Source organism: Mercenaria mercenaria, chromosome 1, assembly GCF_021730395.1.
Source record: "Mercenaria mercenaria strain notata chromosome 1, MADL_Memer_1, whole genome shotgun sequence".
NCBI classification, from domain to species: Eukaryota; Metazoa; Mollusca; class Bivalvia; order Venerida; family Veneridae; genus Mercenaria; species Mercenaria mercenaria.
Window position 1 is genome coordinate 99,285,360 of NC_069361.1, and position 144,179 is coordinate 99,429,538.

At 36.0% G+C, this 144,179-nt stretch overlaps 4 protein-coding genes across 4 annotated transcripts; 2 read left to right on the forward strand and 2 right to left on the reverse strand.

The window, feature by feature from the left end:
* Window positions 1-15,752: 15,752 nt before the first annotated feature.
* Window positions 15,753-78,264, forward strand: LOC123529040 (uncharacterized). Its single transcript, XM_053518423.1, has 8 exons — window positions 15,753-15,776; window positions 22,652-22,747; window positions 27,582-27,648; window positions 33,858-33,978; window positions 37,455-37,539; window positions 73,225-73,295; window positions 76,766-76,840; window positions 78,051-78,264. The coding sequence occupies exons 2-8, from the start codon at window positions 22,678-22,680 to the stop codon at window positions 78,141-78,143; spliced, it is 582 nt and encodes a 193-aa protein (XP_053374398.1). The 5' UTR covers window positions 15,753-15,776; window positions 22,652-22,677; the 3' UTR covers window positions 78,144-78,264.
* LOC123529035 (uncharacterized) lies at window positions 54,023-72,162 on the reverse strand. Its single transcript, XM_045309209.2, has 2 exons — window positions 71,652-72,162; window positions 54,023-59,426 (listed from the first exon to the last, which is right to left on the reverse strand). Exons 1-2 carry the CDS (start codon window positions 71,960-71,962, stop codon window positions 57,986-57,988), a joined length of 1,752 nt encoding a protein of 583 aa, XP_045165144.2. The 5' UTR covers window positions 71,963-72,162; the 3' UTR covers window positions 54,023-57,985.
* Window positions 78,265-93,216: 14,952 nt separating the features above from the next.
* Window positions 93,217-122,310, forward strand: LOC123529026 (protein kintoun-like). The gene is made up of 5 exons (XM_045309197.2): window positions 93,217-94,874; window positions 108,387-108,548; window positions 109,040-109,209; window positions 112,889-113,211; window positions 115,961-122,310. The coding sequence occupies exons 1-5, from the start codon at window positions 93,237-93,239 to the stop codon at window positions 116,647-116,649; spliced, it is 2,982 nt and encodes a 993-aa protein (XP_045165132.2). The 5' UTR covers window positions 93,217-93,236; the 3' UTR covers window positions 116,650-122,310.
* Window positions 122,311-129,702: 7,392 nt separating this feature from the next.
* On the reverse strand, window positions 129,703-139,198 carry LOC123529016 (E3 ubiquitin-protein ligase TRIM33-like). The gene is made up of 2 exons (XM_053518440.1): window positions 138,675-139,198; window positions 129,703-133,829 (listed from the first exon to the last, which is right to left on the reverse strand). The coding sequence occupies exons 1-2, from the start codon at window positions 139,010-139,012 to the stop codon at window positions 132,314-132,316; spliced, it is 1,854 nt and encodes a 617-aa protein (XP_053374415.1). The 5' UTR covers window positions 139,013-139,198; the 3' UTR covers window positions 129,703-132,313.
* Between the last annotated feature and the right edge of the window lie 4,981 nt (window positions 139,199-144,179).

Sequence of the window (144,179 nt, forward strand, 5' to 3'; positions counted from 1 at the left end):
GATTGTTTGTGACCGAAACCGAAGGTCGAGGTCACAAACATATCCCAAGGTTTTCTGCAGACGTTAATACATAAAACAAACGTGTATTGTCGCTATTCTTGCATAAAAAAACATTACACGACGACTTAATGCATTGTTTTCATATGTGATGATTTAATGATTCCGGTACATTTTTAGTTACCATTCGGTTGTTCTTGGAAACGATAAACATATTTTAAATATCCATAACCAGGGCACACATATCAACAACACTACCAAAAGCGTGATTTGGGGGTTTTTGGGCATCTTATTTTTATTTCTAGTTATTACGAAAGTTATATTACCCATAATTTTGCATATAACTTAAAAATTTGATTAACAGGAACACAATTTTAAGAATAATAAATTTACATTCGAATTATTTTGAGTACGAACACATTTAGAGTACGGATGAGTACGAGGGTAGTCACTAGCTTTCAAAGTTTATTATATGAATTCTGCGAAAAATCTGGTAAAAACATACCGACTGATACTAAAAAAAATCATAAATATAATACCTTAAAACGAGCAATAACACAAGTTACACGTGATACTTATTTATTCACAGTTATTTACAATAACTGAACAGACGCTTTGTAAAGGGAGTGAACTCTAAAAGAAGCTAGTGCGTACATTGATGGGGGCGGTAGATTGGGGTTGCAAAACTGATACAGCTAAACATACTCTGGATTACATTGTATCTATAATGCTACAAGAAGAGGTTGTTATGGAAGAAACAAGACGCAGAAATACATACATATGTCCCTGGCAAATCATTTTCAAAAATAAAAATCGGATATTAACAGCACGTGAATTGCCTTGCTTGCACACGAATTTTCTCCCGTTAATACATGGGCAGATCCAGTGAAAAAAGTAGTTTTTATGCAAGAATAATATAAAGGATAGGACTTTTTAGCATCCAGACTGTATAACGCAGACAAGCGTCTAAAATGTATATCACAGACAAACATCCAGAATGAAAAAATCACAGACAAGCCTCCAAAATGTATATCACAGGAAAATGTCCAGAACGAAAAAATCACAGAAAAGCGACCAAAATGTATATCACAGACAAACGTCCAGATTGAAAAAAAATCACAGAAAAGCGACCAAAATGTATATCACAGGCAAACGTCCAGAATGAAAAAAATCACAGACAAGCGTCCAAAATGTATATCACAGGCAAACGTCCAGAATGAAAAAATCACAGACAAGCCTCCAAAATGTATATCACAGACAAACGTCCAGAATGAAAAAATCACAGACAAGCGTCCAAAATGTATATCACAGGCAAACGTCCAGAATGCAATCACAGATGTAATCATAGACAAGCTTCAAAAATGTATATGACAGACAATCGTCACAAAAGATCTGAGACGTATTATGACGTTTGCAAACATAAAAAAAATCAAAACTTGCATTTAATAGTAAAACAAAGTGATTTTTGCAATATTTTAATCCATTGGTAACATTTTTTATCTGCATTATTTTGGCGGTCATCTTGATTTCACACAGCAGCGTTGTTTGTGCCGTGTGGCGGCCGTAAAAAGTCTCCCCGCACATTCAATCAGGGCTGTTATATTTCGATCTTCTCAGATCGTTCAGCACGACTGCTTAGTTTCTCAGAATGACCGTTTCGGCCTGAGTGGTTCCAATACTCCAGGTTTCATAGCCTTGGGTATTGTATAACCACCCCTTGGATATGGTGCCTGCTTTTTAATTTTGTCTTTTGACAGTTCCTGTGATATGCAGGCTCCATAACCTCAGATCCCCCTTCTAAATTCCAGTTTGTTTAGTTCTGCCCATTGTTTTCTCGTTTGGGGCAAACCCATTATTTTATCTGGGGACCATACGCCGCTTTTCATGGAATTACACGCCACAACACGTGTATCATTGAAGGTTTGATGTGCACCGCCGTATGAATAAATCTGCGGATGTCTCTAAATTGCTTTTTGTACTTTTAGCATGTGTAAATGTTGAGTTCTGCTCAACCGGGGCTAGAGGGCGTGGACGGTAGCATGCATTTCCACTACCGTCCATGAACAGGCTCAATCAAACCGAGCCTGCAACATTTTCGTTTTTGTCGTGTTGAACGATCTGTGGAGTTTCCACTTTTTCTATTTCAAAATGGCTGCTATTTTCCATTTTCTCGCCAAATTTCTTTTAAATTTACAGTATGCACTTTGTATGTTACATAACTGCTAGAGTGAATTAAACATGTTTAAATGGAACCTTTTTTTTAACCGCGTTTAAGGCCCGTACTTCTTGAATGAAAATAGGATAGAAATTTATCTTGAGTAACATCTATTCGTTCCAAAAAGTTTGTGTTTTTTGGCAACTCCAAAACATATGTTCTAGACTCTCTATTTCCATATTACAAAAGTCACAGTGACTGGCCTCATTTAACCTGCAGTTAAAAAGAAACTTGTTTGTTGCAATATTTCTGTGCAAAAAATTGTAATGAAAATTTTGTAGAGTGTTATCTTGACAGATAACAAACACATTCTTATATATTTCGTGCCAATTAATAGATCTCTCTGGGAAGTGTTTCTCTCATTTTAATTGGGACTTTGGTTTTACATTTTGAATTATTCGCCTTTTCTGTTTCTGTATTTGTGTTAATTTATTGTTTAAAAGGTATGACTCAGTTTTTTTCTAGAATTTCATACATATTTATTTTGTCATATATTAAAGGGGGTATGTTGTTTTTGGTTGCGGGATTTATCCCGCTACCAAAGTTTAGTGTATTTCTGACAATCATGTAGTATCTTTATTTGATTCCAAATCACATCCAAAGGAAGGATGTTCATGTGCTACACAAAGTAGTCCCATTCATGGACAATGCGGATGAATTATCAATGATCAAGTAGTTCTTATTCATCCTCTATCCATTCACACTGGCCATTTAGATTATGTAAGATCTGTATTAGGTATTCCAGCCCATGGTTACATCTCTGACTTCCAGCTGTTCATGTAAGGTCAGGCAGAGTTTATCTTAGACCAGAGGCACATTAGTATTTGTTTCTTATACATGTATATTTATAGATTTGCATTTTAAATGAAAATAATTATAGCAAAACCCGCAACCACCAGACATCTCAAGGCTTTGATTATTTAACTTTCGTTTCCGTTCTTTTGGGATTGATGAGATAAGTCTATGATAGTTTAAGAACTCGTTATTAGGAATGTTGTATTCTATTTGTAACTGATTGAAAGTTTTGAAATTACTTGTGCCTGTATTATAAATGTCTTTAACACGATTTATGTTTTTACTTTTCCATAGCGGGAACAAAAGTGGAGAGTTATTATTCTTTACATATGAACTTTGCCAAACAATTTGTTCTAATATGTTTTGAGGATTGTCAATAAAATTTATTTTACTCCATGCAACTAATATATATTATTTATGAATTTGTTTTTAAGCTTGAGGTTTAATATGTCTTTTGTATTTATATTGCATCTGAATAGAGATATTCCTCCTAAATGCTGCATGTGCTTCTTTATTATTTCTTTCCACAGTCCATTATTTGAGTTGCTTGTTATTCTTGTAATCCAGCTTGATTTTAATGAGTTTAAAAATATTGGCACGTCAATTTAAGCCCCCGTTTTCAAATCTGGTATTATTATATTCTTTTTAACTTTATCCCTTTTTTGAGTTCCATATGAATCCATAACAACTTTGGGTAATTCGTTTTATAATTTCATCCGAAGGATTAGATAGAACAGAAAACAAAAAGGTCAACTTTGGAAGAATTAGTGATTTTCAATACTGAAATATTACCTAAAGTTGTAAGGTGTCTAGCTTTCCATCTATTTATGTCCGTTTGAAACTGTGATAATCTATTATCAAAATTAAGTATTTTAAACATCAGTCCTTGAATGAAAAGTCACACCCAGAGTTTTTACACTTTCTGAGGTCCATGTAATGTTTCCATATTTTTGGAACAGTTAATTTTATCTTGTGTTTTTAAAATGGAATTATTTGTGCTTAAAGGGAGATAAATCGCTTGCAATAAATTTAGTATAATTTGCAATATCTTCTAAATACAGATATGACATGAACAAAATATATCCCTTTGTACAAAGTATGTCTAAATCAACCATAAGCCTGTGCCTTCCTTTACTATTCAAAGCTGAAAAATTGCCTTATTCCATATTTTTAGGTGGCCGCCTCAAATTAGAACCAAACAAAATTTCATGGCCCAGTTCTAGAAGACAATCTTAGTTTAAAGTTTTACATCACATTGACACAGTGCAGGATATATGGCAACTTTCTATCTGTAAGTGTTGGGGAAGACTCGTGTGCCCTTCTGGGCATTATTTCGGGCATAGGGGGTACTTGGTAGAACCGCTGACCTTCCGCAAGCATGCTGGCTGACTCACATCAGTCAAGTGGTTTGATACCAACATCCTACACCACTTGGCTACTGAGGTACTTTGTTAAATGTTCTGGGCCACAATAAAATTGGCTCTGTGTTTCAGGTTGTCAAAGTATACAAACTCAGCGTCAATGACGTTGTGCGTTAATTAATATAATTATATAGCTTCTATATTTGTTTGTAGCAGTGACAGGTCATCAGGTTTTAACTTACGAGCCAGAAGTAAGACAAAGACAATCATTTTTCTTGCGTTATTTTATTTTGATATGTTTAATATACGGTTAAAACAAATTTCCGTGACTGACGCTAACGTTTTATCATCTTTATTATTGTATCATATCCATATGATATGTTCTATAACTGTCTGCTCATGTTTTGACGTAACACATTACCAAAGGTGTTGATTATATTTTCAAAGTTGCTAGAGAAACCGTAAGTATCTAACGAAATTACTCATATAGTATCGATTAAACAATGCATGTACATATTGTTTTGTTTAGAATTTGTTTAACTCGTACCGAGAAAGTGGTTCAAAATTGTGCTTTACAAGCAACGTCTGAAAAGGGGACAAAGACAAGAATAGCCTCTCAATGCACGAGCATCTTGATGTGCGTTGTACAGCGTCTGTATGTGTCTTGTATTACGTCTGTGTATGATTTGTATGGTGTCTGTATGTGTCTTGTGTATCGTCTGTATGTTGTCTGTATATGTTTTATAATACAATAGGGTTATTGTAACAGTAGCTTGATCTGGGATGCAGTATTCGGCTCGAGTGGGTTTTGCCAGATCGGATCTCACGAGGCGCGCAAGCGCCGAGTGTGATCCGACCTTGCAAAATCCACGAGAGCCGAATACAAAGTCCCAGATCTAGCTACTGTTATAATGACTCTTTTATTATATACCTTTACCTTTTTGATTCTTGTTTCGTTCTTCAACGAAATCTTAAAGTTTATCGATATTAAATGGAACTAAGTGAAGTTTTTATGTGCGCTCTTTATAGAAATGTGTCAGGTCATGCATATTTATGAAAATAGTCCGGCAGCATACAATACGGAAGGTACAATACGGAATTTTAAAGATACAATACGGAATTTTTGTCTGTCTGTTCATATTTACTTGTGAAATACAAGCCGAATGTTTACAGAATGTATATAGGTATATAATAAATATATGTATATGTATCGCATAGCTGCACTGTATTGTCAGAATACTGGTGTCAATCTCATACGATAGCCACTAAATATACTAATTTGGTATCCCTTATTTAATAACGAGACCAGTTACCCAGAATGATTCAGAAAACCGCTTGTTTCATGATTTATCTCTAGCTTTAAAGTTAGTTAATATTAAGTTCTATTAATTATAGTTATAGAATGGTACAAACGAAGAACGATAGACAATGTCATTTTAGATATTTTCACCATATAGGGTCAATTTCCAAACTAACAGAATGTTATCTAGAAATTAGAAGCCACTTTTCGTTGCTCTTACAAACTGCAGCGTCCCTTAATCTTTGGTATTCCCTCGCCATTACGGAGAACTTAGTTTTGATTTATGTCTGGTCTAAGAAATGTTGTAGATTTTAACATCAACAGATGCGAACTAATTTATACCCTTCCTCTTGCATAATTAAGAATATGATTTTGTTGTATGAAATAGCTTTACAGTTTATTGTATAAATCTAGAACTGTATGTATCTGACACAGACACAGGTTATTTCTCATAGAGCAGATCAGCTTGACTCTGTGGCTCAATGAATATTTAATATTTCTGATACTGCAAACTTTTCATAAATAAAAAGTTAAGCCTCTGAAATAGCACATTTTCATTTGATGACTGAACCAGGCTGGGGTTACTTTCATTGTTAATGAAGAAAAGACGTATGTAAGGACTATGACGGAACAAAACCAAAAAGGTCGGATGAGGTCGAGACAAGTTACAGGTAATATTAAATTGGCGGTTGCAACATGATTTAGATTATGTTTGTGATGTGTCACTTAAATATCTAGGAGCAGGAAGTTGAGTTGGCAGACGAGTTTAGTATCTTATAGTTATTTGAAAATATGATTAAACGTCTTAATGCATTTTATTACTGTGAAGTGTGCTTATGGTATTATTGTATGCTTAAAAATTTCTTCTCTGGACCAGAACCGCTCTATGGGAATTAGTTTGTATTTGTGTTTATGAAAGAACTTGGCCGACTGCCGTTATGTTAGACAAAGATACCAAATTCATAATAATTTATTATTATGTTATCTCAAAAATATACACACACATATACTCTTAATTTCAGACCAAAGCCATTAAACTTTACACACTTAAAGGTCCAATACTAAGGAAAGTGAACATTTTAATTTCTTTTAAAAAGCACAGAAACTATTTCATTTTATTGGAAAATGAAAGTTGGTATGTAGAAATTCGAAATAAATCGCAGTATATGTACAATTATTTTTCTATGAAGTATGAAGAAAGTTAAAAAGACCTGGGGGGTCATTCTGTCGATTCATTGAAATTTCAACATAATACACATACATTTCTTTGAGTTCCAAAAACCTTCTGTAAATTTTGACCTGCCAATCTTCATTATTTAGTGTCTTGCAGAAGTCTATGCACTGGCTATGAAAAAAATTGCCAACTCACTTTCCCTTAGTAATGGACCTTTAAAGAAGCGACTTCATATAAGTCTTTTTCTAATCCTATGTATAATTTGCTGATATGTATCCAACTGTATGTATGCATATATGTACTCATTGTATTCGAAATAAATGAGCCGCGCCATTAGAAAACCAACATAGTGGCTTTGCGACCAGCATGAATCCAGACCAGCCTGCGCGTCCGCGCAGTCTGGTCAGGATCCATGCTGTTCGCTAACAGTTTCTCTAATTGCAATAGGCTTTGCAAGCGAACAGCATGGATCCTGACCAGACTGCGCGGATGCGCAGGCTGGTCTGGATCCATGCTGGTCGCAAAGCCATTATGTTGGTTTTCCCATGGCACGGCTCAAATACTGTTTAAACCAATTCACAACGAAGATGTTCAAAACTGATTGTTACAGTCCGTGCACGCAAAGCAACATATCAGTTTTCAATTAATAATCAAATATATTCTGGAAAATGTGCCATTCTAAGTAGCCACATTGAAATTGTTTCATATTGAAAAGTTGTAAAACTTCAGAATTCCTAAATACTGTATAGTTAGTAGATAGATGGAAACGTCCAGTATAATTTTGTATAATTGCATTAATGTATATAAATGAAACAATAATAATGAAACATTAACAAAATGAAAATAAATAACTGTTAAATCCTGGCATCATATATTTGTATTACTGAACAGATAAATCTAAAGATGTAAGTGTTTTATATGATACAATGTGTGTGCCTTAAAGGTATGTAATATTTTACAGGTACAAGTAAATAACCAACTCACTATTAAATTGTACATTCTAATATTTTGAACATATTTGTTTGGCAATTTGTTCTGCATTTTGGCTTCTTTAACACGCAGCCCCTCTGTCAACTCTTGCAAAACTTTTATTTTGTGTTACGGCTCCGTATATCAATGACTCACTTCGTTTAATTTTTTCTAGCCATGTCTTTTTGTTCTTCAAAAATCTCTACTTATTTCTGGAGAAAATCTGCGATTGAATAAAACCCTTTCCTTCCAAGTTATAGGAGTTCAGTACAGGACATTCACGTTGATGAAATGAAACACGACAAGTTCGGTATGGTGGTGAAAGGATTCATACACATATATTTGTATGAATGAAGAATATTTACAGAATATCGCACAATCTTATATAATACCGATTCGACGACTTTCCCATTTTGAAATAAATATGGAATATGGTATAACCTTCATATTGTAATTGGGTTGTAATGACCTTGAACTGACCAAACATCCGAGAAATCTGTCGTTAACGTATATTCAGTTCCTGTCAAGTCTTCCGTGTCGAGCTGTCTGGACCGTCTTCTCGAACACAAAATACTCACTAGCGTTGCCACAGCAACCGTCAAAACCATAACAACCGTTACTATGATAATAAATGTAACCTGATCTGACGTATATGTTCTATCCATTCTCAACAGGGTTGAATAATTTCCTTTTTACCAACACCTTATCTCAATCCTTGAAATTTAAACAAACTGTTGGTTTTACTGATGCTGTTGTTGCAGCTGCTGCTTTTGTTGTTGCTGTTGGTGATGTTGTTGTTGTACTATCCATATAATTATTTCCTAATAAAATGTCTATTCCAGCACGAGACCGAGCATTAAATTTCCATCTGACGAAGAAAATGTAAAAACAGTTCTGTTTATGTTTCAGTGCACAGCCTATAAATAAAGGATTCCACCAGAAGTCAGTGAACTTTAATTTCAAACATTATATCGCCTTTAGATGTTTACGCTATTTCTACACTGAAATAGGCGTTGTAAAATTATGATATATACTGCTGCATATTATAACTAACAAAATCCATTAAGTGTAACAAGACAATACTCCTGAGCGAAAGGAAAAACGATAGTACAAGATATATTTATGTTTTACATGTACATCAATATCCATGACAAGATGTCAACAGCAATCGATTATGTTCAGACTCTCTGATAAGTGAGAATTATATTCAAGTATGAACGAGTGTATATTAACAACATTAGTAGTATACAGTATATGTCTAAGCATTATCTATCATAAAATTCAAATAAAAGGCCAGGAAGCGCTAAAATAACATGCCATTTTTCAAGCAGTTTCCCTTATTGGAGTAAGTTTTGCATTGTCGCTATTAGGATATAATTCTTGTAGGTAGAAACGTAGGTAGGTAGTGGGAGAAGGGGAACAGGTAGATAGTTAGGTAGTGTTTAGGTAGATAGGTAAGTAGGTAGGTAATGGGAGAAGGGGAGCAGGTAGGTAGTTAGGTAGTGTTTAGGTAGATAAGTAAGTAGGTAGTTAGTGGGAAAAGGGCAGCAGGTAGATAGTTAGGTAGTGTTTAGGTAGATAGGTAAGTTGGTAGGTAATGGGCGAAGGGGGCAGGTAGGTAGTTAGGAAGTTTTTAGGTAGATAGGTAAGTAGGTAGGTAATGGGAGAAGGGGAGCAGGTAGATAGTAAGGTAGTGTTTAGGTAGATAGGTAAGTAGGTAGGTAGGTAGGTAATAGGAGAAGGGGAGCAGGTAGATAGTTAGGTAGTGTTTAGGTAGATAGGTAAGTAGGTAGGTAATGGGAGAAGGGGAGCAGGTAGGTAGTTAGGTAGTGTTTAGGTAGATATGTAAGTAGGTAGGTAGGTAGGTAATGGGAGGAAAGGAGCAGGTAGATAGTTAGGTATTGTTTAGGTAGATATGTAAGTAGGTAGGTAGGTAATGAGAGAAGGAGAGCAGGTAGATAGTTAGGTAGTGTTTAGGTAGATAGGTAAGTAGGTAGGTAATGGGAGAAAGGGAGCAGGTAGATAGTTAAGTATTGTTCAGGTAGATAGGTAAGTAGGTAGGTAGGGAAGGAGAGCAGGTAGATAGTTAGGTAGTGTTTACATAGATAGGTAAGTAGGTAGGTAGGTAGATAATGGGAGAAAGGGAGCAGGTAGGTAGTTAGGTAGTGTTTAGGTAGATAGGTAAGTAGGTAGATAATGGGAGAAAGGGAGCAGGTAGGTAGTTAGGTAGTGTTTAGGTAGATAGGTAAGTAGGTAAGTAGGTAGGTAGGTAATGGGAGAAAGGGAGCAGGTAGGTAGTTCGGTAGAGTTTAGATAGACAGGTAAGTAGTTAGGTAGGTAGGTAATGGGAGAAAGGGGGCAAGTAGATAGTTAGGTAAATGTAGTGAATAGGAAGGTAGGTAGTGGGAAAAGGGAAGCCGGTAGGAAGGCAGGTAGTGTTTAGGTAGGTAGGTAGGTTTTGGGGGAAGGAGATCAGGTAGGTAGTTAGGTAGTACATACGTAAGTAGGTAGGTAGTGTTTAGGAATGCAGACAGTGTCACGTTAGGTAGGTAGGTAGCGCGAGGAAGGAAGCAGGTTGGTAGGTAGTGTTTAAGTAGGTAGGTAGTGTTCAGGTAGGTAGAAGTTGGAGAAAGGAAACAGTTAGGGAGGCGGGTAGTGTTTAAGAGGGTAGTTCGATTTTAGGTAAGTAGTTTAAGGTAGGTAAGTAGTGGGAGAAGGGAAGTAGGTAGGTAGCGTTTAGGTAGGGTAGTGTTTAGGTAGGAAGGTAGGTAGGTAAGTAGGAAGGTATATATTATAGTGTTTAGGTAGATAGGTAATGTTTAGATAAGTAGATAGGTAGTGTTTAGAAAAGTTTATAGTGCATGGGAGAAGGGAAGCAGATAGGTAGGTTACAAACGGCGAGCCAGATACTTCCCTTTCAATTTCTGGGTACTACCTTAATGCAGTCTCTAAATGATCCTCATATAATGATACATTTTCATCGACAAGAAAGTAGTACATCTAAAATATTCAAAGGAAAATATCATCGTGAATGGCTTTGATACCTGTTCACAAGTTTTTTTTTGTGTTGTTATAATAGCATTTTGTTATCTAAGATTAGACAGCTGTGACACCAGCAAAACAAGACTGATTGAATTTTGTTTCTATTGATTGATACAGTTTTTACTGTAGGAAAGTAATCAAATATTCATGACCCGTTGCAGATTGAGCATATGCCGAGTATTAATAATTTAAAGGTGGTCACGGTCGCATATCAGCAACATTTTATCATAATTTTTGACAACTTTTTTTAAATTGTCGTACATTCTGTTAGAGATTTATTTAATCAACACAAATATCCATTACATAGAGTAAGATTCCTTTTAAAATGATTATATAATTTTTAATTATCCCCCTTTGTTGTGAAAGTATTTAAAAAGTTGAGTATTTCTTTTTATTTCAGTATAGCATCTAGTTTTACATTTGCATTTGATAGATACAGGGATATTTCAACACAGCATGTAGCCTCTGAATTCATTTAACAGCAACAAAGATAGACGAAGGGAGGCAACAATAATTTGTAGTAAATTTCAGTTAGATATATATAGTGTTAGTGCAAATCTATTAAATAAAAAAGCTTTAAAATAGGAATTGAAGTTGCAGCCCTCTGAAATTTTACAAAATGCTATATTTTGCTATACAGATATCTCCTACAACAGGCTTCAATGGACTTAGCCCCAAGTAACAGAAATGCATTACTATTAAGTGAACTTCCAAAAATAGACACGATATGCATGTAAAATATGAAATCCTTTTCATTTATTTCCTCATCAAAATGTATTGCCCATCATTTTCAAATGTCTACAAAAGGTGTACAGTATGGTGGCTGATTTCTGCCATTTCGCGTTTTCGCCCCGCGACCCCGCCGAGCGAAAACACGAGAATTAACAAGTTAAAATGGCGGGGGCGCGGGGCGAAAACTCGCTATTTAGCGTTGGCGCGGAGGGAAAACTCGCTGTTTAGCGGGGTCGCGGGGCGAGATTTAGTAACTGGTATGTCGGGGGCGCGAGATGAAAACACGATAATTAGCGCTGCTTAAACGTCGAGTTTTCGCACCGCGTCCCGACATCCAGTTACTAAATCTCACCCCGCGCCCCCGCTAATTATCGTGTTTTCGCTTCGCGCCCCCGCTAAATAGCGAGTTTTCGCCTGGCGCCCCCGCCATTTTATCTTGTTAATTTTCGTGTTTTCGCTCGGCGGGGTCGCGGGGCGAAAACTCGCTATTTAGTAGGGGCGCGAAGCGAAAACACGATAAATAGCGGTGTCGAGGGGCGAGATTTAGGAACTGGAATGTCGGGGGTGCGGTGCGAAAACTCGGCATTTAAGCAGGGCTAATTATCGTTTTTTCACCACGCGCCCCCGACATACCAGTTACTAACTCTCGCCCTGCGACCCCGCTAATTATCGTGTTTTCGCTCCGCGCCCCCGCTAAATAGCGAGTTTTCGCCCCGCGCCCCGCCATTTTAACTTGTAAATTCTCGTGTTTTCGCTTGGCGGGGTCGCGGGGCGAAAACGCGAAATGGCAGAAATCAGCCACCATAGTACAGCCTATATTAGAAGATTTGCGTCTTAGGATATTCATGGGCGTAGGAGCAGGGGGGGCCAGCGGGGGCCAGGCCCCCCCAAAGCTAGGAGAGGGGGGGCCAAACTACAGTTTGGCCCCCCCCAATATTTTGAAAAAGAGATATAACTTGCAGTCTAATATAACATTTACTTAGCATCATATAATTCTTTTCAACCTGATTTCTGATTTGCATTTGGCCTTCCCTTGTATTCTGACTTGTCTCTTTCCGTAGTGCGAGTACTGAAATCTGTACGCGCCACGCCAAGGATTGTTTGATTACATTTTTTAAAAATAATATATCATTGAGCGCAATCACTACAGTTCCGGCTTGAGCGTCTGCAAAATCTATGTAGGCCTAACCTGTTTACGCATGTAAACGTTATATATTTTTTTGTTTTTCATTGTGAATTGAAGGGAAGTGATATTTCCACAACTTTATATCACAATTAGACAAATGCAGCGCTAATTGATGGTATGTCCAGGACTTCAACAGAAGAATGTAAAAAAATGGCACACTTAATTAGAACAATATATAATATGACTGATTAAGACAGTTTAGTGCCTAGTCATATATGTATCATTAGAATAACTCAATGATTGCTAAAACATAGAGGCTTGAGGGGGCCTATGGCCCATTTGGCCCCTGTACAAGGCTTTGAGGCTTTGATATGACTAATACACCAGCCAGGGATACTGCCACCCCCCCCCCCCCACGCTGTACGAAAAGGTTTGGCCCCCCCCAAAGTTAAACTCGCTCCTACGCCCATGATATTCATGCAAGAGCCACAGATTTCCTTTAAATGGTTATTATATATATTGATTTATCTCCTTTTTGGGGAAATTTCTTTCAAAGAAAGTTTAGAGCAACGTTTGTTTTATTACATATATAATTATTTCGTTTCAAACCTGATGTTATATGATACCCCAGATGTTTTACAGATGAGGTCGATTCTAGAAAATAGTATATAACCGAGTTTTGTGGTTAAAGATTTACTACAGCTGGTAATAACGTCGTTGCAGATATCATGTTTTCAATTTGGAATCCCAGGTAGCTTGCATGTCAAGATCGCCGTGTCATTATCAGATGAAACTATCAACTTTTATCAGCGGCAAAGATATGTACTCAAGACGCTGGGTCATCTGGCTATTCGCTTGTATTAAAAAAAAAACAAAGAAAGCAAAACTTGCTCCTCGGATAGTCCTTGTGGTACAACTGAATCGGGACTACTTAAAAAATTGTCTAGACAAGCTTACTGTCGCTGAGTGGCTGCTTTTTAAATTCTAACTTTTGCAGCCACCGCGACATTACAGTTTGACAGTCACAATATAAAACAAACTGTATACGTCGGATAAGTTCGACTAAAAATTGTCGTATTGTGTCTAAATACTTGGAAGAAACTCTTCATCTAAAGACTGTTTAAGACATATTATGAAGAAAATAATTGCATAATCAATAAATTCTATTAGACCGACCATGGATATTTTGACGTTGGAGAAACGTTACATTCAATTTTGTATGACGGTATTTGATATTGCTGTTGAGCGCAAATAACCAATCTGCGCTATTTACCAAACGCGCAGCGCATATAACAAATTTTTGTACGTTGGTTACATGCGCAACGATTTACCAATCGTTGCGCAGGATAAATTTAATCTGCGCGATTTACCAAATGCGCAGCGCAAATAACAAATGTAACTTTATATATCAGAAATTTGCATTTCGTGTTTGATAAATCATGCAGTTGGTCAATTTATTAATAAATATAGATGTCAAATGCTGAATATCTTGGTACTTAAATTATGTGTCATAAATTTGTTTCTACATCAGTAAATTCATGGCAGTCGGTCACCAGGTTTCAATACCTCCGATCTTATACAAGATGCAATAAAACCCAAACATGCGTGAAGGTGTGATTTCCTCCAGCTTGCACACGTCGTCTTCTGGTATGTTTTAGGCTATTTTTATAATTTTCTACTTCACCCGAGCACACACTTAGCAAAATATCGTTCTTATTATATTGAAATATCTTGAAATTTCACAATAATATTCTTTTTACCAACGGGAGCATATCTCTCAACATGTCTAAGATAAAAGACGAAATAAAAATGTCACAGAATTAAAAGAAAATTCTTACAGATCTTATCTATATTATTATTATTATTTTAGAGTATAAAATCGATTGAATAAAGAGTAGGCCTAATTTTCATCAAAACGTAAACGAAATGTTATATTTTGTAGCTGCACAAGATATGTGCTCGGTGCCATGCGCTAAATGAAAATCTGGAAATTACTCTGATAATTTAAATATCTTTTATAAATCATATTAACTTTTACTTAGATTTACGATTACAGACTAAAACTATATTTTTTTTACAAATCTAAATGGATCTATAATGTTACACCTGTAACTTGCGTGGGAGGTCGGTCCTGCGCTAATAGCAAAGTTTGAAATTACACTGTATTTCAAATATATTTGATATTAGCGCTGGATCGACATCCCGCACAGGCTATGGCGTTTAAAAGTTTAAAAAAATAAATAAAAAAATAAATGAAAAAACTTGTGTTATTAAATATACTTTGGATATTTTGTATCATTTTAAAGTTTTTTAACACCTATGACAAATGACTCTTAATACCGTCATCAACAGAAATTTTTAGTCCATAAACTACCAGGGACGTGAGCATCTCATTGAAATTACCGCATAAATACGCTCATTTACTTTAAAAAAAATGTTTTTCTTGTTCTTTACAAATTAAGCACAGTCAATTCACACCTTTACGCGTGCCTGATCACCGTCAGTTTTAAAATTAAACTGTTTTATGTAGGCCTACAAGTCTAACCCTCTATCGATATTCAGTTTTATCGGGAGATATCATCCATATGTTAAAAGCGCAGACTCATTTACCAAACGCGCAAGACAGTTACCCTGCGCATATAAGAAATATATAAGGTTGCCCGATTTACAAATCGTTGCGCAGATAACAAATTGGTTATTTTGCGCTGCGCGATTTACCAAATGCGCAGATTGGCTATATGCGCGTAACATTATTACATTCCTTCCTAAATTATGATCATTCTGCTCCCACCCCAACTCTCATCCCAACCCCAACTTTGGCTTTGAACCCAGGAGAATTGCTCAGCTTAGAAACGATCCCATCTGCTAGAAAGATGCTACAGAAAGTTAAAATTCAAATCGCGAGTATAAACTTGATGATGATGCTGAAAGTAATAGAAAAGACGGGTTTTAGTCCTCACCTTATATACTCTTCAGTTTAAAGATAAGCTTTAGTGTTGCCGCGGTAATTCAACTTGAGTCTGTTGATAATTTGTAATTCGCCGATTTTCTTTTGGTTGGTTCAGGTTATATTGTCGAGACTCGCTAGCTTTTTATCCTTCTTTGTTCTCTCAGAAATTATTTGACACTGCACTATTCCAGATTTATAATATCTGAAACCTCGATCCATACCAGCGTATACAGTGCTTTAGGGTATAGCGGATTTTAGGGTATAGGTATGAAGGTATTAAATGCATCCGCTGCTATTTTCTATATAAAATTAACAACTTATAACATATTTTTATCAAGATTTCTAGCCTTTCACTTCCTGCGAGACTACCCTTGTCTTGAAGGTCTGTCTTTAGGCAATCAAAATATACCCAAAAAATATGGGGTTGACCATAATGCAGTGAAACCATGGTCACGTGACTGAGACACGTGATGAAAACGTTAATATTGCGTAGGTAGACATCAGGAAATATCTACTTTCACTTTCATTTTACAAGGCAGCTTCCAATCATCTTCTGAAGCATATAACGTAGCTTAAAATCATCTGCGGACATTCCTTTTTACAATCAAGCACAAATAAAGCTTATATCTGGCATGAAAATGGCCTTTACTAGGCGGGAAAATTGCACTATATATTGATATGGACTACATTCGAGTGGACCACGGAGGCATATCCGGCTAATTGCCCCCTTCATGCCTATAGAGGATAGATTGATAAATTATATCTTTAGACTTGAATTATTGTATATTTTTTCATTTCATTCTTTTACTGGCATGCAAACAGACATTCTGACATACATTTTAAATATTTGCTCGTTGTGTTATTTTTCATATGTCATCAAATGTAAAATAAAGCTATCCCCTATAGACTAAATCAGTGTATTTGTAAAAAACGTCAGTGAATGAAAAGTATCCGATAGAAATTTAAAAAGCTGAATGTTTTTGAAAAGAGAATACATTATTATTCTGATTTATAGTAAAGAAATCTTGGAAAGTTTGTTAAGATGTGGATTTTAAACTAATAATGGAAAAAATGACCAAAGCTATCCTGTACACCCTAAATCAGCACACATGTAAACAATGACTTGGAGAGAAAAAACATGTGAATTTCTATTAAAAGCTGAATGTTTTAAGAAAGATATATTTTTTTTCTGTCTGATATATACTGAAAACAAATACTATTTTCATTTCTTTGAATTGGAATACAGGAAAAATTAGTTAGCTATCCGCTATACCCTAAAGCACAGTACCGCCTAGCCCACAGACACTTTGGGGTCAAAACCTGTTCCCCCTCCCAATTCGCCCCTGCCAGCCTTCAGCCAATATATTTTCACTTTTTAAATCAAACTGAGCACATGTCTCGACCATACAACAACTTCTCTGTTACTATTTCAATATGTTTAAAAAATCTCCCATGTACTATCAGTCATGCTCAGAAAAACCAGGAAGGTCTAATACGGGGAGTAGAAACTCTGTATAAATCAATACATTTATCTGTACTATGCTGTCGTCCATACCTGTAAATATCGACCAGTCGTTAGCGATCGATATTTTGTTTTCGCCACTATCGATTAGCGCGTAATTAGCATATTACCTCATGGAGCTATAACACTTATTGTTCAAAGGGTTTACCAGTCACATGTTAAGTGGCGATAATCAGATGACCAGAGATTGATCTAAAGGGATTCTGAAGCAAAAACAGCATGCGACTGCATGTGGTGATATGCTTAATTATTATTAATTAACTCGAGCTCACTTCCCTGAAGAAATATTTTATCACGTAACTTCAAACCTTTATCAAAGGCCCGATTTTTGTTGGATTTGAATAAAAAAAAAATGGAAAATAACAGAAAGCTGACACTTTTCTTAATCTTGTAGAGCCATAATTATAATTATTGTTTATAATGTCAGATTTCTACATACAGAAACAAACATTCTTCTTGAACGTAGGGAATGTTTCAAACGAAATTGTTGTTTAAACTCCAAAAATTAGTTTAATAAATTTAATCTTAAAACTGATGTGTGAAAAATACAATGTATTTAAATTAAAATAACAATATTTTTTTTAAAAAAAGGCCGACAACGAAGTTACATTTAGTATTCCGAACTTTTAGATAAAACTGCAGAAAATCATCTAGGTTTAACACGCATTTAAATGGTGAAGAACAGAGCAATATCATAAACAAATATTTTCAGGCAACAGGTTACAGTTTTGACTTGCTATTTTCATTAAAATATGTCCTAATTTTTTTATTCTAAATACTCTGAATCAACAAGGCAAATATCATGTAAAAGACGACATCTTTTTCTCTGGGTAAGACAAGTCTAGATTTAGCCATTTTCACAGGGCGAAAAGTAACATTAATGTAGATATTTTCCATTTAAAAACAGATGCAGGCAATAATTTCATGGCAGAACTTTTGTTTTCAACAAAAAATTCAACAAATGCTTTCCCAGATTTTCACTGAAAGGACGAGTTAAACTGTAAGGCGTAAGTGTTTGAGTAATAGCAGAATAACCTACGGCATACGCTTCGATTGGACGACAGCATCAGATAAGATAAATGCCTGTTTCCAGTCCCCGTATCAGTTGTTCCAGGAAAAACTAAAGACAATTAACTTACTCCGAGCATTTTCAACACAAAATAGCTTGTCCAAGGAATAGGAGAATAGATCCCAGCTTGATGTCAAATTTACTACACGGAGCCGGGACACAGACAATATCGTTAGTGGTTAAAATAAAAATACTCGCTCATGACGTCAACTGCCGCGATGGTCCAGAGAGTACAGACACTGGTTGTGTGAGCTTACTTTTGGGCAGGTTCGCTCCACGCTGTGGGCGATCTTTTTTTTCTTTTTTTTTTTTAAATATTTTTTATCTTAAGAATAATACTATTAAAAAGAAGACATGTGCTCAGTTTGTTTTAAAAAACAAAAATATATTGACTGAGTGTTGTCAGGGGCGGTCTGGGAGGGGAAGGGGTGCTGACCCCCAAGTGTCTGTGGCCTAGCCTGCCTTCCAACTACCGGACGATTTTCTAGAGATTTTCTAGCCGTCCAGTAAGTGATTTCTTAATGAATAAGTAATGATTTTATATAGTTTAAACTGTTATTTAATTACTTAAGATATATCAGAGTTCTGCTGAGGTTGCGTTTTTGCTCCATTGGCGCGAAAAAAATATGAATGGCGCACCAAAAATCGCGTTTGTGGGCCCTTGGCGTGCCAGAAAATCTAACAATCAAACCCGAAAACGATCCCTAGTGTGCCTGTCTTGCACGGTAGATAGACATAACTTCAGGGGAGATCACTGCGATGGATTTGAAAAAATAACATGTCGTGATAATTGCACCATCATTGTATCAAAATGGCGACCTCGTCGCAAGGAAAAGCAATTTTGCACGAATTTTTCAGTCCTCCTGCCCCTAAGAAAATGAACCAGACTTTAGTTACACTGGGGAAAGATACAAATAACAATGATAAATTAAACAAAAGTGATGATTCAACTATAGATAGCGCTGAACATTCAAGAACAACCTTAGAATCACAGAGTGATTCGACCCCACCCAGTCCAGTAAATTGAGTAAACCGAAAACAATGGTAAAAAAAAGAGTAGAGTTAAACGTCTGACAAATAGAGCATCATAAGAACTTGCTGGTTAATCATATGTCATGGTTAAGTTATAAGGAAAAAGAGTATTGATGACATGAACTTTGTTTATAAAGCATAAGAAAAGTAAAGGTTTTTAAAAAGCTTCAGAATGGCCCCATGTTTTCAGGGTAGATGGGCCATGGGCCCATTGTACTTAAAACCTCGGCAGAACTCTGGGGTGTTGATTTCGTCCGATTCCGTGCAGAAGTCACAAGCAGAAAGAAATTGTAAAATTAAAAGTTAGAAACTATTTTTAAAATCCCTTTGAGCCGTTATTGAAAATAGTATTCTACGTTTATATGTCAATTCGCAAGTAAAAATATTAATATTTATTATGGTACATGTATCTAATAGAAAAATGTATACTGGTTTGATTTCATTTGATTCTATACGAGTAACTGCACAAGTGACAAGCGAAATCAATCATAAAATTAAAAGTACATAACATTAATTAAATGCCTTTTGGGATATTATTTAGAATGTAATTGCATGTGTGTATGCTGATTCTCAGGAAATATATTTCAGAGCTCCAGATAAGCTGCGTATTTGCGTGAATTTACGCAATTAAAAGTTCAGAAAACCCAATTGAATTCAATCAGTAGGGCTGTAACGAGTATCCGAGTACACGGATATCCACGAGTTTGACCAAAAGTTTGAGTACGGATATTCGTCATTGTCAAGATCGTTGGATCGCGATCTTTTTCATTAATACATGCAATTTGTAAAATTCTATCAATAAAACTAAATTAAAGCCACATTAAACATCTTCAATGAATTTTCTTGCACATCTAAGACGATTACGCGTTTTTAGATTCTAAACCGGATGTAAACAAATGTCTTAGGTAGAGTTAGCATCGGTCCTATTTTCGAACTAAAATTAATATAGAATCTGTCAAAACAGTGAATAAACATTTATCATTTAAGTAATTAAATTCAATAAAAAGTTAGATACAAAATGTCCAACAAATAAAAGTTCCTTATAAAAAAAAAGCGGAACTGTTACTAAATATTGTGATATTAATGACCGAGGTCATATCGTTCATCTGCAAGAATGGCCAAACATTACAGAAGTCCACCCGCGAAACCTGACTTTAATTAATGAGCAAAACATTAAACATAGGTCAAAACTATTAAACTGAGCACTATGAGAACTGCAAAGCTTAGATTCCATAAAGAAAACAGTACAAAAATAACAGGCTTGCATTTTTGTATCATTATAAGTTGTTGCTGGTGATCCGTGGTTCGATCTGTGAATCGTCAGCCCTGACTGGCGGATCGGATTGCCACTTGTCTGACGATCCACAGCCCTATCAATCAGTGTGCGTACTGAAACGCAGTTAAAATTCCTAATACCCAATTCATAAAAAATCGCTTGCGTATCGCATTTTCCTTATTACAGAATGGGTACAAGAATCTAATGCTAGACAACTGACTGGTTATACATTACCGCAGAACAGGTTGCTATTTATCAGAAAAATCACAGGACCATTCAGTCGGCTGATCAGTGTCATTTGGACGTTTTGTAAACAATTTTTAAGCCGATAAAATGTAAAAGAGGTCGCAGAAAAAACATTGTTGCAGCACAAACAAACAAATTAGTGGAACATTTTGCTGTTCAACAAACAGTTATCTGTTTGTGACGATGTAGTGTCACGATACTAGACAACATCTTATGGAAGAACGCATATTTTTGTGAATATACGTTCAGGATAATGTGGATGAATTGTTAGATTTTCTGGCACGCCAAGAGCCCACAAACGCGATTTTTGGTGCCCCATTCGTATTTTTTTAGCGCCAATGGCGCAAAAACGCAGCCTCAGCAGAACTCCCGTATAAGTTTTTCTTTTCAAAGCCATACTAAATATAAATATTTTTTCTTGAAAATTGGCATACAAACTTAGAATTATATTCTAAATAATAGCTCAGAAGGATTTTGAAAAAATATTCATTTCCGCGCATATTGAATCGGGCGAAATCAACACCCGTATACGTTTTTTGATTCAAAACAATACTAAATATAAATATTTTTCTTGAAAATCGGCATACACGCATAGAATTATATTCTTAATTAAAAGCTTAAAAGGATTTTAAAAACTAATAATTACTTTTAATTTTATGACTTGACTTTGCCTGTCACTTGAGTTTTCCGCGCATATAGAATCAGATGAAATCAACATCCGTACAAGTTTTTCTTTTCAAAATCATACTAAATGTAAATATTTTTTCTTGAATTTTGGCATAGACAAGTAGAATTATGTTCTTAATAAAACCTTCAAAGGATTTTAAAAAATATACATCACTTTCAATTTTATGACTTAATTTTGCCTGTCACAAGTTTTTCTTTTCAAAACCATGCTAAATATAAATATTTTTTCTTGAAATTTGACATACACACATAGAATTATATTTTTAATAAAACTTCAAAGGATTTAAAAAAATATTATTTAATTACTTTCAATTTTATGATTTAACTTCGCAAAATCAAATTGACTTTGCTATTCAGTCATACTCATTAATTTTGACTATTATTTTGAAATAAAATGAATTGATTATGAACGTTTAACTACCGTTTTTCTAAAAGTTTTGAACACGGCCGCTATTGAAATTAAATGTCATTTTAAACAGTGATTTATTTAAAGAAAAGATATTTGAATACTAAAATATGAAAATTTTAAGTACTTCAAAATTTTGTTTGCAGGTCTGATTAGTATTGATATCTTTTGTAAATCACAGGTATTATTACTTATTCAGTAAGAAATCTATTACTGGAATGGCTAGAACGCAGGCTAGGCATCCGGTTACCGGACGGCTAGACACTTCCTTTTTTGTCGAAGGTGGATATTTCCTGACTGTTGTTTCTGTGTGTGGGGGGTGGGGGGACGGTTCTGTCCAAGGAGTGTTCTCGAAACAGTTTGTCCGAGGGGGTTTAATTTTATGAAAACAAACTGCATAAGTGTCTGCTTCTAAGTATATATCAAGATAGTGCATTGGGCCCCAGGGCTCGACAAATCCACTCGTCCTCTCGTAAATAATCTTGAGTATAAGTAAATCCCATAAATAAGTCACAACATGCGATTTAACATTCAAACTTAATTGAAGTAAAAGTATTATTGCACTCCAGGGTGGCGGTCCTGTTGTTAAAGTTTCTGATAAAGTCAGATATCTCTGTTAGTGTTACTGTCAAAGCTATAGGAGATTAACAGTTAATGGTACTGTGGACAAGTTCATATTGAATAGAAATTTAGCAAGATAAGGGTTAAAAGATGTATGTTTAAGAATGTTGCTAAATTGTTTTCCATTACAGGTTATGTTCCTAGCAAGAGACTGAGAATGACATCCATACCAGTAAGGAAGGGGACTACAGGCAACAGAAGAAGTGGAATAGGAAAGGAAAATGCTGGTTAGCATCTACTCATGTTATAATTTGTTCAGTAATTTCTAGCTGTTCTTAACAAAGGTATTACAATGCACTTGTTATCCTCTTGGCATCAATCTTAAACAGACAGTGCTTGATTCTGTTACAAAATTATCAGCATTTGATATTTTGCATTTATTAGCTCACCTAAACCAAGAGTTCAGGGTGAACTGTTAGTATATGTGGCTGATCTGTTGTCCGTTGTCTGTCCTCAACAATTTTACTTAAACATCTCTGAAACTACTGGTCAGAATTTCACCAAACTTGGTCTGTAGCATCCTGGCAAAATTCCCTCACAATTTTGTTCAAATGGGGGCACTTTTCAGACTTCTTCTCATGAATTTATCAAACTTGGTCTGTAGCATTAGTGGAAGGTCCTCTCTGTAATATATTCAAGTAGGGGCACTTGGCCACTAGAGCTAAAGATGGAAAAAAAATTAAACAGCTTCTCATGAACAGCTTGATGGATCTTCATCAGACATGGTATGTAGAATCATTATAAGGTCCTCTCTTATGTTTGTTCAAATGGGGGCACTTTGTCCCTTTTAAGGGTCATTAGAGCTAAAAAAATGAAATACCATTACACAACTTCTCATGAACCATTTGATGGATCTTCATCAGATATGATTTATAGCATGAGAGTAAGAGGCGACTAATAGGGTCTTAACACTTGGTTTTGCAGTAACTCTGTGATTCCAGCAGGTATGCAAATTTTGATTCCATACCTCATGTTTTTATTTCGATGTAAATGAGATGTGGAACCAAAATTTGTAGTCCTGTTTGAGGCCATACAACCTATACTGTGTTGGTGTGCCGTAAAACCCAAATAAATAAATAAATTGTTCTGTACAGTCATTGTAAGGTCCTTTCTCAAGTTTGGCTAAATGAGGGCCACTACAGCTAAAATAGAAATTTTTTTTAAACACATCCTCCTCATGAGCTGCATCAATGATGGATCTTCATCAAACTTGCTTGTTGCATTATGACTTGATGGAGCCTCATCATATTTGGTCTGTTGCCTCATTGTTAGGTCCTTTCTCAATTTTGTTCAAATGTGGGCACTTAGTCCCTTCAATGGGCTGCCAGAGCTAAAAATAGAAATACCTTAAAAGCACTTCTTCTCAAGACCTGTTTGATGGATCTTCATCAACCTTGGTCTGTAGCATCAAGGTGATGCACTCTCCAATTTCTTTTCAATAGGGGGTACCTGTACTTGGACCCTTTAAGGGGCCATTTAGAGCTAAAAATATAATTTTTTAAAAACAATTTCTTTTCATGAACCGCTGAATGATCTCCGTCAGACTTGGTATGTAGAATCATTGTACTGTCCTCTCTCAAACTTATTCAAGGGTACTTAAATTGTTTTATGCATTTGTATGCTAAACACAGATATTACCATTCATGATTCAGTTTGTCATATGTTTATTCAAGGCCAGGTTGGCAACTTAGAGCGACTATTGCCATCTTGTTAATGTTTTCTTTATCGGTTTATATTTACAAACCTGGAATTATTTTGCATCTGATATGATAACGCATTATCATGTTGTATTCTGTCCAAAATTAGACTAGGTTTATTTTTAGCTCGACTATACGAAGTATAAGGAGAGCTATCCTACTTGACCCGGCGTCTGCATCTTTCCGCGTCCCCACCTTGGTTAAAGTTTTTTTTACACTTTCTCTTTTTTCAACTTATCTCTGTAATTACTTGATGGATTTGATTCAGACTTGAAATAGTTATTCCTCATCATCACCCACATCATCTGACATAAGGGCCATAACTCTGGCACCAATATTTCATGATTTATCTCCCCTTTTCGCTTAGTTTTTAAGGTTAAAGTTTTGATGCACTCACTCTATCTCTGTTATTACTGAATGGATTTGATTCAAACTTAAAATACTTATTTAACATCATCACCCACATCATATGACACAAGATGCATAACTCTGGCACAAATTTTTTATGAATTATTCCCCCTTTTTACTTAGAACTTCAGGTTAAAGTTTTGATGCACTTTCACTCTATCTCAGTTATTACTGAATGGATTTGATTCAAACTTAAAATAGTTGTTCAACATCATCACCCACGCCATATGACACAAGGTGCATAACTCTGGCACCAATTTTTCATGAATTATTCCCACTTTTTACTTAGAATTTCAGGTTAAAGTTTTGATGCACTTTCACTCTATCACTGTTATTACTGAGTGGATTTGATTCAAACTTAAAATAGTTGTTCAACATCATCACTCACACCATTTGGCACAAGGTGCATAACTCTGGCACCAATTTTTCACGAATTATTCCCCCTTTTTACTAAGAATTTCAGGTTAAAGTTTTGATGCACTTTCACTTTATCTCGGTTATTATGAAATGCATTTGATTCAAACTTGAAGTAGTTGTTCCACATCATCACCCACATCATATGATACAAGATGCATAACTCTTGCACCAATATTTAATTAATTATGCCCCCTTTCAGCGTTCAACACTAACGGTGTCCAGGGATCCCGAGGACACCAAAAATCCGCAAGGGATCCTAAAGTTCACAATTTCGGTGTTCCGTCGGGACTCTTGATTTTCAAATAAAATATGATTCTAAAAAAATGAAATTCCCCAGTCTTGTTCGCTCAAACATCGGTCTTTTGCTAAGCCAGGGCGTTCAGTTGACCCGAGGTCCCGGGTTTTGACCCGCGAAAATCGAGAAAAACTCGTATTTTACCGGCATAAATTATGGCACGTGCGTCGGCTTGACTCGCGGAAATTTACTTAGATGCGTTCCAAGTTCGATAGTTCTGCCCCCTGTCAATCAAAATCCCAGTGAATTTCAATATTGTTAGCCGTCACAAGCGGAAATATGGCAGTAGGCGGAGCGTCGTATTTTAATTAGCTACCGACAGATGTCAGTCACGCCACGCGCCAAATGACACGTGCTTATCTCGCGGTTTGTATTTAGTACAATATGCCTTGTCGTTATCAAAGGTGTTTATTAATCAATGTTTACAAGTTAATTGATAAACAATGCAGCCTTAGATTATCGTGTTTGTACCATTATTTTGTGTGCTCGATACGATTACATGAGCTGGTCGGCCGTTACGGCCTATAACAAATTTATTATCATTGCCGAGGGTTTGTTTGGGCAAAACAAATTAAATAAGCAGAAATTATACGTGGTATGATGAGAAAATAAAGTTAAAACAGTTATCTTTTCAAGAACTTTAACTGTTACTTTTGTTTTTCGTATAAATTTGTCACTCGTTTTCTAGACCGACATTTTCGAACATTTTATCATTTCTTACAAGATTTTTCTAGTACAAACTAAAATAAAAAGCCAATAAAACGTCTGCATTTACGAAAAATATGATCACTGTTGCCAAAGCAGCCCTTATTTAGAAGAATTTGCTGATAATAAAAGCATGCAAACACTAAACCCCACCCACTTTTAGGCAATGTGCAAAATAAAACAACTAAAATATGAAATGTTTAAGAAAATCTGTTATGACCAATGTACTAGTTTTAGATAAAGTCTGTGGGAGTTGCATTAATAAGGCCTAAAAAATCTTTGTATCTGGTAACATGCTCAAAAAATTAGGGTAGGTAGGTCGGAACATTTTTTTTTTTGAATTTTTTATTTATTTAAGAGAGACTTTTCGGAATTTTTTTTATGTCAAAAAAATGATTACAAATAAGGGGGTTATAAGGGAGAATGAACTAGGCGGCATACATTTAGACGAACTACAACAAATGGCAGAGGAGTGCGATGGTAGTGAAGATGAGGGGGAAGAGGACTTGGACAGAAATGACATTATTCTTTTACAGCAAAAGTCATACAAGCTATTGTTGTCATTGATGTAAAATGGAAATAAAGTGGAAATAAAATACATGTAGTACTGTAAACAGTTGTGTTTGTTAGATTTTAGTTTTTTCATGTTCTTACCACATTTTGTTATCAGGGACTCCTAATTTTCAGCAGGGATTCCTAAATTTCCCAGCAGGTATTCCTTCTGGATACCTGGCAAAAAAGTTAGTGTCGAACACTGCCTTTTTGCTTAGGCTGTACTTGTATAGTGTTTTGATACACTTATCTGTACTTCTCTTATTACTTAATATTTTTGACACAGACTCCGGCTATTGTGCAATATCTTCACCCACCATTGGAGTTAATAAACACTCCAGTGACAGCTCCAGTTTTCTCAGATGTGCCCAGTTTCACTATCCAGCATCGAAATAGTCAAGCATGCTGTCTCCTGTGACAGCTCTTGTTGTCTTATCTACTTATATTTATAAAGCTTATTTTTACCACAAATTTAATTACTTGTATAAAAAATTTGAAATGTATTCCCAAATTTTAGAAAAATGCAGCTGAATTTAGCAGTTTTACAGTTTTTAAGTTTCCTGAATTCTAGTCATAGCTTCTATTCCATCAAACAGCTGATCGCATGTATTGACATGCTGCTGTTTGACTGAGGCCCAATAGGGGTTGCTGAATTCAGAGCTCTATGTATAGATCTACCTGAATTCCTAAATGTAAACTTAAAACACATTTCATTGATAGGATATTACTTGTAACAATTTTGAACAATGTCCTTAATTCAAGGTAAAGATATTACCATTAAATGTCTGCTATGATAAGGTTCTAGGAATAGCTGACTACTTAAAATGAATCTACTTTAAATTTTTTGTTTTATAAGCACTTTAGTTATAAACTTTGTTCTAATTAGGCCTTGTGAAATGGGCCCCTGTTCTTAAATCATGCAAAATAGCATTGGATAATTGTTTTATTATCTAGAATTGTTATGAAATCTTTTGTTTTTGAAAACAGATCACAACTCCCATGCAGACAATGATAGAAGAAAGCATTTCCCAAAAGAAAATAAGCATAATCCTAGGTAAGATGTAATATCTTCATATCTTGTGCAATATTTGTATATTATTGTTAGGTTATTCAAATATCTAGTGGTAATGTTGTTCTGATCTTCTTTGGTCTAAGTTCACATTGACAGTGAGCTAAAAGTGACATTCCATTGTGTCACTCTTCTTTGTAGTATTATTGTTGGCACTGACTGTCAGACCACAATATTATTGTCTGTATATATGCGTAAAGCACCTTTAAACTTCTTTAACATGAAAATAATGCTTATATAATTTTGGTATGATATATATTTTATTAAAAAACAATGCGTTAAAATCCTGATAATTTCTGTTTCACATGGAGGGTCTGTAGTTGAGGGTCTGTAAACATTTATTTATAAGCAAAGTTAAGATTCACCTTGTCCAACGTATACGTTGCATGTACGGAGTGTACGCTAAATACACGGTACATTGTACGTTCCATTACTGGCATTTCCTGTTGATTTTGTCAACATCCTGCATGGTGAGATAAAAAAAAAACTACTAATTTTCATTGAAGTTTAATGTCTTTAAAGAAGCGATATATTCAGTACGAGCGACAGATCATTCATGCTTCCCATGGTAATGTGGTTATGGCCAGTAATTCTCTAGTTTCTTCAAACATTCGAGTTAACTGACGTGTGAAGTCGGTTTCGAACTCTATGTTCACTTTCAAGTTCACTTTCTGTCTCTCAAAACCATTCTGTTGACTTTTTTACCTGTTTAACGCAAGAATACTATAACAAGTTACTAATAAACATATATATTTTGGCAAAAATTGCTGATGTAGGGGTGCTATATGCCAAAATTAGTGTTGTACATAAAACGACGCATATGAAGAAGTACCTCATATAAAAAGGTCATTGTCTTTAGCCATTCGGTCAGTAGTTACTGCTTTTCTTCATTTGAGAGCCATTTCAGCTTGATATTTTTATGCCCCCCTTCAAAGAAGGAGGGGTATATTGTTTTGCAGATGTTGGTCGGTCGGTCTGTATGTAGACCAATCCGTTTTCGGATAACTCAAGAACACTTGAGCCTAGAATCATGAAAGTTGATAGGGAGGTCATGACCAGCAGATGACCCCTATTGATTTCGAGATCTGTATTTCAAAGGTCAAGGTCACAGTGACCCTGAACAGTTAAACGGTTTCCGAATGATAACTCAAGAACGTTTGGGCCTAGGATCGTGAAAGTTGATAGGGAGGTTGGTCATGACCAGCAGATGACCCCTATTGATTTGGAGGTAATTATGTCAAAGTTCAAGGTCACATTGGCCAGGAACAGTTAAACGGTTTCTGGATGATAATTTGAGAACGCTTGGACCAAGGGTCATGAAAGATGATAGAGAGGTTCATCATGACCAGCATATGACCCTTATTGATTTTGAGGCCAGTAGGGCAAAGGTCAAGGTTACAGTGACCCGGAACATTTAAACCGTTTCCAGACAACTTGAGAACGCTTGGGCCTAGGATCATGAAACTTGATAGGGAGGTTGGTCATGACCTGTAGATGACCCATGTAGATTTTGAGGTCAGTAGGCTAAAGGTCAAGGTCACATTGACCTGGAACAGTTAAACCCTTTTCGGATGATACCTTGAGAACACTTGGGCCTAGGATCACTAAACTTAATAGGGAGGTTGAACATGACCAGCAGATGACCCTTGTTGATTTTGAGGTCAATAGATCAAAGGTCAATGTCATATTGAACCAGAACAGTAGAACTTTTGTTTACAGTGAGCAAATAATTTCTGTTCCTTGTGCAATTACTGAATGTGTCAAGGGGGTGGGGGGGCATTTCGTGTTCGACGAGCTCTTGTTCTATTTCATGATACATGTTTTGCCGTATAGTTATACCCCCACAAAACGAAGTTTGGGGGGGGGGTATATAGGAGTGAGCTTGTCGTTCGGTCGGTCGTGAAAGGCTTGACCAATTTAAATAATTTTTGGTACACAGGTGTAACATCAGAAAATACAGGTCAAGTTTGACTTTGGGGTCAGTAGGTCAAAGGTCAAGGTCACAGTGACTCGAAACAGTTAAACGGTTTATGGATGATAACTTGAGAATGCTTGGGTCTAAGATCATAATTTTTTGTACACAGGTGTAACATGATAAAATACAGGTCAAGTTCGACTTTGGGGTCAGTCTGTCAAAAGTCAAGGTCACAGTTACCCTGAACAGTAAAACGATTTCCGGATCATAACTTGAGAATGCTTGGGCCTAGGATCATAAATTTTGGTACACAGATGTAACATCATGAAATACAGGTCAAGTTCGACTTTGAGGTCAGTAGGTCAAGGTCACAGTGACTCTGAACAGTTAAATGGTTTCTGGATGATAACTTGAGAATGCTTGGGTCTAGGATCATAATTTTTTTACACAGGTGTAACATGATAAAAGACAGGTCAATTTTGACTTTGAAGTTAGTAGGTCAAAGGTCAAGGTCACAATGACATGAAATAGTTATACAGTTTCCGGATGATAACTTCAGAATGCTTGGGCCTAGGATCATGAAAATCGATAGGGAGGTTGGTTATGACGAGCAGATGACCCCTTATAATTTTAAGTCAGTAGGTCACAGGTCAAGGTCACAGTGACCTGGAACATTTTAAACGGTTTTCAGACAATAACTTCAGAACACTTTGGACTAGGATCACAAAACTTAATAGGGAGGTTGATCATGAATAGCAGATGACCTCTATTTATTTTCAGTTCCAAAGGTCAAAAGGTCAGGGTGACCCGGAACATTTAAACCTTTTCCTGACAGTAACTTGAGAAAGCTTGGACCGAGGATTATGAAACTTAACAGGAAGGTTGATCATGACCAGCAGATGACCTGTATTGATTTTGAGGTCAGTCGGTCAAAGGTCAAGCAAGTTCAGCTTTGACATTGGCTTAGGTCTGTGACAAGGCCATATTGGGGGGTATAATTCGTCACTCCTGTGACAACTCTAGTTTACACTCGTTCACATATTATGATATTCACATATTCCATCACAAAATGTGTTCAAGCAGAAAGTGTAATTCAGTTATCCAAACAAAACTCAAATTCTTCCATATTTTATTGATGTTGTAATGGCAACCGAAATTATAAGCCATGTACCATGAGAAGTCAGAGGTTTATAAATAAAAGGCCCTTCTTAAAATCAAAAAATACACAGGTAAGTTATTTTTCAGTAAAATATTATCAAACTGTTTCTAAAGATGCCAAGTAAGTGATATTCATAATTTATCGCATAAATGAAATCAAATATACACGCCATGCACGACAATGTCAAAATGTTTTCAAAACGTTCTTTCCGTCATGTCTAGAGAAAATGCGTTCAGTGACTTCCTTAAAAGCATTGTCACTCTTAAAATAAGAAGATAACTTATTCATATTTTCAGGTATGAAAGGTGAAATAATGTTCTTGAATATTTTGTTACCTCAACTTTAATTTTTGTCACTCATGGAATGGCCCATATTACAGGGTTTTCCCTGACGCACAAATCCTGCGTCATAGTCGCACTTTTCTGGTAAATGACCCGTAAAAATAAATTCTGTGCGTCACAGTGGACGCAATTTCTTGGAAATTTAAATCAGACCAATTTTGTTTACAAAGAGCAATTTTCTGAAAATGTACTTTCACTTTTATAATTATATGCAGACTGTGTCACCAATTTTCTATATTTGCGTCGATTCACATTTCACAAATTTAATACCCAGTCTGATACTTTGACTGATTAACACTTTGTAACAGGTATTATCTGCTGTTTACAAAATAAAAATGGCTCAAAAGCAAAGCAAGCTGACGATGTTTATGACGTGGCCAGCAGCAAGTACAGTAGGACCCAGTGGTTCAGATCACCTATTTCCACTATAACACTGCTGGTAAAAAGTACTAAAACCTATTTTAGCACATAATTATATAAATAAAAGTCAAACATCAGCTGTTATTATCATTTTATTCAGTGAGGAAAGATTTCAATCTGTATAATCACTAGTATAAGTAAAACAAAGTTTTATTCAAAATACTAATTTGAGTATATCTGTATGACTCCCAAAATTTGGAAATGACCCCCAGATGTGAAACACTGGGGGTCACAATGACCCTCGTTTTCAAAAGTAAAGGGAAAACACTGCATATTATAAACTGTGACATAAGATGCTTTAAGTATAATAAATTAATGACATCATATTGATAATCGATATTATGTAAATCAATAAATTAGGATAATAGTTATATGAGCCGGTTCATCCCGTTTCATTCCAAAATAACGTCATGTCTCAGTGGACAAGGCATTTGTTTGTTTCGGTGAAATTAGACTACATGCATATATCTATGCGAGTATGTCTATGTGCAGTAAATTTTGTATGAAAATATTTTGCTTTATTATATACCTATATAAACCCTGTTATATTTCACCAGTAAATTTGGAAAGTCCGTATTGTACCTTTTGTTTTGTATGTTATCGGACTACTTTCATTAATATGCATTACCTGACACAGCTCTATAAATAGCGCACATAAAAACTGCACTAGGTTGACTACAAAGGTGGAGGTATATGATAAAAGGGTCATTATAACAGTAGCTAGATCTGGGATTTTGTATTCGGCTCTCCTGGATTTTGCAAGATCGGACCACACTCTGCGCTTTGGCACCTCGTTAGATACGATCTGGCAAAAATCCAGGAGAGCCGAATACAGCATCCCAGATCGAGCTGCTGTTATAATAACCCTATTGTATCATAGTAGCAAAATTTGCTTGAGATACAAATCTTGCTAATGTGAACAGGGCTTAAGGTGTAGTTGAAAGTTATGAAAAAAATGATCAATTGTAAAAACTGGCAATTGCCCTACATGCAGATTTGCAACATAGTTCACATGAGCCTATAGGTCTAATAAAATATGTTTGATTACACTCTATGTAAAAAAAAAACATTGTCGTTGCATGCCTTGACTTCAAATAAACACTAAATTGCACCAGTTACCGTCATCACTGTAACAAATTACGGGGGAGGATACCCAAACCACCTCTGCCTACTATGACAAAATTGAAATCAAATATATAACTAAAATAGTTTCTTTTAAGATATAAACTTTAAATACAGAAAATCCCCATACAATGGTTTTCTATGGTTTTCCTTTTTTCTTGATTTGTCAAAATTTTGAAGAGAGATACTCTTTAGGTCTTTTATGGTGTTGGCATTGCGAAATACCTTTTTATTAATTTAAATCGTAATGAGAAGGTTATATGTCTTTAGTTTCTTGACTAACCAATCTCAGCAGAACAGAACAAATCGGAATAGAACATTATTCTATTTCAGTAACATACATATTCTGTATCTCGTTACATACATACAAGTTTATATATAATATTTTCATATCAGTATACATACTTTTTCTTCATATTTTATCTAAAAAAAAACTAAAAAACATGTGGTAGTCAATACAAGTAAACGTTACGTAACACAATACTTAATATGTCTGTTATTGCATAATGTAATTTTGTGACTGGTTGTTAACATTCAAAATGTAAAAAAAGTAAAAGATATATGCGAATGAAAAAATATATGATCAATAACTATAAAGTAGAACAACCTTTTTATATGACGTATTTCTTAAGATGCGCCGTGTTATTGGACGTACAACACTAATTTTGGCATATAGCACTCTATGTCAGCAATTTATGCCATGAAATATATCTATATTAGTAACTTGTTATACTATTCTCTCGTTAAATAGGTGAAAAGTCAATAGAATGGTTTTGCGAGACAGAGAGTGAACTTGAAAGTGAATGTCTGAGTCCAAAACCGACTCAACACGTCAGTTAACTCAAATGTTTGAAGAAACTAGAAAAGTACTGAACAAAACCACATTACCACGGGAAGCGTGAAAGATCTGTTGCTCGTTCTGAATATATCGCTTCTTTATACATGTTGAACTTCAATGAAAATAAGTAGTTTTTCTTACCTCACCATGCAGGATGTTGAAAAAGTCAACAGGAAATGCCGGTAATCGAATGTACAAAGTGCCGTGTATTTTGCGTACCTGCCATATATGCGACGTATATGTTGGACAAGGTGAGATTGGTAAAATGAATTTTAAAATGCTGAAAACATTACTGCTAATTAAATAAAATCTTATCAAATTTTTAATAATTTTACATTAATATTTAATCATAAGTTAATCCAGTCGACTGTTTTTACAATGTACCTACTTTTATTTCAGACCCCTGACACGTCAGAGCAGTAAAAAAGAGTTGGAAGATGAGAGTGGTAAATTGCATGAAGAAATCCAAACGTATGAAAAGAGACTGCAAAATTTGGAATCAACACTTAATACTACCAAGGTATAAATTGAGATTTTGATTTAACTTTGCTTTATTTTGTTCGCTGTTCAGCGAACACGCATTCGAATAATAAATGGTACTGACCAAACTGAATGATAGACTAGTTCATTTTAAAAAAATTAGCTGGGTAAATGTTAGATAAATACTTTAGATTGATTTCATAAATGTTTTTAAAAAAATATTTTATGTTTGAATTGATACAGCAGTCCTTCAAAGGCAGCTGAGATCAGAATTATGAATATTTTCATTTGGTAGCTTCTTATGGAAAACCGGTTTGTAATGGTAGAGCATCCAGGAACACTTATTAACTACGCACTGTTGTATATTGAAACTGAAATAGTGTTGAAAAACAGTGTTAAGCTAATATGTTCAGTACATCTAGAAACGCAACGTTTTTACTCTTTCATACTTTCCTTGTACATGTATATTTTAATTTTATGTGTAAAATCGTGTAGGAGCCTGACCATCATCCAAAACCAAAACCAAAAAAAAAAAAAAAAAAAGAAGTAACTGCAGTTTTCTTGCCAGTTATTAGGTTGAAAAAAAAATTGACTGTAGACCAAGTGTTGTGTTTCTAGATGTACTCAGTATATTACAGATACTGTGATGATATTAGTGTGTATGCAGAAAATCAACAGGAAGTTTGGTAATCAATTTTATTATCAGAATAACTGTGTATGAAGAAAATCAACAGAAAATTTGGTGGTCAATTTTTAGCTCACCAGGGCAGGAAGTGCATAAGGTGAGCTATTGTGACCAGTCATTGTCCGTTGTCGTCCATCATGCGTCGTCCTGCGTCCGTCAACATTTGCCTTGTTAACACTCTAGATGCCACATTTTCGACCCAATCTTTATGAAACTTGGTCAAAATGTTTGTCTTGATGATCTCTAGGTCAGGTTTGAAACTGGGTCATGTGGGGTTAAACACTAGGTCAGTAGGCCAGATCAAAGGAAAATCTTGTTAACACTCTAAAGTCCACAGTTTAAGTTTGAAACTCATGAGATTTGGTCAGAATGTTTCTCTTGATGACCTCTAGGTCAAGTTCAAATCTGGGTGATGTGGGGTCAAAACCTAGGTCACCTGTTCAAATCAAAGGGAAAGCTTGTTAACACTATAGAGGCCACAGTTGTAACCTATCTTCATGAAACTTGGTCAGAATGTTTGTCTTGATGATCTCTAGGTCAAATTTGAAACTGGGTCATGTGGGTCCAAAAACTAGGTCAGTAGGCCAGATCAAAGGAAAATCTTGTTAACATTTTAGAGTCCACAGTTTAAGTTTGAAACTCATGAGAATTGGTCAGGATGTTTCTCTCGATGACCTCCAGGTCCAGCTCTAATCTGGGTCATGTGGGATCAAAAACTAGGTCACCCGGCAAATCAAAGGAAAAACTTGTTAACACTCTAGAGGTAACAGTCAAAATCTGGAAAATCACCATAATTATGATCAAAAATCGTATTGGTGTGACTTAAGGTAGTTCTGCATGTTTGAAACAAATATCTTTCTGCAATGTAGAATTTTATAAAGTGATTTTTATCAAAGCATCATAGTTTCTGAAAGAAATTCAGCCAATAAAAAAGATAGGGTTGTGTGTTTGACTTTTTGTAAGACCAGTTTGAAAATACAGGACTTCCGGTCAATTATCACAATGGACTTCTATTGGAATCTGTTGGTGTCATTTTCACACCTAGAAACAGTTGCACAATGTAGATTTTAATGAAACTTTCCCAAGTTATAAATGCACCTATTTAAATAACTTTCACTCATATAGCCAAGTAAAATGTGTAGGTCCATGTGCTTGATTTTTCACAATTCAACAAAAATCGATTTTTTGGAGTCCTTATGCTGTTATTTTTTATGCTCCCAAAGGGAGGCATATTAGTTTTCAACTGTCCGTCCGTTAGGTAGTTAGTTCGTTCGTTCGTCACAACGTTAACTTTTTGCATGAAGGCACTTTACTCGCGAACCACTGCACCCAGGACCTTCAAACTAAATATGCTGATAGTACTTATTGAATACACCAGCCCTACTGACTTTGGGGTCACCAGGTCAAAGGTCAAGGTCACAGGGGCCAACGTTAACTTTTTGCATGAAGGCACTTTACTCTCGAACCACTGCACCCAGGACCTTCAAGTTTCACATGCTGATAGTACTTACTGAGTACACCACCCCTACTGACTTTGGGGTCACCAGGTCAAAGGTCAAGGTCACAGGGGCCAATGTTAACTTTTTGCATGAAGGCACTTTACTCGCGAACCACTGTACCCAGGACCTTCACATGCTGATAGTACTTATTGAGTACACCACTCCTACTGACTTTGAGGTCACCAGGTCAAAGGTCAAGGTCACAGGGGCCAACATTAACTTTTTGCATGAAGGCACTTTACTTGCAAACCACTTCACCCAGGACCTTCAAACTTTACATGCTGATAGTACTTTATGAGTACACCAACCCTACTGACCTACTGACTTTGGGGTCACCAGGTCAAAGGTCAAGGTCACAGGGGCCAACATTAACTTTTTGCATGAAGGCACTTTACATGCGAACCACTTCACCCAGGACCTTCAAACTTCACATGCTGATAGTACTTATTGAGTACACCACCCCTACTGACTTTGGGGTCACCAGGTCAAAGGTCAAGGTGCTGGGGGAGGGGGGCATTTGTCACCATTAGTGACAGCTCTTGTTTGGAATAATTTTGCATAAAAACTATCTGTTGTCAAAACTAACATTTAGAGTGAAAGTAGTGCTGACTGTTTAACATTTGATACACGCTACTTAACAAATTCCTAGCAACATTTTAGCTACCCCTATAATGGCTACAAAGCATTATTTTAGGTTTTCCAGATAAATGACGTCACACCATCATTACCAGTAAATCAAACGTGCAGAACTACCTTTAAACCTGACAAAACAATGAAAAATCAAAGGCTATATGCTTTTAAAACAAAAAGCATATATGTACTAAATTCATTTTTTTATGGACTTGCTGAGAGTTTAGCTGTAAAGGACTTGAATTTCATATAATCGGGATTCAGTTAATTTCCCAATTATAAGTTTAATCTCAGTTCATGTTATTTATTATGTCTCCCACCACACAGTGGTGTTGGAGACATATTGATTTACTCCAGTCTGTGTGTCACAAATCTTGTCCGCACTCTTAAGTCGAGCATTTCTGATCCGATCTTCACCAAACTTGAACAAGATGTGTTTGACCATAAGTCCTCGGCCAAGTTCGATAACTAGCTAAATTGGCTTAGGCCTTTTTACTCTTGTCCACACTCTAAGTCGAACATTTCTCATCCGATCTTCGAAATTATGGCTCTTGAATTACCCCAAATCAGCCTTTTTACTATTCAAAGGTATACTTGTAGTGAGTAAACAGTATATAAAGACTGACTTACTTTTTAGATGATTAGGCAGTTGTGGGAGACATGTGCTTTTCTCAAAAGCAGCTCTAGTTTTCTGTATTTCAGGAAGAATTGAAGCAGAGTAAGGAAGAATCAACAAAGGTGAAGGACACCTGTGAAAGAACGTTACTGTTATGTAACATTGATCCAGGTATGTTCTTAAACTCTTGGGTATCTTCATTACATAAAGGTAACTTGGTACCAGAACCATTGTAAAAGATGTAGGGATTCAACAATTAGTGCAGTTTTGAAGAAATTTTTACTGCTGATCACTTATATTTAAAATTCTAAACAATAATGATAGTACATAGTCCAGTAGAACTTGAACTGAACCATACAAGTATACACTTATTGACTGACTTGCAGGTCAGTAGATTTTGCTATTCACTGGCATGCTACTGTTCAATAAGTGTTAATTACATGAGATGAAAACTTAATTTTCACAGTTTTATTTTGAATTTATGACTCATAAGCCTAAGAAAAACATGTGTTGAAAATAGACTGCCTGGTCATATAGAGCAAAGTATGGACCAGTGATATACATGAGTCCTGTAATAATGATTAATGATATATTATCTTTAAGTTTGGAATTTAATAGCCAATTCATATTAGCGAGAATGCAATTGATGTCTGCATGTTGACCAAATGTTGGAGACACTCAGTAATTAATGGTTTGATTAATAACTTAAAAAGTAAATCAGTCACACGGTTAATGTTCATACCATGAAAATTCATACAACTGCAGTGACTGGGAAGTTTTTTTTGATAATGGGCAAAATGCCCCAAGGTCTCTAAATTCAGTGGGGGATTTTCAGTTTCAGTGGGTACTTTCACGGTCAGTAAGTATGAGTTACAAATGCAAACAGCTATATCTATATACTACATTCTGCCAGCTGCAGTTGTGCACTTTATTTTATTTTTAGCTCACCTGTCACAAAGTGACAAGGTGAGCTTTTGTGATCGCGCGGTGTCCGTCGTCCGTCCGTGTGTGCGTCCTTGCATCCGTCTGTAAACTTTTGCTTGTGACCACTCTAGAGGTCACATTTTTCATGGGATCTTTATGAAAGTTGGTCAGAATGTTCATCTTGATGATATCTAGGTCAAGTTCGAAACTGGGTCACATGCCTTCAAAAACTAGGTCAGTAGGTCTAAAAATAGAAAAACCTTGTGACCTCTCTAGAGGCAATATATTTCACAAGATCTTCATGAAAATTGATCAGAATGTTCACCTTGATGATATCTAGGTCAAGTTTGAAACTGGGTCATGTGCCATCAAAAACTAGGTCAGTAGGTCTAAAAATAGAAAAACCTTGTGACCTCTCTAGAGGCCATATATTTCACAAGATCTTCATGAAAATTGGTCAGAACGTTCACCTTGATGATATCTAGGTCAAGTTCGAAAGTGGGTCACGTGCCTTCAAAATCTAGGTCAGTAGGTCAAATAATAGAAAAACCTTGTGACCTCTCTAAAGGCCATATTTTTCATGGGATCTATATGAAAGTTGGTCCGAATGTTCATCTTGATGATTTCTAGATCAAGTTCGAAACTGGGTCATGTGCGGTCAAAAACTAGGTCAGTAGGTCTAAAAATAGATAAACCTTGTGACCTCTCTAGAGGCCATATATTTCACAAGATCTTCATGAAAATTGGTCAGAACGTTCACCTTGATGATTTCTAGGTCAAGTTCGAAACTGGGTCACGTGCCATCAAAATCTAGGTCAGTAGGTCAAATAATAGAAAAACCTTGTGACCTCTCTAGAGGCCATATTTTTCATGGGATCTGTATGAAAGTTGGTCTGAATGTTCATCTTGATGATATCTAGGTCAAGTTTGAAACTGGGTCACGTGCCATCAAAAACTAGGTCAGTAGGTCAAATAATAGAAAAACCTTGTGACCTCTCTAGAGGCCATATTTTTCATGGGATCTGTATGAAAGTTGGTCTGAATGTTCATCTTGATGATATCTAGGTCAGGTTCGAAACAGGGTCATGTGCGGTCAAAAACTAGGTCAGTAGGTCTAAAAATAGAAAAACCTTGTGACCTCTATAGAGGCCATAATTGTGAATGGATCTCCATAAAAATTGGTCAGAATGTTCACCTTGATGATATCTAGGTCAGGTTTGAAACTGGGTCACGTGCTTTAAAAAACTAGGTCAGTAGGGCAATTAATGAAAAAACCTTGTGACCTCTCTAGAGGCCATACTTTTCATGGGATCTGTATGAAAATTGGTCTGAATGTTCATCTTGACGATATCTAGGTCAAGTTTGAAACTGGGTCAACTGCGGTCAAAAACTAGGTCAGTAGGTCTAAAATTATTAAAATCTTTTGACCTCTCTAGAGGCCATATTTTTCAATGGATCTTCATGAAAATTGATCTGAATGTTCACCTTGATGATATCTAGGTCGGTTTCGAAACTGTGTCACGTGTGGTCAAAAACTAGGCCAGTAGGTATAAAAATAGAAAAACCTTGTGAACTCTCTAGAGGCCATATTTTTCATGAGATCTTCATAAAAATTAGTGAGAATGTTAACCTTGATGATATCTAGGTAAAGTTCAAAACAGGGTCACGTACCTTCGAAAGCTAGGTCAATAGGTCAGATAATAGAAAAACCTTGTGACCTCTCTAGAGACCATATTTTTCAATGGATCTTCATGAAAATTGGTCAGAATTTTTATTTTGATAATATCTAGGTCAAGTTCAGAACTGGGTCACATGAGCTCAAAAAGTAGGTCAATAGGTCAAATAATAGAAAAAACGATGTCATACTCAAAACTGGTCCATGTGGGAAGAGGTGAGCGATACAGGACCATCATGGTCCTCTTGTTAATGCAATTGAAAGGTGGCTGTTAATTTCCTGTTTATGGATAAAAGCAATTTATGTTACCATTCATTTTTTTAGTTACAACATTTTCCATGCAATGATTATGGTTTCGATCCAAAATTCTGAAAACAAAAATTCCCTGTCAATAGCTTTTTGCTGTATTTTGTTTGGAGAAATGGTAAAATGGTTACAGTTATTTTATTATCCCCTGTCGATGAAATTGGGAGGGGGGTATTGAAATGGCGTTGTCCGTCCGTCCGCAGCCATTTCTTAGTAACTACCTGGTAGAATTTCATGAAACTTGAAATGCTGCCCACCAATTTTTTTTTTCGGATTGGTTAATTTCCCTTAGAGTTATTGCCCTTGATTTAATGAAAAATGTCCATCCGCAGCCATTTCTCAGTAACTAGCAGGAACTACCTAGTAGAATTTCATGAAACTTGAAATAAACATGAACCAACGTACTGTGATGATGCCCGTCAAGTTTTTTTTTGGATTGGTCAATTTCCTTTGGAGTTATTGTCCTTGATTTAATGAAAAATGTCCATCCGCAGCCATTTCTCAGTAACTAGCAGGTAGAATTTCATCAAACTTGAAATAAACATGAACCAAGATACTGCGATGATGCCCTTCAAGTTTTTTTCCGATTGGTCAATTTCCCTTGGAGTTATTGCCCTTGATTTAATGAAAAATGCACAAAAATGTCCGTCCGCAGCCATTTTTCAGTAACTAGCAGGTAGAATTTCATCAAACTTGAAATAAACATGAGCCAACATACTGCAATGATGGCCAACAAGTTTTTGTTTTTTTTGATTGGTCAATTTCCCTTAGAGTTATTGCCCTTGATTTAATGAAAAATACATGTCTGCAGCCATTTCTCAGTAACAAGTTTGTAGAATTTCATGAAACTTGAAATAAATATGAACCAACATACTTTGATGATGCCCGTCATTTTCTTTTTTTATTGGTCAATTTTCCGTACAGTTATTGCCCTTTAATTGTTTAAAAAATCCACAGATTTGTACATAACAAACCAACCAATTGGAAGAATTTCATTAAACTTCTTTCATTCTTTTCCATAAACATTTATTATAAATATGTGAAGTTTATGGTCACCACCTTGCCTTGGTCTCACCCCTCCCCATCCCAACACCCCCCCCCCCCCCCCCCCCCCCCACCATATTTTTTTTTTTTTTTTTTCATTTTAAGGTTTCGATGGAGGCCTTGAGAAACAAAAATCAAACAACACCAAATCATAGAAAGAAAGAGTTGTTTGACATGAAAATTGAACACCATGTAAAACATGTATATTACTTTACGAAACAAGTGTCAGTATACTGATATAAACATTGAATTCCGGAAAAGGGCTGCCTAAAGGGGCTCCACTTCTGGACAGTTAAACGCCTTTAAAAACTCACCATTTTCAAAGAACTGTTACACATGTTTGTTTTGATGCATTTGCAATAGCGTGCGAGTGGTGAAATTTCACGTAACAAGGTGGAACATAGTTTTCAGCAATTGTTTATCTTTTTTCTTTACAAATGGCATTCATTTTCAAAGGGAGACAACTTTTTCTCAAATATTACTTAAAATAATCGGAAAAAGTTGTTTCCCTTTGAAAATGAATGCCATTTGTACTTAAAATAATCGGGAACAGTTGTCTCCCTTTGAAAATGAATGCCATATGTAAAGAAATAATGATAAACAATTGCTGAAAACTGTGTTCCACCTTGTTATGCGAAATTTCACCACTCGCACGCTATTGCAAATGCATCAAAACGAACATGTGTAACTGTTCTTTGAAAATGGTGAGTTTTTAAAGGCGTTTAACTGTCCGGAAGTGGAGCCCCTTTAGGCAGCCCTTTTCCGGAATTCAATGTTTATGTCAGTATACTGACACTTGTTTCATAAAGTAATATACATGTTTTACATGCTGTTCAATTTTCATGTCAAACAACTCTTTCTTTCTATGATTTGGTGTTGTTTGATTTTTGTTTCTCAAGGCCTCCATCGAAACCTTAAATTTTCCATCAATATTTATAATCAACTTGTAAAAAAAAAAACATTCATTATGCCCCCCTTCAAAGAAGGAGGGGTATATTGTTTTGCAGATGTCGGTCGGTAGGTCGGTCGGTCGGTCGGTCGGTCGGAATGTAGACCAATCCGTTTCCTGATGATAACTCAAGAACGCTTGGGCCTAGGATCATGAAAGTTGATAGGGAGGTTGGTCATCACCAGCAGATGACCCCTATTGATTTTGAGGTCTGTATGTCAAAGGTCAAGGTCACAGTGACCCTGAATAGTGAAACGGTTTCCGGATGATAACTAAAGAACACTTGGGCCTAGGATCATGAAAGTTGATAGGGGGGTTGGTAATGGCCAGCAGATGACCCCTATTGATTTTGAGGTCAGTATGTTAAAGGTCAAGGTCACAGTGACCCTGAACAGTAAAACGGTTTCCGGATGATACCTCAAGAACGCTTAGGCCTAGGGTCACGAAAGTTAATAGGGAGGTTGATCATGACCAGCAGATGACCCCTATTGATTTTGAGGTCAGTACGTCAAAGGTCAAGGTCACAGTAACCAGGAACAGTAAAATGGTTTCCAGGCAATAACTCAAGAACGCTTCAGCCTAATGTCAGGAAAATTGATAGTTAGGTTGGCCATGACCAGCAGATGACCCCTATTGATTTTGAGGTCATTAGGTCAAAGGTCAAGGTCACATTGGCCAGGAACAGTTAAACGGTTTCTGATCTTCTTGTCCAAAACCATAGGGCCTAGGGCTTTGATATTTGGTATGTAGCATAATCTAGTGGTCCTCTACCAAGAGTTTTCAGATTATTTCCCTGGGATCAAATATGGCCCCACCCTGGGGGTCACATGGTTTATATAGACTTATATAGGAAAAAACTTTGAAAAACCTCTTGTCCAAAACCACAGGGCCTAGGGCTTTGATATTTTATATATGACATCATTGAGTGGTCCTCTACTAAGATTATTCAAATTATTCCCCTACGGTCAAATATGGCTCCGCCCTGGAGGTCACATGGTTTACATAGACTTATATAGGGAAAAGCTTTGAAAATCTTCTTGTCCAAACCACAAAGACTATGGTTTTGATATTTTGTTATGTAGCATCATCTAGTAGTTCTCTACCAAGTTTGTTCAAATTATCCCTCTAGGGTCAAATATGGCCCCGCCCCAGGGGTCATATGGTTCATATAGACTTATATAGGGAAAAACTTAGAATCTTCATGTCAATAACTTACATCATTCAAATTTGGACCACATGTATAGTTTTGAGTGGCAAGATGAACCTTGACATGAGTTGACCTTGATCTTGACCTAGTGACCTACTTTCACATTTCTGTAGCTACAGCCTTCAAATTTGGACCACCTGCATAGGTTTGTGTACTGAAAAAAACTTTGAACTTGTTATTGACCTAGTGACCTACTTTCACATTTTTGAAGGTACAGGCTTCAAATTTGGACCGTATGCATAGTTTTTTGTTCCAAAATAAAATTTGACCTTGATTTTGACCTAGTGACCTACTTTCACATTTCTCAAGCTACAGCCTTCAAATTTGAACCACATGCATAGTTTTGTGTACTGAAATGAACTTTGATCTTCAGATTGACCTAGTGACCTACTTTCACATTTCTGAAGGTACAGGCTTCAAATTTTGACCACTTGCATAGTTTTGTGTTCCGAAAAAAATTTGACCTTGATTTTGACCTTGTGACCTACTTTCACATTTCTCAAGCTACAGCGTTCAAATTTGGACCACATACACATTGTTTTGTACCGAAATGAAATTTGACCTTGATTTTGACCTTGAACAAGTCTTGAAATTTGGAACATTCAAAAATGGCTCAGTGGATGGCGCCAAGATCACTCTGTAATCTCTTGTTAGGTTAATAGGTTAAAGGTCAAGGTCAGATTAAACCAGAATGAACTTTGTTTACAGTGAGCATATAATTTCTGTTCCTTGTGCAATTACTGAATGCATCAAGGGGGGCATTTCGTGTTCGACGAGCTCTTGTTTTCTGTTAATTTGATTTTGACTAATGAAATTATTTGCTTCTTTGTAACATTCTTAACTTTTTGCTGGATATAATTTTTTGCCGTTCTCACCACAGACCCTTTCGGTGGGGGATACCAATTCATCGAATTTGCTTGTTAAAATCGAGTCACCATTTATCTTCTTCAAGTAAAACTGACCAATGCCAGTGGGGTGTGTAAGTGGCATGTATTCAAATTGAGTTCACAAACTTGTTAGTATGGTTTCTAGAAAAAATCTGGCCACTTTTATATGAGATTTGTGGGAATTCTGTCGCAAGTTTAAAGATATGGTGACTTTTTAGCATTATGGCTGAAGTATTGCCAAAATATTGCAGTGGGACAACTGCCTGTTCTAAGGAAATAACAATGGGCATTTCTTAACATTAATCCATATATTGCACAACATGCATGGCCATCCCAGTTACTGCAACCAACAACACTGTAATTCAATTAATTATTCTTTATGACCATTTGATTTGATTATTAATTTGGAACACATCTATAACTTAGGGCGTTTTTTCATGGAATAATTACTAGAGGTTTATTATTAGTGGTCTGTAGAAACTGGCGACTGTATTTGATACACTTTAGGATTCTACAGCTGGTAGGGCCACACCAAATTGAAAAGTTGTTCATCCGATTTTTTTTCTAAAAAAATTGAGACTGCGAATAGAAAAATAATTTAAATGGTTGTTTGTGAAAATCTGGAGCGAGCGAAGAGTGAAAAAATGTATTTGTCTTGATTTGGCTCTCGATTGACTAATAAAAACCTTAAAATAGAATGTACAGTCCTTTATTTATTCACCAGGGACTGAGAAAATTTGAGGTGCAGATGCACAACAAAAGGTAATAACATTGGCATACAGTACAGTGTAATCAAATAATCTGTATGCTTTTGAAAATGCTGTTAGAAAATTATGTAATATACAACAATGCATAATCTTAAACCATAATTATGACATAGATACTTGACTTGAATATTTACTATGAAAATGTAGCATTTTTAGCACGACTTTCCTAAGTTTTTGATCAAATATCTCTGTTACTAGTTAAAGCTTTTGACTTGAAACTTAAAATAGTTATTTACTATCAAAGTCTTCCTGTACACCAGGAGAAACAATCCCCATAACTCTAATTGAATTTTGACAGAGTTGTGCCCCTTTTCAACTTAGAATAGTTTTATTTTAGTTTTATATAACGTCCAATAGCTCTGTTACTTTAAACTTTTGACTTTTATGCCCCTTTTACTGGCAAAGCTCTAATTCAGAGTCAAGCACTTAGAAAAGTTGAGCGTGCTGTCTTACAGACAGCTCTTGTTCTAACTTTAAACATTCTTAACATATTTATTTATCATTTAATTTGTTAAAACAAAGTCTCAGTTAAGGTCTGAAGTGGAGATTAACGTGGATTATTATTATTCTACTCGAGGATTGGAAAATTTGAAAATCTAACTGGTTTGAACACAACTTGTAATGAAAATTCCTTACCCCACCCACTTTCATATAAAAATGCTGACCATTTAGACAAGAAAAACAGAAAAGTGACATGCATCAATACGTATTTACCCTTACCAAAATAATGTAGATTGATGTTACCAAATAAATTAGTATGTTTTTTTCATCCAATTTTCAATGAAATAAATTCGATTTTTGTAGCAACTCAATTTGGTAAACATTTGAAGAAAATGGCAAAACTGCATAAAGGGGAAATAACTTTAATGATACTAAATATAAATATTATGATATATTATAGGTGATGTGTGCGTAGTATGTATTTATTGTTATTGAAGTTCATTTTACAACAATCTGGGACTGGAATTATAAGTATTTGTACACTGTTACGTCTGTAAAAAGTAGCGCACCAAAGAATTTTAACTTGATTTTTTTTTCAGTGGGGCAAGCGCAAGTCAAAAACAAAAAAAAATATTTTTTTTGTGTTTCTGAAAATATACGAGCGGCAAATCCGATGAACAACTTTCTAATTTGGTGAGGCCTAGGAGAAGTTATTAAAATGTGAAAATGTGACAAGGAAAAAATTGATATTGTAAATAAAAGAAAAATAAGGCAGTTAATGAAAGGCTTACATGAAGAGATAAGGAGCTGAAAATTGCAATAGATATTTGTGCCCCCCACCATGAGTGGTGGGAGCATATAGATTTGGTTTTGTCCATGCATCCGTGCGTCCGTCCATCCGAAGTTCGTGATGCGCCTAGCTTGAAAAGTATTTGATATAAATTGATGAAACCTGTCATGATATGAACTTGCGCACCTCCTATTTTTCATCTGGCTCCGCCCCCTATTTCCAGAATTATGGCCCCTGAAATAGTCAAAAATGCACATTTTTACCTTGTGACACGCCTAGCTCAAAAAGTATTGATATAGATTCATGAAACCTTGCATGAGTCTTAATAATGATATGAACTTGCCCACCTCCTATTTTTCATCTGGCTCCGCACCATATTTTCAGAGTTATGGCCCCTGAAATAGTCAAAAATGCACATTTTCACCTTGTGACATGTCTAGCTCAAAAAGTATTTGATATTGATTCATGAAACCTTGCATGAGTCTTAATCATGATATGAACTTGCGCACCTCCTATTTTTCATCTGGCTCCGCCCCCTATTTTCAAAGTTATGGCCCCTGAAATAGTCAAAAATGCACATTTTTACTTTGTGACACGCCTAGCTCAAAAAGTATTTGATATAGATTAATGAAACCTTGCATGAGTCTTAATCATGATATAAACTTGCGCACCTCCTATTTTTCATTTGGGTCCACCCCCTAATTTCAGAGTTATGGCCCCTGAAATAGTCAAAAATGCCCATTTTCACCTTGTGACACGCCCAGCTCAAAAAGTATTTGATATTGATTCATGAAACCTTGCATGAGTCTTAATCATGATATGAACTTGCGCACCTGCCATTTTTTATTTGGGTCTGCCCCCTATTTTTAGAGTTAGGCCCCTGAAATAGTCAAAAATGTACATTTTCACCTTGTGACGCACCTAGCTCAAAAAGTATTTAATATAAATGGTTTAAAACTTGCATAAGTCTTTATCATGATATAAACTTGCACATGTCTAATTGTTTGGCTGGCTCCACCCCTTTTGTTTTAAGTTATGGCCCCTGAAAAAGTAAAAATATGCACTTTTTTACCTAATTATATGCCTAGCTCAAAAAGTATTAGATGTAAATCAGGAAACCTTGATGGAGTCTTTATCATGATGTGACGTTGCTCACTTGGCATTCTTCTTGAGAATCTTAGCTCTTATTACAGAGTTATGGCCCTTGAAATAGCCAAAATAGTGGATTTTTTGTTTGTGATGCTCATAGCTCAAAAAGTATAGGGCCTAGAATAAAGAATCCTTTTCATAAAATGTTTGTTGAGGCTATACCCCATTAAGACTGCAAACATTTGAATTATTGCCCCTTATTTGTGAAAAATGTACCAGTGGGGGGCACACCCTGTGTCCTACAGACACATTCTAGTTATTATTTCAAAAGATAGCTTTTTAGGAAAATAGGAAAAATGTACAAAGAACTTATCCCTATACTCCATATCAGTAGGGCCAAAATTAGAAATAGGTTTGTTTGCTGTCTCATGACCGACCTGCTAAAAACACTGCGCTCCGAATTTTTTTATTGGCCCACTGAGCAGAATATTTTTTTTAGCTCACCTGTCACAAAGTGACAAGGTGAGCTTTTGTGATCGCGCGGTGTCCGTCGTCCGTCCGTGCGTCCGTAAACTTTTGCTTGTGACCACTCTAGAGGTCACATTTTTCATGGGATCTTTATGAAAGTTGGTCAGAATGTTCATCTTGATGATATCTAGGTCAAGTTCGAAACTGGGTCACGTGCCATCAAAAACTAGGTCAGTAGGTCTAAAAATAGAAAAACCTTGTGACCTCTCTAGAGGCCATATATTTCACAAGATCTTCATGAAAATTGGTCAGAATGTTCACCTTGATGATATCTAGGTCAAGTTCGAAACTGGGTCACGTGGGGTCAAAAACTAGGTCAGTAGGTCTAAAAATAGAAAAACCTTGTGACCTCTCTAGAGGCCATATTTTTGATGAGATCTTCATGAATATTGGTCAGAATGTTTATCTTGATGATATCTAGTCAAGTTTGAAACTGGGTCACGTAGGGTCAAAAACTAGGTCATTAGGTCTAAAAATAGAAAAACCTTGTGACCTCTCTAGAGGCCATATTTCTCAATGCATCTTCATGAAAATTGGTAAGAATGTTCACCTTGATAATATCTAGGTCAAGTTCGAAACTGGGTCACGTGGGGTTAAAAACTAGGTCAGTAGATCTAAAAATAGAAAAACCTTGTGACCTCTCTAGAGGCCATATTTTTCATGAGATCTTCATGAATATTGGTCAGAATGTTCACCTTGATGAAATCTAGGTCAGGTTCGAAACTGGGTCATGTGGGGTCAAAAACTAGGTCAGTAGATCTAAAAATAGAAAAACCTTGTGACCTCTCTAGTGGCCATATTTCTCAATGGATCTTCATGAAAATTTGTCAGAATGTTCACCTTGATGATATCTAGGTCAAGTTCGAAACTGGGTCATGTGCGGTCAAAAACTAGGTCAGTAGGTCTAAAAATAGAAAAACCTTGTGACCTCTCTAGAGGCGATATTTTTCAATGGATCTTCATGAAAATTGGTCAGAATGTTTACCTTGAAGATATCTAGGTCAAGTTTGAAACTGGGTCACGTGGGGTTAAAAACTAGGTCAGTAGATCTAAAAATAGAAAAACCTTGTGACCTCTCTAGAGGCCATATTTTTCATGAGATCTTCATGAATAATGGTCAGAATGTTCATCTTGATGATATCTAAGTCAGATTCGAAACTGGGTCACGTGGGGTCAAAAACTAGGTCAGTAGGTCTAAAAATAGAAAAATCCTTGTGACCTCTCTAGAGGCCATATTTCTCAATGGATCTTCATGAAAATTGGTGAGAATGTTCAGCTTGATGATATCTAGGTCAGGTTCGTAACTGGGTCATGTGCGGTCAAAAACTAGGTCAGTAAGTCTAAAAATAGAAAAACCTTGTGACCTCTCTAGAGGCCATATTTTTCACGAGATCTTCATGAAAATTGGTGAGAATGTTCACCTTGATGATATCTAGGTCAAGTTTAAAAGTGGGTCACGTGCCTTCAAAAACTAGGTCATTAGGTCAAATAATAGAAAAACCTTGTGACCTCTCTAGAGGCCATATTTTTCAATGGATCTTCATGAAAATTGGTTAGAATTTTTTATCTTGATGATATCTAGGTCACATGTGCTCAAAAACTAGGTCACTATGTCAAATAATAGAAATAACGATGTCATACTCAGTTGAACACTGGGTCATGTGGAGATAGGTGAGCGATTCAGGACCATCATGGTCCTCTTGTTATAAATTCCGATCAGCTGCAGAACATGAATCCAAACTGCATTCACGTGACAGAGCAGCCCTTCCAATTAACCCCCGAACGTCAATCACTTTCAATTAACCCCCCGAATTTCTATAACTGGTAGCCCGCCCGCTTAGCTCAGTAGGTAAGAGCGTTGGTCTACGGATCGCGGGGTCGCGAGTTCGATCCTCGGGCGGGGCGTATGTTCTCCGTGACTATTTGATAAACGACATTGTGTCTGAAATCATTAGTCCTCCACCTCTGATAATTCATGTGGGGAAGTTGGCAGTTACTTGCGGGGAACAGGTTTGTACTGGTACAGAATCCAGGAACACTGGTTAGGTTAACTGCCCGCCGTTACATGACTGAAATACTGTTGAAAAACGGCGTTAAACCCAAAACAAACAAAAATTCTATAACTGGCAGATAATTACATCAGCCAGTATGTTTGCATCACAAGGTGTGAAAAATATATTAGATGACATTTTATCGACTGATGATTGCTGCATTGACAAGCTTACATTGGCGACGAGTGCAAAAAGCGAATTTTCAAAGCATGAAATACCATACTTACGTCAGACCATAATAATATTTTTCTAGATGTAAAATGTTATTTTTGCTCATACATTTCAATAATTATGTTGCAAATAAGAACCTGTCTTTTACTGAAAGCGTCGTTAACAAGAAACAACTGTTCACGTGCACAAAGTCATCTGCTGCAATAATTTGCTGTCTGTTCTAAAGAAAAAAAATGTATTGAACCAAAAAAAAAATCTATAATTATACAAAACTGTAAGAACCTCTTGTTTAACATCTGATGATACTTTTGGTAAATTTGATCGAGATCGATTGTGCACGCTTGCGAAAATAATTATGTTGTGGACAAATTATTATAATTTTCGGCGGGAAAGAAGCACGTGTGTTTCATGACTGATATTGTGTTTGTGGAAAGGGCTACTCCAGTCTCTTTTCAAGTCAGTATAAATCAAAAGAGTATTTACAGCGGGAACTCATATTTTCTGTCCATTTCTGGTCCTTATAAGGGTAACCTGTCTTTTTCATTCAATACACCTCTCCCGATTAAACTGGTAGGCACTGCCACCGAAAACGTTATGGATGCCACCATTTTTAGCTCATCTGATTTTTTGAAAAAATGAGTTATTGTCATCACTTGAGTGGTTGTCTGCATCGGTGTTGCCTGGTTAAGTTTTTAGCTCGACTATTCGAAGAATAAGTAGAGCTATCCTACTCACCACGGCGTCGGCGTCGGCGTCGGCGTCACACCTTGGTTAAGTTTTTCGTACCAGTCCACATTTTGACAAAGTCTTTTGAGATAAAGCTTTGAAACTTTCAACACTTATTTACCATCACCATGGCCTGTTATAGGCAAGAGTACATAACTCCATCAAGGATTTTGGCTGAATTATGGCCCCTTTTGACTTAGAAATCATGGTTAAGTTTTTCGTACCAGTTCATATTTTGACAAAGTCTTTTAAGATAAAGCTTTGAAACTTTCAACACTTGTTTACCATCACCATGGCCAGTTATAGGCAAGAGTACATAACTCCATCAAGTATTTTGGCTGAATTATGGCCCCTTTCGACTTAGAAATCTTGGTTAAGTTTTTCGTACCAGTTCATATTTTGACAAAGTCTTTTGAGATAAAGCTTTGAAACTTTCAACACTTGTTTACCATTACCATGTCCAGTTATAGGCAAGAGCACATAACTCCATCAAGGATTTTGGCTGAATTATGGCCCTTTTTGACTTAGAAATCATGGTTAATATTTCGTACCAGTTCATATTTTGACAAAGTCTTTTCAGATAAAGCTTTGAAACTTTCAACACCTGTTTACCATCACCATATCCAGTTATAGGCAAGAGTACATAACTCCATCAAGGATTTTGGCTGAATTATGGCCCTTTTTGACTTAGAAATCTGGGTTAATATTTCGTACCAGTTCATATTTTGACAAAGTCTTTTGAGATAAAGCTTTGAAACTTTCAACACCTGTTTACCATCACCATATCCAGTTATAGGCAAGAGTACATAACTCCATCAAGGATTTTGGCTGAATTATGGCCCCTTTTGACTTAGAAATCTTGGTTAAGTTTTCCGTACCAGTTCATATTTTTTGTAAAGTGTTTGACATATGGCTTTGAAACTTTTATCACTTGTTTAGTATAATAGTCTCTGTCTGTAGGAAAGAGTACATAACTCTGTCATCTATTTTTGCTGAATTATGGCCCTTTCTGGACTTCGAAATTGGTTCTGTTTTCATACAAGTCCACCTTTTGTCAAAACTATTTGACATATGGCTTTTAAACTTTGAACACTTGTTTATCATTATGATTTCCATCTGTAGGCAAGAGTACATAACTATTTTGACTGAATTATGGCGCTTTTTGGACTTTGAAATTGGTTCATACATTGCCATTTAGTGCAAGACTTATCGAAATCAAAGAAATACAGGAACATTGTTTGTCTAATCTATTTATTTCTTTTGTCTGAATATCTGTGGAAATATTTTGACCCCATTCTTCAATCAATTCTTCGAATAGTCGAGCGCGCTGTCATTAGACAGCTCTTGTTTGTTTAGGTCAGCTTTTCTTCTAAACTATCAAAGCTATTGCTTTGAAACTTGGAATACTTGTTCACCATCATAAGCTGACCCTGTATAGCAAGAAACATAACTCCATCTTGCTTTTTGCAAGATTTATGGCCCCTTTTGTACTTAGAAAATATCAGATTTCTTGGTTAAGTTTTATGTTTAGGTCAGCTTTTATCCTAAACTATCAAAGCTATTGCTTTCAAACTTGCAACACTTGTTCACCATCATAAGCTGACCCTGTACAGCAAGAAACGTAACTCCATCCTGCTTTTTGAAAGATTTATGGCCCCTTTTGGACTTAGAAAATATTTTATTTCTTGGTTAAGTTTTATGTTTAGGTCAACTTTTTCTCTTAAACTATCAAAGCTATTGCTTTGAAACTTGCAACACTTGCTCACCATCATAAGCTGACCCTGTACAGCAAGCAATATAACTCCGTCCTGCTTTTTGCAATGATTATTGCCCCTTTTGGACTTAGAAAGTCATTTTCTTGGTTTAGTATTATGTTTAAGTCAACTTTTCTCATAAACTATCAAAGCTATTGCTTTAAAACTTGCAACAGTTTTTCACCATCATAAGTGGACACTGTACATCAAGAAACATAACTCTATCCTGCGTTTTGCAAGAATGATGGCCCTTTTTAGACTTAGAAAATCATGGGTAGGACAATATTTCTATTATACAAAAAAAATCAGATGAGCGTCAGCACCCGCAAGGCGGTGCTCTTGTTATTCGATGTCGTCGCGCAAAATTCAATTTATCGGATGTTAATATGAAAATAGTTCACGACTTGAAATACAGACGGTTAACAAAAATCCTGAACTCTGAGCACTAAAAATAAATTTATTGCTGGTGCACTCTGTGTTATATTTTGGTGGGAAAACAATACACGTGTGTGTTTCATGTCGTAAGTTTTCTGTTTATTAAATGTGTGCATAGTTTCCTCGTAACATAATTATGCAAATAGATTTCAACATTTAGAGGCTTATGTAAATTACTTTTAAGTAAAGTTTCAGAAATGTAGATTGTCTTAGCACACAGTATTTATGTCCAGAGATTGGGAGTGTGTCAGGGTTTTTGAAAAAGGATACAATTTTTTATTGAAAGTTATGTACATGATGCGTTTGTGTGTAAAACAGAAAATTCCTTCTAGAAGCAAAATTTCGAAGTCAGAGGAAAAATGAAATACCACATACATTGTCTAAAAGAATCAAATATTCTTGACAGACAATGCAGCTGTATTGCTGGGTAAATAAAAAATGTGTACTAAGTCTTTCATTTAAACAATTAAAAACTTAATTAAATTCAAAGTTTGTGTGTTATTTATTCAAGATAATACTAGTCTTTGCAACGTGTACTGTACATGTGGTATGGTTATACACACTGGCTGGGAAACTCTCTGTTTACCTATTTCTGATCATGTAATAAATTTTGTCGATATGGAGTATATGTATATCATTAAATTTCATGAATTTTTTGCCTTATTATAAATTTAGTTTTCTGGCGATTTGATGCCCTGCATCAAAATTTTACTTGTCCTTCAACTGGTACACACTGGTGTTCTTCTGTATTGAAACTGGTAGGTTATTGCAAGATTCAGCTTCTGTGCTGTTTTAATGGACAGTTTTAGAATGTGTTGAAATGATTAGAGGTGAAAAAATAAAGCAGCTGAATAATAGTTTTACATTTTATATTTTTGCATGTATTTCTGTAATAATAATGACGAGATGATAAGTGCAATACTCTTTATTTCTTTCACGAAGGTTATTGTGGAACAAATATATATTACATACCGATATCATATGTAGCATATAATAAACATAATGTTAACAATAAAATAATCTAGATCATGGCATTACTTAAAATATTCTAATAAGGATTTATACCAAACAATATTCTACTTAATTTTACAGAATTTATATAGAAGAATCTCTACTCAGAAATGTTTGCTGTGGGGAAAAAGCAAAGTCTAAACATTCAAACATGAACACTCACTTAGTAAAGCAAGAGGTACTAGGAATATAATTCCAAGATTTACCAATGCAGTTATTTGATCTCATGGATGTAAAACTAAAATATGGTAATGCCAAAATCTATTTTACTAAAATTCATGAAATGAAAATAAAGTTGAACTAAATCAATACGAAAGAAAACTGTAATACAAAGAATTAAACACTCATGAACATACACACATCAGAATGTACAAGTATAACAAAATAGCATGCTACTATAAGATTCTTTCACCTGTGATAGGTGCAGATGGGAATTTCCGGCCTCTAGGGTAACTGTTTTCTTGGCATAAGAATGAATAAAATATAAATTGCTACATATATATGTAGTTTGTAATACGTCATTTACAACACGAGAGTCATCTTACACCCCGGGGTGTAAGATGGATTTTTCCAGCACCGATAAAAATACCAGAAATCCCCGTCTGGTATGCAAGAATATTCATTCTAATGCCAAGAAAAGAGTTTTCATCATTATTTTATGACAAAGAATTTTACTTCTTAAAATATAAATAAACAACAGTATAGAATAAAAGTTTCCCTTAAGGTATTCATAAAAGATGCCAAAGTAGTAAAATATAAGCAATGTGTTTAAGGCTGAAGTCCTTAACAAGAAAAATATGAAAACTTGTAAAAATAGAGAATAACATAGAATGCACATACCTGTAATAATAATGACGAGATGATAAGTGCAATACTCTTTATTTCTGTCACGAAGGTTGTTCTGACCACAGGCACGGGTCCAGTGTTTATTTTTTTGTTTAATATAAAAAATCCTTTTTTTTCACACAAACTTTTATGTTAGTCAAACGAAAAAAAAATCGATGACAAAAAGTCCGGTCACAGTATCATATACATTGAAAAGGTGAACTATGCGAGCGTAACGCTATGGGAAGCTACTCGGCAAACTTGTAGAACATTTCAAAATCGGAGTTTATACACTTGCAGCCGCTACCTGCATGATTGCACCTTCGAAACATTTAAAGCGTTCCATAAATACTAAACTGACCCCATAAATTGCTTTGAAAAACACAGTACAAGTCTCTACGAGCGAAATATTTCAGTTATTCCCGGTGATTTCATTCCAGATAGCGGACGTGTTCCTGGTTTTTATCACTTCGTTTGGCAGCTGAAATCGCCGGGGATATTTGAAATATTTCGCTCCTAGGGACTTGTACTGTGTATTTCAAAGCAATTTATGGGATCAGTTTAGTATTTATGGAAGGCTTTAGGTCACACTGCTATTAATTTTTCCATAGGCTTACATTGTAAGAAATGACTCTGTAGGACCCCCTTAAAACTTTTGTTGACACATGAGGTGCCATTTACCCTGATAAATAGCCTTCCAGACACAAAAAAATAACACTTTTACATGGGCATGCAGGATCCATTTTTTTTCTGTTTCCATTCAAAGACAACCACCCTCAACTGTGCATTGAATTTAGTGGTGAATTCCAACAAGTACTGACTTCACTAAATTGCTAATTTCAAAGTTAAATATATAGCCAGGCAGCTATAAAATACTTCAAAATGCACAGAAAACATTATATTTCCAGATTTTAAGGATATTTTCATGATTCAAAGCAACACATTTTTAACCAATCAGCTGAAGTCTCATTGAATGTTACGGGTTTCCCTACACATTTTTCAACCAATCCGAAGCCGGCAAATAATAACAACATCTGACCTTTTAAATGTTTTGAAGGTGCAATCATGCAGGTAGCGGCTGCAAGTGTTTAAACTCCGATTTTGAAATGTTCTACAAGTTTGCAGAGTAGCTTCCCATAGCGTTACGCTCGCATAGTTCACCTTTTCCATGTATATGATATTGTGACCAGATTTTTTGTCATCGATTTTTTTTTCATTTGACTAACATATATAAAGTATATTTGTGTGAGAAAAAAAAACATTTTTTTTATATCAAACAAAAAAATATACACTGGACCGTGCCTGTGGTTGTGACTTCTACTTACCATCTCGCATTTTGTAGTTTCCGAGGTGCCAATCATGGGGTAGACGGACTTATTTTATTTGCCAATAAAATTTATTAAGACAATTTTGGACTTAAGTTTTTAGCCAATGAAAAACTGTTTTACAGAGTAAAATAATTATTTGATCTCACAGATGTAAAACTAAAATATGGTAATGCCAAAATCTATTTTACTAAAATTCATGAAATGAAAATAAAGTTGAACTAAATCAATACGAAAGAAAACTGTAATATAAAGAATTAAACACTCATGAACATACACACATCAGAATGTACAAGTATAACAATATAGCATGCTACTACTCATTCTTATGCCAAGAAAAGAGTTTTTCATCATTATTTTATGACAAAGAATTTTACTTCTTAAAATATAAATAAACAACAGTATAGAATAAAAGTTTCCCTTAACATATTCATAAAAGATGCCAAAGTAGTAAAATATAAGCAATGTGTTTAAGGCTGAAGTCCTTAACAAGAAAAATATGAAAACTTGTAAAAATAGAGAATAACATAGAATGCACATACCTGTAATAATAATGACAAGATAATAAGTGCTAATAAGTGCAACACTCTTTATTTCTGTCACGAAGGTTGATGTGACTTCCACTTAAAATCTCCCATTTTGTAGTTTCCGAGGTGCCAATCAAGGGGTAGGCGGACTTATTTCATTTGCCAATTAAATTTATTAAGACAATTTTGGACTTAAGTTTTTAGCCAATGAAAAACTGTTTTACAGAGTAGACTTAGGTCCTACAAGAACTGTTTTGACAATATTATTTTTATGTGTCACTTTTTACAAATGATTTCAACAATATTACCTAACATAGTCCAGTTTAAGCTAGCCTGCTTTGCCCAAATATCATAAAAAATACATAGAAAACATATAAAATGACAATGTATTTAATTTTGAAAAGTAATTTGAGTGTAGGTGACAATTTAATGTGTCTGATATGACAAAAGTGTTTTGTCCAGTCACTACACAGAGTTGACAGATGGTACAAGTCAAAATTAGTTTATTTTATTCAGACTATGTTGTTTGTAATAAATGTTACATCAAATATTAAATTGTCTCAATTAGTTTAAGGGATAGTAGTATCAATTAGTTATATCACAAGGTGTAAAGATTGTACAAGCCAAGTTAAGACTTGATTTAAATATGGTAGAATTGGCATGGAAATGAAAATAAACATAGCAATGAAAAATATATTAAGTAACTATGTACTACAAGATCTATAACATTATTTGAAATGTAAGGTGCATTTAAACATCAGATACAAAATGTATGATATCATATAGTCACTATATATGTATTATTTCCCAAATATTGTTTTATAATGTTAAGTGGATAATTTTGATTGAGGTGTTCATCTCTAGCTAAACAACCTCCTACACACCAATGTTGTTATTATACAACCAACAATAATTTTGCACTGTCTTGTGTCATAGCAGACAGAACTGCATGCAGCATCACACTTCAATACTTTGCCTATGTTCTCACAGTCTGGTGTAAACGGTAAAACATTCTTAGATCCATACCCACACACAAGCACACCTCCATTATTTTTTATACAAACATTCCTCTGCATGTTTTAACTCTGGTCTAGACTGAAGGTATTGGAGAACAGTTCCTGTCTTTACTGGTTAATATGAAGCGGGTTGGTTAATGTCTAATGTAGATAAATGGATCATTTTGTTTCAGATGTTTATCTCTAACTCAACAACCTTGTACACATCAATGTTGTTATTACAACAACCAACAATAATTTTGCTCTGTTTAGGATCATAGCAGACAGAACTGCATGCAGCATCACATTTCAATACTTCCCCTATCTTCTTACAGTCTGGAGTAAACTGTAAAACATTCTTAGATCTATACCCACACCCAAGCACACTTCCATTATTTGTTGTACAAACATCACTTGCTTGTCCCAGCTCTGGTCCATTGAATTTTCCAAGAACCTTTCCATTTCTGTCAAAAGAGATCAGTCCAAAGTCCAAGTCAGCAACATAAATCTTGGAACCATCATTACTGACAGCTAGACTGTAGGTGTCAGAGAACAGTCTCTGTCCAGACTGAAATGGGTTGAACCGCTGCAGCTTGCTGCCTGATACAGTATATATGTATACTGATGTATCGTCTGAAATACACAAATGTCCAGCAGCATAAGCTAGACCATAACACCTGTGGTCAGTTTTTATCTGTTTGGTTGGTACCATTTTACTTCCAAGTGACACAAACTGAATGTATTTATAAAGACCACAACTGACAGCAACTTCCTGGTTACTGATCTTACATACTTGGTATAGCTGACCAGATACATTGCAGTAGTTAGTGACAGTGTATGTTAAACTGTCCACACGCTTCAGTTTCTTGTTGCCATAGTCAGCTAGTATTATCGTTCCATCATCAAGGTCACAGACACTGTAGATATTACACTCCTCTTTGTCTGATGGTATTCTAATGTTATAATTCTTCTTTTCTATCACCTTTATTAAAGTTTTGCAGTCATTTTGTGAAGCTTTGCCTGTTTGTTTCTTACTACTGTTTTCTCCACTTGTAACTACTGATGCTTTTTGCTTTGGCTGATAACATCCAGTGTCTGTCTCAGTTAACTGACCAAGAAGATTAAGTTCTTTCAACAGTGATGTCAGCGTTCGTTCAGGTATAAACTCTTCGTTTTTTCCCTTTATGTCCCTTTTTATTTCATCAACATATTTCAGTGCATCATCAGCAGCAATTTTTCCTTTCTTAGTGCTAACAAACACTTGAGATACATTCTCACCGGCAGTTGATAAATCATCTTTAGCTGATGATACTTTCACCTTTTTTTTCTGAATTGCATCCATTTGTTCATCAAGTTTGTCCAGCTTGGGTTTGTATTTGCCCTCTATATCTGCCGTAGACTTTTGCTCTAGCTGATCCAGATGCTGATTGATTTCTACTCTGAATTCTTTCATCTTCTTTAAACTTTGATCTTTACTCTTCTGAAGTCTTTCTTTTTCAAGTTGGACTTCTTTGTGCTGATCTTCCAGAACATCTGTAGTTGAATCTAGTTCTTGATAAATTGCTTGAGGATCTGATGTGTCAGCATTATTTTGGATAAAATCAGGTATGTAGAATATATCCTGATACAATCTAAAAAGAAAATGTCATTTGTGTTATATATGAGGAAATAAACTTTCTTACCAAAACATATATGTAGTAACAACCTAGTTTTTAAGTGCTTCAGGAGAATGTGCATCATGTACAAAATAGATTCAGTAAAACAAATTATTGTCAGATATGTAATGTGAACCTACAAATCAAATTATAGTATTTTATATTTGTCCGTTTTGAAAAAAAGACGTATTAAGGATTGGCATTGTCCATCTATCTATCTTTTCTTGACTTTAAGTCACAAAGTATTATAGCTATAGCTTTCAAACTTTACAGTATTATGGAGGATTCCTTTTGTGTTTTTGGTCATAAGGTTTATGAATGGGCAAGGTCATGGTATAACAGTGTACAGACTCCCTGTACACTCAAACGGAAGTCACGAATAACTAGGCGTTCAAAAATCAAAACACAAATTTTTGCTGTCACAGATGACTTGGATTTTCTTTGTTCATTTTGTTAATATCGCATAAAGTAAGTGTATTTCTTTAATATACGTATTGTCTAAGAGCTACTCTTTACGTAGATACCAAACATGCCTGATAAAACTCATTATATTCTTAAGTTCAAGTCAAATCACGAGTTGATATTTGTTTGATTTCGTAATGTAACTATTAATTCTTTGAAATACATGTATCTTGAGCTTTTACAAAGGTTTGAAACCTTTGCTACCTCGTAGATAAATATCTTACACATCGATAAATACTAGCATGGCTCTATAGTAATGAATACGTTGATGATAAACAACAGTTGAAAAAATAAAAGTTATAATTTCTTTCATTTTCAGAACAGTCATGGACCAGTTCAGATGTTATTACTGCAGTTTCGATTCCACTTTTCCTGAAGTAATAGATCACACCTCAACAAAACACAATGACAGCCCTTTGAAAGTAAAACAGAAAGTCTATTTAAATGAAAAAACATTTTCCCTGTCCACAAAAAACTTTCAAATCATTCCAGCAGAAATTTCTTCTCAAAACATTTATAACCTGCATTCAAGAATCAGGGGCTTGGAAAGTAAAAATATTTAAAGAGCTGTCCATAAGGCAGTGCGCTCAACTATTCAGCGATTTGACAGTAAATAGATTTGTGTCTCAGTGATAAGAGACCTTTATTTTCTAGATTTTAAAAAGGAAATACACTAAGATTTAGAAAGACCCTACTATTCATGGGGTTAGAGGTCAAGTATGGAAGAGGCATAATTCTGCGAAATGCAAGTCGGAGTTATGGGTATTGATTCCACAGATGCAGTTGACGGTAAAGGCTAAAGCTATATTTTGAGTTTCAACTCAATAATTGTGAAAGTATAAAAGTTATGTCCAGAAAACAAAGCTTGCCTAAAAAACTTCAACCGAGTATGAAAGGGGCATAATTCTGTCAATAAACTAACAAAGTGATGGGGATTGATTCAGTGTTCGAAATTCACGGTAGTCCGACAGCCCGTGGCTACCAAATTTCAGCTCGGGCTACCGATTTTCCGCAGGTACAAGCCTGACCAAGCTACCGAATTTTCCTCATTTGTTTAAAAAATCATGCTAATTAAACGAGTACTGCATCGTGATTTTCCAGACTGAGAAACGCGTATGGAATTATTGGTTTTTGCACTTTCACGTGTTGACAATCAAACACAGTGTCAAAGACGTAACCGCAGCGCTAATTGGCTGAATACAATCACCTCTAGCGTAACGGATAATTTGATTAGCTTTCACACTTCTCGCGAAAATCTCACAAGTAACTGCAGTAGGCGGAGCTTAAATTATGCTATCAGCGTGTGTGTAAATGTGTATTCAGCACCCGTTATTACATCTTGCAAATTGTCAACAGTCCGAGTTGCAGTAATTGGCGAGTGCGGATCCTAAAAAATCGGGTGTAACAGTTTAGATTTCGTTTTGGCAAGGAGTGTCATGTCCGATGCTTTTGGACTCTGACGATGCTGATTTGGACTGGAGTATTTCGAGTTAAAATTTTTCAAAAACATGGCAAACATGTACTGTATGTCTTTTTTATTACTTCAAACATGCATAGAGATGTCTGTAAAGCAAAATGTTATATGGTGCAAAAATTATGTATTTTAAGGTGTTAAAGTTCGGGCTAGTGAAATTGGTGTCGGGCTTGGAAAATTTCAAATCTGGTAGCCCGAACGGGCTAGTGGATTCAAATCTGAATTTCGTACACTGTTGATTTGACACATGCAGATATTAGAAATGAATACAGTGGAACCTGTCTCATCCGAACTTGCTCGTACCAGAAAAAAAGTTGGGATTAGAGGGGCTTTCGGAGGTTTCTATTTTAGAACCAAAACGTATGCTATTTGTTACACATGATGTGTAGATTAATCTTTTTATAAAAAGACTAATAAAAAAATATTAAATTATATGCAACATGTAGATTGCTTCAATGTAATAGAAATTTCATGTTAATTCAACTTCTCAATATCACTTGTAAACATTTTTAGCTCGACTATTCGAAGAATAGAGGGCTCTGTCCTACTCGCCCCGGCGTGAGCGTGAGCGTCACACAAATGTTAAAGTTTAAGTACTACCCCAAATATTTTCTAAGTCCATTGAGATATTGCTTTCATATTTTGCGTACTTGTTTACCATCATGACCCCAGTCTGTAAAAAGGAGGAGGCAACTCTATCAAGCATTTTGACTGAATTATGGCCCCTTTTCAACTTAGAATAAATGTTAAAGTTTGCGTACTACCCTAAATATTTTCAAAGTCCATTGAGATATTGCTTTCATATTTTGCATACTTGTTTACCATTATGACCCCAGTATGTAAAAAGGAGGAGGCAACTCTATCGAGCATTTTGACTGAATTATGGCCCCTTTTCAACGTAGAATAAATGTTAAAGTTTGCGTACCACCCCAAATATTTTCAAAGTCCATTGAGATATTGCTTTCATATTTTGCATACTTGTTTACCATTATGACCCCAGTCTGTTAAAAGGAGGAGGCGACTCTATCAAGCATTTTGACTGAATTATGGCCCCTTTTCGACAGAATAAATGTTAAAGTTTGCGTACCACCCCAAATATTTTCAAAGTCCATTGAGATATTGCTTTCATATTTTGCATACTTGTTTACCATCATGACCTCAGTCTGTGAAAAGGAGAAGGAAACTCTATCAAGCATTTTGACTGAATTATGGCCCATTTTCGACTTAGAATATGCTTATTGTAATGTTAAAGTTTTACTCATAGCTTATATTATACTATCAAGCACTGAGAATAGTCGAGCGCACTGTCCACTGACAGCTCTTGTTTTCACCACTCCTACATTCAAAGAAAGTAGCTAAAAGGAGAATATTTTACCTGTCCGGTTTGAGTAATGATCCGATTTAGTACCACATTGCTGCTTTAAATGAACAAATTGCACAAAATTATGTGAGGAAGGTACAGATAAATAAGGATCTTTTACATTGGCAATACTTGTTGCACGTATGTCTATTCTTACAGATTTCTATTCAACTATTCAAACAAACTACTTGTACTTGCTTCTTTCACATCTGTGCTAATTGCATGCATGTACAAAGCAAAAATCTGACATGACTTTTGATTACCAGACAGTGTTTGGGCCTATTGCTGTTTACACCTTTATAAAGAGTAATAGTTAAAATTGTAAACAGACTCAAAAGTGTCAAAAAAGAGCAAGATTTACATCTGAGACATTGACTAAGGTTTGAATTAGAAGGGTAGATTTTAATGTAATTAGATATAAAAATCTCAAAAGTTTGTTTGGTTTTCAGAGTAGAGAGGTTTCGAATTACAAGGGTATTTTTACAATAGAGAATGAATAAGAAAAAATGGGACCAAGTAATTTGTTCAGTTTAGAGAGGTGTTCGGATTAGGGAGGTTCCACTGTACATATTTTGAGTTTCACGTCATTATCTTTGATAGTAATAAAGATATGTTCCGAAAACGAAACTTGCCCAAAGAGTTTAACTATGAAAGGCATAATTCTGTAAAAAGCCCCAAAAAACAAAAACAAGTCAGGTTTTACCCTGGTCACAAGAATGCTACTAGCTCCGTACAAGTAGGTTTTCAGTCGAATTTTGGCAAATTAGTATGGCGGCCGTATGGACATCGGTGAGTATTACGATCGTTGTATGGATTTTTTGAACTTGTAGAGGACTTGGGAAGTCGGTGAGCTCGTAGAGATTTTCGAAGTCGGGAGCAGCTCACAGGAGCCTCGTATGAGAACCGCACGGGTCCTGGAAGAGCTCATACAGGCATCACAAGATGTCCGTGTGGATTTGAAAAACTGCGAGGCTTGCCGATGCTCGCACGACTTATCGCAGGGGACTCGCACGGTCAACATACAATGTCCGTACGATATTAAGGACACCGTGCGGAGAATGTGCGATGTTGACATAGGACTCGCAGGGCCTTACGATAGCAGTATGGGCTCCGCACGACTTCCTTAATAATTCATGATGGTATAGAAACATAAGTATATTTCAAGTTCCTCCAGGTACTGTCGAGGCATGGTACAGAATGAAGCCACATCGTCTCAGACTGATGCACATGTGGCTCGCGCTGCACCAGGCTCGTGCCCATAATGACATTTTATTAATAGCACTGCTGCTATAAGAACAGCTGAATGCTCGGCGGCGGCGGCGGCAGCGGAGACGTATGTGTTGGGTAAAGCCATGGTTGCAACGGCGCCTCCTGCTGGGGCAGTATGATACCCTCATGCAGGGACTAATGCGAGAGTCCTGGGGGGGGACTTTAAAGGGTTCTTTCGGATGGAACCCGAGATGTTCCGGGAAATACTGCAGAGAGTTGTACCCCACATACAAAAGCGTACAAAGTACCTAAGTGTAAATAAATTGTTGTAAATATGTGTTGGTATGTTTAAAATTATGTAAATAATTAGAATTGCAAAAGCATACAATATAGGAGGCATCTTAACTTACTGTTAATTAATATTGATGAATTAATATTGACTTTGGATGTAATCGCTTCAGCTGAGTAGCTACAAATTGATAATTTTCAGACGCCACCAAACTGGTTTATTCCTGTCGCATGTATACCATATGGGCGCCGTACGAGCCAAAGGATATCGTACGAGGTACGGCCGGGCTCCTTGTGAGCTCCGCACAACTTGTCTGCGATGCCCGTAAGGATAGCCTACAATTATTGCGTTCTCTAAAGATTGTACGGGGCCAGTACGTACTGTGACCACATGCTACCATTGTACAGAGATCATAAGGATTCTAAATAGCGGAGCTAAAAATACAAAGAAAAAAAAAAAAGCAGTGTCCTGTCAAACTGAGTGGAAAAAGTATATACTACTGTTTGCAGATCAAATTGCCCCTTCAACTTTTTAACTCACGAAGTGACAAGGTGAGCTATTGTGACTGCTTGATGTCCGTCGTCCGTCAACAATTTCTAAACAAATCTTCTTGAAAACCACTGGGCAGAATTACACCAAACCTCACAGGAATGATCCTTGGGTGGCCCCCTTTCAAAATTATTCAAAGAATTGAATTCCATGCAGAACTCTGGTTGCCATGGCAACCGAAAGGAAAAACTTTAAAAATCTTCTTGTCCAAAACCATAGGGCCTAGGGCTTTGATATCTGGTGTGTAGCATCATCTAGTGGTCCTCTACCAAAATTGTTCAAATTATCCCCCTAGGGTCAAATATGGCCCAGCCCTGGCGGTCACATGGTTGATATACACTTATATAGGGAAAACTTTGAAAATCTTCTTGTACAAAACCACATGGCCTAGGGCTTTGATTTTTGGTATGTAGCATCATCTAGTGGTCCTCTACCAAGATTGTTCAAATTATCCCCGGGGGTCCCAAGTTTTACATAGACTTATATAGGAAAAAAAGTTTAAAAATCTTCTTGTCTGAAACCACAACACTTAGACCTTTGATATTTGGTTTGTAGCATTGTCTTACGGTCCTCAACCAAAAGTGTTCAAATTGTACCCCTTGGGTGAAAAGAGGCCCAAGTTTTATATAGACTTGTATAGAAAAAAGTTTTAAAAATCTTCTTGTCTGAAACCATACGATTCAGGCTTTTGATATTTGGTATGATGCGTTGTCTAGTAGTCCTCTACCAAAATTGTTCAAATTATGCCCCTGGGATTAAATGAGGCCCCGCCCTGGGGTCACTTAGTTATAATGTGAGTTATATAGGAAAAATACTTTAAAAAATCATCTGATCCAATTTCCAAGACTGTTAAATTATAATTACCTGATGACCCCAAGTAATATGATGTCACTTGACTGACCTTGACCTACTGACCTACTTTCTTGTTTGTTAAGATACAGCCTTGAAATTTTGATGACATACACAGTTTTGCACACAAATCGTAAAACTGAATTTTATTGACCATGAATGTACGGTGCCCCTAAAGTGACATGTTACACACTTTTTTTTCCACTTAGGTACTGAGAGACTTTTTTTATTTCGTTTAAACGAAATCATTTCGTTAAAACAAAATAATTATTTCGTTAAAACGAAATGATTTCGTTTAAACGAAATAAGTTACATTTTGTTAAAACGAATCGTTTAAACGAAATGATTTTGTTACAAAATCAAACGAAATAGTTATTTCGTTAAAAGGAAATGATTTCGTTTTAAACGAAATAAAAAAAGTCTCACATTACCTAAGTGGAAAAAAGTGTGTAACATGTCACTTTATGGGCACCGTATGAATGTGACCTACTGACTTTCTTAATATTTTATCATCAGTTTGACATTTGAAACATGTAGCTCATATTACTCAGGTAAACGATCCAGGGTCATCATGACCCTCTTGTATAATTATTGTGAAAACTAAACACGAGATACATTATTTAAAAGAAAAGTCTGCAGCAAAAGGTACTGAAATTTAGGCAGAAAAATGCCTGTAATGAAGTGGCATTGTGGCAAGATTCATTTAAATTTTAAATGAACATTAGTATATCTGATACATTCCGGTTAAACACCCGTTCCAACAGTATTTAACTCATTAAGGACGCAGATCGCATTTATGCATTCATTTTAACTCTTGTCGAGTACCGCATGTCGTATTTATCCGTCAAAAGATAACAGGCGCGTATGCCGAGGATCACATAAATGCGCTATCCGCCTGATAGTACTGTATGCCGCGTGACGTGATTTTACGTTTGTCATAGTACTAACGATTGGACTGCTGTCAAAGTCAACCAATGAAAATATTTTACTCTAAAGATTTATAAAACCCGGAAGCGATCGAAACAATCAAAATATTTATTATTTAAGCATGTATTTTTAATATACTCATCACTAAATATCGTAATTAGAAAGTTATTTCTAGGTAGTGCCTGTTTTTTCTTCTCATTCTAATATACTGCAGAACCTTTCTTTTTTATTCAGTATTTTTAATTTTATTAAATCGAGTATGATTTTGTTCTTTCGTAATGTCATTTGCTTTAACGTTTAGCAATAGATGACATTTGAATAGATATAAAATAATCAAATAATGGCTGTTTTTCTATGTCAGATCTTCAGTTTTCCATATTCAGTTGCTTCAGTTGACCTGCAAAATGATTTTCCAAATCAAAATAATTGTAAATTTTAAATTATTGAATAGATCATAAATTGTAGTATCAGTTGTGAAAATTTCAGTTTTATTCATCTTTTATAAACAGGCGTTTGTCCCTAATATTGATCAAAGGATGCCTAGATCTTATCGATTATTGATTATCAGTGAAAATCCACAGGCATACAAAGCAGATAAATTGATAAGAGGCTCAGGAATGTATCGGAAAATTGATACCAGTAAATTAAGCGGCGGTATGGCTGCAGGTATTAATGAGTTAAATCGGCATTTTATTTTGTAAAATTCTAGGTCATGCAGCCAATATAAACAAGTTCATTCAGTTGACTCGTATCGGAAAAAATACTTAAAGGGCTGAGTAACCTGTAAAGACGAGGTCCAAAAATAGCTTCAGCATCGCTGCTTTTGTGATGCAAAGGTAAAAGTCTACCGATTTAAAAAAAAGGTGAATGGGCAATTTGATCTGCAAACAGTAGTATTTTTAGCTCACACTGACACCTGAGCACAAAGTGATCGGTCATTGGCCAGCGTCCAGCGTGCGTCAACATTTGCCTTGTGAACATCCAAGAGGCCACAGTTGCGACCCAATCTTTATGAAACTTGGTCAGAATGTTTTTGATGGTATCTAGGTCAAGTTCAAAACTGGGTCATGTGTGGTCTAAAACTAGGTCAGTAAGCCAGATCCTAGCAAAAGCTTGTGGACACTAGAGGCCACAGTTGTGACCCAATCTTTACAAAACTTGGTCAGAATGTTTGTCTTGATAATCTCTAGGTCAAATTTGAAACTGCGTCATGTAGGGTTAAAAACTAGGTCAGTAGGCCAGATCATAGGAAAAGCTTATGAACATTATAGAGGCCACAGTTGTGACACAATCTTTATGAAACTTGGTCAGAATGTTTGTTTTGATGACCTCTAGGTCAAATTTGAATATGGGTGATGTGGGGTCAAAATCTAGGCCACCAAGTCAAATCAAAGGAAAAGCTTGTGGACACTCTAGAGGCCACATTTGTGACTCTATCTATATGAAACTTGTTCAGAATGTTAGTCTTGATGATTTCTAGATCAGTTTTGAAACTGGGTCATGTAGGTTCAAAAACTAGGTCACCAGGTTAAATCAAATGAAAAGCTTGTGAAAAATCTCTAGAGCCCAAAGTTGTGATTCAATCTGTATGAAACTTGGTCAGAAATGTTTGTCTTGATGATCTCTAGGTCAAGTTTGAAACTGGGTCATGTGGAGTCAAAAACTAGGTCAGTAGGCCAGATCATAGGAAAAGCTTATGAACATTCTAGAGGCCACAGTTTTGACCTAATATTTATGAAACTATCAGAATGTTTGTCTTGATGACCTTTAGGTAAATTTCGAATCTGGGTCATGTGGGGTCAAAAACTAGGCCACCCAATCAAATCAAAGGAAAAGCTTGTTAACACTCTTAGAGGCCACAGTTGCGACTCAACCCTTATAAAACTTGATCAGAATGTTTGTTTTGATGACCGCTAGTTCAAGTTTTAATCTGGGTCATATGGGGTCAAATACTAGGTCAAATTAAATCAAAGGAAAAGCTTGCCGGCACACTAGAGGTCACAGTTGTGACTCAATCTTTATGAAACTTGGTCAGAATGTTTGTCTTGCTAATCTCTAGGTCAAGTTCGAAACTGGGTCATGTGGGGTCAGAAACTATGTCAGTAGGCCAGATCAAAGGATAATATTGTTAACATTCTAGAGACCACAATTTAAATTTCAAACTCATGAGAATTGGTCAGAATGTTCGTCTTGATGACCTCTAGGTCAAATTCAGATCTGGGTTATGTAGGGTCAAAAACTAGGTCACCCGGTCAAATCAAAGGAAAAGCTTGTGAAACATTCTAGAGGACACATTTATGAAACTTGGTCAGAATGTTGATCTCTAGGCCAAAGTGGAAATAGCGTCTTGTGGGGTCAAAAGCTAGGTCACTAGGTCAGATCAAAGGAAAATCTTGTTAACACTCTAGAGTCCACAGTTAAAGTTTGAAACTCATGAGAATTGATCAGAATGTTTGTCTTGATGACCTCTAGGTAAGGTTCAAATCTGGGTCATGTAGGTTCAAAAACTAGGTCATCTGGTCAAAGCAAAGGAAAAGCTTGATAACACTCCAGAGGCCTTGTTTATGACCTTATCTTTATAAAATTGGTCAAAATGATACTGATGATCTTCAGCCCAAGTTTGAATCTGGATTATCTGGTGACAAAAACTAGGTCACCTGATAAAAACAAAGAAAAACCTTGTGCATGCAATAGGGGCTGCATTTTTCATTTGATATGCATGAAACTTTGTCAGAATGTTTGTCTGCATGAAATCTGGAAGGAATTTTTATCTGGGTCATGTGGGGTCAAAAACTAGGCCACCAGGTCAAATCAAAGAACAAGCTTGTTTACACGCCAATGTTAACATTTTGCATGAAGGCACTTTACTCGCGAACCACTGCACTCAGGACCTTCAAACTTCACATGCTGATAGTACTTATTAAGTACACCACTCCTACTGACTTTGGGGTCACCAAATTAAAGGTCAAGGCCACAGGGGCCAACGTTAACTTTTTGCATGAAGGCACTTTACTCGCGAACCACTGCACCCAGTACCTTCAAACTTCACCTGCTGATAGTACTTATTGAGTACACTATTCTTACTGACTTTGGGGGTCACCAGGTCAAAGGTCAAGGTCACAGGGGCCAACATTTACTTTTTGCATGAAGGCACTTTACTCGCGAACCACTTCACCCAGGACCTTCAAACTTCACATACTGATAGTACTTATTGAGTACACCACTCCTACTGACTTGGGGGTCACCAGGTCAAAGGTCACGGTTACAGGGGCTGACGTTATCTTTTTGCATGAAGGCATTTTACTCGGGAACCACTGCATCCAGGACCTTCAAACTTCACTTGCTGATAGTACTTACTGAGTACACCACTCCTACTGACTTTGGGATCACCAGGTCAAAGGTCACGGTTACAGGGGCCAACGTTAACTTTTTGCATGAAGGCACTTTACTCGCGAACCACTTCACCCAGGACCTTCAAACTTCACGTGCTGATAGTACTTATTGAGTACACCACCCCTACTAACTTTAGGGTCACCAGGTCAAAGGTCAAGGTCACCACGTCAAAGGTCAATGTGCTGCAGGGGCATTTGTCACCATTAGTGATAGCTCTTGTTTATTCTATCTTCATAAAACTTGGTCAGAATGTTTGTTATCATAAAGTTTTGGATGATGTCAAATCTGGGTCACGTGGGTTCAAAAACTAGGTCACTAGGTCAGATCAAATGAAAAGCTTGTATACACTCTAGAGGCCACTCTTTTCTTCCCAAAACTTTGTCAGAAAGTTTTATTTCATGATACGGACAAGTTCGAATTGGGTCATGTGGGGTAAAAAACTAGGTCACTAGGTCAAATCAAAGAAAATGCCTGTTTACACTCAAGAGGCCACGTTTTTAGGTCCAATCTTAATGAAAATTGGTCAGAATATTTGTTTCCATGAAATCAATAGGTAAAACATGCTTACACTGTTATGGTTTGTTACTCAGGTGAGCGACCTAGGGCCATCTTGGCCCTCTTGTTCTTGTATGTGAGCGGAAACACGCATATAGATTCTATTTCTTGTCCAAGACATTAGGACAGTCGTTGGTGAAATAGATCAATAAATACTGTTTGACTGTAGCAAGTAAAATACATTTACAAAACTTATTTATTAATTCAATTAGTACAGTGTATGGAGCTTATAAGCACAAACACGTCATCATTTCTTTATTGAATAGGCGTACTGATTTTGGCAAATAGTGGAACAGTTTTATATCAAGATTTGCGACTAGACAGTTCATAATTCAGATGCATGTTGGATTAAACAATATTTCAACTATTCAGGATTGTAAATGCATATTTGTACGTAAAAACTCATGTGCATGGATTGATAATGAAACACTCAGAAGGGGTTCTGACACGAAATTCCTTCGCAATTCCAAAATAATGAGCATTTTAGCCTGAATACTTTGTCGTTTGCTTTGACCATCTGTGTTTTTGGTGAAAATACGTTTTAATTTCAAGCGATGAATGTCCATTTAACGACTGTATGTTGCAGAGACATTTATCATACACTGAAAAATATGTAGAACAAGAATATTTATTTCAAACAGCCAGAGAAAAACATAAAAATACTTACTACCTACTTCCAAAAATTTGAAAACAGAAAGTGAATGTCTAGTTTTTGGTGACTTCCTTTTGGGTGTACAGAAAGTCTGTACACTGTGAATATCATGGGAGACTGAAAATGGTTTCGGGACCTAAGAGTCATAAAGTACCACAGCTATGGCTTTCAAACATATCACCCTTAATACAACTAGAAGAAGACCAATTGCTTTTGGAGATCAAGTTTAAAGATCATGCAGGGTCACGATTATTGTGCACCTGGTGTTTGCGATATCGCTCATCCAGACCAGAGTTGTAGTCCTTGACTAAAAGAAAAATACATACATCATAGTGCACATTTTGTGTTGCATATATCTTAAAAAAATATTTCACCTTGAGTATCCATATTCTGTTTAAATTCCTTAAAAATCTGCGTTGAATACCAAGATTAGATATATCGGAAGACATGGATTTTTTCAAAAAGCACCCATCTTGTTTTACCTGTGATCTACCGCCATGCATGCAGAACAGCCAACATCATCATGATTCAGACAATACATGTCTACATGTTTGTGGCTGTGCTTGTCACAGCGTTCTGTAGGAACCATTTGTAGCACCTGGCCAGCCCCTGGTTGGAACTGACTACTGTCGAGAATCTTGTGCCGGGATAAAGCAGGAACGTCATCATGAAACTCGACACAAGTTGAACAATAATAATCCCGACAATCCACACAAAACTTGGCAGCTTCTGTAGTTTTGTTTCTCGTTTTGCACAATGAGCACAGTAAATCAGAAGTTTCATAAGAAAGCATGTCTGTATCTGTCACTCCTCCAGTCACCGTTTTGACCTAAATTACTTCACGTCATAAACATTTCAGTTAAAGTCCCATTTGGTTCACTGGTCTCTAAACAGCAGTTAGATAAATCACTTTTCTAACAAAGTTTCTCCAATTCACTTTGTTTCTTCTTAGAAGTCAGCTAGTTTTAAACTTCCTCTTCCCCTGAAATATTGATTACCCATATATGAATTTTAAATCAATACGCCAGTTGAAATTTGATCTGTATTTAAGTATAAAGGTAGGGTACACAAGCTAATTAAGCGATAATTGTCAAGCGATTAATATTTATGCTATTTGTAACGTATATCTGATTATTTAGACAGGCTCGTATATGTTCTGTCTGGTCCAGAAAAACGTCAAGTACCAGTTTAATGTTGTCATCTGAAATTAAATTCGTCAAAGAGGAAAAATACAACAAATTTCTCCTTGACTGCCTAATATAGGGATTTCAATAAGTGTTCAAATTTGTGTTGTCATTTTGTGGGTATTTGTAACTTTCAAAGGTCAGGGAGAAAATAATGTGATCTATAGTTTGTATACATTTGTATTTAACTGTGGCAATGCAGACAGAAATTATTGCAATGTGCAAAAACAAGAAAAAAGTTTTATCTCCTTTTTATACAGCAACAGATATTAAGATTTAGAAGTGTTTGTATCATGTATACAGGCTAATTCCAGCTTTCCTACTTTTCCTACTTTTTCCTACTTTTTTGAAAGTGTTCCTATTTTTCTTACTTTTCTATAAAACCTCCTATTACTTCTACATTTTCATAACAGAAGTAGTAAAAATGCATTTTTTTGGACACCCAGAATGAAAAATTTCTACTGCACCTATCCCAAATGAATGTAAATTAACACCTTGGAGTGTTTTTGTCAGTGTTTTTAAAGTATATACTGAGGTGTATGAAAGTTACTAAGTTTGGAATCAGTAGGTGTTTCTTTAATGCATTCAGCTGTGAACAGAAAAAAAATGTTGTTGATTCCAGAGTGCAAAAATAAACAACTTTTTTGTGTTAAAAGCTCTTTTTGTCAAAGTTTGTAGCTTACATAACTCCCAATTTTTCATCAAATTTCCCAATTTTTTCCTACTTTTTTTGCCAGATTTGTTCTATTTTCTCCTACTTTTTTGTAATGGATGGCTGGAAAGCCTGATGTATACTGAGCCCAGTATTGCTATGTCATTGTCAAGATAATAAATTAAAACATTTTAGAAAATGTCCAGTTTTGTATTTCAGTTACAGTAGAGAAGATTTCACCAAAGGCAGAGGATGAATGTCAAATACAGCACCGTAGAAATCAAGCAAAGGTATTGTAAATTCATAAATGTTCATGGGGGACTAATTTTGATGGATTTTGTGGTTGCCGCAATCCACTAAATTAATTCCTGAAGTATAGGCAAATTTTCTACTTGAAATCCACAAGTTCATGTCCTCACAAAATAGTCATCTTTGACAAACCATGAAATTTAATGCCCACGAAATTAAATGATTTTACAGTAAAGGCCATGTTAAGTATGTTGTTAACATTTGCTTAAAACTGGTTTAAAAGTCAAAACATTTTCTTTTGTTTTATCCATCTTTTTAATGTAATGGGTGAATAGGCATCTTCTGTCAAAGATTTACAAGCAGTTTGCACAGATTTATTTAACTTGATGGCACGGTATACCTAGTCCTTAAGGACACAATAAGCAGCTGTATGGCACATTACTTCAGCAAACTTTTTATACACCCATGAAATAGGACATGTTGTGGGATCTGACCTATGGCCGGCAGGCATTGGGCACTGTCCACAAAAGTTGTCTGCTATCTAGCTCTAAGCAGTTCTTTCACTTGGTCACAATATTTATCATTATTATACTAAGGCATATCTCAGCTGAATTTTGATAAGCAAAATTGGATCATCCAGGTCTCTGGAGCTTATAATGGCTCTTGAATTACTCAAAATTGCAAGGATTGACGGTGTCTGCTTTTTATGCCCCCCTTCGAAGAAGGAGGGGTATATTGTTTTGCAGATGTCAGTCGGTAGGTCGGTCGGTCTGTCGGTCGGTCGGAATGTAGACCAATCCGTTTCCGGATGATAACTCAAGAACGCTTGGGCCTAGGATCATGAAAGTTGATAGGGAGGTTGGTCATCACCAGCAGATGACCCCTATTGATTTTGAGGTCTGTATGTCAAAGGTCAAGGTCACACTGACCCTGAATAGTAAAACGGTTTCCGGATGATAACTCAAGAACACTTGGGCCTAGGAGCATGAAAGTTGATAGGGAGGTCGGTAATGACCAGCAGATGGCCCCTATTGATTTTGAGGTCAGTATGTTAAAGGTCAAGGTCACAGTGACCCTGAACAGTAAAACGGTTTCCGGATGATAAATCAAGAACGCTTAGGCCTAGGGTCAGGAAAGTTGATAGGGAGGTTGGTCACGACCAGCAGATGACCCCTATTGATTTTGAGGTCAGTATGTCAAGGTCACAGTGATCAGGAACAGTAAAATGGTTTCCAGGCAATAACTCAAGAACGCTTGGGCCTAGTATCAGGAAAATTGATAGTTAGGTTGTCCATGACCAGCAGATGACCCCTTTTGATTTTGAGGTCATTAGGTTAAAGGTCAAGGTCACATTGGCCAGGAACAGTTAAACGGTTTCTGATCTTCTTGTCCAAAACCATAGGGCCTAGGGCTTTGATATTTGGTATGTAGCAAAATCTAGTGGTCCTCTACCGAGATTGTTCAGATTATTTCCCTGGGGTCAAATATGGCCCCACCCAGGGGGTCACATGGTTTATATAGACTTATATAGGAAAAAACATTGAAAAACCTCTTGTCCAAAACCACAGGGCCTAGGGCTTTGATATTTTGTATATGACATCATCTAGTGGTCCTCTACTAAGATTGTTCAAATTATTCCCCTAGGGTCAAATATGGCTCTGCCCTGGGGGTCACATGGTTTACATAGACTTATATAGGGAAAAACTTAGAATCTTCATGTCCATAACTTACATCATTCAAGTTTGGACCACATGTATAGTTTTGAGTGGCAAGATGATCCTTGACATGAGTTGGATTGATCTTGACCTAGTGACCTACTTTCACATTTCTGTAGCTACAGCCTTCAAATTTGGACCACATGCATAGGTTTGTGTACCGAAAAAAACTTTGACCTTGTTATTGACCTAGTGACCTACTTTCACATTTTTAAAGGTACAGGCTTCAAATTTGGACCACATGCATAGTTATTTGTTCCAAAACAAAATTTGACCTTGATTTTGACCTAGTGACCTACTTTCACATTTCTCAAGCTACAGCCTACAAATTTGAACCACAAGCATAGTTTTGTGTACTGAAATGAACTTTGATTGTGTTCTGAATTGAAATTTGACCTTGATTTTGACGTAGTGACCTACGTCACTACTTTCACATTTCTCAAGCTACAGCCTCCAAATTTGAATCACATGCATAGTTCTGTCTACCGAAATGAACTTTGACCTTGAAATTGATCTAGTGACCTGCTTTCACATTTCTCAAGCCACAGTTTTCAAATTTGGACCACATACACATTGTTTTGTACAGAAATGAAATTTGACCTTGATTTTGACCTTGAGCTTGTCTTGAAATTTGGAACATTCAAAAATGGCTCAGTGGATGGCGCCAAGATCACTCTGTAATTTCTTGTTAGGTTAATAGGTTAAAGGTCAAGGTCAGATTAAACCAGAATGGTAGAACTTTTGTTTACAGTGAGCATATAATTTCTGTTCCTTGTGCAATTACTGAATGCATCAAGGGGGGCATTTCGTGTTCGACGAGCTCTTGTTCACTTATGCAGTGTTCATCGAAACTTGGCTACAATGTTAATGGGCATAATTTCTCGGCAAAGTTTGATAACCAGCTGGATCCTCCATGTCTCTGGAGTTACTGCCTTTGAATTACTCAAAATTGCAAAAATTGACAGTGTCTGCTCTCTACCTTGAGGAGTTCTTATCCAATGTTCACCAAACTGGGTCACAGTGTTTATGGGCATAAGTTGTTGCCCAGGATTGGTAACCATCTGGATTGTTCCAGTGGCTCTGGAGTTCTATGGGCCTTTGATTACTAATAGTATAGCAAACATTGACAGTGTTCGCTTTCTAACTTGAGAGGTTCTTATCCAGTGTCCGCCTAACATGGTCACAGTGTTCATGGTCAGATCATCTCACACAGTATGGATAACCAGCCAGGTAAACCCAGACACTGTAATGGATTGAGTTATGGCCCTTTGCATACAAAATTGTGACTCATTTGAAGTATGGACAGATCCAAAACTATCAGTCATTAATGTTTACATAAACGGACTGTCCAGTTGGGACTGTCAAATACGATTGACCTAGTTTACACAATAGACCATGTACATTTTGTTTGTGATACCGCTTGTGAGCACTTGCCCGTGGTATGAATAGAATAACAATAGAGGGAGGAGTTAGATGAAATTTATCAACAAAAACTAGACCTATCCATTGAGAGAGCTGAATCAGTAAAATTTTATAAATTTTAATTTCTCAAGAAAGAACAGTAATTTCCACAGCAGTTTTTTAAGCAATTCTCCCTTAACATGGACTGTTTTAATTGTTTAGAAATTTCAGTTGCTTGGAGAGTTATTTGGAATTTATTTATCAAGTTAAACTTATTTGTAGGTATATTGATAGTGTTAAACACATTACAAACAAAAAATTTAAATAAGAACTTTCTTTGTTAATCGTTTGATTTCAGCTTATTAATAGACTGTACATAATTTACTACATTTCAGGTACAGGTTTCACTTCTACAAGAAAAACTACATCTGCTCAATACTCAGGCATCAGCCTGCATTCAAGGTTTGCAGGTAAGTGATGTTGCCTATTTCATATTCAGGTGCACTGACTATTGAGCTAAAATACTGCTAAAAAGTAGTTAAGCCCAGTGAAACAAAATACAGTAAAACCTGTCCTCTTAAACAGCCAGCCAAGGGAGTGGGAAAAAGTGGCTGTTTACAGCAGGCGGCTGCTTAATGCAGGTAATTTATAGAATGAATGACCATTTTGGGAAATGAGACCATGGCTGCTTAAGACAGGTTGGCTGTTTAATAGAGGTGACCTTGAAAGCAGGTTTTATTGTAGTCTAAAATAATCAATTCAAGTCTTCTGGAATAAGTGAGAGAGTTTCGAGTTATGGAGATGACAGTACTAACATTTATCAACTGTATCTTGAAATTTCTCCGTTTCCTAATACTAAATTTGTTAGCTGTCTTGATTTTTGAAAAAAATCTGGGAGGTATTGTCATCACTTGATCATCTGCATTAGTTGAAATTTTTTTTAGATCTATCTTTTCGCAAAAACTATATAAGAGCTACAGCTCTGAAACTTTGCACACTTGTTTATCATTATTAGGGGACTATGTAGGCCAAGAACTTTAACTCTTATTTGCATTTTGTCAGAATAATGGCCCTTTTTGTACTTAGAAAATCTGAAATATTACTCTTCTTATATTACTCATATTGTCCAGCACTTGCAGACGAGCATTGGCACCCACAGGGGGTGCTCTTGTTTTTGATATGCAGCAAAATGAAATATTACAGATCTTACTTAGACAAAATAAAAGATGTAAACTAGGTTATTATTCTGGAAAGTAATGTTGGGATAGAACAGTTGTACTTTGTTTAGGGTGCATCCGTGGCTGAGCGGTTAAGGTCACTGACTTTGAATCACTTGGCTCTGACTGATGTGGGTTCGAGCCACACTTAGGGTGTTGAATTCTTCATGTGGGGAAGCCATCCAGCTGGCTTACAGAAGGTTGGTGGTTCTCTCCAGGTATCCAACCATGATGAAATAATGCACGCAAGTGCACATGGGGTCTTCCTCCACCATGAAAAGCGGTAAAGTCGCCATATGACCTATTATTGTGTCCGTGTGATGTTAAAACAACAAAAATTGTATTGTTTATCCTCTGTGCATGTTGGCATTATTGTTAAGAATTACCATCACAGAAGAAAATGTTTACCTTGCACAACAGATGTATATAGTAGAATGACCAAACTGTTCATTATTTTCTCCAGGAGATTTCAGCAGAACTTGATCATTCACACTGCATTCAGACTGGATCCACCAATACTGTGATACAGCCTGAGACTGGTACTCTTACTGTGTGACAAAAGAAGAGTCATCCCGTCTTGTCAACTGCATAGCTATGGATATAATTGAGTGATCTGTTCTTGGTTGGAACTGAACTGTGAGACTGTGTGTGGAGTTATTCCCTCTTAGTAGGAACTGTAACTGAACTGTGTTATTCTAGAACTGAACTGTGAGACTGTGTGTGGAGTTATTCCCTCTTAGTAGGAACTGTAACTGTTGGAGACTGTGATGTGTGGAGTGTTATATTCCCTCTTAGTAGGAAACTGTAACGTGTGGAGATGTGGATGTGTGAGTGTTATTCCCTCTTAGTAGGAACTGTAACTGTGAGACTGTGTGTGGAGTTATTCCCTCTTAGTAGGAACTGAACTGTGAGACTGTGTGTGGAGTTCTTAGTAGTTCGAGTTGTATTATCCCTCTTAGTAGGAACTGAACTGTGAGACTGTGTGTGGAGTTATTCCCTCTTAGTAGGAACTGTAACTGTGAGACTGTGTGTGGAGTTATTCCCTCTTAGTAGGAACTGTAACTGTGAGACTGTGTGTGGAGTTATTCCCTCTTAGTAGGAACTGTAACTGTGAGACTGTGTGTGGAGTTATTCCCTCTTAGTAGGAACTGTAACTGTGGAAAAGTGATTGAGTTTCACCCCCTTTACCAGGAAAGTAGCTGTTTGAGTCGCCTACTGTTACTGTGGCACATGTGATGGAGTTTAAATCCCATTTAATCATAGCTGTGACAAAAGTACCGTTAACATATTTCATTTCGCTGGAACTGTAATTGTTGTAAAGGTTATGGAGTTTATTTGACTGTCCAGAATGAGGCAAAACAATTAGTCCCATTTAACTAGAAAAAGAAGTCATGGAGTTATGAAATTCTAGTGACAGGAACTGTATCTGTGAATTAGTAGAACTTTATCAGTTTTCTGTTACACATTCTGTGCTGTCTTAATAATACTTTAGCTCAGCTTTTTGAAAAAAATTTTAGAATATATCTCTAGCTATTTTGTTGAAATTGATGTAAATTATGACCCGTTTTTGACTTAGATAATTTGGTTGAAGTTTTGTGTGCAAGTTACTCTCAAGTAAATATCTCAGTAACAACAGTAGTTACTGTATGAATTGGATTTATACCACATTATTCTATCCAGTCATCAGACATAATTGAAATAACTTGCATGTAAGCAGGTTTCTTGGAAAGTTTTAAATCAATTGATGTCTTTGAGGTCATACGGTGACATTACTTGGTAGATTTCATACCTCAAAATTACATTTTGTATACATGTTATAGATATGCTTCTTTTTAACTTGAAGTTTTGCATGTACCATAGGTTTTGCAGTTAGTCTTTGGTGTCATGGAATGTCCACTCTGAGCCAGGTTCCATAATTTTGACTTACAAAATTAATAATGCCCCGTTTTCAACTTTTGGTATATTTCTTTGTTTGTATGTTGCTAATATTTTGGATGTAGCAGTCATTTGAGAGCTCTTGTCTTCTGAGCAGTTAATTACTTCATTCTTGATTACCAACAAAACTAGTTAAATTTTCAGATTGTTCATTTTATAATATGTGATGATAACTGAATTTTACAAGTACAAGCTTTATACACGTAGTCATTCAATATCTTTGGAAATAGATATGTTATATTTAGAAACACATAGTCATAAAATTTTGCCTTTATAAAAAATAGGCTTGAATGGTTATTTAGTTTTATTGTCTGACTATACTTCAAGTTATATTTGGTATTTAATTGCTACATGATGAAATTTAAATGTCATTGTTTCTAATTGTATTTTATAGATGTGAAATAAAATTAAGATGTAAAAAAAAATTATTCTAACAATCCTATTAGGTAAACAAAGAAGGCTGAAAATTGTGTTTTATTATGCAACAAGTCATATCACTGATGTTACAATTATTACATCATGGTATCAAACAGCATAGCTGCACGCTGAAAAAGACACCAACAGTAAACAAATATTTGATGGATGTCGTCAAGGAAGGATATGATAGTTCTTGATAATGTGTTAGAATTGAATAATATATCTCAAACAGTGATTTGCTAAGATTGAATGAAACCATCGTCTGTCATTTAGATGCGTATTATTATATCACTCAAGCTGTGCCCTTGTAATATAATTCCTTCGCATCTGAACTTCAGACAATGATTTTATTCAATGACAGATCACTGTTTCGGATATATTATATCTTAAATATGAGTTTGTTTCTGTTGCTTGATGTTACATTTTATGCTTCTGAAGGACCTTATTGCAGATTTTATCAATTATCTCAACAGTACTGAGCTTTGTTCAGTAGAGTTCAGGCCATTGATACAGAGTGAGAGATGTTTTGCACATTTCTTTACCTCTCACGAACAGACTCAAGTCAAATTTGCTTGGTTGCATTCTATGCTTCCAAATGATAATTTTATGGTTTTTGTTTCGAGGTAGTCAGTAGTGACAGTGTTTGTAATATTATCTTTCATATTCTAAGAAAATTTAGTTCAGTAAAATACAAAATTATTAAATTGTGAGATCCTCAGAGACAAGGTGATTATTCCCTGTGATGAATAGAGGAGAGACTTGTTCAAATTTGTTTATCCGCCACCTCTTAGTCATGAAGGGAAGCTGTCAGTTACCTTTGAGAACAAATCAATCTTTGTAAGGCTGTAGCCTGGCTAACTAGGTCACATCAATGAAAAATGTTGAGAACACTCCACTGGCCACATTTTCTACCTGATGTACATGAAACACTTGGTCAGAATGTTTAAAGGAGTACGAAGGATTTACATAAAAAAATATCTCCTGATTAGAAATTTCAGAAAAAATAATTTGCCTTTATTAGATTGCAACTGTATCATATATAAAAAATATCATATAAAGCAAGAAAATTTATGTTAAGTAATATGTGTCCAGATTACAACAGGTATTAACATTAGGCCATTTAGTTTACGAAAGCACCAGAAATCAGACGTTTACCTTAAAATTTTGTTTAAACATCTCATTTGAAAGGGACTTCAGTTTGGAAGTGGCAGTGGGTGCAGTACCTAGAATCTATCTAGAGATTTGGCTACTGGATCTCTTGACAACCCGTAAATATGAGCCTCACCAGGTAACCAGTGTTCAAGTATAATGCATTGTATTGCATGATGGTGGAGGAAGAATTTCAAAATAAGTTGTCATAAAGTTACTCTTCAAACAGCACTTGTTCTGCACAGATATTTTCTGCTGTTGTTTCCCCTTGAGAAGCCATCTGAACTTAAAACTTTCAAATGACATTGTAATAACCATTTCCAGTAAGTCACCATGATTTTTCCAAAAAGCAAACCAAAGCAAGAATTTGTCAACAAAGAAACAAGTGCAAAGTTCCAGATTTATATGGCGTAATGGATGCTTAAAATTTATCCAATATTGTGTTTTTCTTTGGATTACTTCTGTTTCCTGTCAATAAAAAACAACAACATTGAAACAAACTAGAAATTGTTGTGCCTACCAAAGTCTTGAGGGTGGGCACTTAGAGTTGCCCTTTGTCAGTCCGTCTGGCTGTCTGTCCAAAATTGTGTTGAGCATATTTAAAAAAGTATTTGATCCAGAGTAATCAAACCTTACAGGATTGCTATTCAGCATGTGAAGTTGTGCCCTGGTGTTTTAATTGGGATTGTAAACAGCCAGACCAGAGTTGTGACCCTTGATTAATTAAAAAATAGACATAAAACAGGCCGAAACATTTGTGTCACATGTATCTCAAAAAGTATTTTATCTAGGATAATGAAACATAGGAATATTATTCAGCATTTAAAAATGTGCACTTAAGGCCATGGTTATGGCAAAAATATGCATAAAAGGGTGTAAAAGTTTATGTCGCACGTATGTTAAAACATATTTCACATGGAGTCATGAAACATACCGGTAATAGGAATATTATTTAGCATGTGAAGTTGTGAACCTGGGATTTTGTTTGGGATTTCTGTCAGACCAGAGTTACAGCCAGTGATTTAGTCAAAAATATGCTTAAAGGGTATACAAGTTTGTATTGCATGTATCTAAAAAGGTGTTTGACTAAGTCATTAGACATGAAAGGATCGTTATATATAGCATGTGAAGTTGTGCACCTGTTGTTCTGTTTTACATTTCACTCGTCCAGACAAAGTTTATGTATGTCCTTTACTTAGTAAAAATACACAGTAAGTGCTTAAAAGTTTGTGTTCCATATACCGTAAAAAATATTTGACCTAGAGTTATGAAATCTTGTGGGACTATTATTCAGCATGTATTTGTGCATCTGACTTGTTTTGGATTTCACTCTGCAAGACCAGAGTTATGGCTCTTCACTTAGACAAAATATGCATTAAGGGTGCCATGTATCTCAAAAAGTATTTGACCTAGAGTCATAAAACATTACAGTATTATTCAGTGTTGTTATATTTTCTGGTCCTTTTTCGATCATGGAGTCCACTGGATGTTCGTGGGTAATAGAGTTCCGCTTAAGCTGAGGTGTTTTGCACTTTCCACTACCTCTCATGAACAGACTCAATTAAACAGAGTATGCTATTATTTTGCTTGGTTGCATTCTATGCTTCCAATGGATCTTCTTTCAGATTTGATTGTTTATAGCATGTGAAATGTCATTCTCATTCATCAGGGGTTTGTCAGACCAGGGAACCATGGTAGACCTCTGGTATGCGAGAATGGTGAAATGTGCCTGAATGATGTTCTTTTTAGAATTTCACTCAGCAAGACCAGAGTTATGGTATTTGACTTAGTTGAAAATACACAAAAGTGCTTAAAAGTTTATATTGCATAATTATATCTAAAAATAATTCCCTAAAGTCATGAAACTATGTACAGTGGCAGGATGTGGGGTGCACCAGTGTCCTATGGACATGTAGTTTTTTTATTTTTGAAATCATCAGTTGTTTTATAATCCTCTGCAAATGCCATTTTCAGTATTTGCATTGAATACTGGACCCCTAATCAACCTATAAACTGGTTTTCTAGAGATCCCGACTGTTATTGGATCACTAGCATCAATTCTGCCATTCATTTTTCACTATACATATTTTTATACGCCCTTGAAACGGGATGTATTATGCAATGGCCTAGTACAGAAGGCTGCTGGAGGGCGAACATTGTCTACTTAAGTTGTTGGTTTCCTTAAATTGAGCAGTTATTCTTCAATTTTCACCAATCTTGGTTACAATGTTGATAGGCTACTTAGCTAAGTCCAACAACCAGCTAGATCTCCAAGTCTCTTGAGTTATGGCCCTTGAATTACTCAAACTGTGAAAATTGATAGTGTCCACTCTCAAATTTGGGCAGTTCTTATCCAGTGTTCATGAACTTTAGTCACAATGTTTAAGGGCATAATATCTTGTACAAGTTTGATAAACAGCTAGATCCTTAACATATTTTTGGAGTTACAGTCCTTGAATTACTCAAAATTACTAAAATTGACAGTGAACTCTCAATTGGAACAGAGCTTTTCCAGTGTTCACCAAACTAGGTAAAAATGTTTATCAGCATAATATCTCTGCCAACTTCAGTAACCATCCAGGTTGTCCCATAGGTTCTGGAGTAATGGCACTTGAATTACTAAAAAATTGTCAGAGTCTGCTTTCTAACTTGATTAGTTGTTATCCAATGTTGCCAAACTTGATCACAAAGTAATTAATGGGCATATCTCGGATAGGTAAGATTAATAACTATCCAGATAATCCCAGTCTGACACTCGTGGAGAAATGGGCCTTGAATTACTTAAAAGTGCGGAAAATTTAGTGTCCATTTACCAGTAATAACTTAAGCAGTTCTTATCCAATTTTCATTTTTGTAATTTTTTTATCCAATGTTTATGGGAATATTGTCTTGATGAAATTTGATAAGAAGCCAGATTGTTGCTCTGGAGTTACTGCCCTTGAAATAGTTGAAATTGAGAAAATTTACTTACTAGTCTGCTAAATAAGTAAAAGTGTTTTAAAAGTCAAAAGTAATTTTCTGTGATGAGTACATGATATTTTAGCACCTATAGTTCATTTTGGCTTGATCTGGGATAAAAACAAGTTTCTGTGGTCATATTTTTTATCCCTGGTACAGTACTCATGCAAGTGCTTTATTAGTCCGCAAACATTAATTCCCACCTATTGGATGTTCGCACGCATTGAGTGTAAAATATTATACTGTCTAAAGGTTATGGTTAGGTTCAAAGGAGGTTAATCAGATTTTTTTATCAAGTTATGGATTTGCTTGAAACCTTATAAAATTAATGATCATTTACAATTAATTGTGTTCACGGAGTACTTGATACCATTGTCACCTGATTCTTATAGTGCTCTATCTCCATTTTTTGAAAAAAACGAGATTTTTACATCATTTTGTTTGTCTAGCCGAGCCCTATTGTTCTTTAGCAAAAAAAGCATGATTTCTGACGTCATAAAGGAAGATCCCTGCGTAATACTTTGCTCCATGTCCTACGTTCAAATGTTACAGTAACGATTGAAATACTGTATCTCCAGGACTTAGAGTACAGTCAACTCGCCAACAGAGAATCACTGCCAATAGCGGGTCACTTGAAAATAAAATGTGAATCTCTCTTATACATATCAGAGTTTACAAAGTTTAAGTATCCAGTAATGTAAACTCATCACTTAGCAATTATTACACAAAAGAAGATGGATCTAATCTAATGAGTTTGAGTTCCATTAGTAGATAACTCTTGCAACCATGTTTCCTGACTTGGATTTTAACACTCTTGAATTCTTCGAAGTGGAATATTTTTGTGCATAGCTCACAGTTTCTTAGATAAAACCACACAAATTTGGTACCATTTTGAAGAGTGAAACACACACTTTCATAGGAATAATATGATTATGAATTTTAGATCGACTTTGACGAAAAAAAGTGTCATCAAGCAGAGGCGGTCATTTAGCCAATAAAGAATCACCTATATCAGGGATATAAATCAAAAGATTGTTTATTCTGCTTAAAAATACAAATCAATGGTTGACTTGATGTAATAATGGTTTGAACTGGCAAATTTAGATAAATGAATAGTTCTGTGCATCAATATTTTGATTTTAGTTTTAGATATAGTTGGTGCTTATTATGCTTAGAAATACAACTGTGAAAACTAGTGCTATATTTCTTTTACCTAGTATCTCCCGTTTGAAATGTGAACATACTGATTCTCATTATATTCTGCCTTGAAATATATATTTCCAATACCACAGTCATGTTTTGTCAGAAAAAAGACCATTTTAAATGGATAGAAAATATGATAAACTAGGTGACCCCCTATTGGCAAAAGTGACCCCCTATTGGTGAATCGGACAGGTTTAAATATTTCATCATAACTTCAGACATAAAAGATAGATTTAAATAAATCAAACATTTAGATGAATGTGAGCAATAGTTTTAAGTGTTAGTAAGTTTAGATATCATGAAAGACTAAACATTCTTCACCACATGCTAAAAGTGTTGATAGTGACCTGCTATTGGCGAGTTATCTGTACTGTAATGTTTAAAATTATTCTTGACCAATCATACACATAAACTAACATCGCGTGATCATCTTTAGACTTTGTAAAAGAGTACTCTATCTCCAAGTAACTTAATTGAGAATTGATCTAACTCTATTTTAGAACCATTAGAAAGCGCAGTAACACGGCATGTAATCGCAACAAAATATGGAGAATATAAAGCGTAGAAATATACTTAGAAATCCTATCTACACAACATGCAAAGATGAGATTGATTTTTTTTTAGCTTAATTACAATGACTACTTTATCATTTTATTACTTATACAGTCAAACTATAGACAGTGAAATACATGCAAGATCTGCAACAGTCCTGTAGATATGTATTACGGATAGAAATTATTTTCGTCGTTCTGAAGCTGTATCTTAAGAAATACCACCACAAAATATATATATTATAATAATTACGATATGTGCAAACATATATTTGAGAAGCAAGTTTGCAATAGGGGATTATTGTTAATGCCCCCGACAAAATATGGTAATGGGTCTAATAAGTATATCCTAGTGCACCCTGGAAGGGGCAAACTGCTTCCGGAACTTGAATAAAGTTAGGAAAGATTACCTTTTGATGATCCCACAGGCCAAGTTCCATATTGAAGCGTATCATGAGAAGGTATATCTATTTGTAGACAAAGTGGCCCCTAAAAGGGACCAAGTCCCCCAATCGAAATTTTAGAAAGAACCTTATACTGATCTCTAGAACAAGTCTTATGAAGATCCATCAAGTGGTTCATGAGAAGTTGTTTAAAGGTATATCTATTTTTAACTCTAGTAGCCCCTGAAAGGGGCCAAGTGCCACCAACTGAACATTGTTAGTGAAGGACATTACAATGTTGCTACAAATCAAGTTTGATGACGATCCATCAAGCAGTTCATGAGAAGGAATCATTTAAAGGCATTTATAACTATTGGCTCTGGTAACTCTTAAAAGGGACCAGTCGTCCCCATTTGAATAAATTGGGAGAGGACCTTTTAATGATGCTATAATCATGTTTGATTTGTATTTCTAACTTCTAGCTGCTCCAAAAATTGGCCATGTGCCCCCATATGTATAAAATTGAAAATGGACCTTATAATAATTGTGTGCATCATTCGGGGTGTTGAAATCTTCATGTCAGAAAGCCACCAAGCTGGCTTACAGAAGGTCGATGGTGTTCTACCCAGTTGCCCGCTCATGATGAAATAATACACGAAGGGACACCTGGGGACATCATCCACCAACAAAGTTGGAAAAATCACCATATGACCTATATTAAAGTCACCATATGACCTATATTAAAGTCACCATATGACCTATATTTGTGTCGGTGAGACTTTAAACCCAACAAAAATATAATAACAATGTTTCAAGACCAATTTTGAAAAAGATCCATTGAGCGTTTCCTGTGAAGTCTTAGTCTTTTAAAGGTCTTTCTATTTTAGCTCGAGTGACCCCTGAAAAAGGCCCAAGTGCTTACATTTGAACAAATTTAGGAGAGGACCTTATAATGATGCTACGAAAATCCATTAAGCGTTTAATGAGAAAAGGTTGTTTTAAGGCGTTTCTAATTTTAGTCCTTAAAATTGCCACCATGTGAACAAAAGTAGGTGAGGATCTTATAATGATGCTACAGACTATTTTTGATGAAGATCCATCAATGGGTTCATGAGAAGAAGTTTTTTAAAGGTTTTTCTATTTCTTTCAACTCTGGCAGCCCCCAAAAAGGGCCAAGGTTACCATTTGAACGAACTTTAACGTCTATGCCAGAAAGCTACTGACCAAGTTTTGAATAATTGTGACCTGTAGCATCAGAGGAGAAGGTGTTTAACACAAAATTTATGTTGACACAATACGATGGATGCCAGACTATCCACTCACAAAGTTCAGGTGAGCTAAATAGACATGAATATAACATTGGCTGTGTTTTGTTAAAGGGTATGGGTATAACTGAGAAAGTTTAATGCAGTAAACAGTTGCATGCAGAGAACTGAGAGTAATATAAAAATGGTTGTTTTGTGAAAGAGAATATTTATTACTGAGAAAATTAAGTTGCAAAGACCCCGATGTTATTAGGTATTATAATGCTTAGTTCTATGTTACATTTTATGCCAACAGATAAAAAACATGGAGAAACTTACTTAGTGTAATGAGAAATAGAACAGATATGACTAAAAAGATTTTATGATTTGTTGTTCATTGTTGACAATCATTACTGCTGTTATTGAGTATATTAATTAAAGTTCAAAATCTTTTTGTTGTTTGGCAGCATGGTAAAGAATTTGGCAAATATATCCACTGTTCGAAGCCTCTCTTTGTGTGTAGAATTATTTCTTGTAAATATGCCATCCAGCTGACATGTGGAAAGTCATGATTGTGTCCACACGTGCCAAACAATAGTGCACATAGGGTCTTTCTCCACCATGAAAAGCTTGAAAGTTGCAATATTGCCTATACTTGTGTCAGTTTGACGATAACGCAAGTAAAAGCAGAACCAATCCTCCTGGAAATTCAAAATGAGTACAGTGACTGCCATTACTATTTAAAAGGTCATTCGAAATTCATTGCCCTGATTTCAATATGATTAAAATTATTTTGTCAGTTTGACGACGTCACAAGTTAAAGCAGAACCAATCCTCCTGGAAAGTCAGAATGATTACAGTGACTGCCATTACTATTTAAAAGGTCATTCGAAATTCATTGCCCTGATTTCAGTATGATAAATATTATTTTGCGCTATGTCCAATTTTGTATTTTCATTGTACTCCATCTGGAAGAGCAATACACCTTTGACATTTTTTGTTACTTTTGTCAAATTTGCTCTATCTCCAAAGTGAAAAATGTATAATTGCGGAAAAGTTAAAATGAATAGTATTAAAAAACATTTAAAGTCAGATTAAACTAAACGCAAGAAACAAGCAGATATATTTTATTATCGTTTACGCCCAGAAATAAAGAAACTAGACATGTGTTAAACTTTGAAAGCGATTTTCTCCACAATCAAAAAATGGTAGACAGAGCATCGTTCCACTCAGGCGACGACATGTTATACATTTTTACTGGAGGTATTCTTAAAAATTGAATTGCCTATCCTGGTTGCCCTACCAAGACAGAATTAGTTTAGCATATGTATAATTTAATAAACAAAATTTGCCTAATGAATTATTTTAATGTAAAAACTATTGTGTTAAATTTGTCAAAGATTTATATTGACAAATATATATTTAGCTGAAATTCATTAGAAATGGAAGTTTGTAAAATTATTATTACCTCCCTTTACCTATTTTGGTTGCACAACCTGAATAGATTAGAAACAAAGAATTTGGAAGCTAAACACTGTTTTTATGCCCCTGAAGGGAGGCATATTAGTTTTCAACTGTCTGTCCGTTAGTTCGTTCGTTCGTTCGTTAGTCACAACGTTAACTTTTTGCATGAAGGCACTTTATTCGTGAACCACCGCACCCAGGACCTTCAAACTTCACATGCTGATAGTACTTATTGAGTACACCACCCCTACTGACTTTGGGGTCACCAGGTCAAAGGTCAAGGTCACAGGGGCCAACGTTAACTTTTTGCATGAAGGCACTTTACTCGCGAACCACTGCACCCAGGACCTTCAAACTTCACGTGCTGATAGTACTTATTGAGTACACCACCCCTACTGACTTTGGGGTCACCAGGTCAAAGGTCAAGGTCACAGAGGCCAACGTTATTTTTAGCTCAACTGTTCATAGAATAGTAGAGCTATTGGACTTGCCCATGCGTCGGCGTCTGCATCAGCGTCGGCTTCCGCGTCCCGATTTGGCTAAGTTTTTGTATGTAAGCTGGTATCTCAGCAACCACTTGTGGGAATGGATTGAAACTTCACACACTTATTCACTGTGATAAACTGACTTACACTGCACAGGTTCCATAACTCTATTTTGCTTTTTTACAAAATTATGCCCCTTTTTCGACTTAGAATTTTTTGGTTAAGGTTTTGTATGTAAGCTGGTATCTCGGTACTCACTAATGGGAATGGATTGAAACTTCACACACTTGTTCACTGTCATGATCTGACATGCACAAAGTAGGTCCCATAACTCTATTTTGCTTTTTTACAAAATTATGCCCCTTTTTCAACATAGAAATGTTTGGTTAAGTTTTTGTATGTTAAAAAGCTGGTATCTCAGTATCCACTAATGGGAAAGGATTGAAACTTCACACACTTGTTCACTGTCATGATATGACATGCAGTGCAAAGGGTCAATAACTCAACTTCGCATTTTACAAAATTATGCCCCTTTTTCAACTTAGGAGTTTTTGGTTAAATTCTTATATGTAAGTTGGTATCTCAGTACCCACTTACGGGAATGGATTGAAACTTCATACACTTGTCCACTGTCATGAGCTGATAAGCACTATGCAGGTTCCATAACCCTATTTTGCTTTTTTTACTAAATTATGCCCCTTTTTCGACTTTCTTATTCATTCAATCGACAAGGCTGTTGAACAGTCGAACGTTGCTGTCCTCCGACAGCTCTTGTTTTGCATGAAGGCACTTTACTCGCGAACTACTTCACCCAGGACCTTCAAATTTCACATGTTGATAGTACTTAATGAGTACACCACCCCTACTGACTTTGGGGTCACCAGGTCAAAGGTCAAGGTCACAGGGGCCAACGTTAACTTTTTGCATGAAGGCACTTTACTCGCGAACCACTGCACCCAGGACCTTCAAACTTCACATGCTGATAGTACTTATTGAGTACACCACCCCTACTGACTTTGGGGTCACCAGGTCAAAGGTCAAGGTCACAGGGGTCAATGTTAACTTTTTGCATGAAGGCACTTTACTCGCGAACCACTACACCCAGGACCTTCAAACTTCACATGCTGATAGTACTTATTGAGTACACCACTCCTACTACTTTGGGGTCACCAGGACAAAGGTCAAGGTCACAGAGGCCAACGTTAATTTTTTGCATGAAGGCACTTTTCTTGCGAACCACTTCACCCAGGACCTTCAAACTTTACATGCTGATAGTACTTTATGAGTACACCAACCCTACTGACTTTGAGGTCACCAGGTCAAAGGTCAAGGTCACAGGGGCCAACGTTAACTTTTTGCATGAAGGCACTTTACATGCAAACCACTTCATTCAGGACCTTCAAACATCACATGCTGATAGTACGTATTGAATACACCACCCCTACTGACTTTGGGGTCACCAGGTCAAAGGTCAAGATGCTGCAGGGGCATTTGTCACCATTAGTGACAGCTCTTGTTATAACCTTGTATTTTGGTTTAGATTGTTGAAATACCCCAATATCTATCAAAGGCAAATGTAAAAACTAGAAATTACCTTGAAATTAAAGGGAACAGTCCATTCTTGAAGATTTTAACATTAAAGGAAGTAAATAAAAATTTATAAAAGATACATTTCTGATAGGGATCTAACTGTGTAATTTGTCTTTTTGTTCATTAAAAAAAGCTCTAAAAGAATATACTGAAACTGAAAAATGTCATAAAATGTGGCTTAAAATAAATGTGATTGACTACTGTTAACCTTGGTTAATATATTGAACTATTCAATGTTTGGACATTTTCAATATGGCAGAATTAATGACGAGCTTTATTAGTCTGTATTTAAACCCTGTGTTTTGTTAATAGAGAAAACTCCTAAGGCTAACAATTCCATGGAGGTAATATAGAGATGGAGTGCGGACGAAAGCACTTCAACGGTACACTCTGTGGCACCGCAGCTTTGTTATCCTCTGATAAGTACCTGTCAATCAGTAGCAAATAGATGTTAATCACATATCATGTTGCTACTTACGGAGTTTATCGAGTGAGACCCGATAAACAGCCGGAATAGTCCGATACTGGGATCGGGATATTCCGATATTTTCCGTTTAGTAACTACCTGACACTTCAAATACACATTCTGACGTCATTTTGTAAATGCTGACACCTTGGCAATTAACGTTGACGAAATGCACGCATTTTACATGTCATCCACGGTCATGCAATTATAATTGATTTACATCAAACTTGTTCATGTTGGAAAGACTTTATTATAAATGTTACTTATGGCAAATAATGATTACGAAAATGAAGATTTTGAAGGGATTTTCTTTTCCGATGAATAATTCAAGAAATAGTGACGTGGAGTGATTCTAACAATGACTGGCCATATTGTCCATGTGAACAGCCAAACGATAGGGAAATGATTAATTGCGAACATGTAAAATGCGAATTTGAATGGTGGCACTATTCGTGTGCCAATTTGACAGTTGAAACTATACCGTAAGGGGCCTTGGATATGTCCAGAATGTAAAGACAAGAAAGATATGAATACGAAATTTCACTTTATTATGAGGTTATAACGTAATATTACTGACATACAAATCCAATTTTAGCAGAAAGTTTATTATGTATATACAAATCAGAGCGCATATGAACATTAAAACATTTCTTATCTTTTCGATATGCTTGTACATTAGGCGAATGAGTGAAATACAAGGCACATATTTTCCACAAAAGAAAAACATGTGCATCTTTACAGGCACTGACCTCCAGAGCGTGCGACAAAAATAGAGAAAAAATGTTCCAATTTAACAGTGAGATTTCACACAAGCTTCAAATCTGCAAAATAAAGTAAATAATCAAATAAATAAATAGATAAATAAATACACGAAGAAGGGGACTGGTAACTGAATAACTACTTAAATAAATAAAATTTAATATAGTTATATGAACGACTTATATAAACTTGTAATCAAGACCAATTACGTAAAATATGCAGTCTAAAAACATAGTCAATATTTAAAATGCTCACAATTGCTCACGTTTTTAATACCCAGTAAATGAGAATTTTATACCTTGACTTTAATTTAACATGTCTAAATTTTTTAGGAAATTTAAAAGAATTTAGTTTAAAATGACTACATAGAAAACTGTAAGCACTTACTTTACTGAGTCACAGCTGTTTGAAGAGTTACAATATCACAGAAACTCATGCTTAAAGTAGTAGTACATTCATTATACCGATGAATCCCCCGCAGTGCGCATTGTTTGTATTAATTAGTTTCAAAATATGACACATGCGCATATGTCACCCACAACTTCCGTTTTGTTGAAATTTTGATGCATCTGCTGATTTACGATAAAACTGCGGTGCCGCACAGTGTGTTCAAAGGATTATGTTAATTACATGTGAAATAGTGATAATTAAGTGACTGTGGTGATATATCTCGTAGGATTCTGAAAGCAGCTCAGCAAGGAACAACATGTGGTATAATAAATAATTATCACCAATTATCTCGTCCGCACTCCATCTCTATATTACCTCCAAGAGAATTCAAAAGATGCTCTAAATGAGCCTTGGCTTTTCAAAATAAACTCCAAAGTACAATTATGCCCCTTTTCTTCAATAATCAGAGCTAAGAGAAATATTGCTAAATCATCAATAAATGGCAAAAATGAGAAAGTAGAAATTTAGAAAATATTGTTAAAGAATTCGTTCAAGTTCCTATGCTAGCCCCTGTGGGAAAGAAATTTCTAGATCACTTATCTCCCTTTATGATCTTAGTGCGCATGCTCGTAGCAACAAGCACAAACAAACAAGCATGGCGTCGTCGAAAACATTCGAAGATTTAGATCTGTCTCGAGAAGAAATTAAGAGAATAGAAACAGCTTTGAAAGATGAAAAATTCCGGAAAATGTTCATTGAATATGCGGAAGAGATTTCCAACCCGGAAAACCGCAGAATATATGAGGAAGAGATCGCAATGTTGGAAAATGAGCGTGGAATGGACGTTCAGTTTGTTAACCCTGAACCGGGTCATGTCTTGAAAACTACGGTAAGCGGTGGAAAGAAAGCTTTTATCAATATTTGCACTAGTGACAAGATTGGTAAACCTACCTCAAAAAAACAGAAGAATGAGGAAGGCAAACGGGGCTTGCACTGGCAAATCCCGCATTCGTTCGCACCACCAAGGGAAGATTTTGACAAGGCCAAACAAACATGCATGGTTTATGATGTTGTTTTTCACCCAGACACATACCGTATGACGTCTAACTTGAACTTTTTAAAACTTGTAGAGGATACAGCAATAGAGGGTATAGAACGTCAGTTTGATGTGAAGCTTGACCGCAACAACATTCGACGTCCAAAAATAAAATGCAAGGGGAAACCAGTTGCAACAGTGATCCGGAATAGAAAGGAAGATGCAGTGAAAACAAAAAGTAAGAAAGATGAGACCAATCCATTTTCATCCATGCCCTACCCATATTCTGACAAGACAAGTTCAGAATTAGCTGAAGAGAAAAACAAACAAGCTGAACAGCGTGCTACGAAAAAGGCATCAAAAGAAAGCAAAACAAAGTCCAACAACTTAATAAAAGAAGAAAATGGTTATACAACACCAAATTATACAATAACACATCGTTCAAACATGGATTTACAGGAGTTTAGGAATGCTCCAGATGCAAGACCAACTACAAGACCAAAAGAGCTTGTCATTAACATAGAGTTGCCTATGTGTAAGTCTGCAGCAGGTGTTGACTTGGACATCTTTGAAGATAAACTTTCACTGAAAAGCGAGAATCCAGCTTACAAGCTTGATTTCAAACTGCCTTATCCAGTTGATGATGAAAATGGTTCAGCAAGATTTGATAAAAGCAAGAAGTCGTTGGTTGTGACTCTGCCAGTATTACCAGGGGAAATTCCCCAGCTTCCGTCCTTTCTTGATAATGTTGAAGAACCTAATATCCCATCACTTATTGAAGAGTTGCCACCTCTGGAAGAAGTTAATAATTTTGACAAGCAAGTGCCAGGTGATCTACCACCTCTGGAAGAAATTAATACCACAGCACCAGAAGAATCAGAAAACATTTCAGCACTTTCACCTACAGAATCAGTGAACAAGACCAGTGTATTGTATAGTTTACCAGAATATGACTTTAATCAAGACCAAGAGACTGTCACATTTGTATTTCATGTAAGAAATGTCAACGATGATTCTGTATGCAAGTCATTCCCACACCCAGGCAGCTGTGAAATCAAGTTTGTGTCTGTTGGTTCTGGTGGATTCCCTATGCATTACAGGTTCTATGGTTGTTTTGGTGAGGTCTGTAAGCTTGTACCAGAGCACTGCACTGTAGATATTTCAGACAGAAATATGACCTTCACATTGTTGAAACAGAGGGATTGCAGAACACTGTGGAACAAGTTTTTTGCAGGTGTAGATGAAGACAACTTAGAGGTATGAAACAGAACTTTGTTTAGTTATGATAATGTTTAGTAAACACCATATTTTTATGCCCCCACTTTGGGGGGTCATATATATTTGCCCTTGTCTGTCTGTCCTTTCAGAATGTTGTGTCGCACTTAGCTCCAAAAATATTTGACGTAGAGTCACGAAACTTTACAGGAATGTTGGTCAGCATGTGTAGTTGTGCACCTGGGGTTTTGCGTCTGGATTCATTCAGTTATGTAGGAGTTATCACCCCTGACTTAGTAAAATATTGGTCATTTTGATGTTGTGTCGCGCGTAGCTCCAAAAGTATTTGACCTAGAGTCACCAAAGTTTACAGGAATGTTGGTCAGTATGTGCAGTTGTACACCTGGGGTTTCGCGTCCGGATTCATTCAGTATTGTAGGAGTTATGGCCCCTGACTTAGTTAAAAATTTGTCATTTTAATGTTGTGTCGCGCTTAGCTCAAAAAGTATTTGACCTAGAGTCACCAAAGTTTACAGGAATGTTGGTCAGGATGTGCAGGTGTCCTTTGTCATGTAGTGGGAGCATCTTTGTCCTATGGACACATTTCTAGTTTTAGATAGCAACATATTGTTTTCCCAAAGTTGATCTGTGTCCTTTGTCATGTAGTGGGGGCATCTGTGTCCCATGGACACATGTCTATTTAATAATTAATATGCACACCTTGAATAAATGTTTTATGGATACCTTAAAGGCATTTTTTGCAATAAGAATTATGTAGACCAAGGTGAAAAAAACAATATTTCACGCTTTGGAAGTTAGGGTTTGGTTCTTCAAAATTGTTAGGTATCTAACAAAGACTAACATAATGTCTAGGTAACTTTTAATCACTGTAATGAACATAAGCTCATCTCTGCAGAGCTTTTGAGGGACTATTTTATGAACAAGAAAAAGCAATTATACATTACCTCCAGCGATTTGCTGGTACACAGTGAAAACTGGTTATACTGTAACATTTTAGCCCCCAGCAGTTTGTACCCATTTACAATTGGGTCACACAACAATCTGCCAAGGAGACAATGCAATGGAACTACCCAGGATTCGAACCTGAGGCATAAAATCGAATCCTGAGGCATATAACACAGTAAAATATATGTGATGTACAGTATTATATAATTGTATTAGCTCACCAGAGTAAAGGGCTCACAGGTGAACTATTGAGATCATGCTGTGGCCGTCTGTTATTAACTTAGATTTCTTCATTGAAACTGCAACTTTTATTTTCATCAGATTTTCTGTGAAGCTTAGTCAAGTTACTTAACTAGAGGCTAAGAGCCCCTTTTTTTTTGGAAGAATAAAAGTAATTTTTCTTCTCAAATTAGGATAAGCAGCACCTATATAAATAGTACCGGTACTTTTAATAATACAGAAAAAAGAAGTTTGTGATCTGGTAATCTTCCTGTACATCTATCACTATGGCATATTTTCTTGACCTTTCAGAATTCTCATACAATATTCCCCCACCACACCCCTTCAAAAGATACTGAGCTCTTGCCCCCAAAAAATAGTCACTGAATTATATTAAGGCTAGTGGTTTGTTCATTCCATCCCATTTTCGTCTAGTCAATAACTTTGCCATGTCACCATAACAACATGAGATCCAAGCTCCTAGAGCTCTTGAAGGTTGAGGTCAAAGGTAGTTTTTCTTGTCCCATCTATTCTTTTTTATACGTCCATCTCTGAAAGAGCGGGGCTATTATATATGAACACCCGTGGCGGGCGGTCGGCGTCCAAAAACATGTCCACTCTCGGTCAAACAGTTGTCATCCGATCTTCACCAAACTTGCTGACAATGTTTGTTTGCATAATATCTCGGCCAAGTTCAATAACCACCCAAATCGCCCCAGACACTCTTGATTATGGCACTTGAATTGCTCAAAAAACTGCCAATTTAGCTTTGTCTGCTCTCTCGAACAGTTTTCATCCGATCTTCACCAAACTTGCTGACAATGTTTGTGGGCATAATTGTCTCTGTGAAGTTAGCAGAAAAGCAGAATAACTCCCAACAGAATAGCAGAATAACTCCAGCAGAATAACAGAATAGCAGAATAACTCCAGCAGAATAGCAGACTAGCAGAATAACTCCAGCAGAATAGCAGAATAACTCTAGCAGAAAGCAAAATAAGAGAATATCTCCAGAATAGCAGAATAGCAGAATAACTCCAGCAGAATAGCGGAATAACTTTTTTTTAATCCCCCGCCGTGGCGGAGGGATTATAGGAATGGTCTGCGTCCGTCCTTCTGTCCGTCCGTAACAAATTCGTGTCCGGTCCATATCTCCTAAACCCCTTGAAGGATTTTCATGAAACTTGGGTCAAATGATCACCTCATCAAGACGATGTGCAGAACCCATGAGTCAGCCATGCCGGCTCAAGGTCAAGGTCACAACTCAAGGTCAAATGTTTGAGCCTGCCATTTTGTGTCCGCTCTATATCTCCTAAACCCCTTGAAGGAATTTTATAAAACTTGGGTCAAATGATCACCTCATCAAGACGATGTGCAGAACCCATGAGTCAGCCATGCCGGCTCAAGGTCAAGGTCACAACTCAAGGTCAAAGGTTTGAGCCTTATATTTTGTGTCCGCCCTATATCTCTTAAACCCCTTGAAGGAATTTTATAAAACTTGGGTCAAATGATCACCTCATCAAGACGATGTGCAGAACCCATGAGTCAGTCATGCCGTCTCAAGGTCAAGGTCACAACTTAGGGGTCAAAGGTTTGAACCTTCCATTTTGTGTCCGCTCTATATCTCCTAAACCCCTTGAAGGATTTTCATCAAACTTGGGTCAATCGATCACCTCATCAAGGCGATGTGCAGAACTTATGAGTCAGCCATGTCAGCTCAAGGTCAAGGTCACAGCTGAAGGTCAAAGGTTTGAGCCTTCCATTTCGTGTCCACTCTATATCTCCTAAACCCCTTGAAGGAATTTTATAAAACCTGGGTCAAATGATTACCTCATCAAGACGATGTGCAGAAATTATGAGTCAACCATGCCAGCTTAAGTTCAAGGTCACAACTAAGGGTCGAAGGTTTGAGCCTTCCATTTGGTGTCCACTCTGTATCTCCTTAACCCCTTGAAGGATTTTCATCAAACTTTGGTCAAATGATCACCTCATCAAGAACTCATGAGTCAGCCATGTCAACTCAAGGTCAAGGTCACAACTGAAGGTCAAATGTTTCAGCTCTGTATCTCCTAAACCCCTTGAAGGATTTTCATGAAACTTTGGTCAAATGATCACCTCATCAAGACGTTGTGCAGAATTCATGAGTCAGCCGTGTCAGTTCAAGGTCAAGGTCACAGCTAAAATCAAAGGTTTTACCCTTTCACTATCCATAGCAGTGGCGGGGGATTTAGCTGTCTTTCAGACTGCCTTGTTCATTTTACCTCGCATCTGTATGACAATTAAAATTAGCCTAAGACTATTTTTGCGGTAAACATGTACCCTTAATTTGTTAAAAAAACATTTTTGTCAGTTAAATGAACAACTTTAAGACCAACTTTAAACATATTATACGTCTCGCATATTACCTCACACAATTAACATTAGCCTAAGGTAGAAGAATAGCAGAATAGGAGAATAACTCCAGCAGGATAGCAGAATAACTCCAGCAGAATAGCAAAATAACTCCAGCAGAACAGCAGAATAGCAGAACAACTCTAGCAGAACTCCAGCAGAATAGCAGAATAACTCCAACAGAATAGCAGAATAACTTCAGCAGAATAGCAGAACAATTCCAGCAGAATAGCAAAATAACTCCAACAGAATAACAGAATAACTCCAGCAGAACAGCAGAATAGCAAAATAATTCTAGCAGAATAGCAGAATAACTCTAGCAGAATAGCAAAATAACTCCAGCAGAATAACTCTAGCAGAATAGCTCCAGCAGAATAACTCCAACAGAATAGCAGAATAACTTCAGCAGAACAGCAGAATAACTCCAGCAGAATAGCAGAATAACTCTAGCAGAATAGCAGAATAAGTCCAACAGAATAGCAGAATAACTCCAACAGAATAGCAGAAAAACTCCAGCAGAATAGCAGAATAACTCAAGCAGAATAGCAGAACAACTCCAGCAGAAAAGCAGAATAGCAGAACAACATTAAAAAGACAAAAATGCTAAATGATTTTTTTAAATCCAGCAGAATAACTCCAGCAGAATAGCAGAATAACTTTTTTTATGCCCCCGAAGGGAGGCATATAGTTTTTGAACCGTCTGTCGGTCTGTCAGTCTGTCCGCAATTTTCGTGTCCGGTCCATATCTTTGTCATCGATGGATGGATTTTCAAATAACTTGGCATGAATGTGTACCACAGTAAGACGACGTGTCGCGCGCAAAACCCAGGTCCGTAGCTCAAAGGTCAAGGTCACACTTAGACGTTAAAGGATAGTGCATTGATGGGCGTGTCCGGTCCATATCTTTGTCATCGATGGATGGATTTTCAAATAACTTGGCATGAATGTGTACCACAGTAAGACGACGTGTCGCGTGCAAGACCCAGGACCGTAGCTCAAAGGTCCAGGTCACACTTAGACGTACAAGGATAGTGCATTGATGGGCGTGTCCGGTCCATATCTTTGTCATTCATGCATGGATTTTAAAATAACTACGCATGAATGTGTGACACAGTAAGACGACGTGTCGCGCGCAAGACCCAGCTCCGTAGGTCAAAGGTCCTAAACTCTAACATCGGCCATGTCGCGCGCAAGACCCAGGTCCGTAGCTCAAAGGTCAAGGTCACACTTTTTTCATGATAGTGCATTGATGGGCGTGTCCGGTCCATATCATTGTCATTCATGCATGGATTTTAAAATAACTACCTAAGAGGACGTGTCGCGCGCAAGACCCAGCTCCGTAGGTCAAAGGTCCTAAACTCTAACATCGGCCATAACTATTCATTCAAAGTGCCATCGGGGGCATGTGTCATCCTATGGAGACAGCTCTTGTTTCCATTTTACCTAGCATCTGTATGACAATTAAGATTAGCCTAAGACTATTTTTGCAGTAAGCATGTTACCATTATATTTTGTTAGAAATACATTTTTGTCAGTTAAAACAACAACTTTAAACATTATACGTCTTGTCTTGCATATTACCTCGCACAATTAACTTTAGCATAAGACTCTTTTTGCGACACACATGTTACCATTACTGCTTTAATGACTGTTAGTAAATCATTTTTTTTTAGTCAGTTGAAAGAACAACCTCAGCAGAACAGCAGACAGAATAGCAGAACAACTCCAGCAGAATAGCATTAGAATTATAATGGTAACATGTTTACCGCAAAAAATAGTGTTAGGCTAATTTAAATTGTCATACAGATGCGAGGTAAAATGAAACAAAAATCATTTAGCATTTTTGTCTGCTGTTCTGCTGGAGTTATTCTGCTATTCTGCTGGAGTTATTCTGCTATTCTGTTGGAGTTATTCTGCTATTCTACTAGAGTTATTCTGCTGGAGTTATTCTGCTATTCTTCTACCTTAGGCTAAAGTTAATTGTGCGACGTAATATGCAAGATGTATAATGTTTAAAGTCAGTCTTAAAGTTGTTCTTTTAACTGACAAAAATGTTTTTTTAACAAATTATGGTTACATGTTTACCGCAAAAATAGTCTTAGGCTAATTTATATTGTCATACAGATGTGAGGTAAAATAAAAAAAAAAGTTATTCTGCTGGAGTTATTCTGCTATTCTGCTGAAGTTATTCTGCTGTTCTGCTAGAGTTATTCTGCTATTCTCCTATTCTGTTGGAGTTATTCTGCTGGAATTATTCTGCTATTCTGCTGGAGTTATTCTGCTATTCTGCTGGAGTTATTCTGCTGTTCTGCTAGAGTTATTCTGCTATTCTGTTGGAGTTATTCTGCTGGAATTATTCTGCTGGAGTTATTCTGCTATTCTCCTATTCTGTTGGAGTTATTCTGCTGTTCTGCTAGAGTTATTCTGTTGGAGTTATTCTGCTATTCCGCTGGAGTTATTCTGCTATTCTGCTGGAGTTATTCTGCTGTTCTGCTAGAGTTATTCTGCTATTCTGTTGGAGTTATTCTGCTATTCGGTTATTCTGCTAGAGTTATTCTGTTATTCTGCTGGAGTTATTCTGCTGTTCTGCTGGAGTTATTCTGCTGTTCTGCTGGAGTTATTCTGCTGGAGTTATTCTGCTGTTCTGCTGGAGTTATTCTGCTAACTTCACACAGACGGCATAATATCTTAAAATGGTTTTCACCAAACTTGCTGACAGTTTTCATACGATCTTCAACAAACTTGCTGACAATGTTTGTGGGCATAATATCTCGGTCAAGTTCGATAACCACCCAAATCGCCGCAGGCACTCTTGGATTATGGCCCTTGAATTACTTGAAAACCTGCGAATTTAGCCTTGTCCGCCTCTAAGTCAAACAGTTTTCATCCGATCTTTAGGAAACTTGCTGACAATGTTTGTGGGCATAATATCTCGGCCAAGTTCAATAACCACCCAAATCGCCCTAGGCACTCTTGGATTATGGCCCTTGAATTTATGCAACTGGATATTTAGACGGGCATATTTTGTGACAGTCTTGCGTGGATTGATATTCAAGTATTTTGGCACAGACATTCACCATTACAAGACAGTGTGTCATGTGCAAGATCCGTAGCTCAAAGGACATTTTATTTCCAGAGTATAACTTAATAACCATTCAAGGTATTGCCTTTGAAGTAGGCATGTAGGAAGCTGGCAATTAGTCGAGGTGCAGAGTGCATGAACTATGTCATAGATCAGGGGTCATAAAAAAGATTTACAGAAGGGATGGGACACACTTTGTTTCATGCAGCTATAATAGAAACATTGAGAATCTTACAGGAAACTGTTGGCTTGATTTCAAAATAATTTCTCGCAAAATTAATGTTCCTGTACCAAAAATGTTCATTATTCATAGTGAGTGACCTAGGACCATTATGACCCTCTTGTCACATAAACATCTTTTCCTCTAAAACTGTTGGTCGGATCTGAATTTGGTCTGTAGCATCCTGGCTGTTACCTCAGAACCCATTTTAGGGGCCACATGAGTTAAAAATAAATATTGTCTTTGATTTTATGCTAACTGGCAATATACTGAAAATCATCAGTGAAATATTTCCTTATTTCACTCACTGTGCTGGGACTTTTTTTTTTTTCAGAAAAAAGATCTTCCCCACTAAAAACCCATGACCCATTTTAGGGGCTGTCAGAGCTTAAAAAACAGATGCTCATGAACTGCTTGATGGATCTTCACTAGGCTTTGTCTGTAGCATTCTAGTATGGACCAACCTCAGTTTTGTTCAAATGGTTCCGCTTGACCCCTTTTAGGGAACTAAAAATGGTTCTATTAAATACCTTCTAATCTGATATATAATAGATCTTCACCAAACAAAGTCAGTAGTGGCCTTGTTCTCAAATTTGTTCAAAAGGTTTTGCTTAACCGCTTTAGGGTCCACCATGGCGAAAAATAGAGAAACTTTAAGAACAATAATTATCTTCTTATGACTTGCTTGACAAATGTTTGCCAAACTTTGTGGCTTCCTAACCTTGTATGTACCACTCTAAACCTTATTATGCCCCCCTTCGAAGAAGGTGAAGTATGTTGTTTTGCAGATGTTGGTCGTTCGGTCGGTCTGTAGAACAATTGGTTTCCGGATGATAACTCAAGAACTCTTGGGCCTAGGGTCATGAAAGTTGATAGGGAGGTTGGTCATGACCCGCAGATGACCTCTATTGATTTGAGGTCAGTTGGTCAAAGATCAAGGTCACAGTGACCCGGAATAGTTAAATGGTTTCCGGATGATAACTCAAGAACGCTTGGGCCTAGGATAATGAAAGTTACATGTAATAGGGAGGTTAGTCATGACCAGTAGATGACCCATATTGATTTTGAAGTCAGTAGGTCAAAGGTAAAGGTCACAGTGACCCGGAACAGTTAAACGGTTTCCGGATGATAACTCAAGAACACTTGGGCCTAGGTTCTTGAAAGTTGATAGGGGGATTGGACATGACCAGCAGATGACCCCTATTGATTTTGAGGTCAGTTGGTCATAGGTTACAGTGACATGGAACAATTAAACAGTTTCTGGACTATAACTTGAGAACGCTTGGGCCTAGGATCATCAAACTTAATAGGGATGTTGATCATGACCAGCAGATGACTCCTATTGATTTTGAGGTCAGAAGGTTATAGGTCAAGGTCACATTGACCCGGAACAATTCAACGGTATCTGGATGACAACTCAAGAACGCTTAGGCCTAGGATCATGGAAGTTGATAGGGAGGTTGGTCATGACCAGCAGATGACCCCTATTGATTTTGAGGTCAGTAGGTCAGAGGTCAAGGTCACATTGACCCAGAACAGTAGAACTTTTTTTTTGCCAAAGAACTAGAGAATGCTTTGGTCTAAGATCAGATTTGATATGGAGGTCGCTTATGACTGATAAATGACCCATATTATTGATTTGAGGTCAGTATGTCAAACATTCAGAGCACAGTGTCCAAATAATTTATGTTCCTTGTGCAATTACTGAATGCATCAAGGGGGGCATTTCGTGTTCTACGAGCTCATGTTAAAATGGTTTCACCAAAGCTCAAGAATAGAAAAAACATTTTAAATTAACAACTTCAAGGAACTGCATGATAGCTAGGTTTTCACCAAACATGGTTTGTAGTGTCCTTGTATGGAACTCCCTTAAGCTTTTTTTCCTTTGAAGGTGTCACATGAGCAAAACAAAACAAAACCAAAAAAAAACAAAAAAAAACAAAAAAATTTCCAACATAAAAAATTTCTAATGGACTTGCATGGTGGATCTTCACCAGTGTTGTTCTGTGGTCATATAATCCTTGCATGGAATAAGGGTACAGTAAAATTTACTAAATATATATAAAAAAATCTACTTGTGCCAAAATTAGTCTTCGAAACTGCCACCTTGACCATTAGTTTCGAGATTTAGCCAAAGTAAATCGGAGGTTGGGGATACCAGCTTACTTACACCACTGTGAGCAATACCTGCTTAATATTCAGTACTAATAATATACAGTTATTGACTTACGTTGAGGTCAATATATGTTTTTACAGGTCCGTAAAAACACATATTGACTGAAACATAAGTCTATAATTGTTATATTATATGCCCTTCTCAAATGCATTCATTTGACTGGCCCATATTTCACACATTTAAGAAAAAGTGATATCACAAGAGTCAGTATCACTTTTGCGGGTCAATATTGCTTTTTGTGGACCCGGGCGTGCACTCATTTCGACCAATCAAATGAGCGCATTTGAGAAGGGTATTATTAACTTGCATTCAGTCGGCTGACATTCAAATTGATTCAGTCTGTTATGTTTTTTTGTCCTTCGGTATGTATGAAAATAATTTAAATTTGTATATACTATAATATCTTAACTTGATATTTGCTGCAACCAATTACAGCAAAATTTATATAGTTTCAAAATATATCAGTCTTAAAATATTTTCAATTATAATAATGCAGCGATGTTATATATAGAGCATATATATATATCCAGAGTGTATGTTCAATAAAGTTATATAGCCTGTGGTGTGTGTCTACTCTGTATATATTAAAATCAATGAGACAGGTATATACTGTATGTAGGTTAATTTGTTATAAGTGGCTTTTATAAAAAGATTTTTTAAATACAGCAAGGTAGATTACAATTGAAATTTCAATAGGATAGAAAGGCTATGGTATTATTTTGAGAAATGAGGTCATTATGACTTGTGTTTAAAATGAAACATAATGATTTAAAGAGTGCATGCACATAACATGTTTGCAAAAATTCTTATAGTAGCTGTGTCTGAAGAATTTGTTAAAATGAAATCAGTTTAGTACAGGAAAATGTAATTTAGTCCAAAGATATTTTTCACACAGTCTGTAAAGTATTTTTACCCATAATTTGCTTAATTGGAATTGTGTGAGACTGGAGTTGTTTGCCAGCTGATAATGTTCTGTTGATATACAAGGATATATCTACATACATAATATACAGTCAGAGACTTTCTTATTGCTGTGGAAATACAAGGGCAAATCTGTGATTACTGAGTTGATACAGAATTTCTTGGAAGAGACTGGAGACCATGTTGTTCAAAGATGTAATATGGGATACTGAATATTTGATACAAAAAACTGTTTAATACTAAGTTTATAAAAAGACTTCAGGGAATTATTCTACATTTAATGATTAGGTCTGAGAATGGTGATATGTTAATACAAACTTTTGAATTGCCATGTTGCAAGAATTATCTTGCAGTCGAATCTTTATTTGTTTACTTTGTGAGAAATCTTATTTGATTTAAGATTAAGATCAATTCTCAAGCCTTTTAACACATAGATTACTTTAAAACATTGGACTAGCATTGAAATTTAAAGTTTAATCACAGAGGGAAAATTCAACTTAAAAGAGATACTAGCATATATGTGGGTATCAAATACTTTGTAACAAGAAGGAATATAGCCCTGTCAGCTCGTGGAAAATTGATGTATTCGATACCAGATATGTATTGCAGGAATCTGTTCAAGTTAAAGAGGATATTACTTGCGTCTTTGTATGTTTCCATAGGTTACCTAGGATAGGAAAGGAAGGACTTTTTAGCTACTTTGACATTTACAGAAAAGCAATTGACTTTAAAGTGATAATGATTTTCTATGGCAAGCAGAGAATTACTTAGTATGAATGATGTACCTATCTGTATCATATATTTGCTCATACCTACATCTTTCTTGAGTTATATACATCTTTTTGGCAGGCTTTACAGATTTGTTTCTAATATTTTGAACAGTTATTCTCTTGGAAGAGAACAGCTTCGAAATGTGATTGTTTTTGCATAAAGTTGCAAGGTGTTCAATAAAGGTAAATTACAATGGATACATTTAGCATTCTCGGATGAGAAAATGAAACAGTTGTGATTGTTGCAAGATCTGCAGTTATAAGCATAAAAATGAGTGAGATAAGACAATGTAAGACACCTGAAGGTGCCAGTACAGTAAAGTTGATGTTACCTGTAAGGATATTCCTCTGGATAACCTGGAATCTTTGGCTTCTATTTATTAAAGTTTGGGTAAGTTCAAAGGTTGTAATAATTGTAGTATATCAATGTAAAAACTGCTTACTGTCAGCCTGGTTTTCTTAGTAAATATGGCACAACATTGAGGGGGAAGGTTGCAAGTTCGTTTCCTTGGCAATGGCAAATATTCTCTGCTGTGATATGACGGAGACCAAAAAAAATCCTCCACCTCGTCTTTCATGTTGCGAATTTGAACAATTAATTGCAGAGAAGTCTGTATTGTACAGAATCGTGTAAGTTGACTGCTATTACATAATTTTCAAATATGACTGGAACTGGCATCCAGCAAATGCTTTTGCAGCTAGAAAGCTTTATGTATACAAAATTTACATCTTTGATAAAAGTCGTGCATTTTTCTTGAAATGAGAGTAAGTTGGATTTGCATAGATCTGTAACCATATAACATGAATGAATGGAAATGGAATTTTGTTACTAATGTAAAATAATTGTTTCAGATAATGAAAAGTTGAAGAATAATCATATTCATTTGTGTGTTTCTAAAAAAAGTACAAGAAAGGACATTGATCATATTTATTGCATTACAGGTGACTGTATATCAGTAAGTTGTTTCCATAAAGCAGACAAAACCAGGTTTTTAGTGTCTCCAGAGAACTGAAAATAGCACAATCAATAAAGCTGAAATATCTATGATTGAACATTAGCCTTGTTCTGTCCTATATTGTCTCTAATTATCTGTCTACCACATACAGCTACTAATGAATATGTCACAAGCTTCGGTCAGCTGTACACAAGAACAAAAATTGAAGCAGGAAGATAAAACCCCAAAAGAAGTGTTGGATAAATTTTTGAATTAATTTATTTCAGGACTGTAGGCATCATTTTCAGATGGGGAGAGGGGGCACACTATAAAAATTAGCTAAAATTGACTCCGAGTCAAAAAATTGCTAAGAGAATTACCATAATCGATCAAATTATTGGGTGTTGGGTGGGGGTGGGGGTCACCCCCCCCCCCACTGTTCCTACGGCCCTGTATTTTAGGATCTTATGACAGTATAAAATTTTAAAAGTGCTTAATTGTCTCATTCTATTCATGTATGTTTTAAAAAAATGTTTTCATTTTTTTAGGAAGAAATGTTTTTATTGCATTAATGGTAGGAAAACCTTGCAGAAGCAATGAAAAGGAATAAAATGGGGTGGATGGAGACTTAAAAAACTATACATTATATTGAAATCAAAAAAATACTCAGCTTTTAAAATACATTTGTATGAAAGGGAGGTAATTAATTTTTCTTATATAAAAAAAACAAACAATAAAATATAATTATACTTTTCTGAAGGTGAGCTAACTGCCCAAAGGTTCTTTTTGTTCCTTAAATAAACTGCCATTGTATAGAGTTGCATAAATGTGATTGGCCACCTTTGATAATACATAAATTATTTTGATTTCATCATGCTGCAGTATCACATGATCAGCTTATATGCAGGATCAGCTTATATTACATTACATGTCATAAAATTTGCTTTACCACATTACACTTACCTAGAGAACATACTAGAATGTTTATTGATATGTGAAATTTCGTTATATATTCTGTTTCTAGTTTAAATGTAGTGCATGATTCTAGTGTTATAAGTAAAAAGTCAGCTTTGAAAGACATCATCTCCAGTCTGGTCATTTTATTGTGGTGGTCAGCTGGGTCAATAGTTCAGTTTGACCTTGTGAGATTGTTTACAAACTTTGCGAGGACTTAATGGGTCAGCGTCTCTGCCCTTGACTTTTGTTATTATTCATGCTTGGAAGGACTTGGTAGTTGTTGATATCTATTTCATTGGATGATTTTAATGTTAAACCATTAGTACAGTACATGTAGCTTTATCTGGAGCACATTGCAAAATAGACAGAGGTAATCATTTAAGATTAACAATTTTGTACAAAGGAAAGGTGCATTTCTTACAAAGCTTGTTTTGTTAAAAGATTCTGAAGTGTAGATAAAGGTTTTGATTTTGCAATATTTATCATTGCAAAACAAATAAATGCAAACATAAATGTGGGATAAGTTGTTGTTATAACATGTGTAGTGTAATCAGGAAGATAATATTATCTTATTGCTGGATTTGACTGGATTTTCCTTGTTTCATTTTCAGTTTTCTTTATAAAAGCTTCTAAGTGTAGAGGAGGTAAATTTAAGGATGTGTATAAGCATTCAGTTTTAGATATAAATCGGTGAAAAGTTTTATGATAAGTATGTTTTTGCACATGTGTTTCATGTACATATAAATTATCTGATGCAATGAAAATAGAAATTTTCTCAGAGTCTAGGGAAGTTTTGGGTCACAGCGTGACAGCTGTTTCTCATTTACAGTGTGTTACAGATGTTGCCACAGTCTTGTGCTTGTATTTTCTTTCCTATTATTGATGGATGAATAAGAATTGAGGCTGTCATCTATTTACAGGAGAAACTGTTTGTGACATCTGATAATCTACAGGAGGAACTTGACAAGCTACAACTGGAAGGAGAAAAGATGGGACGGACAGACGAACACGCTCCTGAGGCACACTCTGCTAACATCAAGGTCGTCGAGATGAATGAGAAAAAACTGACGCTGAATATTAGAGTAAGTCACATCTGATGTATATCAAGAAATAATGCATTTCTTTGGCGAAATTAGTTGGTATTGGCAGTTTTATTTTGTATGCATTCAGATGGGCAGTTTTCTCTGAACTGATTATAGGCTAACAAATGTGAAATGGAGCAGGGACCTAGATGCTGAAATATTTTGAAGCTTTCCATTTGAGAGGTGGAGGAAGAAATGCTTTTTTAAAAAGACATAGTAGACAACTGATTCAGTGTGGCTTTGCATAGGAGACAGTTTCAGTAAGCCATTGCTGAATCATACAAGGAAAAATTATTATTACAAATGTATTTCCCAAATACTCGTATGGATCTTCATTATTTTTGCTAAAAAGTTATAGTCCAGAATTATCGCATAGTCTGAATTATCAGGTTAGTGCTCTTCTTACCAGAATGGATATGACACAACATATATTGCCTTTGCAAGCTATGAAAATGTATAGTAACTGTAAGGTACTGTATAATTGGTTTCAGAAGCCAAGCACAAGTTTCAGTGAGGAGGAGGAGAATGGTTATGATGGGGAAGAATCTCCGTTATCTGCCAGCATTGAGGTCGTACATTCCCAGAAACTTCCAAACCTACACGGTATCCTGAAACAACGATCAGTATCAGAGTCCAGTGAGGACCACCTCAGCTTGTCCAGGTATAGTATATATAATTGTAGTATAAATGTTCTCTAGAGGTTTGGCTACTTTTTATGCGGCAAATGAAAATATGCTAGAGAACAGGGGTGTAAAATGTTATTTCACCACCAACCCTGTAGGCTAGTAGTCTGTATAATCAACTCTCCCACATGGAACTCTCACTTGCCCCTATAAAATTTCTTTCATCATCGCAATAAAAATTCTTTCTTCAGCCTGCTAGGTATCTACAAATACCAAATGAGACACAGTACGAGATATAAAGCACTGAATATAAAAAAAATTAACGCAGATAAATATCTTCATTTCCAGACTGTCTTGCATGTATTTGTTTGTTGTTTTTTTTCTAAAAAACTAACGAGTGAATCACAGTCTAGTGGTAATTGACAAACTTACGTGTACCTGTTAAAGGGACATGCCCTTCATCTAGCAGATTATATTCTCGAAACATAGATAATGTGTTTAATGAATGTAAAATGATAAATTGAATAACTTCTACATGATTATTATCAAAGGATTTTATCAATAGTGACTGGAATGCATAGCTTAAACATTTAGGATATTAAGTAATGTTACTTCCGAATATTCTGTTATTTATGTTTTGGAGTTTTTTTAGCTCACCTGAGCCAAAGGCTCATGGTGAGCTTTTGTTACCACTCGGTGTCCATCGTCCGTCCGACATTTCCTAAAAAAAATCTTCTTCCTGAAAACCACTGGGCAGAATTACACCAAACTTCACAGAATTGATCCTTGGGTGGCCCCCTTTCAAAATTGTTCAAAGAATTGAATTCCATGCAGAACTCTGGTTGCCATGGCAACGGAAAGGAAAAACTTTAAAAATCTTCTTGTCCAAAACCACAGGGCCTAGGACTTTAATATCTGGTGTGTAGCATCATCTAATGGTCCTCTACCAGAATTGTTCAAATTATCCCCCTAGGGTTAAATATGGCCCCGCCTCGGGGGTCACATGGTTTATATAGACTTATATAGGGAAAACTTTGAAAATCTTCTTGTACAAAACCACATGGCCTAGGGCTTTGATATTTGGAATGTAGCATCATCTAGTGGTCTTCTACCAAGATTGTTCAAATTATCCCCCTAGGGTCAAATATGGCCCCGCCCCAGGGGTCACATTGTTTATATAGACTTTAAAAATCTTCTTGTCAGAAACCATACAACCTAGGCTTTTGATATTTGGTATGATGCATTGTCTAGTAGTCCTCTACCAAAATTGTTCAAATTATGCCCCTGGGGTTAAAAGAGGCCCCGCTGTGGGGTCACTTAGTTATTATGTAAGTACTATAGGAAAAATACTTAAAAAATCATCTGATCCTATTTCCAAGACTATTTAATTATAATTACCTGATGACCCCAAGTAATATGATGTCACTTGACTGTGACCTTGACCTACTGACCTACTTTCTTGTTTTTTAAGATACAGCCTTGAAATTTTGATGACATACACAGTTTTGCACACAAATCGTAAAACTGAATTTCATTGACCATGAATGTGGCCTACTGACTTTCTTAATATTTTATCATCTGTTTGACATTTGAAACATGTAGCTCATATTACTCAGGTGAGAGATCCAGGGTCATCATGACCCTCTTGTTGTAGTTTGACGTCAGGTATGTCCCTTTAATAATGATTGTTGTGAGGTTGAATTTAAAAGCATCAGTCTGTCAACTATAATATTATTTTCATTTTTCGCAAAGTAATCCAGAATATATAATTATATTATATTTTGATAAATTTTGGAAATGCCGTCTCTTCAGTGGAAAAGCACTAGCCCAGTTTGCCAAGTATACAGGTAGTTTCACTTGTCCTGGCCAGACTTTAACTCGCCAATGGGAGCGGGCGAATAGAAATTTACACCCCTGGAAAAAACTGTCATGGTTACAGATTCACCAGTGATTAGATTTAGACATTTTTGATGTCTAAAGATTTCAAGTTCCTGAAACTTTTGATGCATTTGGGTACATTTCTGAAATACATGTAGTTGTAGATCTTTTTAGCTCACCAGAGCCAAAGGCTCAGGGTGAGCTATTAGGATCACTCACCGTCCGTCGTCCGTAAACTTTTACTTCAAACGACATCTCCTCATAAACTGCTAGGCAAATTTCATCCAAACTTCACAAGAATGTTCCTTGGGTGAAGCTTTACAAAAAGTTTTCAAAGAATTGAATTCCATGCAGAACTCTGGTTGCCATGGCAACCGAAAGGAAAATTTTTAAAAATCTTCTTCTCAAAAACCAGAAGGCCTAGAGCTTAGATATTTGGTTTGAAGCATTGCCTAGTGGACCTCTACAAAGTTTGTTTAAATCATGACCCCGGGGTCAAAATTGACCCCACCCCAGGGTTCACTTGATTTTACATAGAAAAATCTTAAAAAATCTTCTTCTCGAAAACCAGAAGCCCTAGACCTTAGATATTTGACATGTAGGATTGCCTAGTGGACCTCTACGAAAGTTATTCAAATTATGACCCCGGGGTCAAAATTGACCCCGCCCTAGGGGTCACTTGATTTTACATGGGAAAATCTTCAAAAATTTTCTTAAAATAAACCAGAAGGCCTAGATCTTAGATATTTGACATGTAGCATTGCCTAGTAGACTTCTACAAAATTTCTTCAAATCATGACCCCCGGGGTCAAATTGCCCCGCCCCATGGGGTTACTTGATTGTACATAGAAAAATCTTAAATTTTTTAAAAAAATAAACCAGAAGGCCTAGAGCTTAGATATTTGACATGTAGCATTGCCTAGTGAACCTCTACAATATTTGTTCAAATCTTGACCCCCCAGGGTCAAATTGACCAAGCCCCAGGGGTTACTTGATTGTACATAGGGAAATCTTCATAAATTTGCTTAAAATAAACCGGAAGGCCTAGATCTTAGATATTCGATATGTTATATTGCCTAGTAGACTTCTACAAACTTTGTTAAAATCATGACCCCCGGGGTAAAATTGGCCCCGTCCCAGGGGTTACTTGATTGTACATCGGAAAATTTTCCAAAAAATTTCTAAAAATAGTCAGTTTGACATTTGAAACATGTAGCTCATATTACTCTGGTGAGCGATCCAGGGTCATCATGACCCTCTTGTTGTAAACATAGAATTTTTTTAAAGTTTCATGATCATTGGATGAAGTAAAAAAGGTCAAAGATTTTAAAGTCAGAAGACTAGATATGAGAATAAGAGTGCTAGAGTTTCATCCTACGCAATTGAAACCTGTGAGAATGAAATAAGCTATCATTGATTATTTCAAGTATTATGTTAACAAAATATGGTAAAATGAAGGAAAGTGCTAAGAATGGGGTGTTGAGATGATCATTAGATAGGTCAGTCCATAAATTTGCCAGTTATAGTCTCTATATTTATGTTCATTTACTTCTCCTCATAGTTATAACATAGTTATCTTCTTTTGCTGCAAACCGTAGCATAGCCAGAATTTGAACAGAAGAGCATTCTGTAGAACTGAACTCCAATTAAGTAAAAATGAAGTATGCACAATTGATAATGAATTATCAGACTAGTAACTAGTTATTAAATTAAAGAAACAATTTAAAGCTGATTGGATAAATTTTCTGATTTTGGAGATAATTTTATATGTTTTACTAGACTGCAAGGAATATCATTTACTTTGTTGAACTTGCATTAAAACTAGATCTGAATTTACAGTGGTGACAGTCCTACAAGTTGCAGTCCTAGAGACAGTGATGGCAGTACAGGGAGGCGTTCTGTCTCATTTAACAGTCACATAGACAAGACCACATACAAGACGAATGCCACAGTGACAAGTATGAAACAAGCATTGAAAAGTAAGAGGAAGAGAAACAGGAAGAGGGAAGAAAAGAAGAAGGAAAAAGATGGCAGAAGGAGGCATAACAGCAATGGTTCCGAGTGTAGTAGTTGTGATGAGCATGACTCGAGACACAGTTCTGAGTCACACAGTGAAGATGACCCTGAAGCAGAGGACCTTGCACAGCAGTTAGAGGAAACTGGTATGTAAATTTATAGTTTGTATTGTTGTCTGGAGGATTTTACTAGTAAAAATCTGCCGGGAAAGCTCAGTAGGTAGAGTTCAAAAGGATAAGTTAAAATTCGCAAGTTTATCTCCTGTGTACAATGTTCAGTGTTAACTTTTTTGTGAAGACTGTATGTCTGACGTCATTCCTTGTCAACCTCTTTGTCATGTTGAGAAGTTGTCAGCTAATTGTGGAGAACAAGTTCGTACTAATACATAATGTAGGAACTCTGATAAGGTTGACTGAGGAGCTTTGCATAACTTAATGGTAGCAAAACAGTGTTAAAATCTAGTGTTATTTCTAGAGCGACGCAGCGGGGCACCCTGCCCTGCCCTTTTTAATTGCCGCCACGCTGCCCTTATAATGTGCCCTCCTGCCTTTGATCTTCTGCTAAATCCCGCCCTTTATCCTGTAGACATGCCTCGCTGATTTTTTGATCAGCAAATTAGGTCACGGCGAGTGCACACAGGTAACGAGAATCAATGAGGTGTTATGATTAATTGATAAAGTATTGATTATGTGTACTGTCAAAAAAGCGCCAAATAAATTATCGTAGGCGGCCAGCTGATTACCGAGCACGTGAAAAGCGCCCTGTAAAATTTCTTCATGCAAGCTTTAAATTAAACCATTGTTTAGTATAATAAGAATATATCTTTGCAGTCTAATCCTACCTTCATTTTTACTAGAAAATCCACAAATTTTAATGAATTTCGAAAGCAAAAATAAGTTAAAGGTCATAATGCAGTAATTCGGTCAAAAATGTGCTTCCGTGGTGCTTCGAAAGAAGTCGCTAATAAATAGATCCTAATTTTTCCATTTTTCGCGCATTTGCACGTAAATCGGAGGCCAAATGGGCATTATTTCACTCGTGGAATGAATTTTACATAAAATAGGACACTTTTCATGCTAATATTCGCATGTTTTTGAGTTGTTTACTTGAAAACGAAAGTAGGGTGTTTATTATGCGGACCGCTTTCTGAAATGCGGCAATATGAGGGTACCTGACTTCAGTTGACTTGCATTTCACTGCATACTATTCAACACCCCTTTTTCTTTTCGTTTTCTTGAAGCAGATGTATGGATATCTTGTGGAAAATAGGTCTACGATGGAGTGAAAATCTAGAAATTGTAACAAAATTGTTCTGAACTAGCTGAATTTTATATGAAACAAAGAACAGTTGATTTTATTGGTATATAGCCTAAAGATATCCATTCACGATTCTAATTACACCCGATGTCGTATGCAAACAACATCAACAACATGCAAATTTTCAATTATTCCTTCAAAAAAGCTGAATATCACTGTTATTTTTTATGATAAGTATCATCATAATTTGAGGAATTATCTCTGGTTTACCTTTAATATATATAATAGTGAGTCAAGTAAACTGAACAAATACCACTGTCAGATATCATTCCGAAAGTGTACCAGTATCCGGATAGTACGTTTTGGATACATTTTTTACAAACTTCTATAGCACTTTTCTGTTAATGAAATATTGATGAAAGACCTAATTAATATGACATAAATTTTGATACATATTAGTTTACAATGTGACCTGAAACTGACCTCTTTATTATGTTGTAACATGATCTTGGCTTCAAGCTTATTAGACACCTTATTATCATGACATATAAATGAAACTATACCAATAAAGAAATCTAAACAGCTCATGAAATTGTGTGAAGTTATACAAAATTTAGCTGTTATTCTTTAGTATTCTCCTTTGCTGGGCCTATGGAAAAAAAGAAATAACAGAAAATGCCTGTAATAAGACTATCTTACTATTCAGTGTTTCTGAGCTTGTTTCAAATGATTATCTGCTTCATCCAAGATGACCAAACACAATTTCTGGGATCTCTGTTTTATGTTTGAAAGTTTGTTAATACTTAAAGATAACTCGAGTTTATATTAGCATGAATTCAAGAACAGAAATTTAAGTGACTGACTATTTTGTAATCGAGGTTCTATGGGAAAAGGTGTTTTAACCCATATAGTGACTTGTTTGCGTGCATTAGTGAGGTTGTTGCCATGTTCTGTACAGACATTAATTTTTTTTAGATATTATATTGTTTTGAAGTTCTATGCAAAGTATGATGTTATAACACTTACAACAGGTTTGCTTAAAGTATGTCTTCCTGTTTCATCAATAACATCTGTGTTATATTACATATTATGTGAAATCTTTTAAGATTTATGTTTATATGTACATGTACCAGTATATGTAACTTTTTGTGTATATTAAGTCTTGGTAAGGCCTGTATTTTGAATAAACATGTATCATGTCAATACTTGTTATTTCCAATCCGGATGTGGCATATTTAGCAATTTCTTTGTATGTCCGTTTGAAATGAATGGTATATATGAAGACTCTCAGAGTTTTAGTTTGATGATGTCTACAAGCCAAACACTATATTAGTGCAAATCAGATACAGCTTCCATTACAGTTGAGCACAATTTATAATGCTGGCTAGCTCTGTTTGTAGAGCGAAAAGGATTGACAGGAAATACTACCAGCAGGAATGGTAGGAGGTGTATGAGTTTGATTTGGGGGGAAAAATTTGTAGTGAAGTCCCATTTCATCTCTTCAACACATTTATTTCTTTGGACAAAGAAATATTTCAGTCAGTTGAGAAAAACATCTGAATTTACACTGCAGTAATGACTGATAAGTTAAATATTTTTTATGTGCCTGTCAGTTAAAAATGTTTTGATCATTTTCAGGAAAGAAGGTTGAAGATTGTGGTGTGATTGTAGAGGACCAAGAAGAATTTGATGATAAAGTTGAAAAAGAAACAGAGGAAAATAAGCCTGATGAAAGTGATAACAGTAAGAAACCTGGATATCAGATACATTCTGAAGCAGATAAAAAGTCTAGTAAATTAGCAGCTGAGGTGAAAAGTAAAATGGAAGAGATGAAAGATGATTCCAGAGAAAATGACAGTGATGATGATATTGGTGATGAAAATGTTGAGAGAACTAGTGTGAATGGCCAGAAGAAAAATGTGATAACAAGAGATGAAAATCAGCAGAAAAATGTGAATTTGACTAGTGGTAAAAGTGAAAGTCAGGAAAGTAAAGTAAGTGATCTCAGTGTGGCAGAAAATGGCAAAAATCCATCTGTGGCAGCTAATCAAGACTCAGGGGAGGTAAATCTTAATGGTGATATGGATAGTGCAATCAAGGGAAACAATCCAGGGAAAGGCAGTCAGAAGGGTGTTAAGTTTAAGGATGATGTTAAGGAGAAGCTTGAGGGGAAAGGAGATGGAGCTGAGAAGGTTGAAGAAGAGAGCATTGTGGAAACAGAGCTGACCTGGCATGACACAAAGAGGTTGGATCCCTTCAATGAGCACAGAACACAGTGTGCCTTCAACTTCTCCAACAATGTCATGTTTGACCTGGATATTGATTAATGTTCCAGTTACTTTGTCCCATTCTTTAGTCTGTACACTTTGGTTAAAGGAAATATTGGTTCATTTTTAATTTTTTTTTTTATGAAGTCATGTTTTTTTTTGTTTTTTTTTTAATAGTATAACGTCTGATAAATGGCACAAAATAATGTAGAGACACTAAGGGATAAATGATATACCATATTGACACTAATTTACAGAAGGTTGTTTGCAAACTGAAAGTTGGTGTTTTTGTGGAGGCTTGAATTTAATGTATCATCAAAATATCTTACCTAAAAGGGTGTTACTGGTGAATAATGATTGGTCTTGCAAGGCTTCTTTTAAAGTATTTTCATTTAAACACATGGAAATTGATAAGTTACATTCCATTTAAAAATCTTGCTAATTTTAGAGAGAAAATACTATTAAGAAGCATAAATTAGAGGCAATATGGTATATAGGACTTGGTCCAAAATCTGTTTTTTTACACAAACTGTGATATTATTCCTGCAAGTTGGTTTTTTTTCAAAACTGAAAGAAAATGGTTTGTGATTTTAAAAGAAGTGATGTGTTTCTATAAAAATTCTTTGGCAGAAATATAAAGTATAGATTTAGTTTAATACTTTGAATTGTAAAGTTTTGGGTGAATTTTTTTGTTTGTTATTATTTCAAAATTAACATATATGTTTGCGAAAAAATTAAATTTACAAAAAAAATTGTATATACCATATTTTGTACATTTCTAGAATGTATTTTTAGTGTTCATTTTGTACTGTTATTGTTCATCTCAAGGAACATTTATACAAGACGTATAAATACTGAATTAATGAAATGAAGTGTTCTAGTGAAAGTTTTTTGTGTCTGAAAGACCAATTTTGAATACTATATCTGTGTAGGTGTTCTCTGCTCTGACATTGTTATGTAGAAGTTCTGGACTTGTAGGGTCTGGTTTTAACATTAAATTACGATTTTAGTGGATTTTTCTCTTTTTAAATGATAATTTCTTGTTCATTGACGGGATCCTGTATAAAGTTTGTTCAAAGTTCATTTAGGCCAAACTCTTACAAGTTACGAAGTTGTTTCTTGTGCATATTGCATTTTTCCATCTTGAAGTTTAAGGAGCTTTCTCTCATCTATCAAGAGTGAGGTATCAGCAGCAGCTGAAAATAAAAAGGAATATCTTTAACTTTCTAATTCTGTATGAAATACAGTTTTGTTTGTTTATATTGTCAAAATACTGAATACACTACACACAAAACATAGCTGGGCACTGAAAATAGTATTTTTTCTAGTCATAAAATGACATGATTTTGTGATGCATCCATGATATTCATTATCTCCTCATTGTGTGCTTCAACTTATTGTGATATTTCTAGTAACGATTGCCTGTGATTTTTCTTAGAAAGAAAGAAGTTCTGAATATTTGCTTATTTTAGAAAAGTTTTGAAGTGTGAAATATAGTTATAATTTGCATATACAAAGTTTTAAACTGTCTGAGTTCCATTCAGTGGTTGATCAGTTTAGCATTGCAAGCTGTTGATGACGTTAGTAGAATACCAGTTCTCTTTAATTTGGAGTACAATAAAAATATTTCACTTTTTCTTCGTGTTATATGGTTTATTAATTTGTATCTTGAATTTCAGTGAAATGGATCTTGTTGTTTTGTTTTTTCTTTCTCTGAATCTGTTAAGACTACAATATACTTAGTGAAGTAACAGTATATTAACTGTTTGACTGATACTATTGTGAAAACATATGCTGGGTGTTATGATATGTTGCATGAAGTTGAAATATTGTTTTGTACAATATCTGTATGGTGTTTATGGTGTGATGCATTTGTGAAATAGTATTATAATTGCTGGGGATATTGTCTGGTAACTGAAAATACACATGTAGTCAAGGTAACAAAACACAACATTTTATATATAATTTTTAAAGATAAGATACGCTTAAAGCAGCATGCCTCCAGATTTGGCTAAAAAAAAAATCTTTCTTTCAATTTGAAGTTTTGGTCATAGTATGAACATTAGAATATGAATATTTGTTTCTAAAATATTTTTAAAACTTCAATCAAGAAAAAAAGATGACCGCATCAGGAATCGAACCCCGGACCGCCACGGCAATAAAAACATTTTCCTGTCGTCAAAACCAGTAGCTGAAGTAGTGAAAAATGACTTCAAAATATATTTGTAGTCGAGACAGTTTACCTGGAGTAACAGCGTGACAAATGCTTTTGGATTTTCATCACAAAAAGTAGTAAAAACAGCAAATTCTCATGTGTTTCTGTAACATAAAGTTTGTTAGTAATTAAGTTTTAAAGCCTTCTTAAGAAATATAGCATTTATTTCAAGATATCTAAAAAAAAATATTATTTTTTTGTTGTTGAACGATCTGGAGGCATGCCGCTTTAAAAAAGAAGTGTAAGAGACAGATTTTTTATTCAAAATATATCAGTAAATGTTAAAAAGTTCTCTTCATTTTGGTGAAATGCTTAAGACATCATGAAAAAGAAGAAAGATAACTCCGCAAGCTTTATAGCTATAAGTCTCCAAAAGATTTGCATAGCTAGCTCCCCTTTTTTATGAAAATGTGTATTTAAAGATTTATGAATTCTTATAATCTGCTGTTACTGTTACATTAGATATAACACTGTAACAGTTCATAAATGCTATATTCAGGTAGAAGATCTAAATTCAGGAAAAAGGTCAACTAAACACTTCCACAATTGTGTGAAAATAAAGCTGTTTATTATATACCTATGTAAATTCTGTAAAAAAAAATCGGCTTGTATTTCACAATGGAATACGAACAGACAGAAAAAATTTTTTGTATTGTACCTTTTAAATTCCATATTGTACCTTCCATATTGTATGCTGCCAGACTACCTTCATAAATATGCATGACCTGACACAGTTCTATAAATAGCGCACATAAAAACTTGATTTAGTTCCATTTGAATAATGATAAACATCGAAGATTTCGTTCAATAACAAAACAACAAACAAAAGGTAGAGATATATAATAAAAGGGTCATTATAACAGTAGCTAGATCAGGGATTTTGTATTCGGCTGTTGTGGATTTTGCAAGGTCGGATCACACTTGGCGCTTGCGCACCTTGTGAAATCCAATCTGACAAAAGTCCATGAGCCGAACACAGCATCCCAGAGCGAGCTACTGTTATAATAACCCTATTATATTGCCTCAAAAGTAAAAGCATTTTGTTGTCAATAAAGGGAGTTTAATATTTTTTCATTGTGATTTTTTTAGAGTGGGGGATAGGGAGAGAGGGATCCCAACGTATTTTTGATAAAAAAACCAACCTATATACCTTCCTGTTTGTGTAGAGAAAGATATCATGGCTTGCGGTAGGGTCTGAAATAACTTACTATCTTCTGTCATATCACTCAGAAGACAAACATTTTGCATATCTTGTTCTTGCATTTATTTGTCAAGTCTTTCTTTTCATACTTTTTGAATTTTGAATTATAGAAATTTCAGTGAGAAGCCAAAATGTATTTTGAGTATTATTTGTGTTTTGAAGCTCGAGTACCAGGAAATGAGTAATATTATTTTTCCCATGTGCTTTCAGTACTTCTATCTGTTTGTCCCTTTTAACTAATGGAAAAATATTTTAGGCTGCATTTTTAGCTTGTCTGATTTTTGAAAACAATCTACGAGATATTTGTCACTTGATTGTCAGTGTCAATGTTGGTTAAAATTTTTGTTTAGGTCCACCTTTTCTCAAAACCCATAAGAGCTACAGGTTTGAAACATTGCACATTTGTTTGTCAGTATTAGTTAACTTAGTAGGCCAAGAACCATAACTCTGATTGCATTTTGTCAAAATTATGGCCCTTTTTGTACTTAGAATATATGAGTTTCTTGGTTAAAGTTTTTGTTTAGGTCCACCTTTTCTAAAAAACTATAAGAGCTACAACTTTGAAACTTTGCACACCTGTTTATCATCATTAGATGAATATTTAGGCCAAAAACATAACTCTTAACTTGCATTTTGTCAGAATTATGGCCCTTTTTGTACATAGAAATCTAAACTATAACATTTTTTGTCGAGCCCGCTTGCGGAAGCGAAGACATAGTTGTCCAAATGGCTGTTGGGTGTATGTGCGTCCGTCCGGATTTGTTTGTCCGGACCATAACTTTGACATGCTTGGAGCAATCTTGTTTATATTTGGCATGAATGTTAACCTCAGTGAGACAGAGTGTCATGCGCAAACCCCAGGTTCCTATCTCAAAGGTCAAGGTCACACTTAGAGGTCAAAGGTCAAATTCAATAACGACTTTGTCCGGAGCATTGCTTCTTCATGCATGGAGGGATTCTGATGTAACTTGGCACAATTGTTCGCCATTAGAGACTGAGTGTCGTGCACAAGAATCAGGTCCCTAGGTCTAAGGTCAAGGTCACACTTAGAGGTCAAAGGATACAAGAATGACAACTTTGTCCGGAGCATTTCTTCTTCATGCATGGAGGGATTTTGATGTAACTTGGCACAAATGTTCACCACCATGAGATCGAGTGTCATGCGCAAGAACCAGGTCCTTAGGTATAAGGTCAAGGTCACACTTAGAGGTCAAAGGTCAGATACAAGGACTTTGTCCGTAGCATTTCTTTTTCATGCACAGAGGGATTTTGATGTAACTTGCCACAATTGTTCACCATCATGAGACGGAGTGTCATGCGCAAGAACCTAGAATTACTTCCCTTTGTTGTTACTATAAATAGCTTATATTGTAACTTTTTTATTACTGGTCGTAGGAAAAAATCAGGAACACTTTTCTGTAGTACAACATGAATGTTACATCCAATTCTGAGGTGTATTTTGACCTATCTCTACTGGTAAGGATTTTTGTGTGGACTTATAAATTTCTCTTTTTTTTTTAAGATTTACTTCCCTTTGTTGTTACTACAAATAACTTATATTGTAACTTTTTGCAATCTTTTTTTTATTTGGCATAAATGTTTGCCTCAATGCAACAGAGTGTCTTGTGCAACTCCCAGTCCTTTTGACAGCTGACGGGCTCGACATGTTGCCCGTGGGCATCTAGTCTTATATACTGACCAGCACTTGCAGACAAGCAATGGCTTCTATAGGCAGTGCTCTTGTTTGTAAATAACGCATTGGCAAAACGTTTGCTTTAACAACGAATTTTGGGTCATGACAGTGATAACAGACTTCTCGTACCCTTGTGAAATTAAGTTTTGGGGCCAAGAAATTGTAAGAAAAAATCAATAATATTAAAATTATTCAACCTTCAATGCTTATTTGGTATCAGTACATGCTTAGATATTATTAAAATTTTGTGATCACTTGTGATAAGGAAATATTGTTGATATGCTAGACTATCGTTTCCTACCTCGTAGTATGGTGCATGAAAACAATTGTTAATTTTGCATTTCTCATGCTTTAAACTCATTTGAACATCATGAACATGGTATCACATTTGTTACTTTGAAGTGAGGCAACTTCACTTGTATATCTTTTGTTTTGTAACATTTATTGATTCTACATAACCTGTATTGGTACTACATGTTGCAGCCCAAATTTTAAGTGAAACATTGTTTGCTCTAAAAATTTTGCAGATTGTGAATTTTATGTAGAAATACGATGAGACAATCGTTGTAACATTGGGTCTTGAGAAAAATAAAAGGTATTGTTAAAGATAAATTTTTCCCGTTTTTGTATGCCCAAAAATATTTGGGTGGGTTGGGGGGCACTTAGAAATGCCCTTGTCTGTCCATCCATCTGTCCGATTTTTTTAGCTCGACTATTCATAGAATAGTGAGCTATTGCACTCGCCCATGCGTCGGCGTCCGCGTCCCGATTTTGGTTAAGGTTTTGTATGTAAGCTGGTATCTCAGTAACCACTTGTGGGAATGGATTGAAACTTCACACACTTATTCACTGTGACAAACTGACTTACATTGCACAGGTTCCATAACTCTATTTTGCTTTTTTACAAAATTATGCCCCTTTTTCGACTTAGAAATTTTTGGTTAAGGTTTTGTATGTAAGCTGGTAACTCAGTAACCACTTGTGGGAATGGATTGAAACTTCACACACTTATTCACTGTGATGAACTGATCTACATTGCACAGGTTCCATAACTCTATTTTGCTTTTTTACAAAATTATGCCCCTTTTTCGACTTAGAAATTTTTGGTTAAGGTTTTGTATGTAAGCTGGTATCTCAGTACTTATGGATTGAAACTTCACATACTTGTTCACTATCATGATCTGACATGCACTAAGCAAGTCCCATAACTCTACTCTCTTTTTTTTCAAAATTATGCCCCTTTTTCGACTTAGCAGTTTTTGGTTAAATTTTTGTATGTAATCTGATATCTCAGTATCCACTAATTGGAATGGATTGAAACTTCACACACTTGTTCACTGTCATGATCTAACATGCACTGTGAAGGTCCCATAACTCTACTTGGCATTTTTACAAAATTATGCCCCTTTGACTTAGCAGTTTTTTGTTAAGTTTTTGTATGTAAGCTGGTATCTCAGTATCCACAAATTGGAAAGGATTGAAACTTCACACACTTGTTCACTGTCATGATATGACATGCAGTACAGAGGTTCAATACCTCTACTTTGCATTTTACAAAATTATGCCCCTTTTTCAACTTTTGTATTCATTCAATTGACAAGGCTGTTGAATAGTCGAGCGTTGCTGTCCTTCGACAGCTCTTGTTGTCATTCATATCTTAAAGAAGTATTTGACCCAGATTCATTGAACCTTTTAGGATTGTTATTCAGCACAGAAAGCAGTGCATCAAGGGTTTTAATTGGATCTCACACAGTCTGACCAGAGTTATGGCCCTTGACTAGTAAAAAATATGCATAAAAAGGCCCAAGTTTGTGTTGCATGTATCTCAAAATGTATTTGACCAAGTATTATGAAACATTACAGGATTATTATTCTGCATGTGAAGTTGTGCATCTGGGATTTTGTTAGATATATCACTCAGTCAGATCAGTTATGGCCATTGACTTAGTAAAAAACATATGCAAAAAAGGCATAAAAATGGTGTGCCTTACATCTTAAAAAGTATATGACATGGGGTCATGAAACATATAGGAATATTATTCTGCATGTGAAGTCGTGCACCTGGGATTCTGTTCTGGATTTTTATCAGAGTTATGACCCTTGAATGTCAAAAATATGCATAAATGGGGTCACGTATCTCAAAAAGTATTTGACTTAAGCATCGTATAACATTAGGGGATTGTAGCATGTGAAGTTCCACACCTGGTGTTGTTTGGGATTTCACTTGGCCAGATTGGATGTATGGTCTTGTGCTGCATAAACCTTTTAAAAAATCACCTAGTCCTCAATCCATGTAGGAATATTATCCAGCATGTGAATTTGTTTACCTGAGTTTTTGTGCGCCCCTTCCCCCATGAGTGGTGGGGACATATAGATTTGTTGTTGTCTGTGCGCCCATCCGAAGTTAGTGACGCGCCTAGCTCAAAAAGTATTTGATATAAATTGATGAAACCATGCATGAGTCTTTATGATGATATCAGGCTGTCAACTGATTCCTATATTCCTATATTTTCCTATATTTTGGATCAAAATCCTATATTCTGAAAAACCTCCTATATTTTCTATATTTGAAAAAGATTCCTATATTTTTTTAGTAAAGTTCTTGCCGATGAATAAGAGAGTATATCTTGGTTTGATACTGCTTTTATAGGTAAGAAAATTCCCATGTCTGCCACAGCATCACCATCCTTAAGATAATGTAGTTTTGCTCTTCTTTATCATCTGTATGGTCACTTTGCAAGGCAGTGAAACAGGACATGGGTCTTTCAGGTAAATCAAAGTCTCATTCAGACATTTTCTTTCAGATACTCCCCAATGATGAAATACAAGGCAAATCTCTGAGATCTCTGACATCAAAAAGGTATAGTAAAGATGACAAACTGGTGCAGAAGTACCATGTCTGTTTTAAATATACAGTTCATGCAGTTTTACCAAAATTCAAAGTTTTCATTTACTGAATTATCAACAGGAAGATTTTCTCAGAGACTGAGAACACTGCCGCGTCACTGCCCAAAAAGTGTTGACCAAGGGTGACGGTAAAACAGTGACTGCTACAGCCTCTGGAGCATCTAATAAACCAGTTTAACTGTAGGTTCAAGCGATATTGAGCAGAGGCAAATACAACATGTATTCACAAGTCACCCTTTGAAACATCAAGTCACAGAATCGGAGCTGTTGTGGTGTTCTAAAGTAGAAGCTGCTGATCTTTCATTCAGATCATGCAATGGCCTTGACAAAGTGTGTCAGAAGATGTTCAAGTGTGATATTGCTGATCGGTTTGCTTTGTCAAGGACAAAAGCATCATACATAGTTTCAGAAGCCATAAGACCATTTTTGACAGAAGCAATTGTGAAGGAAGTTATAGATGGAAATTTAGGGTATGGTCTTATGTTTGATGAAACTACTACAGCACAGCAATGTAGACAAATGGACATACTGATAAGATTTTGGAGCAATATTGAAGGAGAAGTGTCTGTGAGGTTTTTGAAAGCTTTTCACTTTGGCCATGCAACAGCTGACATTGTAAGTGAAGCTTTCCTTAAATTAGGGAATGATTTTGAAGTAGACCTACCCATGAAGAATTTGATAAGTCTCTCATCTGATGGCCCGAATGTCAACAAATCCATTCACAGAAAAGTCAGTGAAAGTTTGAAAGCAGATGTCAACCTAGGTTTGCTTGTCTTTGAACCCTGCAACCTCCATACAGTGCACAATGCTTTTAGAAAAGGTCTCAACTGTTTTGGAAGTGATGCAGAAGAGTTAACATTTGACATGTATCAGTTCTTCAAGCAGCAGCCAGTCAGGAGAGAAGATTTTAAAGACCTTCAACTAGAGTATGACCTGGATGAGAGCCTGTTCCTAAGACATGTACCAAGCAGATGGTTGACATTGTTGCCAGCCATAACCAGAGTATTAACAAACTAGAGGGTAAGTGTGGATTATTTCACTGTCTAACTTCCAAAATCAATGAAATCCAAGTCAGCACGAAAACAGCTTGAGAGCAATGAAAGGTACAGAAGAATATGTTGTGGGCTTTGTATCAGTCTTCTGTCTTGTCTGGATTGTGATGCTGTTGAAGAAAATGGTAGACATTCTAGACATTGATTAATGTAGAAACAGTAAGACAGTAAGTGTACAGGTAAGAGTTGATAGTATATGTACCAGTAAATGAAAATATATGTTGTTGAAAACTCCTATATTTTGCCTCAAAACTATCCAAAAACTCCTATATTTGTTGTGAAAATATTCCTATATTCTTCCTATATTTTGGAGAAGACCTGGTTGACAGCCTGTGATATGAACTTGCGCACCTCCTATTTTTCGTCTGGCTCCGCTCGCTAATTTTAGAGTTATGGCTGCTGAAATAGTCAGAATGCACATTTTCACATTGTCACACGCCTAGATCAAAAAGTATTTGATATAGATTCACGAAACCTTGCATGAGTCTTTATCATGATATTAACTTGCGCACCTACTATTTTTAATCTGGGTCCGCCCCCTATTTCCAGAGTTATGGCTCATGAAATAGTAAAAAAACGCACATTTTCACCAAATTTTGTGCCTCACTCAGAAAGTATTTAATGTAAATTCATGAAACCTTGGGGCCAGCAGTGACCTTGCTCAGATTGTTCAGACTGTTGTTGTACTGCACACATATCACAGGGCCACCATTGACCTTGCTCAGACTGTTAAAACTGTATTGTACTGCACACATATGGGTCCACTGGGGACCACGCTTAGATTGTTTAAACTACCGGTATGTTGTTGTGCTGCACATATATAACAGGGCCACCAGTGACCTTGCTCAGATTGTTGAAACTGTGTTATTGTACTGCACACAAATGGGACCACTGGGGACCATGCTTAGATTGCTTACACTGTGTTGTACTGCATATTGTACTATTTAATTGATCTGTCAAAACATGGACCCGGCTTTCATTATATTCTGTTCGAACCTATATAAGATTAAAATGAAAGCCGGGTCCCATGTTTTGACAGGTCAAATAAATTGTACAATACATATCATGGGACCACTAGTGACCATGCTTAGATTGTTTATACAGTGTTGTGCACTGCATATATACGATAGGGCCACCTGAGACCATGCTTAGATTGTTTACACTATGTTGATGTACTGCACACATTATTGGCCCACCAAAACACTGGGTTTGTTGATAATAACGACCTTTCACGGAAATATGTGGGATCAACCTTCACTTTACACCAAGGTAAATAAGTCTCCTCTCGAAATTGATTAATAATGGGGGAGTTGTCTCCCATGTGTTACTGCAGTAGATATCAGAATAGTTTATCAAAAATATTACACCCTACAGGTTAAATCCATCATAATGTTCTCTTTCGAAGATGAGGTTCATTGCCGGTTGTTCTGTCTGTCGCATTGTCCGTCCCTCTGCCGTTCATTTGACCGTCTGGTTTCCGAATTCTTAGTCTCGCGGAGTTCAAACTTCATAGGATGATTACCTTTACTTCTATTGTTTTGGGGGTCAGTATGTCAAAGGTTAAAGTCGCCGTAACCTTTAGACCGAAAACATATTCCGTTAAAAAAAACTGAGGCATATGAGTTTTATAAACAGCTCATGTTTTCATGTTACAAGTTGTTAAGAATCTAGACTAGCCACTAGACTGATAATAATATATTTCTACATTTTTAGCTCACCTGTCACATAGTGACAAGGTGAGCTTTTGTGATCACCTGTCGTCCATCCGTCCGTCAACAATTTCTTGTCTGCACGATAGTGGTTTCATTTATGATTTTATTTTAACCAAACTTGCACACAACTTGTATCACCATAAGATTTCGGTTCCTTTCTTGAACTGGCCAGATCCCATTATGGGTTCCAGAGTTATCGCCCCTGAAAGGGCCAAAATTAGCTATTTTGACCTTGTCTGCACAATAGCAGCTTTATTTATGATTTGATTTTTACCAAACTGGCATACAACTTGTATCACCATAAGATCTTGATTCCTTTCTTGAACTGGCCAGATCCCATAATGGGTTCCAGAGTTATGGCCCCTGAAAGGGCCGAAATTAGCTATTTTGACCTTGTCTGCACAATAGCAGCTTCATTTATGATTTGATTTTAACCAAACTTGCACACAACTTGTATCACCACAAGATGTTGGTTCCTTTCTTCAACTGGCCAGATTTCATCATGGGTTCCAGAGTTATGGTCCCTAAAAGGTCCAAAATTGGCTATTTTGGCTTTTGCAGCCATATAGAGACTTCATTTATGGTTTTATTTGATACTAACTTCCAAAATAACTTCAACAACAATAATTCTTGGATTCCATGACAAATCAGATCTAAGCGTAGGTTCAGAGTTATTTTATATCTGATTACATCCCCTGATTGTAATCAAAATGGATTTATATCAGTAAGTACTTATAGGACTTATTTGAAATTTCATTATTGTCATTAGTTGGACTGAGCCAATCAGGGTAGATAACTATGGACTGATTTTATGTCAAATTACCTCCCTTTATTTCAAATTAAAATGGGTATACTAATGAAGATACTGATCTGAAATTTCATTTATGTCAACAGATTTATTTGGCAGATCCTTCTTTTGTTCACTTACAATATTTTTTTTTTAATTACTTCCCTTTTACGTTACTATAAATAGCTTATTTTTAGTAACTTTTTTATTATTGGCCGTAGGGAAAAACCGAGACCACTTTTCTGTGGTACAACATGGATGGTACCTCCAATTTTTAGGTGTATTTTGATATATCTGTACCTTGTAAGAATTTTTTTTTTCTTTTTGGTTAAATTTCTTCCCTTTGTTGTTACTGTCCTTTGGACTTAGATATTTTTTCTGAGGACATTCTTGTCCTCAAGTGCATTGATAACAGGTGAGCGATACAGGGCCATCATGGCCCTCTTGTTTCGGGTTTTTTTGACAAATTTAATTTCATAGAGACAAAAGCCAGTCTATTTTAGAGATTTTTACAGAGGAATGATGTTGAAATTATCATTATGATATTGGACACAGAATAAAGACTGGCTCAGTTCACTACATTTAATCATAAAAATGTAAAAAAAGATATATCATAGTCTAGGAGCTAGTCTACCTTGTCCGTTTCCGGATGATAACTCAAGAACGTTTGGCCTATGATCCTGAAAGTTGATAGGGAAATTGGTCAAAACCACCAGATGACCCCTGTTGATTTTGAGTCAGTAGTTCAAAGGTCAAGTTCACAGTGACCAGAAACAGTTGAACGGTTTCCGGATGATAACTCAAGAATGTTTGGGCCTAGGACCGTGAAAGTTGAGAGGAAGGTTGGTCATGACTAGCAGATGACCCCTATCGATTTTGAGGTCAGTAGGTCATAGGTCAAGGTCACAAGGACCTGGAACAGTTAAACAGTTTCCTTATGATATCTCGAGAATGCTTGGGCCTAGAATTATGAAAGTTAATAGAGAGGTTATTCATAACCAGCAGATGACCCCTTTTGATTCTGAGATCAGCAGGTCAAGTTCATTGTGACCCAGAACAGTTAAACCGTGTTCTGACAAAAAGCTCGAGAAGGCTTGGTCTTAGGATCACGAAGCATGTTAGGGAGAACTTGATCATGATTACCAAATGATCCCTATTTATTTTGAGGTCAGTAGCTCAAAGGCCAAGGTCACAGTGACCCGGAACAGTTAAACGGTTTCCAGATGATGACTTTAGAACGCTTGGGCCTAGGGTCAGGAGAGTTGATAGGGAGGGTGGTCATGACCAGTAGAAGACTCCTATTGAATTTAAATTCAGTATGCCAAAGGTCAAGGTCACATCGACTCAAAACAGTTTACCGTTGCTTGGACCTAGTATCATTAAACTTAATTGGGAGGTTGATCATAACCAGCAGATGACCCTATTAATTTTTAGGTCAAGTTCATATTGACCCAGAACAGTATAGCTTTTTTTGTACAGTGATCAATTTCTGTTCCTTATGCAATTACTAAATGCATCAAGGGGGACATTTCGTGTTCTACAAGGTTTTGTTTGAATTGGTAGTCTCTGACCAGTAAAATGATAAACAACCCTCGAACCCCCTAGCACTGGCTTAAGTTGAACTCTATTGAATGAACTCTAAGATGCCAAAGGACCAGAAAATATAACCACACCTTTTACAGTTACCACACTTGTTAAGCTCCAATACAATACAATACAATTACCAATACAATACAATATTGATTAAAATCTGAAGTTTTATGACACAATATATTTAAATACATATTCATAAAAATATTTATGAAAACCTTTACTAAAGGAATATGGGAGACTGTATAGCAAATATACCTAGAGCCACATGCTGCAACATAGGCCATCCACAAGTAGAACTATTATAGACAGGTTGTTTCAAATATCCATCAACAAATACCTGGGGATAGGATAAAAAGGGGAGCTGGGAAAGGGTCAGTAAACGGGAGAAGGCATTAAATATGGGAGAGGGGATGAATGGAAGAAACACCCACCTAACTACAAGACAATATACAATATAAAACGAAATGTCAGACAAAATGCAAGTTGAAAATGGGGGCAATGCCTTGGAACTGTCAGTAAAGAAGTGATATGAAAATAGCCACTTTTACCTCCATCCAACAAATAAAACTACTTCCTCCACCATTAAAGCTGGAAAGTCGCCATATGACCTATCATGTGTTGGTGCGACGTTAAATCCAACCAAAAAAACAAAAACAAAAAAAAAATAAAACTAAACATAATGGAATACTTGTTCATTAACATCATTCTCACCATATGTTATAGACTGCAATACTTCATGATTTCTGCCCAGTTTACAACTACTAAAATTGTGTGTACTTCCACTTGTACTGAAATTACTCTGTGCATTTACTTCTGATTAAAATTTTGTTTATTATCAAAACCGTCATTTATTTAACAATATTCGTAACCCTGTCTTCAATATTTTCTTAATTTTGCATCTTTTACCTTGAACTAAAATCAGCTTTCCTTTTTATTTGCAACTTTACGTGAAATTACACACAGCACATTAAAGAAAAAATATGAAATTATTGCAATTAGTTCTTATTAATGATTATTGATAAAAGCTGTGCCTATTGTGAAAAACTTTCAAATAATTTTCGTCATATTTTTAAGTGATTCCGCCTTTGCGACCAGTGCTGACCAAGATAAGTCTGCACATCTGTGCAGTCTGATCATGGTCTGCATTGTTCGCCATTGTCAGTATCTTTTTGGGAAGCACCCCTTTTAACAGTCAATGGTACTGTCAACATTGAAAAATGTAACAGTTTATTACAGAAATTTAGCAGGGTTAAATATATTCTATTGTACTATCCAGCATCGAGTTAGCCAGGCAGGCTATCTCATGACAGCTCTTGTTTCCATATTGTCTGAGCTGATATGAAAATGTTCATGTAATGTAATAGTATGAAAATACAGTCATCTGTGATCATTTTTATAACAGATTCCAAACTTCTGTAAAATTGAAACCCAAAAATATTCTTATATAGGAGCAAACTTAGCATTAAAATACATTGAGTTTTTATAATATTTCTCATTTGCTGAAAGCTCTTTGCAAGAATTTGAAGGTAGATTATTCCGTAATTTGAAATAGGCTAATTAATTGTTAAAGTAGAGAGGTGGATACACTTCAATACATCTCCAATCTTCTTACATACTGTAAAACATTCTTAGATCCACAGACAAGCACGCTTCCATAGCTAGACTGTAGGTAGCGGAGAACAGTTTCTGTCCAGACTGGTAAATATGAAATTGGTTGATAAATGTCTAAAGTAGACAAAGTAGATAATTGTATTTGAGATGTTCATCTCTAGCTAAACAAACTTGTACACATCAGTGTAGTCCTGAATTCAGTCAACAGCCAACAATAAGTTTGCTCTGTTGTTACTGACAGCTGGACTGTAGGTAGAGGAGAACAGTTCCTGCATGTTTTAACTTTGGTCCATTAAATTTTCCAAGAACTTGACAAGTTTACATTTCTGTCTAAAACAACAAGTTTCCATTTCTGTCTAAAACAACAAAGTTCAAATTTTTTGTTGTAAATCTTAGGTATCGGAGAACAGTTTCTGTCTTTACTGGTAAAAATGAAATTTGTTGATTAATGTCTGAAGTGGACAAGTGGATCATTTTGTTTGAGATGTTTAACTCTAGCTAAACAACATCATACACATCAATACTGTCCTTTTTACAACCAACAATAAGTTTGCTCTGTTTAGGATCATAGCAGACAGTACGGCATTCAGCATCACACTTCAATACTTCCCCTATCTTCTTACAGTCTGGTGTAAACTGTAAAACATTCTTAGATCCAGACCCACACACAAGCACACTTCCATTATTTGTTATACAAACATCCCTTGCATATTTCAACTCTGGTCCATTATATTTTCCAAGAACCTTTCCATTTCTGTCCAGTGAGATCAGTCCATAGTTCCTGTCAGCAACATAAATCTTGGAACCATCGTTACTGACAGCTAGACTGAAGGTGTTGGAGAACAGTCCCCATACAGACGGGTCCGTGTTGAACTGCTGCAGCTTGCTGCCTGATACAGTATGTATGTATACTGATGTATAGTCTGAAATATACAAATGTCCAGCAGCATAAGCTAGACCATAACACAATGGTCAGTTTTTATCTGTTTGGTTGGTACCATTTTACTTCCAAGTGAAACAAACTGAATGTATCTACTAACACCACAGCTGACAGCAACTTCCTGGTTACTGATCTTACATACTTGGATTAGGTTACCAGATACATCACAGTAGTCAGTGACAGTGTATGTTGAACTGTCCACACGTTTCAGTTTACTGTTTTTATTGTCAGCTAGTATTATGGTTCCATCATCAAGGTCACAGGCACTGTAAATATAACACTCCTTTTTGTCTGATGATATTCTTATGTTATATTTCTTCTTGTTTTTGACATTCATTAAAGCATTGGAAACTGTTTGTATAGCACTAACAGCTTGCATTTTACTTTGAGTACTTTGATACTTTTGACTTTCATTATTATATCCGTCATAAGACTTCAGCCTGGTAGCACTCTCTTCTGCTTTTTGTGTAGCACTAACAGCTTGCATTCTACTTTGAGTACTTTGATACTTTTGACTTTCATTATTATATCCGTCATAAGACTTCAGCCTGGTAGCACTCTCTTCTGCTTTTTGTGTAGCACTAACAGCTTGCATTTTACTTTGAGTACTTTGATACTTTTGACTTTCATTATTATATCCGTCATAAGACTTCAGCCTGGTAGCACTCTCTTCTGCTTTTTGTGTGGCACTAACAGCTTGCATTATACTACTTTGTGTACTTTGATACTTTTGACTATCATTATTATATCCATCATAAGACTTCAGCCTGGTAGTGCTCTCTTCTGCTTTTTGTGTAGCACTAGCAGCTTGCTTCTTACTGCTTCTTTGATGTGTTTTACTGTTATTACTATGTTCATCTGTAGACTGTGTCTCGATATAACTCGCTACTACGTTTTGTGTAGCTCTGGCAGCTTGTTTCTTACTGTTACTTTGTGTACTTTGATGTGTTTTACTATCATTATTACATTCATTTTTAGACTGTGTCCAGGTATCGATCTCCTCTAAATGTCCTAAAAGATCTAGTTCTCTTAACATAGACATTAGATTCGGTTCTGTTATAAATTTTATATCCTCTCCCTTTATTTCCTCTTTTATTTCAGCAATGAATTTGATTGCATTATCGGCAACATTTTTGCCTTTCTTTGTGCTGACAAACATCTGTGATTCATTATTACCCTCATTTAATAAGTTATCTTTAGCTGATGATATTTTCACCTTTGTTTTCTGATTGTTGGCCATTTGTTCATCTAGTTTGTCCAGCTTTGGTTTGTATTTTGCATCTACAGCTTTTACAGAGTTCTGCTCCAGCACATCAAGCCTTTGGTTGATATCTTTTCTATATTCTTTTATCTCCTCCAGACAGACGTCTTTACTTTTTAATAGGCGTTTTTTCGCTTGTTTGAAGTTTGTATGTTGGTCTTTCAACAGTTTCTCTGTGGTTTCTAGTTTCTGATTTATAACCTTAGATGCTGTTGTGCCTTTGTTGTTTTGCAGAAAGTCTGGTATATAGAAAGTATCTCGACAATGTCTGAAAGCATAAAAAGGATATTACAATTTTCAAACCCATGACTAAAGAAACGCAAGTAACCGTACTCCCATATTGAACAATTTCCAACATGCAAAAGAAATATACTTTACTACAAAAAAGCTTAGGAATACGGTAATTTGGTTAGGACTTTAAGTAAACTAGTCTCGCTGTAGTTCTGTGGACTGTCTATTTATAAGCGGTAATTACGTGTTAAACAAATAAAAGAAAGATTCTTTGTCTTTCTCATCGAATGTCTAGCTTTCTGACAAGACACTTTTTTACCCTATGCAAGTGACTATTACAACCTATTATATTAAGTAAACTGAGATATATTTTACAAGTAGTTATGATCTCTCCAACAAGTATCCAAAACGTCTATATTTTAGTGCGTCAACCTCACATAACGGAGTGTTATACATACAAATTTAACCTGCGTAAATGTCGTCTTATTTTTTTATTTTTTTTTTACATCGCATTTATTTGGAAAGTACAAATAAAAACTATGCATACTGTAATTCTAATACATGTATAAAAGGACAGGTTATTCAGTTATACTCTTTTATGTAGTATCAACTCTTTGAAAATACCCATGTCCAATTAAGGTTTACTAGATACAGAAGGTTTTGTTTTTTTTTATTAAAATCCATCATTTACAGTGAACGTAAACTGTTTAACTTTATTTTCAATTTTTGTGACTCGGAAATATTTCAAAGTGAATTACCAACAATGAAAAAAAAAACCAAGCTGGCCGTACAAATAAGAGCACTTGCAAAAATCAATCCAAATGGTTGCTCGTGTCACAGATATGACAGACACATTGAGAAAACAAATTAATAGGTGATGACTTGTTTACATGTTACCGCCTCGGCAACCTAGTGACATAGCTCTCCGCTTCGAATGCGGGGATGCGGGGTCTTTGGTTCGCTCTTTGGTTGCGTCATACCAAAGACATGAAAACAGTACTAAACGTATGTCTCACCTAATTTTAGACCTCCGATCCGATAATGCATAATGCTTGCAAAATAATCAAAATTAGCATCATACATACCAGAAGATCAATATCTCTTGGCATGTTTTTTTTTTGTTTTTGTTTTTTGAAAAATGTAAAATGAAGTTAAATATTAAAATTTTATAATAATGATACCCCCCATTGACTTACGTTGTGAAATGACTTGACCCTAGACACCACATTTTCATCATGAAATGTAGAACAAATGCAAAATTGGATTACCTGAGGTCAAAATCTAGGTAATTGGGTCAAAATAAAGAGGCCACATTATTGAACTGATCTTAATGAAACTTTGTTAGATTGTTCGTCCCTATGCAATCTAGGTCAAATTCAAAACAGGTTTACTTGCGGTTAAAAACTAGGTCACTAGGTCAAGCCTTTGAAAACCGTCTTTGAACTCTAGTGGCCACATTTCCTATTTGAGCTTTATAAAACAATTGTCAGAATGTTAAAATGTCCGGATGAAAAACTGGCTTACTTAAGTTCTTCAACAAAGACACCGTGTCAAATCATACAAAAGTCTTGTTAAAACCCTAGAGGCCCCATTTTCTATTTGATCAACATAAATCTTTGTTAGACTGATTATCTTTATCAAATTTTAGTCAAGCTGAAAAGTTGTATACCTGAGGTCAAAATCTAGGTCACTGGGTTAAGTCATAGAAACACTTGTCAGGATGTTTGTCTCAATTAACTATTTGTTACGTCCAAAACTTTGTTACCTGAAGTTTTAAACTAAGTCACTAGGTCATATGGACTTTGTTTACACTTTGGAGGCCCCATTCTATAAAAATGTTTATCGCTATGAAATTTACGTCAAGTTGAAAAGTGGGATGCTTCAGGACAAAAACTATTTATCTAAGTTAAATAATAAAAAACCACTACTGAGGACGCGACTTGTATGATTTTCATACAATTTTGTCAGAATGTTTTGCACTATTTGCGTCAGCTTCGAAACTGGATAATCTTGGTCAAAAACGAGGTCACAAGGTAAAAATCATACAAAAGCCTAATACACTAAAATGCCACATTTTCTTCATGACCTTCATGATACTTGCTCAGAATGTTTGTTTAAAATGTAGGAATAAATTATGACTTGGTATTTTAGGTGAAAATTTTGGTCACTAGATCTAATTATTTGATTAAAGCTTAGCTCATGATCTGCCTTCTTTACATAAAACATTGTTAGACTGTTTATATCTATGAAATATAGTGAATACTTTAAAAAAAAACAATCTTCTGTCCAATTTCAAAATAATTTTACTGAGACTTTGTACTAACATTGCTGCTTATCCTATCAGCGTGAAGTTGGCAGTACAGCAGTAGCAGCAGTAGGAGCAGTTAACTGCTGCTACTGCCAGCAGTTACAGCAGTTAACTGCTCCTACTGCCAGCAGTTACAGCAGTTAACTGCTGCTACTGCCAGCAGTTACAACAGTTAACTGTTCATACTGCCAGCAGTTACAGCAGTTTATTGCGTATCGCAGTTAACTTCCAGCAGTGACAGCAATTCATCGTGTGTACTAACACCAGTTAACTGCTACCACTGCCAGCAGTTACAACAGTTATTAAAGCTGTATTACCAGTTAGGTGATGGGAATGGCATAATACAGATGTGTAATAGGCCGTCAAACATACCCTTCACACATACATTTGTCCGTATCGTATACTGAAGCGTTCTTAATCTATTTCTATCTTCAAACTTGTAAACGAAGTCTCGTGCGCGTTCAGTTGTTCTTATTAAATTTCATGTTATTGGATCGTGCAAGTGCAACGTCCAAGGATATTCATTTTTTTTGTTACAAAATTACTCAATGGTCATTTCTTTTACAGACATTGCCAAAGACTTGTTATGTTCTGTTGCTAAGTGTTATGTGCAATGATTTTACATCTGTGCTTCTTCCACGATAATGAGGCGGGAAAAGTGCCGAGTCGGGATTCGAACACTCCTCAGCCCGTTACAGATGTTATCGCCAGCAGGTAAATGATGTTTCTACGACATGCTTTATCATTTCTCTGTGTATGTCACTGCAGCAGTTACATATTGTCACTTACTACAGTTTCAGCTGTTTTCTATATGATATTGACAGCTGTTAAAATATACGAATTTTTGAGTTTTCTATATTTCCTATAAACATTATATTATATAATGATAGCAGTTAAATGACGATATCTGGTATCAGTGTCAGATAGATGTTACTGTCCATAGTTAAAAGTTGTTTCTGCGATTACTTTCATCAGTTTCATGTATATGTTACTACAGGTAGTTAAATGATGTTTTTAAGAGCAGGATATGCAACCACCAGCAATAAAACAGTAATACTAAGAGCAGTTTCGTCATTGTTCTTACTATTTTACTGTCAGCAGTTAAATAGCTTATAAGAACGTTTACCAGTCTCCTATATATGTAACTGCCAGCATTTAAATATGACTAAGAACAGTTTATCAGTATGGTTTATTTGAACAGTTGATCAGATTTTTATGTCTGTTATTGCTAGCAGTTAACTGGTATATACGAGCAGTTTAAAATTCTCATATAAATTATGTAAGACCAGCAGTCTCAATTATGTTTGTGCCAGCAGTTAAGTGGTCTATGAGAGCAGTTTACCAGACTTCTGTTACTTCAAGCAGTGAAATGACCAATGAAAGCAGTTTCCGAGTTTTCTTGTGTTACTGTCAGCAGTCAAATGGTTTATAAGAGCAGTATACCAGTTTTCTACGCGTAACTACCAGCGGTTAAATATTTTATGAAAGTGATTTACCAGGTTCCTGTTACTGCTAGCATTAAAATGGTTTATGACAGCAATTAACAAGGTTCTTGTTACAGCCAACAAGAGCAATAAACAAATTTCGTATATATTTCCGGTGTATTTACTGCTGAAAGAAAGCCACTCCAACCACACTCCGCCCCGATTTCTCAAAAACAAGTTTTCCCGGCAAACACCGCCCGACCTCGGCCCGAGTTACTCCCAAACAAGAGTTTTCCCGGAATGGCGGCCACCCGTGCCTGGTGGGGAACAACCCTCTCTACAACGGCCACCCGGTCCGATCCGCTAATAAAGGTCTGGGGCGGAGCTGGGGGCGTCTAAACTTTCCTCGTTTTCCAAATCTACCTTGTGCGAAGGATTGATACATAAATCTAGTTTCATTGTAATTGTCTATACGGAGCCAGGAAATCCGATTTTATCGCAAACAACTTTTTGTCAATATTTATTCCTATCTTCACTTCAATAATCATTAAAGATAATCCAATGAATATGTATGCCTATAAAATACATTTATTCATTTTATTAAGAAAACGTACTGGGCCACTTACGAAACCATTTACATGTAACTGTCTGGAAAATCGCAGTTTTTCTACTTTCATTTTCATAACGAGTAAATCAGGGGAATTAATTACATCAAACTTGTTAAAACTTACTTTACCATGTGCGTAGGAGCATGGGTGTGGGGTCAGGGAGCGCATCCCTCTGTAAAATAACAGTAAATAAAGGGAAAATGGCAATATGAGACAGCATTTTGTACTGATATGAATGTCTATTGTGAAGAAAGGGAAACAAAATATCTAATGTCAGTAACATAAACTAGTGTAACAACTTATTAACTGCTGTAACTGCTGGCAGTAGTAGCAGTTAACTGCTACTACTGCTGCTACTGCTGTACTGCCAACTTCACGCCGATGCTTATCCTTTCTATTTCTACATAGAGCATAATTTATTCAATGTTCATTAAACATACTCATTGAAGTGTTTCAAGTTAGGGCCTAATGTTAATTATAATGCATAAGATGATACTATGTCATTTAATAGTACTTAGCCAGTATAGAATTTAAAACCTTACTTGTGTTCAACCGCCATACACGTAGAACAGCCAACATCGTCATGGTTCTGACAATACATGTCTACATGTTTGTGACTGTGTCTGTCACAGCGTTCAGTGGGAACAATTTGTATCATCTGGCTGGTTCCTGGCTGGAAGTGTCCGATGTCGAGAATCTTGTGCCTGGATAATGCAGGAATATCTTCATGAAACTTGACACAAGTTGAACAATAATAATCTTGACAATCCACGCAAAACTTGGCAGCTTCCGTATTTTTGTTTTTATGTTTGCATAAGGAACATAGTAAAACAAAAGTTTCATCAGAAAGTCTGTTCGTCTCTCCTCCCCCTGTCGCCATTGTGAGAATTATTAGAAGTGACCAATATATTCCCGTATATAATGATCCATGAATGAGTATTAAAAATAATTTGTACCAAAATTAAAGGTATAAAAATTCAATCAACCAAGTTTTATACTACATTATGACATGGCGTATATTCAGCCGCACATTAAAAGTGATTTTTAGACTTTGAAGTTTAGATATCAAATAACAAATAAAAGGTAACAAGTTCAATTTATATACATGTAAAGTTTTAAATTCGTATAAACTAATCTTCAGTATTAACCTAAATGACGTTGATAACAAACTCTGTGTTTGCGTTAAACTTCCTGAATAGCATTTAGGGACAAAATAGATCTATGTATTTAAAAGGCTCATTATTTACAATGTTATTTTATTAAACATTGTCAGCAGGAATGAATTAACGGACACAGACAAATATACCATCTAAATAAAATGCACAAATATGTTGCTCTTAAGCAGTTTGCTTTTGCTTAAATGTTGGCCCTTGAATATATTTGTACCAATGCAGAAGTGGGCACCTTGTGGTGACTTTCCATCTTTTGGTGGTGGAGGCAGACTCCTGGTGCACCTCCGAGTATTATTTCGTCAAGGGTGGGCAACTTGGTTGAGCCACCGGCCTTCCGTAATATGCATTAGCCAGTTGTATGGCTTCTTCACATGAAGAATTCTACGCTCAAAGCGGGTTTCGAACCCAAACCGGCGAGGGGCAAGTGCTAACGACCTTCACCACTCTGCTATCGAGGCCCCGTACCAAGATAGTAAATACTTGTTATACTATGACATGCAAGTTTATGGATCTCACTTAGGTGAATATTATCTCGGTCAGGTCCATAGACTTGGTTATTCACCGATATCATTATACAGCAAGTATTTCGCTTTATTACTATACTGAGGAATGAGCAGTATGGTTAGTATATTAAAGTAAATAATATGTAGAAAATAGATCCCTCGGAAGCACCGAGAACAAAGCCAGCAGCGAAAATTGCAGACTCCTTCATGAGCAATAATGGAAAATACAACACTGCCCACGCCCCCCAGTTGAAATCAATGATCCCGAAGGACCAGAAAATACTAATGCTAGACTGATCATTTGAAAAATGTTAGACAATCCACCCGCTATATACTAGAAATGCAAAAGACATTGTAAAACGCTAAATCCCGATACATACAAAAGCATGAAAATGTGGCTCAACGGACATCTACGTGACGTACGTGTTACCGACCTTTGTGATAAGGAGTAATGAAATAAAGATGTTAAGTTGTTGTTTTTTACCATACATAACCGTTTCTTATATCACACTTAAGCCTATTTTATAAATGATTCAAATGTTACACACACCCGATACACACTGGTTATTCGGGTACCTACTCATGTGAGCGATACCGCCCTCGTGTGATTTATATACATGTAGGTTGTTTAGACTATATAAAAACAATGCCAACGTATGACACATATTTAAGAATGTTGAACAATTTAAAGACAGAATCATCCGAGGAAATGCATTAATTCGCACTGGTGAAAATATCAGTCCTCAATAATATTGATATGACTATAAAATTTGAAGAAATGTAACGAATTTCATGTATTTTGACGTTTCGAGACGTATTTTTCTTTGTTCGAAGTTGAGATAACTGAATTTGCCACTCTCCTTGGTAGAACTATGCATACTCAACTATAAAACGTATGGATCGTGTACCTGCAAGTTATTTTTGTTGATAAAATTTCAATTATATGCATCCTGTCGCTGTTTTTGATGGTACCTCTGACGATGAATGAAAATAAACAATGATACCTACCCGTTTGCACATGGGTACCGTCCTCGTTATGTCAATGAACATTTATAAAACTCCCCGCAGCGATTGCTTCCGCATACGGTACACTTAAATAAACGCAACTGAAGGTAATCGCTTTGAGGATCTGGAAATAAGAACTGGAAAAATGAAACCCGACCTTTAGTAGATCAATTTTATTAGAATGTTAACTTTAAAAATGTAAAGAAGTGAGAGTGGACCGTGTTAGCATCAAATCTCCCTTACACCCACCCTCTATTCTACACATTCTATCATCTTGCCTTCTTGGAGTTTTTCTTTTTCTCCTTCAGTCTCATTATGAAAACGACCAAACATGTCGACGCACGACGCACCGTGCAAAAGTGCTTATGTTAAGACCTTCTTTTTCTTCCTGAAACGGAAATCGGACCCTATCTCTGGGCATGTATTCTTAAAGGGAGACGCTGCGGCTTCATAAATCTGCCTTTTATCAAATCTTGTAATATTCGTCTCTGTTTATAGGCGCACCCTCCATTAAGGTCATGCTAAATATGCGACTTATTTACAAGTGCATACAATATACACTACTGTATTTAAGTGTCTTACAGGCGACTAACTGAAGAAACAGAAGCAGATATGGAAGTCTGGTTATCAGATCCTATCTCTTTTTAATGTTTGTTCACACACTCCTCACAGCGGTTGTAAACGTTAAGGTATTAGATCACTAATAGTAATGTTTACAAAATGGCCTTTACTTTGTATATTCTGAAAGGTAACCGTGTTTTGCACTATTGTGCAAGTTTTAAACAACTTTTACCGTGCCGTTTTTTATAAATTTTGTACAACTTATGGTATCTCCTCAAGCTCAAGTAGAGACAAATTTCAAAAGGATAGCCATTATCAAAAACGTTTGCAGAGAACTCATTTTACCATTAATTTTAATAAAAGAAACATCAAACTATTGGTAAACAATTATAAAACACAAAATAAAAATGTCAATATCATTTTTTCTACGGTGCCTCAAGTAAACGGAATTAATGAGACAGAATTCATACTTCAACATTGAAAAAATAAGGTCGAATGCTGTTTTTCTGTTTTGAATTTTGCTTACTCCATTTAAAAATAATCTTAGGTCAGACGTAAAACCTACCTAAATTTCTTCCACAATATATAATCTAAGAGTGAAAGCAAAATAGAGAACTTTCACCGCGTGTAACTCAATATTTTTAAAGATGTGTAACTGTACCCCTTCTATTTAAGTAGTAAATTCACTTTGAACACCAAGAAATCGCTTATTGGATTCATCTTTTTCCATTTTTTGTACAAGAAATCAATAATAAGTCTTGAAAGAAGTAAAAACTTACTAGAAAAAAAGGAAAATAAGGGGAAAACAATTTGGTCTCAGTAGGGCTTGAACCTACGCCCCCCTAAGAATTGCAGTAAAAGTAGGTTTAGGTTAAAGGTCAGTAATTCAAATCCTTCTTTGTTTCATATAAAAAGCGACAACTTCAGGTCGTCTTTACGTATCTTTAGAGAACATCACTTTTTCCTACACCTATTTTTCATGGAAGTTCTATCACAAATTAACGAAAAAATGAAAAGAAAATAGGGGGTTATGTAGTTCCTAGTGAAATGCCAGTCAGTTGTGGTCTGCTACCCTAAAAATGGCGCATATTTGCTCTCGTCCGCGCAATAAACACCTACTTCCGGTTTCGATCTGCAAAACTTGCCATGTGGGGTGTATGAACATGAAAACCGTCTCATTTCATGCAGAATGTATTCTAGTAGTGAAAAATGGTGATTAAAGCACTCGTTCTACACGAATTTGCGCAAAAAATGGGAAAATTAGGATCTATTTATTATGGACTTCTTTCGACTACACCACGGAAGCACATTTTCGACCGAATTACTGACCTTATTCCTTTATGGTAGGAATTGAATACTCTTCAAAAAGGAGGTTCTCTATTAGTGATCTAATACCTTAAATGTACGTCAAGGGAGGGAATCTGTGAGATTCAAGATTTTATTTATAGGTTATAATGCAGTAATTCGGTCCAAAATGTGCTTCCGTGGTGTAGTCGAAAGAAGTCCCTAATAAATAGGTCCTAATTTTTCCATTTTTCGCGCATTTGCGCGTAAATCGGGGTCCAAATTGGTATTATTTCACTCGTGGAATGAATTTTACATAAAATAGGACACGTTTCATACTAATACTCGCATGTTTTCGAGTTGTTTACTTGAAAACGAAAGTAGGGTGTTTATTCTGCGGACCGCTTTCTGAAATGCGGCAACATGAGGGTACTTGACTTCAGTTGACTTGCATTTCACTGCATACTATTCAACACCCCTTTTTCGTTTCGTTTTCTTGAAGCAAATGTATGGATATCTTGTGGAAAATAGGTCTACGACGGAGTGAAAATCTAGAAACTGTAACAAAATTGGTCTGAAGTAGCTGAATTTTATATGAAACAAAGAACAATTTCTTTTATTGGTATATAGCCTATAAGAGCTGAAATAAGACTTTTCTCGAAACACATCACAATTAGTCTTCATAGTCATAAATCGATTGTATATGTTATAAAATGATGTTTTCAATGCAAAATAATCATTAAATTTGAAAAATTTTGAATTTTGACCATATTTTCTGTAGATGCGCCTATTTCGGCACCAATTTCTGCAAGAGAAGGCCAATATTTTCTCTCCAGAATGTGTGAAAATGCACAAAAAGCGTCCATTTGAGTCATATTCATGACGGAATGAATGATATTTCAGAATCAAAGTGAACAATAATGCATACAGGTGAAACTTTTACCAAAATTTACAATGAAGCGACCGTAGAGCCTAAATTTAGCCCAGAAAATGGGTAGGGGGTGGCCTCACTTAAATGTCCATATTTCTCTAAAATCTCGAATTTTCACAATGAAACTTGTTAACATGTTCGGTATTACATCTTTCTTGAAAATAGAGATGAAAATATTATGAAATTTGATAAAAAGATATCTCTTCTATAGGTTATAATGCAGTAATTCGGTCCAAAATGTGCTTCCGTGGTGTAGTCGAAAGAAGTCCCTAATAAATAGGTCCTAATTTTTCCATTTTTCGCGCATTTGCGCGTAAATCGGGGTCCAAATTGGTATTATTTCACTCGTGGAATGAATTTTACATAAAATAGGACACGTTTCATGCTAATACTCGCATGTTTTCGAGTTGTTTACTTGAAAACGAAAGTAGGGTGTTTATTCTGCGGACCGCTTTCTGAAATGCGGCAACATGAGGGTACTTGACTTCAGTTGACTTGCATTTCACTGCATACTATTCAACACCCCTTTTTCTTTTCGTTTTCTTGAAGTAAATGTATGGATATCTTGTGGAAAATAGGTCTACGACGGAG

Excerpts from the sequence above, each read along its gene's own strand:
- LOC123529016 (XM_053518440.1), bottom strand. The coding sequence starts at position 139,012 with ATGGCGACAGGGGGAGGAGAGACGAACAGACTTTCTGATGAAACTTTT. Across the intron at positions 133,830-138,674 it reads TGTATGGCGGTTGAACACAA|ACATTGTCGAGATACTTTCT; the intron begins GTAAGGTTTTAA and ends TTATGCTTTCAG.
- LOC123529035 (XM_045309209.2), bottom strand. The coding sequence starts at position 71,962 with ATGCTTTCTTATGAAACTTCTGATTTACTGTGCTCATTGTGCAAAACG. Across the intron at positions 59,427-71,651 it reads TGCATGGCGGTAGATCACAG|ATTGTATCAGGATATATTCT; the intron begins GTAAAACAAGAT and ends TTTTCTTTTTAG.
- LOC123529040 (XM_053518423.1), top strand. The coding sequence starts at position 22,678 with ATGACATCCATACCAGTAAGGAAGGGGACTACAGGCAACAGAAGAAGT. Across the intron at positions 27,649-33,857 it reads GAAAATAAGCATAATCCTAG|ACCCCTGACACGTCAGAGCA; the intron begins GTAAGATGTAAT and ends CTTTTATTTCAG. Across the intron at positions 76,841-78,050 it reads CCTGCATTCAAGGTTTGCAG|GAGATTTCAGCAGAACTTGA; the intron begins GTAAGTGATGTT and ends TATTTTCTCCAG.
- LOC123529026 (XM_045309197.2), top strand. The coding sequence starts at position 93,237 with ATGGCGTCGTCGAAAACATTCGAAGATTTAGATCTGTCTCGAGAAGAA. Across the intron at positions 108,549-109,039 it reads AACTGACGCTGAATATTAGA|AAGCCAAGCACAAGTTTCAG; the intron begins GTAAGTCACATC and ends AATTGGTTTCAG. Across the intron at positions 113,212-115,960 it reads ACAGCAGTTAGAGGAAACTG|GAAAGAAGGTTGAAGATTGT; the intron begins GTATGTAAATTT and ends GATCATTTTCAG.